This window comes from Saimiri boliviensis, chromosome 5, assembly GCF_048565385.1.
Source record: "Saimiri boliviensis isolate mSaiBol1 chromosome 5, mSaiBol1.pri, whole genome shotgun sequence".
In the NCBI taxonomy this organism is placed as follows: Eukaryota; Metazoa; Chordata; class Mammalia; order Primates; family Cebidae; genus Saimiri; species Saimiri boliviensis.
In genome coordinates, this window is record NC_133453.1 from 140,194,073 (window position 1) to 140,338,251 (window position 144,179).

General features: G+C 41.0%; 1 protein-coding gene across 1 annotated transcript in view; it reads left to right on the forward strand.

Moving 5' to 3' along the window:
* The first annotated feature begins 139,956 nt into the window (after positions 1 to 139,956).
* Positions 139,957 to 144,179, forward strand: part of NR2F2 (nuclear receptor subfamily 2 group F member 2) — a 13,575-nt gene continuing 9,352 nt past the window's right edge. Inside the window, exon 1 of the mRNA XM_003921589.3 lies at positions 139,957 to 140,755. Within this exon, the coding sequence (XP_003921638.1) occupies positions 140,713 to 140,755 (43 nt within the window). The 5' untranslated portion in view covers positions 139,957 to 140,712. The remainder of the gene's footprint in view (positions 140,756 to 144,179) is intronic.

Genomic DNA, 144,179 nt, shown 5'->3' on the forward strand with positions numbered 1-144,179 from the left:
CTGATTTTATTTATTTCTTAGGTTATTTCGTGTCACCCTGTGGAATAGCTAACATTGTCTTTGTTTCATATGGAAAGACTCTGAGCATTAGTAAGTTGATATTATGTCAAAGAATGACTGGTTAATAACAGGCAGAGCCAGGGCTCAAACCCAATACACCACATTGCATTCCTGTGATAAAACCCTTACACTCCAGGCACTAATTGTCTCCAGCACATCTGACATCACAGAGTCAATAACATAGAGAGATGAACAAAAATTCAGGGCACGTCTGTTCAAATCCCAGACCACAGATGAGGAAACTAAGGTCCCAAAAAAAAGTGTATGAATGAGGCCAGAGACAAGAGACAGCTGGTAAAAAAGTATGTTAGTAAAAAGCTCTTATGATTCACACTCACAAGTTAAGTCATATTTCTATACCATTTTCATTACATTTACATGTTAGAGTTCATATTAAGAGTAATAAAATGTCAAACAATTCAGATCTTCAGCTTTTTAATCTACAAAGGGATTTTTAAATAATTGCACTTTGTTTCATCAAATGGACGGTTACAAAAATAGCATATATTTTCAGTTCACAAAGAATGCCTTACATAACTAAACAAAGTTTCTCTCTCCTCACAAAATACCAGTGACCTCTTTCTTAGACAACAGGCCAAGACTACTGATTGAAACCCTGGCCGAGACAGTATAACTCAACAGAGAGGGGCCTCATAAACAGTAACTAAAGCAATAATTAAATACTAGGAAAGGGCAAAGACATATGCTCTTTAAAAATCAAACGAAAAATAAAATAAAATAAAATAAATCGTCTGTGAACATTGCTTCAGTCATCTTTAAAAGCTTTCCCAAATTCCAAATGGCTCTGTTATTAGTGATTCTTAATGCATGAGGTAGTCGTTTAAGAATAAATCTTTCAGTAATTCAAAACAAGGACTCTTCAGTAAATAGTTGAAATTAAGGGGGGGAGTTCGAGTCATCTGGTTTCCATTAGGATGATAAAATAGTTCACTTGAAACCTTTTACAATATGCTTTGTTACCGGGAGGTGTCTGTGCATCTCACTCCATCACTAGCCATTTGACACAACATAAAAAGCTTCAAAAGCCATGTTAGGCCTCTTAATCAAAAACTAATTGTAATAGATATTGGGGAGTGTTAACACGGTGACCGCTAGGTTGTAGCTGCGGTATGGAAGCTGCAGTGAACATTAAACACAACCCCGGGTTGATAGGGCTTATCTCAATTTCAGAGCTAAGTGCTAAGTACTACAGGCCAGTATCTCCTCACTATGGCTTTGTACCACTTTTGGAGTTAATTGCCCCATAAGGCTTCATCTTCTTAATGAAATTTATAACATTGTCAGAGAACTTGGAAGATACTGCTGCAGTGTAGCAGACTTTACAGAAACAGAGACATAAACAGAAGGGAAAAGAAAATACATACTTGAGCCTAATGCATCTGCAGCCTGGGCAGAGGTGGTGCAGAACTCCCCAGGCACAGAGGCATTTGCAGCACATTAACTCTTTCAAGCCTGTAATGGAAAAGTCATTGAGTGCACTCTAATGGAAAGGTAATAATTGGTATCATAGGGCCAGTGGTAGGCATTCAATAAATACTTAATGATCAGCTTTACATGGCTAGAATTACCAGCAAGCAAGGACTCTCGTCTTTTATGCGTGGCTCCTGTGCCTAACATAGTGTCTAAGATATGACTGGTGCCCAGGAAATATTATTGGAAACATTGATGAGTGAATATATGATCTTACTGGAGTGCAGTGCTTGATAATTTTCAGAGTGCTTTCATGTTTGATTCCCACAACCATCTACCTGACAGGTCTTGGGTTTTATTAGTTACTAACCCTGGTCTCAAACAGGCACTTCATAGCTCCCCTTCCTGTCTTCTTTGCTTCAGATGGACTAGAGTGACGCTCTGTACTACCATGTTTTTACATGACTAAGGAGGATTTTAAAACGTAAAGACCACCAGCGATTTTCGATCAGTGACTGGATCCTGAAAAACACACACACACACACACACACACACACACACACACACACACACAAAACAATTAGAAGAAAAACTGGTGAAATCTGATAAAGTCTGGAGTTTAGTTAATAGTATTATGTTTCATTGTAGTTTTCTTAGAATCACGGTTGTACGTAAGAAGTTAATTTTAGGGCAAGTTGGATGAAAAGTGTATAGGAATTATCTGTACTATTTTGAATTTCTATGTAACTCTACAAGTAAAAACAATTTGATAACTAATTTAACTTTAAAATGATATGTATTAACATATTGTATTGTATTAACATTATTGTGCCGAATTGGCATTGGGATAATTATAAGTAAGTATTCCTGGAGAAAAGCAAAGTGTAATTTTTAAATTAACTCTTTAGAAAAACCATTTGCAGGTGTGTGAAGGTAACATGATTTCTTATTCCAAATTAAGTATTATTTTTTGAAACAGGGTCTAATTCTGTCACCCAGGCTGAGTGCACTTGTAGAGCATGATTCACTGCTGCCTTCACCACCTGGGTTCAAGCGATCCTCCCACCTCAGCTTCTGGAGCAGCTGGCACCACAGGTGTATGCCACCATGCCCAGCTAATTTTTTGATTTTTATAGAAATAGAATCTTATTATGTTACCCAGAATGGTCTTCAACTACTGGGCTCAAGGAATTCTCCCGCCTCGGCTTCCCAAAGTGCTAGGATTATAGGTGTGAGCCACCATGACCAGCCATCCAATTTATATTTTTTTAATAGTGTTTTTGTATCCTGATAAAATATTTTTTAATAGTCTTTTTGTATCCTGATTAGAGTTGTTTTCTAATTAACATATATAAGTAAAATTTTTACCACTATTTTCCTATTTATAAAATTATTAACATTAAAAATAATTTAAATTTTTTGGGGGGATGGAGTCTCACTCTGCCACCCAGGCTGGAGTGCAGTGGTGCAATCTTGGCTCACTGTAACCTCCCAGATTCAAGCAATTCTCCTGCCTCAGCCTCTCACGTAGCTGGGGCTACAGGTGCCCACTACCACATCCTGCTAATTTTTTTTTTTTTTTTAAGTAGAGATGGGGTTTCACCATGTTGGCCAGGCTGGTCTTGAACTCCTGACCTTGTTGTCCACCCACCTTGGCCTTTCCGAGTGCTGGGATTTTAGGCTTGAGCCACTGTGCCCAGCTATTTAATTTTTCAAATGAAAAATTTGTTTTAGAATGAAAGACAAAGAGCACACGGGGAATTAAAGTAGAAGGCTAATCCTGATTACAGAACAACCCATGTGGTTTTGAAGTTTTAGCCCTTCTTAGTTCTTCAACCACCATCTCTCTGCAGATGATTCTCAGACTTAAATTTCTCACTTGGACATCTGTCCTGAGCCTCAATCTAAATATCTGCAGCTCCAGTCAACTTGAAGAGAGCTCAGCATAATCTCCAATGATTTTCCCCTTCAGTCACTCTGCTATATTCTGACCTTGACTAATGTCTACAGTACTCACCTCTCTTCTTTTCCCCCTAGCCACACCCTTCCACCTGCTGAGGCTCTCCACCCAATCATCCGAGGGGTGGCTCAGGTCCCACCTTCCTCCGCTATGTCTTCCTCCAGCTCTCCTTTGCTCCCCTCAACTTGAACTATGCTTCCACAAAAGTCCGTTTGAATCTCTGTTCTTGTGTTTATCATATTTTCTATTAGCTATTTATGCAGACAACTCCTTCAACTCTACTCTAAACTCCCAGAGGATCAGGACTGGTCATGTGTGTCCTGATACCCTCAGTGTTGTTCATTTGAAACCATCTAAGCATAGATTCATGAGAAGAAAAAATAAATCTTAAAAAAAAAAAATGATCATGACCCCAAAGAAGTTATTCAATAAGTGAGAAGATCGGCTTGACTGCTTTCAAAGTGGCCAAAATAACAATAGCCAATATCTGGTAAAGAATGTATTTCTCTCTGTCTCCGCTGATTCCGTAGGCTCTGCTCATCAAGTGGCCCAGCATCCCAGCTCTTGACGATGTTGCTCTTAACAGCCAGTTCAAAGACGGCAGCCAGGCACGCTGGCTCATTCCTGTTATCCTATCATTTTGGGAAAGTGAGGTGGCAGGATTGCTTGAGCTTGGGAAAGGATTGCACACTGCTGCATGCACAATATTTTTAACATTAAAATAATTTAAAATTATTCAATTTTTAAAAACAATAATTTGTTTTAGGAAAAAAGACAAAGAGTACACAGGGAATTAAAGTAGATGGCTAATCCTGATTATGGAACAACCCATGTGATTCTGAAGTTTTTTGCAGGAGCTGGCTGCCACTGCATGCCAGCCTAGGGAGACAGAGTGAGGCCCTGTCTCAAAAAAACAAAAACAGCAACAACAACAAAACAATGGCTCAACCCTTCATGTGCACACTTCAGCCTGCCTAAAATGGTAAGGAAATGGAGAGCTAGCAACTTTAGGGTGCAACAGAGCAGTTTCACAAGAGATTTCATTCTTACCCTATATGCCATAACAGTCAAATGGGTATACCTACTAGCAAGGGCAGCTGGGGAAAAAGTCCAGGTAAATGGGTTTACACTCATTTAAAACAGACAGGAGATAATGGTAAAGCATTATTTTCATACTTTCATTTAGTTCTCTAAGTATGTTTTTCTTTCCTTTTTTTAACTTATTTATAGTAGCTGACTTAAAGTTTTTGTATAGTAATTCCAACATCTGGATTTCTTCAAGTACTATTTCTATTTACTTTTACTTTTTCCTATTTCCTTGTGTATCTAATACATTTTTATTGAAAACTGGACATACATTAATATGTCCAGTTTATATTTTATATAATTTTATATAAAATATAAATTATAAATTGTATATACATTATATACAAAATTATATAATGCAGCTACTCTGGAAAGAAGATGTATACATATATAAAATTTTATATAAAATATAAATTATAAAATGCATATATTATATGTGTGTGTATATATATATATATACACACACACACACACACACATATATATATATATATATATATATATATACAAAAAATACACAAAATTATGTAATGTGGCTACTCTGGAAAGATTTCCCCAAGGTTTGTTATTGTTGGAGTTTATTGTTGTTGCTTCTATTTAGTGACTTTTTCAAACTAGTCTGTACATTTGTAGCCTTTGTCATGTACAGCCACTGAAGTGTCTGTTTAGAAACTCTGTGCTTAGCTAATGCTTAGACAGGTTTTATTTTTTCTATTCTGTTCTGTTCTTTTCTTTCTTTTTTTTTTTTTTTTTTTTTCTTCTTGAGACAAGGTACAGATACAGTTCACCTTAACCTTAACTTCCTGGGCTCAGGTGATACTCCTGCCTAGCCTCCCAAGTAGGTGGGACCATAGGGGCATACCACCACACCCAGCTAATTTTTTAATTTTTATTTATTTTTTTTGGTAGACACAAGATCTCACCATGTTGTTCAAGCTCGTCTCATACCCCTAAGCTCAAATGATCCTCCTGCCTCAGACTCCCAAAGGGTGGAATTGTAGTTATGAGCCACCACACCCAGCCCAGAGATTTTCTTAAATGACTCAAAACAATGAATCCCCTAGGTTTTGGCAAGAAGTTCTGGAAGAGGGAAGGGCATCTACAACCCTCAGTCAGGCCACTGAGAACTCTGACTCAGCCTTCTCTTCCTGCTGACATAGAAGCTTCAGGTCAGATGAGAGCTCAGAACCTCCTCAGATATTTCTGGAGCAGGTACATAGCCCTGAACTTGCACTTGGACTTCTAGATTCCCGGGAATATGTTAGAGCTCTTCAAAGCCTTCTATGGTAGTATCATTCTTTAGTTTTTCCTTTTTAAATGTTTTTTGCAGTCTGTTGGTAGCCTCACCTGTTATTATCACCTCAGGTAGCTACCACATTAAATAACTGCCACTGACTGTTTTCAACAAATAGTTTAGTAAAAGGCTACTAGTACAGAGTAAAGTCTCAGTTATATCAAAGAAAGCTATGAGATAGTGAGTTTTCTGAGATGGGACTTCTCCCTTTCAGTAGCTGCTAGGCTGCTTACTTTCAGGGATACCATACTTATGAGGCTGTTAGTTTTCAATGTTAGTACAGAACTGGAGGGAGTGCAATGGGACAAGGGCAAGTTAAAAAGTTGCTTTTAACTATTTTTCCAGTGCTCTTATTGTTTTTATGAAGTGGTTTGTCTCTTTTAATGTCTTCACTCTACCATTCCAAAAGTACTTTCTCACATCTTTATATTTTAAGCTAAATAACTTTATACCTTCAAAGTTTGTCACCATGGCATGAGTTGGGTCAAAACATAACTATAGCACTGGGCACAGTGGCTTGCACTTGCAATCCATGTACTTTGGGAAGCTAAAGCAGGAGAACTGCTTGAGAGCAGGAGTTTGAGACGAGCCTGGGTAACAAAGTGAGACCTTCATCTCTACCAAAAAAAAAAAAAAAAAAGAAAAAATTAATCCAGGTATGTTGGTGAATACCTGTAGTCACAGCTACTTGGGAAGCTAAGGCAGGAGGATCACCTGAACCTAGGAGTTTGAGGTTACAATGAGCAATGTGATCACACCATGGCACTCCAAACTGGGCAACAGAGTGAGACCTTTATTTGAGACAGAGTTTTACTCTGTCATCCAGGTTGGAGCAAATTGGTGGTATCACAGCTCACTGCAGCCTTGACCTCTACAGGCTCAGGGGATCCTCCAATCTCAGCATCCCAAGTAGCTGGGAGTAGAGATGTGTGCACCACCATGCCCAGCTAATTTTTGTTTCTCCAGGCTTCCCAGGATGTTCTCAAACTCCTGAGCTCAAGCAATCCTCCCACTACAGCCTCCCAAAGAGCTGGGATTACCAGCGTGAGCCACCGCTCTGGATACCTGCGTTGCTCTTATCTCAACTCAAGTATCACCTCCCCAGAGAGGCCTTCCCTGACCACTCATCCAAAATAAACTCTCACTTAGCTGCTCTCTTTCCTATTACTAAGATGGCCAGTCATTTCAATATGCCTGGGACTGAGGGCTTATCTAGGACAGAAGATTTTCTGTGCTAAAACCAGGACAGACCTGGGCAAACTAGGAAAAGCTGGTCAACCTACCAACATCCTGCTGTTGTGTTTGTTTGGGTTTTGTTTTTGGCATACTTTTTGCCTTATCTGATATAATTCAGTTTAATTATTTTGTTGTTTCCTCATTTCCTTCAAGCTAAAATGTGGATCCCTTGAGGTCCAGACTGGATTGTGTCTATATGGTTTACAGTTGTGTTCAGATGCCCACAACACTACATGGCACATAGTAGGCACTACACACTCTTAATATTCACGGAAAAAATGGAATGAATTGCTCATTCATCAATTGATTCATTTTCCAAAATGCTCACCTTTCTATTCTCCAAGTTTAATAGCCTAAACACATAGGTGATGCCAACTTTTATATGACAACACAATTAATAAAAAGGTGTTTTGCACAGCCATGATGACTGGGTTATAAGCATTTGAACCTCTGTGGTAGGGAGAACTTTTGACAGCTGTGTTCTTTTTCTTCTGATCCCAAACAATATAATTAAAAAGGATTCACTGAAATGTAGACGTTTCACCCATTTACCCTGGAATGTTGGCTCTACCAAATATAACCCAGTCTGTAAATACAAGATTAGTGTCTGTGAGGAGAAAGCTCTCCTTCTACAAAACGGCATTCAAAGGGAAATCTCCACCTTTTCTTTCTTCTTCTTATAGAAGCAGGAGCATTACTTGTAAGACCCATAATTACTTTAAATATTCCACAAGGATATAGAGCTACAAATGTTAAAACACCATCTAAGACCGCATCTTTGGACTCTACAATGAGCCAGATAAAGATGGTGCCCTTTTCTCCACCACCAGTTTACTACATAAATGAAAAGACATAAAGTAGTTTTAGATTTAATTAAAGTAATTGACTGGATTGCATTTTGCAGTCCTGATTGTCATTAACATTCTCGACCTCTCTGTCACAAAGCTGTGCTGGAGAATTTTTCCGATGGATATTTATTATGAATATTATCATCAATAAGCACCATCAACATATTAAAATTAATTTTAACTTCTTTATGGAAGACTGAAAGCACAACGAGCTGTTGAAAACCATCCGCTGTAAATCATTTTTTATCGATTCAACATGGCTAAACCTCAAGTACAACTAACAGGGAATTTTATGTGTGTGTAGGCAAGTTTCTATATATATAAAATATTTAATGTTATTTCATCTCTGACTCTGGTTACATTAATCATGTAACCATATTTTCCAGAGCCTAAGGATTCACTTGCTATTTTAAGCACTTACTGTGCTGTCCTCGAGCTGGCTGGCTTGTTTCATGCCCACGTGGATATGCAGCGACACATGGACATTTGGTCTTATTTTGACTGCTCACAAAGGGCTTAATAAAAGACAGGCTTTGGTGCATCAAAAGAACATAGTCCACAGGTGTTCCAAGCTGGGCTAACTTGTATGTAGAACAAACAATTAAGCTTTGGAATTCGAGACTCTAAATTGTATCAGTTGAGCACCTGTTCTGAAGAGAGGAAAACACCTTTCATTACATTACCCGAGGGCATGACAGGCTCTGGGCTGTGTAGAGTTACAGCAGATCCTTTTCTGGCATGCTAACTGAGGTGCTGCCACTCCTTCTGTGAATGCTGCCAAGGACTTCAAGTTGAACATTTTTAGGGACTACCTCCGTCTCCGTCTCCATCTCGATTTCCATCCTTATGCCTCTCCGTATCTCTTTCCACATTTACCACTTTACTGAGCATCTTCTACAAGCCAGACAATGTGCTAAAGATGTTAAACACAGTACATGTAATCCCTCCCAATCATCCTGCAAGGCTTCGTACCCAAGGTCATGTCAGTTTTGGGAAATTGGGATTCAGAGCCAGATGGGTTGGACACCAGAACCTGAAATCTTGATCATCGTGCTATCTGGTGGGCAGCCTCCAGGTTTTCACAGGCTCGGGGGTGTCTTCCGGCCTCTTTTCTGGCTCCTCCTTCAGGTCTTAGATCTTCAGCCTTCCTACATGTCTATTTTTCGACCTCTTCTCTCTGACTCTAAGGAGCTCCCTGATAATGCTATGCACTCCCATTATGGCCCCAGTCACCATCCATGAGCCACCAGCTTTAAAACCTCTCCAGGAAAATTTTACTTCAACTGACTGCTTCCATCTGCATTGGAAAGGCTCTCTCTTGGGCTACCCCAGTGTCGTCCTTCCAGAACCGAGCTAAGTGAGCATCGTTCTCAGCAAGCCTACTCCTCCTCCAGCGTAGCCAGCCTGGAAACAATAGCACCACCAGTCATCTGGGCTCCTCCCTCTTCCTCTGTATCTACTTCATTCTCCTCAACCCATTCTCCACCTGGCACTGCCAGAGTGATCTTCCAAAAACACAAATGTAGTGCCTCTCCTTCAAACTCACCAATGCCTTCTCAATTCCTTTGCAGATAAAATACTTGTTGGCTGGGCCAGAAAATCTGGCATGTTTTTTAGCTAGCTTCAACCCACTCTTTTTCTTTATCTTGGCTTCCTTTTTTCGCCTATCAGGCAACATGATCCTTTTCCTTTTGAGAGTTTCCTTAGCCTAAGTACTTTCCAGATTCTCCTTTATACCTGAACTCAAATGTCATCGTAACAGAAAGGACTTCCCTGAACCTCCCAACTCTCTGTCTTCCATGTCCTGCTTTAATTTTTTCATAGCACTTACCATCACTTGGCATATAATACATTAGTTCATTCCCTTGTTTGATTTCTGTCTTCTCCTGTCAGAATTTGGCTCCATTACAATAGGGATGTCTGTATTTTGTATACTGTTGTATAACAACTATTGTATATATGCCTATAACTGTGCCCAGTAAATAGTAGGCATTCAATAAACATTTAGTGAATAGACAGAAGTTCTTTTTAATTCATATATATTTATCATGCAAAATATAAAAAGATATTGACATTTTATTTTGCTGAACTATCTTGTTACAAACGATCACATGGACCCAAGTGAAACTTAACCTAAAGCAACTAAAGAGCTGAATCTGTCCAGCCACTGACTTACAACTGCATGTCCTCTGATGTCCAGGCCAGGTATACCAGATAGACAAGCCAGCCACAGGCAGGGACCAAGTACATCTTCACGCAAGATACAGCACTTGGTCGGACGTGGTAGCTCATGCCTGTAATCCCAGTGCTTTGGGAGGCTGAGGCAGGCAGATCACTTGAGTCCAGGAGTTCAAGACCAGCTTGGTCAACTTAATAAAACCCTATCTCTACTAAAAAAATAAAAATAAAATTTAAAAATTCACTGGCCATGGTGGTGTATGCCTGTAATCACAGCTACTCAGGAGGCTGAGGAGAATCGCTTGAACCCAGGAGGCAGAGGTTGCAGTGAGCCAGGATTGCACCACTGCACTCCAGAGTAAGACTCTGTCGTCAGGAAAAAAAAAAAAAAAAAGACACAGTACTTACACTGAATCAGAAGTCAGAATGCCTTGGACTATGTGTTTGCATATGAGAGTCACTATTCCAATCTGGATGGAACAGAAAATTTGGGGAGTGTGGAAGTCACAGCAACAGACTCTCTGTCTCTGGGAGGAAGACGATTCTTTGCTAGACAATGGATACATCTAACATAACTCTCTCTGCCTTCGCAAGGAGAGAGGCAGCCTCCTTGTATGCCAAAATATCCAGAATATTGAGGAATTTTGATTGTCCAGAATACTGGGCATGTACAGTCACTACAACAAAAAAGGGACCTTCTTATTTTTAGCAGTCTTAGTAATTGATGTGATAGTAATTACAATAATGACAGCAGCTGACATGTATGGATTGCTTACAATATATCAGACACGACACAGTCTCATTTACTCTTCACAACTCCTCCAAGAGGTGGGGAGTTCATTGTCCTTATTTTATAGATAAGAAAGCTAAGGCTTAGTGAAATTGCATAATTTGCCCAAAGTCATGCAGCTGGTTAACCAAAATGTGACTGAAATAACTATCTTGATCCAAAGCTTGTGTTGCTTCATGATTCTGCCTTCCAACCTGAAAATTAGAACCATCAATCCCTTCAAGAAATTTCAGGCTGGTTGTGGTGGCTCACGCCTGTAATGCCTGTAATGCCAGCACTTTGGGAGGCCGAGGTGGGTGGATCACAAGGTCAGGAGTTCAAGATCAGCCTAGCTATCATGGTGAAACCTCGTGTTTACTAAAAATACAAAAATTACCCCGCATGGTGGCTGAGGCAGGAGAATGGCTTGAAACTGGGAGGCAGAGGTTGCAGTGAACCAAGATGGTGCCACTGTACTCCAGCCTGGGTGACACAGCGAGACTCTGTCTTAAAAAAAAGAAAAAAAAAGTGCCTCAAAAGTTAGATGAAAAGCATTGTCAGTCCGAGTTAGGCTCATCAGAGTGGGTTTCATAAAGAAGGTGACATCTGAGTTAGATGAGCTTAGAAAGATAGAGAGGATAATGACGATTTTTCCCAAAGGCAGAAACAGCATAAACAGAGCCATAGCAAAAGTAGTTCAAAAGGTGCATTTGGGTTTAAATAAACTAACCTGGCAAAAGTAAGAGGTTAAGCCGGAGCAGTGTTTCCCAAGCTGTTCAACAAAGTAACCATGGTTAGGTGGAGAAAAGGGTTTAACATTAATTATGCTTGGGAAGTGTTGCGTTAATCACATTTCTGCAGGACTTCTTGGAGCCTTTAGTGAAGCTAAGTACATTATATGCCTCCTGAAGAGTGAGGATATTACACATTGTGTTTGTTTTCCTGATGTATTTGACTAATAGACTCCCCCGCCTTCTTTGTGGTATGAATGTATTTATTTATTTATTTAGATAGAGTCTTGCTCTGTTGCCCAGGCTGGAGTGCAGTGGTACGATCTCAGCTCACTATAACCTCTGTGTCCCAGGTTCAAGCAATTCTTGTGCCTCAGCCTCCTGAGTAGCTGGGACTACAGACATGTATCACCATGCCACCTAATTTTTTGCAATTCTTTTTTTTTAGCAGAGACAGGTTTTCCCACATTGACCAGGCTGGTCTCAAACTCCTAACCTCATGTGATCCACCTGCCTCGGCCTCCCAAAGTTCTGGGATTACAGGAGTGAGCTATCAAACCCAGCCAGTTTTTTGTTTTATTCTTTTTAATCGAGAACCTGTGAACATCTCATTAAACTGACAACCTGTTAGATGAGTTTAAGAAGCGATGTTTTGCAAATTTTATAGCCAATAACACATAGAAGACCAACAGGAACCATTCCACGGATGACCTGGGTTGCTCTGCTAAGGAGCTCTAGCTCTGTGGCTCTAAGACCCTGATGGAGGTTCTGGATAGGGCCATGCCATGAGCAACTGTTTGAGAAAATTTGGCAGGCATCAGATCCAGGCCAACTAATCACATCTACTGTGTGATCCAGTGGTAAGGTGGTGAGGGCCCAAACTTAACTGAAAAAAAAATATGGTCTCTTTATCCTTTTCCATTTCTACAGTTCGTCAACACAATAGTTTTCATGCCCTAGTCAATTTTCTGAGGTCATTAGAAAACTGAGTCTACATACATGGTCAGCAGTAAGAAACTGGGCATCTAAAAAAATCCCATGAAGATGCCGAAGAAAAAGAAAACCCAAAGCCTGGAAGCTAATCTGATTGATCATATCATTTCCCTACTTAAAAGTCTTCAGTGAGGGAGGCCAAGACAGGCAGATCACTTGAAGTCAGGAGTTCAAGATCAGCCTGGTCAACATCGTAAACCCCATCTCTACTTAAAATATACAAAAATTAGCCAGGCATTGTGGTGTGCACCTATAGTCCCAGCTACTCAGGAGGCTGAGGCAGGAGAATCACTTGAACCCAGGAAGTGGAGGTTGCAGTGAGCTGAGATTGTGCCACTGCACTCCAGCCTGAGTGACAGATTGAAACTCCATCTAAAAATAAATTTTAAAAAATTTATTTTAAAAGTATTAAATGGGTCCTCCTTTCCTTTAATATTAAAAATAAAATATTTCCCCTGGCCTACAAGGGTCTGTAGGACCTGGCCATTGTCCACCTCTTCTCTGCACCTCACACTGTGTTCACATTTCCATGGTACAGCAAGTCCCTGGGCACTTCATTGACTGTAAGCTCCTTGAGGTCAAGGCCTGCCTGCTTTTGTTTATATCAGAACTAGCACATAGTAGGAACTCAATAAATATTTTAAAGTGAATGGATGGATAGACAGCTTACCTGCAGGAACAGATGTGATTGTAGAATGCTTTCTAGCAGATTCCACCGAAGTCCAGTCCACTCCCCAATATCAAGATTAACAAGTTTTAAAATAAAACTTAGCAACTCTCCGTGTAGCTCTTTCTGTTTGACTTTATATTTCACATGACCTCCCCTGTTTCTGTGAATCAGAGCTTCCAGCTGGCTGGGATTCTATTTGTCATTTCTCAGCAGGCAAAAACCCAAAGGCCACAGTCTCTGGTTGCTTTATTCTTTATCCTCTTCACAGATCACCCCAAGGGAGACAGCATCTACTATCTTCCTCATGGAAACCTTCAGCATCTTGATTTACCTTCCTGACTGCAAATACCTGTTGAAGTATGAAACATAATTAGTCCATTTCTACCTGGAATTCTTAACTTAGCCAAATATTAGATTGAATTCAATTGAAGTCATATAAAATACCAATTCCTATTCAATTCTAGGTGAATTGAGACCTTCGTATTGAGTTGCTTATGCAGGTAAAACTGGCTTTGGATATTTCAAAAAAAACACTCGAGATATTCAAAGCCTTCCATATCTTACCTAAACCACCATTTTCTTCTTATTTCCCACAATATCCATCAATAAATCTATAGTTCAGCCACTGTGATTTCTTTTTGTTTTTCATAAAACAGAGTCTTGGCCGAGCATGGTGGCTCACTCCTGTAATCCCGACACTTTGGGAGGCCAAGTCAAGTGGATCACCTGAGGTCGGGAGTTTGAGACCAGCCTGAACAACATGGAGAAATTCTGTCTCTAGTAAAAATACAAAATTAGCCGAGTGTGACACTGCATGCCTGGAATCCCAGTTACTTGGGAGGCTGAGGCAGGAGAATCACTTGAACTCTGGAGGTGGAGGTTGCCATGGGCCAAGATGATGCCATTGCACTCCAGCCTGGGCAACAAGAGCAAAACTAAAACAAAAACCAAAATAACAACAAAAAACAAAAAACAAACAAACAAACAAACAAACAAACAAAAAACAGAGCCTTGCTCTGTTGCCCAGGCTTGAGTACAGTGGCATGATCTCTGCTCACCGCAACCTCTGCCTCCTGGGTTCAATTCTCATGGCTCAGCCTCCCAAGTAGCTGGGGTTTACAGGTGTACGTCACCATGCCTAACTAATTTTTGTATTTTCATTTTGTATTTTAGTAGCAACACGGTTTTGCCATGTTGGCCAGGCTGGTCTCGAATTCGTGGCCTCAAGTGATTTACCCACCTCAGCCATCCAAAGTGCTGAGATTACAGGCCTAGCCTCAGCCACTATTATTTCTAATGAATTTCCATATTTACAACTAAAGATTATTTTATTTTTACCACTGTTTTCCATTTTCCAAACTCTCTTACCAACTTATGGGGCTGCTTATGAACTTCTCTTTTTCCTTAGGCCAGGCAATTCAATGTTTCAAACTGAGCAAGGCTTTCAGACACTGATTTTTTTCTTAAGATGGGAGTTGGGGGCATTTTATTCCTTTTTTTTTTTTTTTTAGAGAGAGAAGGTCTTACTCAGTTGCCCAGGCTGGAGTGCAGTGGCTTGATCTCAGCTTACTGCAATCTCCACCTTCCAGGTTCAAGTGATCCTCTCACCTCAGGCTCTTGAGTAGCTAAACCTCATAAATATAATGGCACAGGTTGCCATTATATTTAATATATATAATTATATATACAAATTACACACACACACAAATATATATATATATATTTGAGATGGGGTTTCACTATGTTGTCCTGGCTGGACTAAACCTCTGGGGCTCAAGCAATCCACCCACCTCAGCCTTACAAAGCTCTGGAATTACAGGCCTGAGCCACTGCACCTGGCCTTACTCTCACTCTTTCTAAAATATATTTGTGAGGAAGACAAATGGACCCTTTGAGTCTGCTTGAGAAATCAGTTGATCCCTTGTTATGCCAGATGAGCCCAGGGACATAGTTTTGAAGCCTGGATCTGAGCCTGGTGCTGGGCCTGGAAACACTTCCCTGCTTTCCTTGAGAAGGCAATCTCCCTGATGGCTGAGCCCCAGGCACATCCAGGAGGCTTCATAGCACACCCCCAACAGCTAGAAGAGGTTGCCCTGCAACTTTAGGTTAGCACTAAGGCCAGAAGTGGGAGGAGGTTGTCGCCAAACACCTCCAGCCATCTGAGCAGCTCTTCAGCTTGGTTTGTGGTGCTTTGTCCTGGGGACTGTCTAAAATGAAGGACCTGTTTGGCTGCCCTCTGCTTTCCCTCGAACTCTCTGAAACACCCGGAATGTTCCTGAGACGCCTGAAGGTAAATTAAAAGTTCCACTCATTTATGTATGCCGCCCATCAGCACTCAGTCAACATCAGCACATACCTCTGGACATTGCCCAGATAAGTTGTATTTGATCTAGTGACCTAAAGGTGAATTGTAGGTTATACTTAATTACACTCAGGAGCCAAGTGCAAGTCAGAAACAAACCTTTCTATTTCACTCCAAAACACCGTGAAACCCCTTAAGGGAGTCCACTGATTATACCAAAGAGGTTTGTATGAACCAACTAGGGTAAATAATTAGACTGTATTTTTAATTAATATTGCAGTGCCTTCTAGCACAATGATATTTAAGATGATGATGGTATTGGAAATAAGTAGAGAAACAGTCTTGCCCTTGATGAAACCAGGAAGAATGAAGAAAGTTTTGTCAGACAGAAAAAAACACCCTGCAATTCTAGCAATCTTGTGTCAAAAGTTTCTAGTATGTTTAAAGAAAGTTTTCAATTTAGTAAATGCTCTGTTTGCTATGGTGAATGTTGGTCTCTATTATCAAAAAATAAATACAGAGAAAAGGAAAGGCAAGTAGTATGCATTCCTAGTTGGCATCACTGCAAAACTTTTTTAAGTCATGTGAACTTTACGGGAATAATAACAATTAACAGATTTCATAATGGGCACCATTTCAATTTTTGTTTCATTAAGCTTTGTAAAAATATAGGCTTTTGAAAAAAGCCAGTTCAATTAAAGCATGAACTTTTCATTATTTTTTAACACATTTTACCTATTTTTAATTGATAGAAGTGTTACATATTTTGCCAACCTAAGAGTTTTTCACACTTCTTTAATTCAAACCAGCTTGATTTTTGCAATTCAAATAGACACATTATTATTTTGTATTACCTGGAAACCAAATAAAGTAACAGTAAAACTTATTAAGTAGATCACAATGCAAACATTATTTCCTAAAGAAATTTATTTTATACATTCAGTATGAAGTAGATTTTTTTTTTGTTTAACCCTAGCTAAACCTCATAACTCCTTAATGAGAAAGATACTAATAGTCCACAAATAATATTTTACAAATGAAAAAACCCAAGCACTAAAAAGTTATGTATCTTGCCCTAGGTCACATAACAAGTGAAAGGTCAGAATCTGTTAGGATTCTGACCACTTGTAATGTCTTCTTTAGGCTTAAGATAACAAACAAATTAAGCAAGGAATATGTCTTTTTATTCCCCCCCCCCTTTTTTTTTTTTGCTTGTTTTTTCTTTACATATTATTGCTATACTAGGCACATGTTAGTATCTCAATGAATAATTCATATTCAGCTTTCTATTAAGCACAGCTCTCTGTAACCTGCATTGGTATACATTTATGGTCAAACAATACTATGTTAATTATGATGACCTTAAGATATTGCAAGATAATAAAGTCACTTGAAGCATCACAGAAAGATAAAAATACATTTATTTGTGCCCTGAACTGCAGATTAGTGATAAGGACCAGAGGCAGGGAAACTCTGGGGAGAAGAGGGCAGGTCCCCATCAAGGGTCCCACCCTCAAGCCAAAAAGCCTAATATTGCACCCCAAAGTGGGAGTACATAGCCCTGTTGTCCCACTTGAATGTTGCCTTTTCCAAAACTACCCATGGCTTTTATGGGCACCATCTGGCTCTGCCAGCAGAGAGAGGAGAAGCAGCTGGATGCCGGCATCTATGGTTGGACACTGGAGAGAAGCAGCTTGACTTCAGACGGACAAATTGACAGTATAGCCTTGGAAGGAGTCCAGCTGGGGATGACTGGACTCCAGGGGAAGTTCACCCTCCCACTCTTTCCCCTTTTCAGCTCCCTTTCCTGCTGAGAGCCCCTTTCATCGTTAACAAAATCCCCCACATTTACCATCTCCAATTCCTTCATGCAACCTCATTCCTCCTGGATGCCAGACAAGGATTCAGATGCCATGAGTATGGGTGCAAAAGACTGTCACCCTGACCCTCCATTGAGCTGTTAACACAAGCCATCCACAGACAGGAAAGCTAAAAGGACACTGTGACACACTTACTGAAGCTTCAGAGGTAGTGGGCTTTCCCCTAAATGCTGTCATGTGGTCCACACAAAGTTTTGCTCCTATCAGTAACCAAAAGCACTCACCCCGGCTCCTGCACCCACTCACCTGAACTCCCCCTCCCGCAAGGGGTAAAACGCAGCAGGACCAGGAGACTGGAGTCTACCCATGCAGGCACCAAAGTGGCTGGCTAGCTCTAGCACCCGTGCACTCCCAATTCCCATCCATGAAGGGGTGAGGGAAATATCTTGCTTCAATAGTATCACCTGTTACTGGCTATGAGTTGACCATCTTTGTCTGTATGTTCCATATTAAATTGTTTTTCATCTTCTACCCAACACTTCTCTGTCCAAGCTTCCCAACTAGAAACCTGGGATTCACCTTCAAGTATTTTTATTCTCTCGTCCACTATCCTTGTGGTTATAGAGTATCCATTCCACCTTCTAAGTCTCTCTCAAATCTATCTCTTCTCTTCCATTTCCACTGCCTTAATTCTGACCCTCATTTTCTTTTGCCTAGAAAATTTTAACAGCCTCGTTATAGGGGGCCTTGGGTCTATTTTCTCACCGTTGGTATTTTTCTTCCCAGGTGCCCAGTGTTACCTTTCTGAAACAGAAATCACTCACTTTCTAAAGACTGCTGACAGCTGCCTCTACCCTAAAGCAGCATTTTCCATGCAGAGATCCATGAAACCCTATGTGCACTACGAAAAGGGAAACACAAATAGCTACAGGGCAAGCTCTTGGAAATTTATGATGCAGAGTAGCATAGTAAAGACTCTGAGAAGTCCTGCAGGAAAGTTAACCCCAAGTAACTGGCCTACCCAGTGTTTGCCACATTACTTGGCCTCAGAGGCTTCCTGTATTTCCAGACAACACCAACCAACACCTTGAGGAACCAGTATTTTTCTAAGGCTAGTTTGAGAAAACACCACGCTACAAGATAAATTGAATGTAGTGCCTGCTCTTCTCCACAGAGCATAGCCTTCCTCAACCGATTACACCATGTTTATTGCTACTTTCAAGGCAAAAACATACTCTTCTTTTGTCAAAATGAGTAGGAACTTCCTTCAAAATAGGATAATATATTTTCCCCAACTTTTTCATCCAAGGAACTCTTACTAATAACTTCAAGACCCAGCCGCAGTATGATTACCTGTCTGATGCCTTCCTTAGGTCATTCTTTGTGCTTGCTTCTAGTCATATATTTAATTTTCCAGGCATTTGATCATAAGTCCACTTTCCCTACATGATCATTATGCCCTTTTGTCTTTGAACTGTAACACCAAGCACAATTCCCAGCATTTAGTAGACACACAACAAAACTAATGAAGGTATACTTTATTGTATTCTAATGTAATCGCTTACAAGTAGTTGGTGTTGATGAATATTCATAGAAAATTCCTCCAGAGAGGTAAAAGTGACTTAAAAGAACATATAACCCATTTTCTCACCGCTGCTAAGATAAATGGGGTTTTCTAAAGGTAGATATGCATCTGGCCCTGTCCTGTCTCAAGAGACAGATTCCTTTGGCTAACCCATCTGGTTGTTAGGTTATAACTTTCCAATACCAGCTTTGTGCATACCATCCTGCATCTGTACTTCCCTAGAAGAAAACAATTGTCTCCAAAAGAGGAAGAGATAATTTTCAGCCACAGATCTGATTACTCAGTGAAAGGCACTGGTGTGTTCAAGGTATGGTCCTGGACACCCACTGAGTGACAATCCATGCCCAGAGGTTTATGGTACCCTGTGGTCCCCAAGGCTTATAGGCATTTACTGTCTACTCACTGACAGGACAAGGTCTACTGATAAACAGTTACTAGCTATATGTAGCCCTGAAGAAATTAATTTTCAAAGGGTTGCATCCAAAATTTGTTAACGATAAGGCAGATCTGTAAATGACTCTGCCCCTTTCCAGCTAGCAGGCGATTTCACCTCTTTATACCACCTTTTCCTCTTCTGTAAGATGAGGATAGATAAATGAGACAGCATCTGAAAACATTTAATACCTTCCTTGACACATAGCAGGCAATCAATAAAAGTGTATAGCATTTGATCCTGATTTCTACTGAATTGTATAGTGTACAAAAATAAAAAAAAAAGAACTGCTTATATGAAATTAATAACCAACTCAAAAATCTGTTACTAAGTATATTTTGGACAGATCTATTTGTCTTTATCATTGTCAGTGTTAAATTAAAATTAAAACACACTCTTTAAAAAGCCCTCCTAAACAGCAGAACAGCATTCAGAATTATGCATCTGAGCCATACACTTTAATGCTGACTGACTCAATTTGTCACCCAGGGTCTAGCAATTTGAGACCTCAATGTCATTCAGGGAAAGTCTGGATAAGACATGTGCATCAATGGTATGGTTCTGTTATTGGAGAGTTGGAGATGCTGCTTAGAATTGAGTAGAATGCAAACATTTCTTTTGTAAGGTTGGAACCTTTCAGACTACTCCCCTATTATGTTGTAAGGGAGGAAAATGCATGAGGCAATTTAAACAGGCCAGGCAGGGAACAATCCACAGCTCCCAATGGGTATGGGCCAAGTCATACACAACGAAGTCCTGGGCCACCATGGAGTAAAGGCACCAGCTCTCAGGAACGTGGGTCCCCCTAGCACTGGAGTTAATGAGGCCATTGGTTCACTTATTTTCCTTTCCAGAGATTATTATGATCAATTTGCATGATGATTACGGAAAAATTAAAACACTATTCCCAAAGATCAAGTTAATAAAGGCCTTTGAGACTTCAAGCTTCCTGGAGGAGAAAAGTATATTGTTCTCCAAAAAGGGGGAAATAATTTGAGATAAACTATAGTTGAGTTCAATGCACCAAGGCTGACTTCTTCCCCAGACTAACCTTTTTTATTGGTAGCATCTTCCCCACTCTTGAGAACCTCTCTCCCTTAAGAGCGTGTAACACATTTAATACAAATTCAAGGGGAAATAAAATGAGCAGGGAAAACCAAAAATGAGTCAGAATGAAGAGAAATGAATATGAATTTGTGAAACAGTCCTGTGGTTGAAAAGCCACATGCTCCTTGTTCTGCCCAGTGACAGATTCTGCACTTTCCAGATTCAAATTGACAATCGTTTCTCTTTTCATACTTCAAGCCAGGCTAAGAGATGAAGGACTTCAGCAACTCCTCCTTAGGAGGGACAAATCTAATCCCTAGCATCTGACTCAAATCAGTCACTTCATTTCCAGAGAAATTCCTGTTTTCAGTTTGCACTTTACCCACCTCACCCCCCCTTTTTTGAGATGGGTCTTGCTCTGTTGCCCAGGCGGGTGTGCAGTGGTGTGATCTCAGCTCACTGCAACCTCTGCCTCCCAAGCTCAAGAGATCCTCCCATCTCAGCCTCCCAAGTAGCTGGGACCACAGGTGCATACCATCATGCCTGGTAAATTTTTGTATTTTTGGTAGAGATATGTTGCCCAAGTTGGTCTTGAACTCCTGAGCTCAAGAGATCCACCCTCCTCGGCCTCCCAAAGTGTTGGGAGTACAGACGTGAGCCACCACATCCAGCCCCTTTTTAAACATAAAAGGAGAGCCTGCTATTTTTTCTTCAGGGACATTTATACTCTACTTCTTAGAAAAAGCACTTAACCACTTTGGAAGTTGGTTTGGAGGATAAAGCCTATGAAAATAGGAAAATAGCTTACATCGCGCCTCTCTCTGACAGTTTCTTCTTTTTAGGTGAAGTGGTCAAAAGCCCAGTTGATCAAGGGGGGAAAATGGCAAGTAAACAAGATCTGCATTCTAAAGATTTCTCTATTATACTACCACAATATGGGACAAAACAAAAATCCAACACAGAAGACGCTCCCATTTATTAAAGATTTTATTTTTACCATCTAGACCACCTTTAAAGGATAAGCAGAAGTTAAAATAGTTCAACCAACCAATATTCTATATCACAACTAACATTTTGTGTGACCTTTTCTTGGTTTCTCTATTTCAGCTACCTCACCTTCCTGGGGAATCCCATATATGTAAAAACGTGAATATTCTTATTTCTTTTATTCTTGGCAGCGATAAGGGTCTCACTATGTTGCCCAAGCTGGTCTTGATCTCCCAGCCTCGTGGTCCTCCCATCTCAGGCTCCCAACGTGCTGGGATTAGAGGTGCGAACCACCAAGCCCAGTCTAAATATTTGTCTTTAATTATGTGTGCTACCTCAGTTTCTCTAAGCTTTTCTCATAACTGTAGTCCATGGGCACCCCAATCAATTTAAAAACACCATACACAAAGCCAGAAGGAATGAAATACTGTATTCTTTCTCATGATGGACTCAAAGAAGAAACATTTTAAGAGTATGAAAGAATACTGTTGCAGTGACTTTTTACATCTTATCCATAATTTCTTTATTATGTTTTTTCAATGACTAAAGTAATCTCTCTGAAAACATAATGCCATCATTTTATGCACAACAGTGACTATAATAAATGGAGTTGGAAAACACTTACTGACTATGCACTTTGTGCTGAGGGCTCCCAGGGCCACCACAAACAGTGGTGTAGATTTTGCCCAGACATGGGAGCCTGGTTGAAGGGGCCCCTGAAAACCATCATGTTCTCCTCTCACCCAAACCAACACTCTAGTGCTGACTACACCAGCCTAGAGAAAGGGTGACTTTTTTGTAATCCATCTGTCCCAAGGGGCAGTTTCCTGCTAACCCTACATGATAAAGGAAGCTCAGGGCATAAGAATACAGGGAGTTTATAATCTAATGGAAGATAATTTCAGTGAAGGACCACATAAATTACCTGAAAACCAGTATTATGAGATTAAAGGCAAACAGTTCAGTGGTCCTCATTACTTGCTTTATAGTTTCTATATCTGACCAACTTTTTGGTGGCCACTTTCTAAACAGAGTGATTCTCTCGGCCATCCCTTCTGCCCCCTCAATTTAAACCAAAATCATGATATGTACTTCCCATATTGCAAAAGTAAACGAGAACTGGAAGAGCCTGATGAAGCACTGTGTGTTGGACACGCTCAAAACAGATGGGCTTCTGAACCTTCTTTCTCATACTTACTATGGGTCAAGTACAAGGGCACTGTCTTTCTCAGTCCTCTACTCTATAAGGCAGGTCCTCATCTCCTTTGTCCAGTTCAGGGAAATTAGGCTCAGAGACATGAACACATTTGCCTCAGGCTCTCAGCAGCTAGTAAGTGACCCCAAGATACGACATCCTCCCAGGACACTAAGGTGGTTTCTTTCCAGAGGAAGGCAAGTGTGGACTGGAGCAGGGAGCCTGCATATTCAGCATTCTTCTCTAATGCCCAGCACAGCTCTTGGCACATGGCACTGATACTTGTTAAACTGAACTCAAGAAGGAAGATTGGAGAACAACCCTTTCTAGAGCAGGCACCTCAGAGGAAACAAGTGAGGGTGTGCTCTCTCTCAGGTGGCCTCACCTGCTTTAACCTGGTCCCCTAACTGCTCATGTGGGAGCTGCCCTGTTTTCCCCTCTTTCTACCCCATTTACGATCTACCTTCAGGGACTTGGGGACTTTTGTTTCCAAGTCTCATGGATAGACAGAAGTTCAAACTGCTCCCCACAGTCTTCACTCTCACCTGCCTACTGACCTTTCTTCAGGATCACTGCTGCACCTGCACCAAGAGACGAGAAACCCCTCAAGGAAAGTTTCCCATCCATCTTTCTGGTGGTCTTTCATTTCTTTGCCAATAAGGCAATCTGCTTCACAACACACTTCGATATATTTGACATCTGTCATAAAACCCAGGTCAGGCAGATCTGTCTTCTGTTAAAATAAGCCATTCTACAAAGACAGTTCCTCCGCTGTTAGGGCCCCACCAGAAATAATTATTGACATATTGTCCACACGTCCAGCCAACCCTCTTAATAGAAGCCATAAATTTCTGGCACTGGTTTCCCCTACTCCTATCAGAGAAGCAAGGTAACACTTAGAGAGCCAGAAGGAAACCTGAAGAGGAAGCTCTGGCGGAAGTGACTGGCTTTAGACAAATACCTTCCTTTAACATCTTTCAAAAGTTAATGACTGTGGCAGCACACAGCTGTTTCTTAGTGATAGAGCATGAATTTTCTCCTAACATTACGCTGAGATGAGTCTTATGTTCACACAGCACAGAAGGGAGCTGATAGAAGTTTCTGTATAGTGGTGATTCCTCTAGACTTAGGGTAGGCTCAACCTTCTAGCAAGGTCCTACTGTACATGGGGCAGAATTCTGGGCAATCAAAGAGTTTCAGACATGCTGTGGGTATGAGAGAGAGCATTGATCACTTCTAGTTCTCATTGATCCCCTGAGAGGCACCCATAAAAGGGGCTGGTCTCAGTTTCCCAAAAATCTGCCAGTTTGAAACCCTGTGGAATGGTAATGGTTGGCTGTGTCCTCACCCAAATCTCATTTTGAATTGCAGCGCCCATAATTCCTACATGTTGTGGGAGGCACCCAGTGGGAGATAATTGATAATTAGGACAGTTTCCACATACTGTTCTTGTGGCAGTAAGTCTCAAGAAATCTGATGGTTTTATCAGGAGAAACCCCATCACTTCGTTCTCACTCCCTAATCTTGCCTGCTGCCATGTAAGATGTGACTTTTATGTTCTGCCATGATTGTGAGGCCTCCCCAATTATGTAGAACTGAGTCCATTAAAGCTTTTTCTATATAAATTACCCAGTCTCCGGTATCTCTTTATCAGACTCAAACACCCTGTTACAAGATTACTAAGATCACTGCTGTGCCCAAAGGTGTTTTAGCCCTTCTGAACCTCTGCATGTCAAGTACATGGAGGACATGGACATACATATATACATATATACTTCTTATTACTGATCAGTTACAAGAAAAAAGCTTGACTTTCATAAAGGAAGGAGGATTTTAGAAACACATGTGCTGACTTGGCTATATTTTTGCTGGAGTAAGGGATGAAGACTTCTTTTTGAAGATGTTTACAAATGTTTCCTTGAGGAAATATGTGCCACAGAAGTGACATTTCAGCAGCTAAGATGTACCACACTGAACAAAACATGTTAGGTGAAACAAATGTTTTGCTTAGGGGTAAGGAAAACTTTCTGGCATAGATGAAGCTGCAAAGACTTTCTGGATTCAAGGCTAGCTTGACCATGTGAGCAGCCCAGCAGGTATTTGGTGGAGGAGAGGATGGTGTGGGAAGCCTAGAGCTTCCCAAAAGGACTTTTAAGAACAGAGATTTGTGCAGAGAGGAGAGAAGGCCCCAAATATCAAATGGTGGTTACAAAAAAGTAATAATTTCTATCTGTAACATGTTTTCCACATCCTTCTTTACACCCAAACCTTGAATGGGTGCCAGATATTTGTTTGCACACATATAACCTGCTTGCTCCATGTTTAAATGAGAAATTGACTGTCTTGTTCAAACTGGAATAAATTATTGAAATAAATATAAGTAAGGCTGGGCATGATGGCTGATGCCTGTAATCCCAGGAGACTTTGGGAGGCTGAGGCTGGTGGATCACTTGAGGTCAGGAGTTCAAGACCAGCCTGGCCAACATGGTGAAACTCCATCTCTACTCAAAATACAAAAAATTAGCTAAGCTTCATGGTGGGTGCCTATAATCCAAACTACTCAGGAGGCTGATACAGGAGAATTGCTTGAACCTGGGAGGTAGAGGTTGCAGTGAGCCAAAATCGCACCAGTAAACTCCAGCCTGAGACCCTGTCTCAAAAAAAAAAAAAAAAGAAAGAAAAGAAAGAAAAGAAAAGAAGAAAAGAAATATAAGTGCTTAAATGTCTTCTTCAGGACTGGAAAATCATCTATCATTTGGACTTTGAGTTGGAGCATTCTAAAGAAACTTGTTCTTTACAGTGGTGCTGCTAAACTAGGAATAAAGACCACTGTTGAAAGAGATGCTTTAGCAGTATCTGGATGAAAGATTAACTCCACAAGAGGCAGCGGAAATCACCTATTTCCCCTTGCCCAACCCATTCAACTCAAACCACCTAAAACTGTCAGTGGACTTGAAATGAGAGGAAGCAACTAATTTTATAACCAACAACAACACTGATGGTTAAGGATGTTAAGATAAGGGTAATTTAACGCATGTTTCTAACTATGAACAAATCAGTAGCAGGAATCAGAAAAGCATCAGCAATGGCGCTTGATTTGAAATGATCAATCTTGGATGTTCCAGACCACAAATTTTCCAAGCAAAGAGTAGTTTATTTTCTCTCAAGTGGGCATCCATCTCACCATGCAGTCAGAGTTGTACTTCTTCACCAAACTTTAAGCTAGACAAACATGTCAGTGCCAAGCAAGACTTCCCAGCCTCCCAAGACACAAAAGGGCATTTATTTCTGAACTCAGCAGAAGGACTGTCATCCATTAGCTGGTCCCAGGTAAATGATTGCTAAACAGTAATCCACTAGCAGGCGTTCTGAGAGCCGTCGGAGCCCCTCATGTGGGCTCACTTTCCCTTTCATGCATAAAGTACCTCAATATGATGATTGCAGTGAGTTCCGTGCCAGTGGCAATGGAAGTCATGCCAGGAAGGTTGTTCATTTTGCACAGCAGACATTGGGTGATTGACATACTGTAGAAAATTAAATACTTTTCACATCAAGGTTTTGGCATGTTGCTTACTTTGGGAGTTGGGGTGGGGGCACCTTTTTCAGTCAATGTCATCTACACAAACAGATGTGCTATGGAAGAATTCTCTCACCTTCTTGCCGGATTTTGACATGTTGCCCGATGCCCATGTTTGAAGGGAATCAGTGGCTCTTCCTTTATGACTGAATATAAGGCAACATATCATTGCTCCTTGGGAAATGGCTCACCTCCCTTATAAAGGCAAAGACTTGGGTTCTGATCCCAGGGACTACTCTGGTATTTGTCGCCCATGTGCAATGAATGAAACAACTTCCTATCTACAAATGATGATTCCTCTTGTTTCAGTGGGATTGATTTCCAATGAACCTTCGCATGCCTCTTGGGTATTTTCAGTTCTGCAGTTGTGATTTTGTTTTCATCCTATCCAGCACAAAAAGCAAATGACACGTGTCCAGGTTTTAAGTCCTTCCCCTTGACGTACTGATATTTAAACACTCTAAGACTGCACACTTTCAGTGTGTTGTCTTCATCTGCTTACGCCTAAATCTTGTGCCCATAGGTGGGGAATGACTCGATACTATTACCCTGACAGCTGTTGATAATATTTCTACATCCATTGCTAAGCTTCTTAAGTTTCTTCTTCACTTTAGCAGTGTCTCGCATATCATTTTCTAGAAACTATACTCAATGTGCCTTAGGTAAAAAAGAAAGATTCGATACTGTGTTCATGGGAGATTATCTAGGACTGAGCTGCTGAACGAATATCTCAGCCTCACTCATCCAGTCTCTCCATAAATGCACCTTTATATACCTCTTGGGGGTAAACCGGGTCACTTGATGTTGTTTCAGAACATCTGGAAAATAGTCACTGGGGTGGAAGGCCTGTTAAAGCTCTTTGTGCTAAGGCTCAGGGGATATAATGAAAACATAGATGTGACACATACCAAATGATTCTAAAACATCCACTTGTTTGTAAGTACCCAAACTACTCATTATCTGCTTTTACTTCAAATAAGAGGGGTTTGGCAAGGATGCTCAGTTCAGACATGTATTATTGCTCCTCACAAGCTTAAAAATCTCTTTTCTGGCATTTTGGGGCAATCGAGAAGCTAAGAGAAACTGAAATGAATATTTATTTTTCAGTCCTAACCAAGGCAAGATCCAGAGGAAAAAAAGCATCCAGATGAAGAGGCTGCAATGATGGTGGCCAGGAATTGCGCATGGGGTGGGACACAGAGGGGCTGGTGAAGGGGTACAATATTTCAGTCAAGCAGAGTGAATAAATTTTGGAGATCTAATGTACAGAAAGTAACTTAGCTAATAATAATGTATTGTATACTTGAAGTTTGCTAGGATAGTAGTTTTAGTTGTTGTTGTTATTGTTTTGTTTTTGAGATGCAGTCTTGCTCTAGCACCCAGGCTGGAGTGCAGTGGCACAATCTCCACTGCAACCTCCACCTCCCAGGTTCAAGTGATTCTCCTGCCTCAGCCTCTCGAGTGGCTGGTACTACAGGAGCATGCCACCACACTGGGCTAATTTTTGTATTTTCAGGAGAGACAGAGTTTCATCATGTTGGCCAGGCTGTTCTCTAACTCCTGACCTCAAGTGACCCACTTGACTTTGCCTCCCAAAGTGCTGGGATGACAAGCATGAGCCACTGTGCCCAACCTGCTAAGAGAGCAGATCTTATATGTTCTGACCACAAGGGAAAGAAAGGTAATGATGTGACGTGATGAACATGTTAACTAGCTAGATTGTGGTCATGATTTCACAATGCTTATCAAGACTCCACACTGTATGCCTTAAAGTTATAACCCTGTGTGTGTGTGTGTGTGTGTGTGTGTGTGTGTGTGAGAGAGAGAGAGAGAGAGAGAGAGAGAGAGAAAGAAAGAGAGAGAGAGAGACAGGATCTGGCTCTGTAGCCTAGGCTGAAGTGCAGTGGCTCAATCTTGGCTCACAGCAACCTTAGCCTCTTAGCCTCCTGGGCTCAAGTGATCCCTCACCTCAACCTCCCTAGTAGCTGCCACCAAGCCCCGCTAAGTTTTGTACTTTTGTAGAGACAGGGTTTTGCCATGTTGCCCAGGCTAGTCTTGAACTCCTGGGCTCAAGCAATTCACCTGCCTCAGCTCCCAAAGTGCTGGGATTATGGGCATGAGCCGCCATGTCCAGCCTAAATATACAATCCTTATTTGTCAATTACACCTCGATAAAACCTGAGAGTAGTGAACAAGCAGCACAGGACAGAGCCATTAAAAAGAAGAGCTGACAAGAGACCAGCAAGTTTCTGCACAATGGATCTGACATCATCTATATTTGTAGCTATTTCCAGATCAACTGGCAAACATGACCAGTATTAAAAGCAGCCAGTAAATTAACAGCCCTTTCCTTCTTAAGCCACTTCATTCACTGGCTATAAGACTTTTTTTCTAGGTAGAGACTCAAAGTTTTCAGGTATGAAAAGTCTTTCCTGGAGCATCTTTAATTCTAAGCCAAGGAACTTCTCAAGTGATTGAGTAATGGGTTTTGCACTTCTCACTTCCCTTAAAATATTAATTAAGAAAACAAATGAGAGCTTCTCCTAAAGGGGTGCACTGAGAGTTAAACTGACTGGCCTTCAATGCTAGCTAGCCATATTGCACTTTCTTTCCTGATTAGCATGGGTGCCAGGCTGTTTCTTCAAATTAAGACAATATGCTTATAGTGATGAGCCGTATTGGCCATCTATCTTCCTTTTGTGATCTGGCTCTCATCGAGGTGAAATGAAGCCATTTCTTCTGCCTGGGGCTGATTAAACACAGAGTAAACCCAGTTCTCTAAGGAGGCTCTAATGATTCTCTGCAGAGCGTGTGTCAGCCCAGCACCTGCAGGCTTCGGCTTCTCTGTTTCCATCATAAAATGAAGCATCTGTTTCAGGGAGGTGATATCTTTTTATCATCCAGTGTATCGCTCTGGTCGGAGTGGATGCAGCTCATTTCGTAAACAAGGCTGCTGCACCACAGGTAACAAATGGTCCCCCAGGAAGTTCTGCTTTCATCAGGGGTGAAAAGGGCACAGCTTCGGGCAAAAACTTTTGGTAAAAGTCTTCATGCCTTACATCAAGTGGTCTTCTTTTAGTAAAAACAGATTAGGAAGCATAAAGGGGAATCCTTGAAATTAGGCAATCCTTTATTCATCAACTCATTTATTCATTCATTCAATGAATATTCATCAAGCACCAACTAGGAGCGATGCCCCATGCCAGGAACTGGGGAGAGAGAATAAAGATGGCAGATGCAGCCTCTGCCCTGCTGGAGGTCAAGGCTGGTGATGGACACAGACATTAAACAATTAGTGACGAATTAAGTATTAATTACCACTGGGGAGGGTATCCCAAATTGGAAGGCACCCTGAGAATTTATAAGGGGGTCTGATGCTTTGGGAGTTCAGGAAAGACTCCCCTGGGGAAGTGACATTTAAGCTGAGATCTCAAGGACAAGAAAGAGAAGTGAGTGAACACAAGGGAGAAAGATTATTTTTCAGCCAAGGAAATGGCACATTCAAAGGCCCTAGGGTGGAAGGATGACACTGTCCTCTATGAGAAATGAGAAAAAAAATTCAATGAAAAGGAAAATGGCTAAAGATGGGGCTGGTGACATGGACAGGAATCAAATCAGGCAGGTCTTTAAGGTAGAGTTTTTGTTGTTGTTGTTGTTGTTTGAGATGGAGTTTCGCTCTCGTTACCCAGGCTGGAGTGCAATGGTGCAATCTCAGCTCACGGCAACCTCCGCCTCCTGGGTTCAGGCAATTCTCTTGTCTCAGCCTCCTGAGTAGCTGGGATTACAGGCATGTGCCACCATGCCCAGCTAATTTTTTGTATTTTTAGTAGAAATGGGGTTTCACCATGTTGACCAGGATGGTCTTGATCTCTTGACCTTAAGGTAGAGTTTTATCCCAGGAGCATGGTACGCATGGGTGCTTTCTAAGTAGGGAATTGAGAGGATTGTTACTACCAAGAGCTTTTCTACCACTTATCTTGTAGGAGCCATGTAACACTTTCATTGCCAGGCACTGCACAGAAATATTTAGTTCACGATTTGCAATCAATCTAACATTTTTTCCACAAAGATATTTTAGCCACACCTTGTAGGTGAGGAAATTAGGATGTAGAGGGGTTAGGGATGAGCCAGGTGCATGTAGCCAGTGGTATTGGGTGAGGTCTCTGACCCAGCCCAGCCCAGGCCAGCCCAAGCCCTGACTCTTTCCTCTCTGTGCCATGCTGCCTTCCCACCCATGGACCAAATAATGAACTGCTAAAAGTTGGTGATGTTGGTGCAACATTGTACTTTTTCCAATCGTTTAACTCTTTTGGGAGAATTTCTAAGTTACTGACTGATAATATTAAAATAATAATAGCTTTATTTATTTATTTAGACAGAGTCTTGCTCTGTCACCCAGCTGGAGTGCAGTGGTGCAATCTCAGCTCACTGCAACCTCTACCTACCGGATTCAAGTGATTCTCCTACCTCGGCCTCACAAGTTGCTGCGATTACAGACACATGCCACTGGGACCAGCTAATTTTTTGTAATTTTTGTACAGACAAGGTTTCACCAGGTTGGCCAGGCTAGTCTCGAACTCCTGACCTCTACTGATCCTCCCGCCTTGGCCTCCCAAAGTGCTGGGATTCCAGGGGTGAGCCACAATGCACAGCTTATTTATATCATTATAGAACTAAAGATAGTACAGCAGATTTACCTTAGCTCTTAGAAAGAATTCTTGGCAAAAAGGGAGTAAACTAGCACTATGTAAAAACTAAAAGCCTGAGATTTGGAATTCAATTGACCTGGGTTAAAATCCCAGCCTGTCCAGTTACTGACTGAGTAACCTAGAGCAAGGTGATTACAAATCTTGAGACTCAGTTTCATCCCTGTAAAATGGATATATTCACATCTACTTCAGTTTGTTGTTGTGAGGATTGAATGAAATAGCTATGTAAACTAATTTTCCAAGTTCCTGAGCCACTCAATCGACATTCACACCTGTCATCACTACCACCACTGCCATCATCTTCTTCATCACCACTGTTAGTTAACGAAGTTGCCAGGTCAGTGGGACATGGGACATCAAACCGCTGATCTCTTTCCCCTGGCAGGTGTTTTTGAGCCTATTGCAAGTGTGTTGTCCATTTTCCTCATTATTGAAAGGAATGTGAACTCATTCCTGGCAGATGAGGACTAAGACTGCCTAAGAATGCCGTCTAGCCATTAAATTTAAGAACATTTGAAAATGGCACAAAGCAAGTCCAAAAAGACTTAAATGATTCTGCAAAAGGAGAGTAGATGAATATAGCTGGATATGGGGTATTTGCAAGGTACCTGTCTTTTAAAATAAATGACTATATCAGATGAGAGGACTTCGTTTTGCTTTGAAAACTGCTTTTTTGTCATTAGAGTTTTTATGCTTTTAAAAAATTATTTGAGGCATCAAATTGATCATTTTAAAATAGAACAAAGAGTTTACATCTAAATATTATGCAAATATAACACAGGTGTGTATAGATGTGATATAAGTTCCCCTGAAAAGTATATAAAGCATCTAAATTAAGAAAGATACCTAGACCAGGACATCTGCTCCCTTGATGGTTGCCTGGATTTCACCAGAATACCTGCCATGCCTCTCCTTAGGCTGCTTGTAGCCAGGTTTACACAAAAAGATCCATAAAAATCACTTACTAAATGAAACAATTCTCATAAGAGCTCCCTATCCAGTGCGTGACATATATAGGCATTCTTTGATCAATGTTAGCTATTGCAGTAATACAACAATGATACTTTAGGATTGCAAAGGCTTTTAAAGTCCTCCACTTTAATGTCTATGTTTCACAGATGATGAAACTATGGTCTCAAGAGGTCATGAAACTTGCACAATATTTCAGAGCTACTAAGACCAGAGCCTACCTGTAAGGGCATGAAGAAGTTTAAGCAATCTGAGATGTGACATAACCAGAAAGTTTCAGAATGCCTAGCACTCTAAAAAAGCTATTCCTATCTCATGGGATTGTTCTTTCATCACACTAATTCCACTGGCATTCCTTTCCTCTCATCTGTCCCCACTAGGTTCTCTGAGGGCAGGAATAGTGCATGCCTCATTTCCCACCATCTCCCCAGCAGCGGCAGTCACCTAGCATATAATTATATTCAGTCACCTAGTACTGTATATAATACGCATTCAATGAAATGTTTGCAAATTGGATGGAAATGTATCAGCCCATACGCAATGCCAAAGGACATGCCAAACTGTCTCAATGTCCATCCCAGAATGACACGCAGGACTTAGTTAAATGTTAACCTCTTGTGACTTTGAGAGATAAGGCAGTTTTGTTATACAAGAAGGTGCTGAACAGAAACACAAGGTAATGTGTGCCCAGCGAGTCAAGCTTGTTGTGGCTGGTCCCTTCTCAACACAACTTCCTGGCTATCAGAGAGAGAACTCTGTCCACAATGAACAAGATCAGGTTTTTTAAAAAAAAAAAAGAGTTAGGGAAAGCTGAAGCTAGGGATTTAGTAAAGAATTCTACACACTATAGGCATGCTGGTGACCACCTTCAGGCAGAAGATCAATCCATTGGGAAATCTCATTGCCAATCCCACTGAAATTTGTTCACAGTTGTCTTGAATGTGATTTGATCCTCACTCTGGTCCCTAGGCAAGGTGCCAGTGGTGATGGAGAAGTCCTGTGTCTCTCTGTAGGAAGGCTTCTATCAACTGTCACTAGCCCAACCCATAAATTCAAACATACCATTTGTCAGCAGCCCCTTTCCCTGCCAGACTTGCAAGGTAATGCTCCTTTCCCTCAGCATAAAGTGTCCAGCAATGGGCCACAAGAAATGGATGGGGGTGAAAGATGTGCAGGGAATCGCAAATCACTCTCTCTCAAATTCACATTCATCACCTGTAAAATAAGGACTGGAAGGCTTGCCCAATCTACCCCACCAGATGCGTGGAAGGACCATAGAAGGTCACTGACAGACATCTTCCAGAATGTAAAGTTGATGCGATTATAAACTGGTTTTCATTTCTTGAGAGCCTCCCACTAGGTGTTACAAGGCTAACAAAATGAATAATGCCACATGGCCCTTCCCTTCAAGAAGATTATAGTGTATAAGCATGGTAAATTGAAAAACATAGAAAGATAGATACACATACACACACACACACACACACACACACCTGTTCTCTTATCAAACATCCTTGTAAAGAAATCTAATATAGAATACACTAATGTACATATTAAAGAACCTTTGATTGATAAACTACTTTCAATTTCAGTCAAATCAGTATATAAAGTTTTACAACTTTTTTTTAGAGAAGAATAAAAAACTTATAAATAGGGTCCTTTATGTGAAATCCTATAAATTCAAAATCAGACATTATTAAAATGGATGAGAAAGATGTTCTAGAGTACGTATCTACCCCTTATTTCCTGTATAGGACCTTTATTTTCTGACAAGTCTACAAGATCAAAGACTTGATGGACAGAAGTCATGTATCTTCAATACAGCTAAAGGACTTGCATTCATGAAAAGTTGGGGTTTTCCTCCCTTATCAAACAGACAAGCACACTTGATATTTTGTCAAAACTGCTGAAAGTAGATTGCATCTACACTTAACTTTCCAGTAAGTGCAAAAACTAAATCTCTAAAATTTATAAACAAAAGTTTCTTTCTTGCTTCAGAGTTCAAGGCAGAGAACAACTTTCACTGACTCTCAGTCATACTACAGCTTGAATCTTATGGGGACATGAAATATATTTATTGTTGCTCTAGCTCAAAATTTCCACCCCACTACATCTGAACACTGATTTGGGGTTTACAAAAATAGCATCAGCAACATTGCCAAGGAGATCCTATAACCTTAACACAAAGTAAATATGAAAGTAGAAAAGAAATGTAACCTTTTTAAAGTTCTCTCTATGCAAATACTATGCAGAAGTCACTGACTACTGAACACTCCCACGCCTCTCCAATATCTGAACCACCCTGAAAAAGCATCATGACAATCTTGTTATTTTTATCTTTTACAGATTTCCTTTCATTCTTATTCACTCTCTGTATCTACAGCCACCGTCTACAGGTAGTAAATTTCTTAAACGTCTAATACAGTCATCACCACAAAATCACAAAGGGAGCTTTTTATAAAACCTCTGGGTCTATTTACATTTTCAGATCAAATTGTCACTCTGTGCCCGAGTCAGCCATTAAAATGAAATATATTAATAGTAGTGCAACATGTGCTAAGACTCATGGGGCTACAAACTTCCTACCGTGCTATCCCCAAAACATGTATCTACATGAATTTATGTCCAACATTGCTGGGGGTTTGGACTAAAAAGAACTTTGGAAGACAGGGTTCTGGGAAGACTTGGGAAGCCAAGATGGAAAAGAATGCTGTCTGCTTCTCAGACCATGCCAGAATTTCAGTCTACAGAGAGACACTGCAAGATGACGCTCAAGGGGATACTTTCATAAAAGCCATTATGTGACTCAGGTCCAAATTGTACTGCCTTCAGACTGAAGTGATGAAGTGAGACACACAGACAGAGGGACCTGCCCCACACACTCCACCACAGACTTCACAGCTACTCTGACTTCCCCCAAGAACAGCAACAGAGAACTGCTGAGCCCAGTGCAGCCCAAATGAGGCAACAGAAGGGACCAGCCACGATGGATGGTCTTGTTGGGGGCCATAGGAGGCTCTCAAGGCTACTCATGTTTATTTGGTTTCATGTATTCTCATAACTGAGACCTAGGAATATCCCGGTGCCCTTTGCATATGGAATGTTGGATTGAACATGCATTACCCACCTGAAATGTGTACATAAAATTTGCTAAGTTTAAATTTAAAATTTGAGCATCCCTTCAAGAATAATTGACACTAAGGTCCCTAAAATGTTCATTGATAATATGAAGCTGACTCAGTCACCAGAGAACACACAGGGGAGAAGCCCTATAAAAATTAATTAATTAATTAATTAAAAAGATAATATAAAGCTGAATAAGAAAGCCTGTTTCTTGGGTTCCTTTCTCTAAGACAGACACACCACCAACACCGACATACCTCTGCCGTGCATTAGCAAACAATTCTGTTAACGGACCTTCATACAGCTTCTAAGAGACCTAATTTACTAATACTCATTTAGAGTAATTGCATAAGCACTGGGAGAATCTGGCTTTCTGTCTTTTAAAATGCATTCAATATTCATAAAACCTAAGAAGTATGGCTCACCTTCACATAATGACTGGTGTTCATAATTGTGAGTGTCAATATATGTGTAGAATTTGGCATTTACCTTGTGATACACAACGAAGAAAACAGAACTAAATACTCTTCGTAAGGCCGGTTGCCTAGCCGGGAGCTCAGACACGCCCATCCCTCTCGGCGCCTGACGCCTCACTATGGCACCACTCCACTCTCCGCACCAAGCCGGCCGTTGAAAAAAAAACCCGCCAAAATTTAAAAGAAGCCCGCCAAAACCTGCCCAATAGCATTTTGCCGCGTCCAGGTCCCCGCCCCCTGGGCAGCCGGCTCACCAGAAATCCCGCCTACGTACCGGTAGCCGCTTCCCCCAATGACGTACTGATTCCTCTCGGCACCAAGCCGCCCGTTGAAAAAAGCCCCGCCAAAATTTAAAAGAAGCCCGCCAGAACCTGCCCAATAGCATTTTGCCCCGTCCAGGTCCCCCGCCCCCTGGGCAGCCGGCTCACCAGAAATCCTGCCTACCTACCGATAGCCGCTTCCCCCAATGACGTACTGATTCCTCTCGGCACCAAGCCGCCCGTTGAAAAAAGCCCCGCCAAAATTTAAAAGAAGCCCGCCAGAACCTGCCCAATAGCATTTTGCCCCGTCCAGGTCCCCCGCCCCCTGGGCAGCCGGCTCACCGGAAATCCCGCCTACCTACCGATAGCCGCTTCCCCCAATGACGTACTGATTCCTCTCGGCACCAAGCCGGCCGTTGAAAAAAGCCCCGCCAAAATTTAAAAGAAGCCCGCCAGAACCTGCCCAATAGCATTTTGCCCCGTCCAGGTCCCCCGCCCCCTGGGCAGCCGGCTCACCGGAAATCCCGCCTACCTACCGATAGCCGCTTCCCCCAATGACGTACTGATTTCTCTCGGCACCAAGCCGGCCGTTGAAAAAAAAACCGCCAAAATTTAAAAGAAGCCCACCAAAACCTGCCCAATAGCATTTTTGCCGCGTCCAGGTCCCCCGCCCCCTGGGCAGCCCGCTCACCGGAAATCCCGCCTACGTACCGGTAGCCGCTTCCCCCAATAACGTACTGATTCCTCTAGGCACCAAGCCGGCCGTTGAAAAAAAAACCGCCAAAATTTAAAAGAAGCCCACCAAAACTGCCCAATAGCATTTTTGCCGCGTCCAGGTCCCCCGCCCCCTGGGCAGCCCGCTCACCAGAAATCCCGCCTACGTACCGGTAGCCGCTTCCCCCAATAACGTACTGATTCCTCTAGGCACCAAGCCGGCCGTTGAAAAAAGCCCCGCCAAAATTTAAAAGAAGCCCGCCAAAACCTGCCCAATAGCATTTTGCCGCGTCCAGGTCCCCGCCCCCTGGGCAGCCGGCTCACCAGAAATCCCGCCTACGTACCGGTAGCCGCTTCCCCCAATGACGTACTGATTCCTCTCGGCACCAAGCCGGCCGTTGAAAAAAGCCCCGCCAAAATTTAAAAGAAGCCCGCCAGAACCTGCCCAATAGCATTTTGCCCCGTCCAGGTCCCCCGCCCCCTGGGCAGCCGGCTCACCGGAAATCCCGCCTACCTACCGATAGCCGCTTCCCCCAATGACGTACTGATTCCTCTCGGCACCAAGCCGGCCGTTGAAAAAAGCCCCGCCAAAATTTAAAAGAAGCCCGCCAGAACCTGCCCAATAGCATTTTGCCCCGTCCAGGTCCCCCGCCCCCTGGGCAGCCGGCTCACCGGAAATCCCGCCTACCTACCGATAGCCGCTTCCCCCAATGACGTACTGATTTCTCTCGGCACCAAGCCGGCCGTTGAAAAAAAAACCGCCAAAATTTAAAAGAAGCCCACCAAAACCTGCCCAATAGCATTTTTGCCGCGTCCAGGTCCCCCGCCCCCTGGGCAGCCCGCTCACCAGAAATCCCGCCTACGTACCGGTAGCCGCTTCCCCCAATAACGTACTGATTCCTCTAGGCACCAAGCCGGCCGTTGAAAAAAGCCCCGCCAAAATTTAAAAGAAGCCCGCCAAAACCTGCCCAATAGCATTTTGCCGCGTCCAGGTCCCCGCCCCCTGGGCAGCCGGCTCACCAGAAATCCCGCCTACGTACCGGTAGCCGCTTCCCCCAATGACGTACTGATTCCTCTCGGCACCAAGCCGCCCGTTGAAAAAAGCCCCGCCAAAATTTAAAAGAAGCCCGCCAGAACCTGCCCAATAGCATTTTGCCCCGTCCAGGTCCCCCGCCCCCTGGGCAGCCGGCTCACCGGAAATCCCGCCTACCTACCGATAGCCGCTTCCCCCAATGACGTACTGATTCCTCTCGGCACCAAGCCGGCCGTTGAAAAAAGCCCCGCCAAAATTTAAAAGAAGCCCGCCAGAACCTGCCCAATAGCATTTTGCCCCGTCCAGGTCCCCCGCCCCCTGGGCAGCCGGCTCACCGGAAATCCCGCCTACCTACCGATAGCCGCTTCCCCCAATGACGTACTGATTTCTCTCGGCACCAAGCCGGCCGTTGAAAAAAAAACCGCCAAAATTTAAAAGAAGCCCACCAAAACCTGCCCAATAGCATTTTTGCCGCGTCCAGGTCCCCCGCCCCCTGGGCAGCCCGCTCACCAGAAATCCCGCCTACGTACCGGTAGCCGCTTCCCCCAATAACGTACTGATTCCTCTAGGCACCAAGCCGGCCGTTGAAAAAAGCCCCGCCAAAATTTAAAAGAAGCCCGCCAAAACCTGCCCAATAGCATTTTGCCGCGTCCAGGTCCCCGCCCCCTGGGCAGCCGGCTCACCAGAAATCCCGCCTACGTACCGGTAGCCGCTTCCCCCAATGACGTACTGATTCCTCTCGGCACCAAGCCGGCCGTTGAAAAAAGCCCCGCCAAAATTTAAAAGAAGCCCGCCAGAACCTGCCCAATAGCATTTTGCCCCGTCCAGGTCCCCCGCCCCCTGGGCAGCCGGCTCACCGGAAATCCCGCCTACCTACCGATAGCCGCTTCCCCCAATGACGTACTGATTCCTCTCGGCACCAAGCCGGCCGTTGAAAAAAGCCCCGCCAAAATTTAAAAGAAGCCCGCCAGAACCTGCCCAATAGCATTTTGCCCCGTCCAGGTCCCCCGCCCCCTGGGCAGCCGGCTCACCGGAAATCCCGCCTACCTACCGATAGCCGCTTCCCCCAATGACGTACTGATTTCTCTCGGCACCAAGCCGGCCGTTGAAAAAAAAACCGCCAAAATTTAAAAGAAGCCCACCAAAACCTGCCCAATAGCATTTTTGCCGCGTCCAGGTCCCCCGCCCCCTGGGCAGCCCGCTCACCAGAAATCCCGCCTACGTACCGGTAGCCGCTTCCCCCAATAACGTACTGATTCCTCTAGGCACCAAGCCGGCCGTTGAAAAAAGCCCCGCCAAAATTTAAAAGAAGCCCGCCAAAACCTGCCCAATAGCATTTTGCCGCGTCCAGGTCCCCGCCCCCTGGGCAGCCGGCTCACCAGAAATCCCGCCTACGTACCGGTAGCCGCTTCCCCCAATGACGTACTGATTCCTCTCGGCACCAAGCCGGCCGTTGAAAAAAGCCCCGCCAAAATTTAAAAGAAGCCCGCCAGAACCTGCCCAATAGCATTTTGCCCCGTCCAGGTCCCCCGCCCCCTGGGCAGCCGGCTCACCGGAAATCCCGCCTACCTACCGATAGCCGCTTCCCCCAATGACGTACTGATTCCTCTCGGCACCAAGCCGGCCGTTGAAAAAAGCCCCGCCAAAATTTAAAAGAAGCCCGCCAGAACCTGCCCAATAGCATTTTGCCCCGTCCAGGTCCCCCGCCCCCTGGGCAGCCGGCTCACCGGAAATCCCGCCTACCTACCGATAGCCGCTTCCCCCAATGACGTACTGATTTCTCTCGGCACCAAGCCGGCCGTTGAAAAAAAAACCGCCAAAATTTAAAAGAAGCCCACCAAAACCTGCCCAATAGCATTTTTGCCGCGTCCAGGTCCCCCGCCCCCTGGGCAGCCCGCTCACCAGAAATCCCGCCTACGTACCGGTAGCCGCTTCCCCCAATAACGTACTGATTCCTCTAGGCACCAAGCCGGCCGTTGAAAAAAGCCCCGCCAAAATTTAAAAGAAGCCCGCCAAAACCTGCCCAATAGCATTTTGCCGCGTCCAGGTCCCCCGCCCCCTGGGCAGCCCGCTCACCAGAAATCCCGCCTACGTACCGGTAGCCGCTTCCCCCAATAACGTACTGATTCCTCTAGGCACCAAGCCGGCCGTTGAAAAAAGCCCCGCCAAAATTTAAAAGAAGCCCGCCAAAACCTGCCCAATAGCATTTTGCCGCGTCCAGGTCCCCGCCCCCTGGGCAGCCGGCTCACCAGAAATCCCGCCTACGTACCGGTAGCCGCTTCCCCCAATGACGTACTGATTCCTCTCGGCACCAAGCCGCCCGTTGAAAAAAGCCCCGCCAAAATTTAAAAGAAGCCCGCCAGAACCTGCCCAATAGCATTTTGCCCCGTCCAGGTCCCCCGCCCCCTGGGCAGCCGGCTCACCGGAAATCCCGCCTACCTACCGATAGCCGCTTCCCCCAATGACGTACTGATTCCTCTCGGCACCAAGCCGGCCGTTGAAAAAAGCCCCGCCAAAATTTAAAAGAAGCCCGCCAGAACCTGCCCAATAGCATTTTGCCCCGTCCAGGTCCCCCGCCCCCTGGGCAGCCGGCTCACCGGAAATCCCGCCTACCTACCGATAGCCGCTTCCCCCAATGACGTACTGATTTCTCTCGGCACCAAGCCGGCCGTTGAAAAAAAAACCGCCAAAATTTAAAAGAAGCCCACCAAAACCTGCCCAATAGCATTTTTGCCGCGTCCAGGTCCCCCGCCCCCTGGGCAGCCCGCTCACCAGAAATCCCGCCTACGTACCGGTAGCCGCTTCCCCCAATAACGTACTGATTCCTCTAGGCACCAAGCCGGCCGTTGAAAAAAGCCCCGCCAAAATTTAAAAGAAGCCCGCCAAAACCTGCCCAATAGCATTTTGCCGCGTCCAGGTCCCCGCCCCCTGGGCAGCCGGCTCACCAGAAATCCCGCCTACGTACCGGTAGCCGCTTCCCCCAATGACGTACTGATTCCTCTCGGCACCAAGCCGCCCGTTGAAAAAAGCCCCGCCAAAATTTAAAAGAAGCCCGCCAGAACCTGCCCAATAGCATTTTGCCCCGTCCAGGTCCCCCGCCCCCTGGGCAGCCGGCTCACCGGAAATCCCGCCTACCTACCGATAGCCGCTTCCCCCAATGACGTACTGATTCCTCTCGGCACCAAGCCGGCCGTTGAAAAAAGCCCCGCCAAAATTTAAAAGAAGCCCGCCAGAACCTGCCCAATAGCATTTTGCCCCGTCCAGGTCCCCCGCCCCCTGGGCAGCCGGCTCACCGGAAATCCCGCCTACCTACCGATAGCCGCTTCCCCCAATGACGTACTGATTCCTCTCGGCACCAAGCCGCCCGTTGAAAAAAGCCCCGCCAAAATTTAAAAGAAGCCCACCAAAACCTGCCCGATAGCATTTTGCCCCGTCCAGGTCCCCCACCCCCTGGGCAGCCCGCTCACCAGAAATCCCGCGTAGGTACCCATAGCCGCTTCCCCCAATGCGTACTGACTCCTCTCTGCACCAAGCCGCCCGTTGAAAAAAGCCCCGCCAAAATTTAAAAGAAGCCCGCCAGAACCTGCCCAATAGCATTTTGCCCTGTCCAGGTCCCCCGCCCCCCGGGCAGCCGGCTCACCGGAAATCCCGCCTACCTACCGATAGCCGCTTTCCCCAATGACGTACTGTTTCCTCATAACCAATCAAGACGCCCCCAACTCGCTATAAAACCCCAGGCCTCGGGAAGCAGAGTGCAGCTTCCCTGGCCGCTTTCCCAGGGACCGCTGGAACCTCCCCGCAGAGCTGAATAAATTGGCATTTAATTTTCTTATGCTGGTCTCAGTTTCCGCATTCTAAACTTGGCAATAACCCTTATGCTCTTGAGAACATAACAAAGTAACCAGGTGGGGAATAGATTAGTCCAACAAGGATACAAATGAGGAACACTTACTAACTTAAAATACAATGTTGCAATATCAGAAGCCAATTAGTAACACAGTAGCCTAAACAGAATTCGAAGTTAAATTGTTTCTTCCAGCTTCTGGCCAAAGCTCTAACAAAAAAGAAACAATTTAAATACCAAAGAAAGTTTCATTGTATATACTTTTTGGTTTTCCTTTTGCTATACAAGAGATCATTAAAATTTAGACTTGTAAAATTATATGAATCTCTCCTCCCACACCGTGTTTGTCCTCTTCCCGCCCCCCACCCCCACCCCAAAAGACGGAGTTTCGCTGTTACCCAGGCTGGAGTGCAATGGCGCGATCTCCGCTCACCGCAACCTCCACCTCCTGGGTTCAGGCAATTCTCCTGCCTCAGCTTCCTGAGTAGCTGGGATTACAGGCAAGCGCCACCATGCCCAGCTAATTTATTTTTAGTAGAGACGAGGTTTCACCATGTTGATCATGATGGTCTCGATCTCTTGACCTCGTGATCCACCCGCCTCGGCCTCCCAAAGGGCTTTGATTACAGGCGTGAGCCACCGCGCCGGCTCTATGCTCATCCTCTTAACAGTTAATAAAGCAGATGTGTTTTCTCTGAATTGGATAAAATATTATCAACGTCCAAGATTAAAAGATAAGGCCGGTTGTGGTGGCTCAAGCCTGTAATTCCAGCACCTTGGAAGGCCGAGGCAGGTGGATCAAGAGATCAAGAGATAAAGACCATCCTGGCCAACATGGTGAAACCCTGTCTTTACTAAAAATACAAAAATTAGCTGGCTGTGGCAGCGTTCGCCTGTAGTCCCAGCTACTTGGGAGGCTGTGGCAGGAGAATTGCTTGAACCCAGGAAGAGGAGGCTACAGTGAGCCGAGATCATGCCACTGCACTCCTGCCTGGGTGACAGAGACTCCATCTCAATAAAAATGAATAAATGATAGAATTACTAGCAAAGTTTGATAAATTCTAGAAATTGATATAAAAGAATAAAATTGTAGCATCTCCTTAAACAAGGCTACTGAAAAATTTTACCCAGTTAATTCAAAGACATTTTCCTGTAGGGAAAAACAAATCTATGAATGAATATTTTAGCACTTTGAAAGCAAGCCTTTGCGAGAAAATTCCTGCTTATGTTGGTAACATGAAATGCACTAAGTCTTTCAGGAGGTCCAATGTTAAAAATATTTTAAATGACCAATGACATAAAAGAATGAATTTGCTTCAAGCTTTTCTTTTTGATATCTGTGATACGTTAAGGAAAAGAAAATGTAACTCTTAACAAAATAACATTTTATCTCCAATGATTAGGTCTGTTTACAAATATAACAGTTATAACCAAGGTTTTATTAAGTAGTTAAACTTCCAATCTTTATTAAAGATATTCAGAACCAGGTTACGTTTGCATTTTACATGTTTTTGTTTAACTCCTCTGCAGAAAAATTTTAAAAAAGTATTCTTCTGTCATTCATATGTGATACTGGATTGAGTGAATCCTGCAAAATATTATGTAAACATTTGAAAAAACTGCTTTTACCAATTGCAAGAAGCCAAACTGTAAAATGTATGCTGCGTGGCAGTGTGGATTTACTGTTTCAAATTGGATGATGCAGGCAAAGTACTTTGTAAATGGTAAATAAAGTTCTGCATGTTTGCAAATCATTCAAACTACTTGTGAAGGTTCCTACAAGAAGGTGATGGTGGTGGTGATAATTAATAACAATAGCCATTATTTACTGAGTGAGTGTGCCAGCCACCATCTTAAGCACTTACATATATTTGCTTATTTATTACTCATAAGAATTAGTCGAAGTTTGGTTGAAGTAGATACTAATATTATCTCCACTTTATAGATAAGCACTGAAAGTACAAAGAAGTTAAGTAAGTTTCCTTAGGTCATACAGCTCATCAGCTTATGACTAATAAAGCAGTTATTCCTGCCTTCATGCAAATGCAGTCACAAATGAAAGTGCTGGCACAGAATTTATGAATTACTGTCTAGTTAGAGTATATGATCCAGATAACCCAACCTATGGCCATGTTCCTTTTTGGTTATTAAAGTAAAAGCATACACACAAACTTATTTAGATACCCAAAGATAAGGCAGGCATCTTTGAACTAAAGCACAGACTTGTTCTCTTTGTTTGAAATTGATTCAAATGAGTCATATGATCTGTGCAAATGCTCTTCCTGCTCTAAAGTAAGATGTGCTAAATGTTTAATAAATGAGTGCATGCTTCCCAGTGCAGCAGTGTTTGCCTTTTTACTTGGTATGTTACTCAGAAATCTGTGGTTTGCTATGAGTGAAAAGTTAATGAAAACCAACTAAAACCAAAAAGGAGGAACATATTAGTTCCAATAAGTGAGGAGTCTAGAAAGTCAGGTTTCAGGTGTGGCTGGATCCAGGTACTCAAGTAATGTCATCATGCCTATCCCACTATTGTTCCTGCTTTGTGCTGCTCTGCTTCTTTCTTCATTAGCATCCTTAATCAGGCTCTCTTCACCTGCAGTTAATGGTTTATATGTGGCTATTCTAGGAGTGAGCATGCTTCTTTCTTTACATCTCCAACCAACGTCTCAGGCAAGCCTTGGATTGGCATAGCCTGGTATCCTGTATCTATTTCTGAACAAATCACTTCCTTTGGAATAATAAAGCATCTGACTGGCTAATCAAGAGGTAGGTGAAGAAGAAAGGGGAAATAGGAAAATAACGTGTAGGTGATGGTGATAAATGGACAAGTGACAGAAGAGTAGCCTCTCATAGCCCAGAGGTGTCTCGCTGATTTTTATCTTTAAGGTTATCTCAAAAATTTAGCTTCCAAAAAACAAAAGAATAAATAGACCATTCCAACCTCCTCTTTTGGTTATGTTATTTGTGCCTTATTTTATTTAAAAGAAAATGATACAGAGCAGCTTTGAACAAGGCAAGGCTTATATGGATGATGCCATTTAGGAGGGAGATGGTTTCTTTCTCTGCTTCATTGTACTTGGTGATAATTATGATCACTGCCATGGTGACTCTTAATTATATCATTCCAACAAATTCACATTCATATTTAAAATCATAAATTAAGAAAGGTTACGGCAAAGTGTGCCTGATTACGCATTTATAATTTCTCAGATGCAAGGAAAATAATAGGAGTTTCCCTGTAGTCATTTGTCACATAATAATATCCTTCTGCCCTGCTGCATACAAAGGTTCCTCTGATTGGAAGAGTGACTCTGTGTGCAGGGCCAAAGGACTGGGGAAGTTCTCAACTGGTTTAACAAGAATGAGCACCACACCTTCTGAAAGGTCTGCAGTGGCCAAATCACAAAAACCGAGTCTGCAATGAGAATTGGGAAAACTTAGGGAAGTGCCTTTAGGCAACTAGAATCTGAGAGACTGAGAGTTCAGATAAGGGCAAATGAGTATCTTGGGCCATGACTTAAACTTCTCCCACTGAAACTTCTTCCCACCAGAGAGAGAGAGAGAGAGAGAGAGAGAGAGAGAGAGAGAGAGAGAGAGCGCCAAAGGAGAGTTATTCCATAGCCACGAGTGCCTGTGTTCACACTCAGACCCTGAAACCCCCATAGCATTACTGTGAATTATATTCTCCCCCTTCCCTTGACTTTGTTGTTGAACTTTTCTTTTTCTTTTAAGACCCAGGACAGAACAGTCCTACTTCTCAACTCATGACATGCTATCCTTATCAGTTTGTACCAAGCCCTTCACTCATTTGTTCAATAACTTTTATTCCCTTTCCCCTTCCATTTTCCTCCCACAACCCATAAGCAATAGCATCATTGTGTTCGAAGGCAGCCTCTTGTATGAGAATTCATAAGACACCCAAAATTTCCTTGTTCTGTCTGTATGTGTACCTTATATACATATATATGTTTTCATTTACATAAATGGTGCCTGCAGACTTTTTTCTGGTTTTCCTCCCTCTCAGTTTTTAAGTTTTTGTTTCTGTTGTTTATTTTTATTTATTTATTTATTTTTTTGAGACTGAGTTTTGCTTTTGTTGCCCAGGTTGGAGGGCAATGGCATGATCTTGGCTCATAGCAACCTCCACCTCCCAGGTTCAAGCGTTTCTCCTGCCTTAGCCTCCTAAGTAGCTGGGATGACACATGCCCGCCACCACGTGCGGCTAATTTTGTATGTTTAGTAGAGACGGGGTTTCTCTATGTTGGTCAGGTTGGTCTCAAACTCTCAACCTCAGGTGATCTGCCTGCCTCGACCTCCTGAAGTGCTGGGATTACAAGTGTGAGCCACTGTGTCCGGCCCCCGGTTTCTAAATTTTAATCAGCACCGCTTCGAATCACTGTATAGCATTGTATGGTGAGCCTCCCCAACATCTCATTACCCATCTTCCCAGTGACAAACACCTAAGTCACTACCATCCTCACCACCATACCCAATGCTGGGATGGGTTCCACTCCCAGGAGCAGAACAGCAGGGTCATGGGACTCATGGATTGGTTTCCATCTGAATTCCCTGCCTTGACTATGAAGCACCCACCATGATGACAATATCAGGTTCATAGCATGTCAGTGGAGGAATCTGGGGCTCTAAGAGGTTAGACTCCCAGGATCACATCCTTCCATGATACCACACCTTCTGAGACAGCCTAATATAACGGGATCCTGGAGAACCTCTGACTGACCCACACACTGGGAGGAGTGCACACTGGGGTGAAGCCTCAGGAAGTTCTCCTCATTTGCAGGAGGAAGGAGCCTGGCTCCTCCTCTTCCTGGGTGGTACCTAGGATTCGATCTGCAAAGTGGGAAGCCTATACTTGCAGAACTCTTACTATGCTGATAATCTATGTTTCTCTTTTACCCAATAAATTCCATTTCTCTATCCCAAGTGTCTGCAAGCCTAATATTTCATGATTGTGTGACAAGATCCCATTTTTAGCTGAACTAAGGAGGAAGCTGTACAACACTCCCGTGGAGATCTTACAGTTCAATACTCTAGGCCATAGGTAGCAAAGACTTGGTTAGGAATCTTTCTTCTAAGAAGGCCAGAAAAAGTGTTTCTTCCCTTCATCTGGCATCCATTCCCTGCTAGCGCCTTCAGGCCTGCTGGAAGTGGAGACCAGGCCCTGCTGGAAGGCCATTGGATAATCAGAGGTGAGGGAGAGCCCCACTGGCTAGGGGCCAGGTGAACTTAGGCCTCCTCACACCCCTGAAGCAAGCAGATTAACAGCTGCCATCTGGCAAGCACAGCTTCTCCATGCAAACTGCAAAACTCATCCCCCGAGTGAGTCACTGGTGTGTCCAATACCAGTCAGGCCCACTGAAACTTTGATGGCTCTATTAATGAAGATGAAAACTTGAGATATGCCAAATACAGATTAAATGGCATCTTGGTAACATGATTATCTCTGAATTACTAGCTGCAGAGTGAGATGGCCAAGTGACTAATCTTGGGGAAGGTTGAGTGCTTTGGATAGACGATTCCCTACTCCAGCCTTGGGGGCATCATTTGCTGTATCGGAGTGGTATTTTACTGTGAGGGACATCCAGGAGCAGTGGCTTCCTCTGCAGTAGAAAGTCACTTTGTTTTCAGAGAAGATTTAATTTCTTGAAGTTCAGAAATACCAAATGCAGAATGGTCTGAAACAAGATGACTAGGGCTAATGTCAGGAAAAAATGAGGAAGAATCACAGGAATCTGGCACATATTCCTGTCAATAGCATTGTTGAAATTAACAGAAATGGAAGGAGAGAAATGATTCAGAGGAAAGTCTAAAAGTTACAAACCAAGTCATTTTCTTCTGATTTCTTTCAACTTCTGTCTTTAGCTCTCTATTGTTTAGCGAGCTTTTCTTTCTTTTCTTTTCTTTCTTTTTCTTTCTTTCTTTCTTTTTTTTTTTTTCAAGATGGAGTCTTGCTCTGTTGTCCAAACTGGAGTGCAGTGGCATGACCTTGGCTCACTGCAACCTCCGCCTCCCAGGTTCAAGCAATTCTCCTGCATCAGCCTCCTGAGTAGCTGGGACTACAAACGCCTACCATCACGCCTGACTACTTTTTGTTTTTTACTTTTTTGTTATTGTTGTTGTTTTTCCTGAGACACAGTCTTGCTATGTCACCCAGGCTGGAGTGCAGTAGTGGTGTGATCTTGGCTCACTGCAACCTCCACCTCCCATATTCAAGCAGTTCTCCTGCTTCAGCCTCCCAAGTGGCTGGGATTACAGGCATGTTGCCACTGTGACTGGCTAATTTTTGTATTTTTAGTAGAGATGGTGTTTCACCATGTTGGCCAGACTGGTCTTGAACTCCCAACCACAAATGATCCTTCCACCGCAGCCTCCCAAAGTGCTGGGATTACAGATGTGAACCACTGTGCCCAGCCTCTTTAGGAAGCTTTTCTATGCTAGTGCTTTCAATCCATCAGCACGTGTCATCTCTGTGAGGTAGGCATTGTCATTTCCATTCTCTATATGGGAAAGATAACACTTAAAAGTGTTCATAGTGACCAGGCACAGGGGCTCACACCTGTAATCCCAGCACTCCAGGCTGAGAGACAGAATGAGACTCTCTTAAAAATAAATAAATAAATGTTACTGACTTGTCTGACATCACATATCAGCCGGAAAAGGGAGGTTAAGAAAGTTTCATCATCTTTTTTTGTTGTTGTTTTTTGAGACAAAGTCTTGCTCTGTCACCTAGACTGGAGTGCAGTGATGTGATATTGGCTGCCTGAAATGTCCACCTCCCAGGTTCAAGCAATATTTGCCTCAGCTGGGATTATAAGCACCAGCCACCACACCTGGCTATTTTTGTATTTTTAAGAGAGATGATCTTGGCCAGGCTGGTCTTGAACTTTGGCCCATCTTCTTTAAAACAGATGACGGGGACTTGTCAAGTGATGGTGGTGTTGAAGGATTGGGATTTTAAGTAAATATCTGTAAATAATTTGGGACTGGTACAGTGGCTCAATCCCGGCACTTCGAGAGGCCAAGGCAGGAGGATTGCTTGAGTCCAGGAGTTCAAGACAAGCCTGGGCAACATAGTGACATTCTGTCTCTACAAAAGATAATTTCGTAAAATAGCCAAGTGTGGTGGCAGCTACTCAGGAGGTTGAGGTGGGAGGATCGCTTGAATCTAGGAGTTTGAGACTGTGGTGAGCTGCTCCCACATCATTGCACACCAGCCTGAGTGACACAGTGACACCCTATTCAAATAATAATAATAATTTGACAAAGTTTCTTTTTATTTAGCTGGAATTGTGTAAGAAAGGCTTTACCCAGCAAATATGGAATGGACTATGAAATCTCCCAGAACCTTAGCCCCTAAATAGCTATAAATCTTACAGTTTAGCCATGAGAGGCCCAAGACATGAACTGGTGACATGGCTCACGGTCTAATGTGCATATTGCATAAAGTTATCTAAATACATCTTGAGAGAGCTCACACTTTCTCCATTCTTCTGAAGTACATTTCCATGCACAGCAGACAGATGAACAAAATGCTGGTTCTAAGACCTCTGATATACTGTACCTGTTTCAATCAGATGCATAACTGTGGCAGGCCTGTTATTGTTTACTTTTCACACTATCTCTAGCAACTTTAATTTTTGGTTAAGTTCTTGAAATCTCTTTCTGGAAAAGCAAATGAGATCACATTCTCCATTCTCCTGGTTAACAGTGTCATTATCACGCTGCAGATTCTCAAACAAACAGCTAAATTCCATTGTCATTCTGAATCCCTTCTCTTTCTTTTGTAATGCATTCACAAACATATTCAGTCTTCTGCCTTCTCAATGGAGAAAATTTTATAGAAACTACCATAAGCGGTGCATAATTGTAAATGGCTTTAAAAAGCCATATGGAAGGATGAATAATCTTCCTTTTTGTTTCTGTCTTTCCTAAATATTCTTTCGCTTTGTGTTTTGCAATACCTTTTGCACCCAGCTTTGGTCAAAATTGTTGCTGGCCATTTGCCAGTCTGAAATGTCCTACAAAATGAATTGCTTCTTTTGTAAATAAGAAAAATCTTGGTAACTTTGGAAAATATTGCTTGGAAATACCATACTGGAGTTATAGCTAGCTGTGAGCACTTTCTGTGGGGGCAAAGGAGTACAGTGAGTTTATTGTCTGTTCAACATGTATAAATCATGATCCACGTAATATTTTGTGCTTGCCTTCATATCTTCTAGCGGCTGTAGTTTGGGGCTTCGCAAATATTCTTTCAAGAAGGCACCACATATTTCCTTCTTCAGGATGGCCTTTCATTTTGGGTTAAATTTTCAAATGACACCACTACCAGATGGAAATTGGGACAGATTTTTAACCACTGATTTCTTGGCTGAGACTTAATGAGGACACCATGATATTCAAGTGAATATCCCACTTTTATTGGCTTCCTTTTCTTAATTTTTTTTATTAAGAAGTCAATTTATTCATCTTACAATTTAAATGCCAACCTCTTCTAATATTATTCTTACAAGGTAACTTCTGATTTGGCCACTTTTTATCTTTTCTCTTTCTCCTATCACCCTGTGCGTTTCAGGGTAAAATATCTGTAAATGGCACATCAAGGACAGACATTAGAGTTGTGAGCTCATTCTCAAACCAAAGCACACATCAAAATTAACCCTATAATGCACTGCAGGACACTTTAGGGTACATTACCATGTAGAAAATTATATCTGTAATTTTTAGGGGCTTAGACAAAAGGATACTAAAGAGGAATTTATTAAAGCTCACATTTTAAAAGAGAAATAGGTCTCTATTTTTGCCCATTGAAAGGAATTATATACATCCTTACACTATGAATCACTGTATAGGATTATTAAAATAACTTTCAATAGTTTTCTTCCCAATATATGATTCTTCTTGAATCATAAAGCTTAACATAACATTCAAAATTAAGAGAATAACATTTTGAAATTTTATTGAAATGATGGATTCCTTAAGGAAGGATTAGATTAATGGTCACTTAAAACTGTATCTCTACACTATCATTCATGATGTAGGTTGTTTTTTATTTTGACCTCTGAAAATTAGCTGACATAAGATATATTATGCCAAGATATCTGGACAGGAAATTGCCACTAGGTAGGAACAAGAGACATCCAAGCTCTCCATTCTAATGAAAATGCAATCAGCCATATCTATACTTAGAAGAAAAGACAAAACATTCAAAAGACTTGGATATTTAAATTGCCATTAAAACTCAGCTCATGCATAACCCATAGTGAGACGAATCTAATCAATGAGAGGTAGAAAGTATCAAACGTTGATCATTTTAAGTCCCTCTCCCACAGACTTTTCATACCATATTAAGATAAAATCCATTAAAATTTCTACCTAAATTCAGAAAAAAAATCACATGTAGATATAACATCTTGAATCTCCTTAGACACACTGAAGAGAATACAAATAAAAGCTACTCAGAATCAATAAAAGAAATAATGCAAGTGCTTTATGAAACACTGGGTCACATCATAGCCACAAACTGAACAAACTACAGTTAGGGGAGTCTGTTGGGTACAAGACATGATAATTCTTCATTATTCCACAGAATATCTCACATGGTGTTTCCTCTGAAAGCCAAGTTTTACTTGGGAAAGACTTCATTTTAAAGACCAAAGCCCAACATTACAGAATCTTAGGATTCAACAACGACAACAAAAAAAAAAAACAGAGAATATAGTTTTAGTGAAAATTTTAATTTTCACTAACCAACCTTTGCTGATGTCACTGCAAGCAAATACACTGTTAAAAATTATTAAAATACCCAACCCTCAGACTTTATTTATGTGCGTGTGTGTGTTCATGTGCATGTGTGTGTGTATATTAATGCAAGACTTTTCTACAAAGAAACTTGGCCACAGAACTCCTTCTCCTTTTTTGTTTTCATATGTGGCACTGTACGAATTTCTGTAGTTGTGAACAACTACATTTGATTAAAATCTGTCAGATTTATCTTTTTAGCAGATGAAAAGAAATATGTGTTTCTCCAGAAAGGAAATCAATGTGTCTTTATGATAGATGCGGAGTGGAAAGCTGGAGACTGTCGCTTTAAGTGATGAAGCAGAAAGACAGGATAGCTATCACAATTGGCTGCCGACAAAATTGTCATGAGGCAAAGCCCTGTTTAATATCATAATCCTTATTTATAGGGTAGACTTACATTCACTGACTTAGTAGTTATTGCTCCAACTTGTTAAGTAACAAAATCTTGCATCTGAGGTATCCACAGTTTGCTTTGTTTAAATTTCTTTAGCAACATACTTTAGCCAGAACTGTGCTCTGTTGCTTTTCTGTAGTACAAGAAAGATTATTCCCCTCCTCCTAGGAAGGCACCAGGCTTTCAAGGCCCTGTAAATGCACCAAAGAATCTCCCTTCTCAAGGCAAACAGGAGGAACCCAGGCTATGCTAGAGACAGATGAAGCAGGAAGCATACTCAAGGAAGGATAGGAGGCTGCTTTATGACAAAAATATGTCCAAAGGGTTCTCCCTTCTGTTGGAAACTGCTTTCCTCCCCAAGAGCTCCAAGGGCTTCAGATACAGCTATGCTGGTTAGAAAAAAAAAGCCTCTGTCCTTGCATTGTGAGATTAAGAGATTCCTCATTCAGAGATGGTACAACCAGCAGACACTTTATTAAGACAGCCTAGGAAAATCAGGTGAGCACTGATATCTTTGCAGCAGAAGTATGTATGCCTCTATGGTTACAGCCAGAAAAATCATTCTAATGAACTTGTAAAGCAATGTCAAGATCTATGAACTGGTACATCAGTTCAAATTGCTGTACCTTTTGTCTCACGAATGAAATCTGTCTGTAAAGTATTTAACATGTTTATCTGCAGCCAATTTCAATAATCACATTCTATGCATAAGTCCCTTTCATAACTAATGTCTTTTAAAATGATATGTTGATTTTTTGGTCCTCAATCAATGAATGTTTCTGGAAGGCATTCTATTAATTAATATGAGTGTGTGCTCAGCATATTCACCCAGACCTGATTAAATCGTTAAATGAAAGGATATTGTATGCAGACCTCCCTAGTCAAGGGTTTGGAGCAAGATAGGTACTCATCACAGGCCCACTGCTTAGTCACTACTCCTCTCTCTTCAAATTGCATACTAAAAATTAAATCAATAAGCAGAAATAACTAATGCATTTGCCTAAAGCCAAATGACTTTTTTCTACCAATGTCTACTCTCTACCCTTTATCTCACTCCTGTAATCGCCAAGTTATTCAGAAATCAGGATTTAAGGATTCATTGATCACCATCACATCCATTACAACTAATTGGAAGCCCTTCTATAATTTACTAACGAATTATAGTAACTAAGATACATTCTTGAATTCTGGCAATAGACACTATCTACTAGTGGTGTCATAAGTTTTCAATACACTGATGAATTTAACTTGCAAAAATCTGTTTATTTTATTTTATTTTTTTTTGAGACGGAGTTTCGCTCTTGTTACCCAGGCTGGAGTGCAATGGCACGATCTCGGCTCACCGCAACCTCCGCCTCCTGGGTTCAGGCAATTCTCCTGCCTCGGCCTCCTGAGTAGCTGGGATTACAGGCACACGCCACCATGTCCAGCTAATTTTTTGTATTTTTAGTAGAGATGGGGTTTCACCATGTTGACCAGGTTGGTCTCAATCTCTTGACCTCATGATCCACCCGCCTCGGCCCCCCAAAGTGCTGGGATTACAGGCTTGAACCACCGCGCCCGGCTGTTTATAATTCTTTATTGAAATTGATCTTTAAATTCTGTACTGTCTTTCTAAGATATCTTCATAAAACAATTTGAATGTCATTCTTTGTTGTGGTCAAATAAAGTTTATATAACACTGAAACTGATTTTTTAAAGAAGACTATAATTCATCTGTAAATGACTATAATGTCATCTGGGTCTGGTGCCTTTTCAAATGGAAGTTCTTTCACTTTCCAGCCTCTAATAATTGACTTATTTATATTTATTTAATCAACTAATAATTGATTTATTTATATTTTCTACCTCTTCGTGCTGGAACTGATTTCCAGAGTCTGTATTTTTACTTTTTTAAAAAAAATCCATTCATTCTAGGTTTCCAAATTTGTTTCTGTGGAGTTGCACATAATATCCACCAGTAAATTTTCTTATCTTCCTCGTATCTGTGGTTGTAGTTCCTTTATAATAGTATTTTTATTTCACTTTCTCTCTCTTGATCTCCCCCTCTCTTTTAGTAATGCTAGACAGAATTGTACCTAGTTTATCAATATTTTCAAAGAGCCTAATTGTTTTTACTTAACATCTTTTTATGTTTGTTTTCTATTTTGTTAGTTTAAGGTTTTATCTTTATTAATTCCCTCCTTCCTCATTCCTGTTTTAGTGTTACTTTTGAATTGAAGTTCAGTATTTTAAAATTTATTTTCAGTCTTTTTTTAACAACAAAAAAAGACAATTTAAAAATATAATTTTTGCCTCAGTACAAAGTTGTATGAATGTCTTACATAGCAGGAAATATTCTTATTTTTATTACTCTAATTCATAACTAATTTGCTTATATTCTTTGATTCAAGAATTACTTAAAAGAGTGCTCTTTAATTTTAAGAACTTTTGTTGACTTTTTATGCTCATGTCTAGTTTTATTACATTATGATCAGAAATGTAGCCCTTAAAACCTCTACTTTTTAAATTTTATTTATATTTTCTGTGTGGTCAAGTACCTATTAACTTTTACAAATGCTTTATGGACATAGATAAGGATAAAAATTCTTATAGAGTACATTGATACACACACACAGACATTTGCATATGTCTGTGTGTGTGTTCCATGTTATTAACTATCTTATTGAGATCCACTATATCTTTGCTCACTGTTATTTTCTTTTCTTTTCCTTCTTTCTTTTTTCTTTTTTTTTTTTTCCTTTTTTGTTTTGAGACAGAGTCTCTCTCAGTCACCCAGGCTGGAGTGCAGTGGTGCGATCTCAGCTCACTGCAACCTCTGCCTCCAGGGTTCAAACGATTCTCCTGCCTCAACCTCCCAAGTAGCTGGGACTACAGACACCTGCCACCACGGCTGGCTAATTTTTGTATTTTTAGTTGAGACCGGATTTCACCATATTGGCCAGGCTGGTCTTGAACTCCTGACCTTGTGATCCACCTGCCTCAGCCTACCAAAGTGCTGGGATTACCAGCGTGAGTCACACGCCCAGCCTGCTGTTTTCTTAATCTACCAGATACTGAAAGTGATTTATTAAATATTCCAACTACAATTGTATTCTTTTATCACAATTCTAGAAGTTTTATTTTATGTGTTTGTCTCCTGTGTTATTTGATATTTTGTATTCATTGTATTTCCTTAATAGGCTATGCCTTTTATCATTACATAGAAGCTTTCTTTGAAGTGTTTTATGAATTCAAACTTGCATTCCGTTCAATCTAATACCTTGGGGTTTGTTGTTTTGTTATTCTTTGCGTTTATCTAGGATGTCTTTGCCCAACCATTAATTTATAGTATTTTACTTTGTCACGGGTGTAACTTGTATGGGGCATTAAGCTGGGTTTTGTTTTTTAACTTAGTCTGACATTTCAAAGGGAATTATATCCAATTATATTTCTTGTGATAACTGATCTGCTTAATTCCTTCATCTTATATTTACTTTTTTTTCACATTTTGCTATTTTTTTGCCTGTTTTTCTATTTTTTGCTGACCTCATTAAGTTTCTCTTCATTTTTTTTATTTCTCCTGGTAATTTGGGAGGTATTTTTGTTTGTGAAAGGTGCTATACATTGCCTTCCTTCCATAACTACTGAATTTAATGTTTACACCCCTATTAGTGTATCATTATTAAATAATTATTCCCTCCCACTGTGATATCAATTTCCCTACCCCTTACCATCACACACAGCCACACCTCTTACCTTCAGATTTTTTCCCCACATCTCATTTTTTTCTGTTCCAATAATCCATACTCACCAACATTTTACATCTCAATTACATCATTATCATCATCCATTGTTTTCAATCTTTTTGGTTTTGAGATCTCCATTATATTCAGTTGTCATTTGGATAGATACTTTTCTGCAATGTTTTCACCAGAGAGAATATAAGAGTAAAAAACACTGAGTCCTTACCTGTTTCCAAAATAATTTTCTTTGGAACCAAATGAATAATATTTTCTTAATGATATGCTTTTTTTTGACTTTAGACCTTTTCTCACAATAGATTTTATTTTCCTATCTCTAGCTTTCAGCTGGCTTTTCTCTATACACTAACTTTTATCATCTTTTAGCTTTCAGTATTACAGACAAGCTAGTCCAATTGTACTTTAATTTTTATTTATTTATTTTTTTCCTTTTGTGGAGAATGAGGACTCACTATGTTGTTCAAGTAGGTCTTGAACTCCTGGGCTCAAGCTATCCTCTCACTTCTTCCTAAGTGCTGGGATTACAGGCATGAGCTGCCGCACCCACCTCTCTTTTATTTTCAACTAATCTGAATGCTCTATTAGAAAATGTCATGAGTTCGGAGGGTTTTTTTTTTTTTTTAGACGGAGTTTTGCTCGTTACCCAGGCTGGAGTGCAATGGCGCGATCTCGGCTCACCACAACCTCCGCCTCCTGGGCTCAGGCAATTCTCCTGCCTCAGCCTCCTGAGTAGCTGGGATTACAGGCACGCGCCACCACGCCCAGTTAGTTTTTTGTATTTTTAGTAGAGACAGGGTTTCACCATGTTGACCAGGATGGTCTCGATCTCTCAACCTCGTGATCCACCTGCCTCGGCCTCCCAAAGTGCTGGGATTACAGGCTTGAGCCACTGCGCCCAGCCGTGTTTGGAGGGTTTTTAAAGGGAGTACTTTTGTTTCTGTTTTTGGAATTTATTTTATTTTATTTTGCTTTGTTTAGTATAAAGTCTCATAGGTCAGGTTCCCTGGGAAACATTCTGAGATGGGGATTTGAGGGCAGGAGGAATTTTACAGAGGACTGCTCTTGAGAACAATGACTATAAGGGATACAGAGGCAGGACTGGGCAAAGGGAAGAGCTGAGTAGCAGTGTGCAGGCTTAACAGAGGCCTCAGCTGATCTTACGGGAGCAGAGTTTGAGTTTTCAAATTGGGACAGGAGAACCATTCCTTTGTACCTCTCATCAACCAGTATTGGATATGAACAGCAGTGGGTGGGGAATTAGGGTGCCCCAGCCCTGAAGGGGGTATCTGGGTGAAATTCCACAGTGTCTAGTATGCTGAATAGTCATGAATTTGTTTGGATTTGTTTTGTTTTGTCTTAATTCTTACTTAGACCCAACTCTTGTAATCAGAAAACTAAAGTCTTCCTTCAGCTTAGTGAAATGTTCTTTCATTTTGGATATGGTAACAACTTTTCCATTTTTTCCTTTTTTTCTACTGGATGGCTGATTATTTGCATGTTCCATTTCCTGAGTCTGTGCTTTAGGTCACCTACATTTTCATTCGTGTGTTTCTGTCTTTGTGGCATGCTGTGTTTCCTTTCACTTAATCCTCCAGATCCCTAATTCAATTGCTATCAAGAATTATGCCGTTTCGCCCCCATTCATCTAATAGCTATTTAAATGCAGACATCATGAATGTAGGTCCAGAAGATCTTTGTGGTGTTTCAATGACATGTCTTTGAGAATGCTCATTATTTCATCTTTATCACTCCAACTCTTCCATCAGCAGTGAGTCTTTTGTCCTAACCATTTGGGTTTCTCTCCTGCAGTTCCTGAATCCCATTAGAGAAGCTATGGTTTTTCTTGAAGGTCGTGCTCTGCTAGTTTGTACAGGTCAGATGTTTGGTTCTGGGCAAGGAGAAAGTCCGAACTGGTAGGAAAGTTTCTCTTTCTGTTACCATCTGCTGAGGCACTGAAAAGACTGATGGGACACCCAACAAACCAGACACAGAAGCTCATCTGTTTGTTTCTGCCTCACTCTTCCAGGGCTATCATGATTAGCAGACGTAGAGGGTCCTTCCATGGACCGCATCCTGATGAACCACATCCTGATGAAGATGTGTGAAGGATCTCCTTCAGGCGGTACACAATCTGCTTTCTTCGCCCAGACCTTGAAAAGAGGCTGGCTTTCTTTCTCTGATCCTTCACCTGTTAACTCAACCCTCAGATGTCTCAGCATCCCCCTTAGCATCGAGTTCACTACCTCGGTGGTGGCCATGGTACCCCATGGCTTAAAGGGGCTGAAAAGGGAAAAGTGTCAGGGGTATAGACACTCAGGCAGTATCCTCAAAGAATCCCCCCAACCCTGGCCATGTTTTTCTTAGGACCTTTTTCTGATGTGCACTGGCCTCATCTTCCCTTTCAAATGGTAAGTTTCTTGCTAACAGGATCACATCCCCTATACCACCCCTATACAATGCCAGGACATTGTAGACACTCAATAAATAGGGGCTGACCTTGACAACAAATCCTGTGATTCTATTCGGTACACTTCATAACCTTTCTGGCTAAAAGTCACAGTGGAAATGGCTGGAATACCATATGTAAAACATGCCAGAGTATCTAACTCAGGGAGGCCCATGCTTATCTACCCACTTATCTTCCAAGAATCAGGTGATGCTGGAAAGCTCAATGTTTGGTGGAGTTGGTGCCAGTACCCTGGGGGATAAGGAGGGGAAGTGTAGCATTGGATATAGCAAGAGAGATTGGAGCTCCAATTCCAGTCTTTCCACTTACCAGTCAAATGATTTATCTTCTTTGAACTTCAATTTATTCACATATAAAGTAGGTTAAGAAAATAGTTATTTCTTTGCAAGGCTGTTATAGGGATTAAATGATATCATGAATTAACATGCCTGGTACATAACAAGATTTCAGTAACTGTGAGCCTCTAGCATTCTGGTTATCACCATATTGCTACAGTAGGGAGAGGGAGATGGGCTGGTCAATAGTTGAGGGGCAGAAAACAAGGGAAGGGGAGGAGAAAGAGGAACTGGGAAGCAAATGAGAAAGGGAGGACCTTAACTCTGAGTCTTCACCCAGAGATTTTGGAAACCTTGGTTATTTAAGGAGATTTTAATTCCTTTTCCAGTAATAGTGACATTTCTACAGACTGGGTCTGTCTTTTGTTTCCATTTTCCTAAATAATGTCACATCAAACCTCTCAAAAGAGTGGCTTTCCCATCCAGTTACCTCAAAGATGGGAGGAGATGAGCTGTGGCAGGAAGTCATGCAGCCCCCAGCTGGCCAGCAGATGCCCATTATTGGAGTTCTTCAGCTTTAATGGCCATTCCCATTTCTCCCATGGAGAAAGGCAGCACCTCCTTTGACATTCTTTGTAGACAAGGTGAAATCAGGGTTGGGGGGGGCACATAGCCCCATCACTCTGAGTTGGCCAGAGAACCCTCAGGGACAGCCTGGGCTCCTGTGTCAGATGGTAGGGGTTCTAATTCCACAGCATTGAGTAGTTTTGTGACCTCAGGCAAGGTGTTTAACGTCTCTGTGTCTCAGTAAAAGGAGACTTTATTAACAAACTTTTATATTGCACTATTTTGAGGATGTTACAAATACAAATTCATTTAGTCCTTATAGCAATAGAAGGTAGGTTAGGTTTGGACACTGTGGCTGGTAATCTCAGCACTTCGGGAGGCTGAGACCAGCAGATTACGTGGAGTCAGGAGTTCGACGTCAGCCTGGCCTACATGGTTGAAACCCTGTCTCTACCAAAAAATACAAAAACTAGCCAGGCCTCGTGGTGTGAGCCTGTAATACCGGGAGGCTTAAGCATGAGAATCACTTGAACCCGGAAGGTGGAGGTTGCAGTGAGCTAAGATCATGCCACTGCACTCCAGCCTGAGTAACAGAGTGAGACCCTGTCTCAAAAGAAAGAAAGAATAAAGGCCAGACTGAACAGGCAGAATGTGGTAAAGATTAAGTGGTTAATATATGCAATGTGCTTAGAGGCCTCTGTTTGGTATATGGTAAATGTAAGCACGATCTGGTGTTGTCATTACTATTGTAAATGCTATCCATTAGCTACCATCATTATCTTCTCTTTCATCTTCCAAGGGTTCTGTTGCAGTATAGCATTTGAGATTTTTTTTTTTTTCCTCTCCTCATTCCACCACCAAACTCTCCTCATTTTGCAGGGGGGGGGCATATCTAAGTTTATATATTTATTTATTTATAGTATTTATTTTTTAGCAATTTCAACTTTTAGATTTAGGGGCTACATGTGCAGGTTAGTTAAATAGGTATACTTTGTGATGCTGATGTTTGGGGTACAGATGATTCCATCACCAAGGTACCTAGCATAGGACTCAATAGGTAGTTTTTTAGCCCGTGTCTCCCTTCCCTCCCTCTCTGCTCCAGCAGTCTACAGTGTCTATTGTTTATGTCCATGTGTCCTCCAGGTTTAGCTCCCACTTACATGTGAGAACGTGTGGTATTTGGTTTTCTGTTTCTGTGTTAGTTTGTTTAGGATAATGGCCTCCAGCTGCATCCAGGTTGCTGCAAAGAACATGATGTTCTTTTTATGACTGCAAAGTATTCCATGGTGTATATGTACCACATTGTCCAATCCACAGTTGATGGGCACCTAGGCTGATTCCATGTCTTTGTTATTGTGAATAGCTCTGCAATGAATATAGAAGTATATGTATCTCTTAGATACAGCAATTTATTTTCCTTTGGGTATATACCCAGTAATGGGATTGCTGTGTGGAATGCCAGTTCTGTTTTTAAGTTCTTTGAGAAATCTCCAAACTGCTTTCCACAGTGGCTGTAACTGTACATTCCCAGCAGCAGTGTAGAAGCATTTCCTCTTCTCCACAGCCTCACCAGATGTTATTTTTTGACTTTTTAATAATAGTCATTCATACAGGTGTGAGATGGTATCTCACTGTAATTTTTGAGTTACATTTTTCTGATGCTTAGTGATGTTGAGCATTTTTTCATGTTTGTTGGTTTGCTTGTATGTCTTCTAAGAGTCTGTTCCTGTCCTCTGCCCATTTTTTAATGGGGTTGTTTTTTGCTTGTTGAATTGTTTAAGTTTCTTATAGATTCTGGATGTTAGATCTTTGCTGGATGCATAGTTTGTGAATATTTCCTCCCATTCTTCAGGCTGTTTACTCTGTTGATAGTTTCTTTTGTTGTGCAGAAGCTAACTTTAGTTTAATTAGATCCTGCTTATGAATTTTTCCTTTTGTTGCAGTTGCTTTTGTGGACTTAGTGGAGAATTCTTGCCAAGGGTGATGTCTAGAAAGTATTTCCTAGGTTTTCCTCTAGAATTTTTACAGTCTGAGGTCTTACATTTAAGTCTTTAATCCATCTTAATTTTTGTATGTGGTCAAAGGTAAGGGTCCAGTTTCATTCTTTTGCATATGCCTAGCCAGTGATCCAGCACCATTTAGGAAATACTCTCCCTGTTTTTGAGACACAGTCATTTTAGTATTTCCATCACATTCTTGCCTCCCCTTGACACTGCTTACCTTTACCATCCTTGTGTTCTGAATCCCTGCGTCTTACAGCTAATTTCAGTGGGTTCCGACTCTCCCCACAGTGTGCCAAGCACAGTGCTAGATATTCTCACTTACACATAGTCTAGGACTTGGGGAAGCAGGGTGCAAACATTCATTCATCTCCAAAACCCAGTCCCCACCCATTTTACCAAATTATTTTAAAATATTCCCCTCACCTTCCCAACATTTTTATTCATCACTCTTAAACACTGAACTGGTTTGTTTACAAGGTACATCATCTAAATGTTTAAAATAAAGATTCATGCTAACTTAATGTATTTATGTATGATTCTCAGTTGTCTGTATCTTTCAATTTTTTTTAAAAAGACAGTATGTGAGCTGCTATGTATCATGTAACACGCCTTCTTGACAGGCAGTAGGTTCTTATTCAAGCACATAACCCTAAATAGATCTAGTGATATGGATATATTTGATATGTTAAGAGGAAAAGCTGGCTACAAAACATATGTAGAATAGCATACTATTTTATATGATTGCTAAGATTTATGCCAATGCAATCACAATGGCTAACTTGTAGAAAAGCAAAAATTCTTTTCCAGGGTCTTTTTCTTAGTTTTGCTTTTTGTATATTTGAATTTTTCTCTGTTCTGAGTATGCACTGGTTTTATAATATCACAAAGAAGTACAAGAAACCAAATTTTGGTGGGAAACATGGTTGGTACTTAGCCAGCTGAAACCATCCTCAATGAAGGCTTTTATTTTTTGTTTTGTTTTTTTTTTTTTTTAAGATAGAATCTTACTTTGTTGCCCAGGCTGGAGTGTAAGTGGCAAGATCACTGCAGCCTCAACCTCCTGGGCTCAAGCAACCCTTTTGTTTGCTTCAACCACTCGAGTAGCTGGGACTACAGGTGTGTACAACCATACCAGGCTAATTTTGGGGGGCGGTGGGGGGGGGGGTTGAGTAAAGATGGAGTCTTCCTATGTTGTCCAGGCTGGTCTAGAACTCCTGGCCTCAAGCAATCCTTGCACCTTGGCCTCCCGAGGGCCTTGGATTACAGGCATGCATCACCACACCTGGCCCCATTAAGCCTTTAATCTGCTGTCTCATAAGGCTGTGCATTTGTGTGAAAGATGGCTCTGTTGCCTAAGTCCTACCATGTTGTTAATTACTTTGAACTCAAAACATCTGGGTGACAACATCTATAGCTATTTAAGATTTTTTTTCATGTTTTGAATATATAGAAAGGTATATAAAATATTTTCTGATCATCATGATGAAATCAAGAAAAATCAATTCTATGTGTTGAAGGCAAAATTGACTTCCCTAGCTTAGTGCATAAAGAAAAACAAAAGCTGACCCAAGTCCTCCCACTCTGCCCCATCAGCAGCACCCTAAGATGCAGGGCACACTGAAGGCTGTTGGCCATGCTACAAGCAACCTCAGACGGAGGGTACTTATGCTTCCACCCCATTTTCTTCCTTGTATAACTATGCAGTTTCGTAAACTACCCTTAACCTCAATACATATTTTAATCACATTCATTAATTTTGAAAGTGTCTGTTTTTCTTATTACTCTAAAAGCACACCTCGTGTAGTGAAAGCTAACGAGCACATGTTCAGAAAACAGTGAAGAGCTAAATTTATATTTTTGTTGAATTTATATTTTATATATTTTTTCTATTTACATTTTTCTGATTAGAAGTATGGCTGATATTTTATTTATTTCTACAGGAAACAAAGAGGGTAGTTATGTCAAAACCAAGCATGTATCTGAAAAGTTAAAATTTCAATTAAATATCCATATATTATATCTTTTTGCTCTTTGTTTTGTTTTGTTTTTTGAGACAGAGTGTCGCTCTGTTACCCAGGCTTGAGTGCAGTGGTGTGATCTCGGCTCACTGCAACCTCCACCTCCCATGTTCAAATGATTCTCCGGCCTCAGCCTCCTGAGTAGCTGGGATTACAGGCGCATGCCACCATGCTCAGCTAATTTTTGTATTTTCAGTAGACACAGAGTTTCACCATGTTGGCCAGGCTGGTCTCAAACTCCTGGCCTCAAGTTATCCACAGGCCCTGGCCTTCCAAAGTGTTGGGATTATGGACCTAAGCCACCGAGCCTGGCCCCAGCTATTATTTCTTTTTAATAATAATACATGGACAACTGGGTTGGTGTGTGCTTTGCTTTTTGTTAGGTTTGTTGGTATTATGTAGAATGCCACAGTGGAACTGAAAAGCTCCCTTCTACTTCAAAAATTAGAATAAAATGAATTTTAATTTTTTCTTACACTTTTCTCAGGTGCCTTTGAAAAATATTAAGGGCACCAAGTTAAAGCTGTTAAAAGGAATATGTATGTAAATAAGAATTGCAAGAACTGACATACCTGAATATTAAGAATTACTTTAAAAGCTAAAAACTTTTAAGAAATATTAGCCTGGAAAAGTAGAAAATAAAGGTAACTTAACAATTAGTTCCAAATAAATAACAGATTGGTAGAGGGCAGGCATCTTGTTGCCACTCCACTTAAAGACGAGGACTCTTGAGAATTGCCTTTAGATTCTGTTGTGTCTTTGATCAGACATAACACAGTGCTAGACATGTGGTGAATGTCTTTCAACACCTCCTATTCAGCATACCTCCCATATGTATGTAGCCACTGTGTGACCACCTGGAGCAGGTAGACAGAGCTGTACCATGCTGCAATAGAGCTGAACCCAAAGTGTTCTGAGAAGAGTCCACTAATAACCCACGCAAGCATCAAGGAAGAGAAGCTGAACAGAAAAAGCGACATCTATAGGAGTAGCATTTTACAGATGAAGAGAGATTGTGCAAGTGAATAAAAGAAAGAATGCCAGGGATTCCAGGCAAAGGGAATTGAATGGTCAAAGCCCCAAAGGTATAATGTGCCTGGCAGATAGACTTCTGCAGGACTAGAGAGCTGGATTTGTGGCAAGAGATAGCATAGTGGAAGCAGGCTCAGGCCATGTTAGCGAAAGTTTTTCTTGTACACCAAGTTAAAAGTCTAGGTTTTGGCTGGGCATGGTCGCTCGTGCCTGTAATCCCAGCACTTTGGGCAGCCAAGGCGGGTGGATCACAAGGTCAAGAGATCAAGACCATCCTAGCCAACGTGGTAAAACCCCGTCTCTACTATATATACAAAAATTAGCTGGACATGGTGGCATGTGACTGTAGTCTCAGCCACTCAGGAGGCTGAGGTAGGAGAATTGCTTGAACCCAGGAAGTGGAGGTTGTGCTGAGCTGAGATCACACCACTGCAATCCAAACTGGTGACAGAGCCAGACTCCATCTCAAAAGAAAAAAAAAAAAAAAAAGATTATGGGTTTTGTCTCCAAGACAATTGCAGAACTCTCACAGTAAGGACTTTCCACCGAGAAATAACATAGTCTTATTAACATTATAATGTTTAAAATAATAGCAGCAGTATGGACAATCGACTAGTAGGGAATTAATACAAGACACTCCTGCAAGATTCTAGGCAAAAAAATTTTTAGGAACTGAATTAAGACTGTAGCTGTACAGGTAGGGATGAAGAGAGGGAAGCAGAGTCAGGCAATGATAAACAGCACTGGCAGAACTTGTGATTCACCTATCACCTTGATGAAGGGGAAAGAGGAAAAGAATCGTCCAGAATAACCTAGGTTCTTGCATTGAGTGACTGGGAGGATGGTGGCTCATTTTTCCCAAACAGACAATACAGGAGGAGATATGGATTTTGGGGGCTACCAAGGAAGAGATTCCATTTAGTTTCCTAGTTGGAGAACTTAACAGTACCTCTAAGGAGAAAGTTGCATTTACTAGCCTGTAAGAACCATGAGAACGGGGACCTTGTTGGTTTCATTCACTATGTCTTCAGTACTTAGCACAGTACCCGGCAGATGATAAATTCTGGTAAATCTAGTTGAATGTGTGTTCCTGGACACATTTTTGGGTCCAGGTCTCAGCAATTATTCAATGCTCTGGTTTTCTTGTGCAGAAAATCCTAGGACCTCCTTTGATGTCAACCGAGGTCATCTTACATCCAGATTCTGCTCCATGCTCTCAGGGGTCAGTTACCAAACTATGACTAAGACTTCTAATGGTTCTCTGACTCTTTGTTAACACATATAAGCAGTGTTAGCTCATTGTTAACTAAAAGAAAAGCAAAAACTTCAATAATAAATTTTGAAGTGGTCAGACAGAAGAATTAGTCACTGGAGTGAGCCTCTAATAGTGTAATAAGACATGTGGCTTTCAAGTTGTCATTGAAAATGATGAAGAGGCAAGGCACAGTGGTGACTGCCTGTAATTCCAGTGCCTTGGGAGACTGAGGTGGGAGGACTGTTGAGCCTAAGAGTTTGAGACCAGCCTTGACAACATGGAAAGACTCTGTCTCTACAAAAAACTAAAAACTTGGCTGTGCATGGTGGCTCATGCCTGTAGTCCCAGATACTTGAGAGCCTAAGGTGGGAGAATCACTTGAGTTTGGGAGGTTGAGACTGCAATTAGCAGTGATTATGCCACTGCACTCTGTTCTGGATGACAGAGTGAGACCCTGGTCTCAAAAAAAAAAAAAAAAAAAAAATTAGGGGAACCAAGTGTAATTGTTAAGAATGACTGTGAGCCAATTTTAATTTGATCTTAGAGTACCAAAAACTCTAAAAGGATTATTGCATTAGAAGAAAAAAAAACAGTAAGAAGTACATAGATCAAGTAAAAACCTGGAAAATCTTTAAGAAAAAAGAAAAAAATCTAATAAATGACTCTGCTACTTGGAGAAATTGGAGCAAATCTTCCTTGCCAGGGAAGCTTGAATTACCTGCCTATCCCTTTAAGCATTTTCATGTACAAATCAAACACAGATGGCCCATTACGTTTATGACCTCACTGTCGATTACTCTAGATGGAGCGTGCATTAATTATTGAAATATTTTCATAGTGTACAAGTTTTTAGTGGGCTACATTGCCACAGATAATTTCAACTTTCTTATTAGAAGCTGGTATAAACAATTTTATTTATGAGAATTAATCTCTTGAATATAGTAAACACTACGATTACAGTAGTGAATTTTTTTTTCCCGATTTAACAAAGCCAAACTAGAAATCCTGGCTTCTATCCTTGAAACTCAGCATTATGTTAGCATTGCATACAATACATAAACTCTGCCAAAATCTATTACAATTGTAGTAAATTTTGATTACCGGAGTTGTTTGTTATTTATGTCTACAAAATAAAGTTAATATTGGGAATAGCCTTCTTCTATTCAACGTATAAATTACTTCCATAAAATATCTTGTTTTGTAAACAGTAAAAAAAAAAGAAAAGAAAAGAAAAAAGGACTAAACTTGGTTGAAGCTTCAAATTGTTGCATCTACTTTAGTTCAAATCAATAAACACTTTAGATGATGTGGAAGTCCACGGAAGGGTTTAGACTTTTAATGGTGCCCTGGTTTATCTCTGGCATAATAAACAAAATGCTGGGGCCATTCACTGTTAAGGAACAATAAAAACACTCCTGTGAAGAAGTGCTCAGAGAGAAGGCACGTGGAGAAACATTTTGCAGTACCTTAAGGAAGACACGTATTTTCTGTCATTCTGGAAGAAAGCTATTCATTCAGCAAACATCCACTGAACACCTATTGTGTGCTTGGGACTTTTCTAGGCATTTGTAGTGCTTTGGAAGGAAAAACAAAACTCTGTTTCTTCCAGGTATGGATTCCAGCAGAATTGATTAACTCCTTTAATCCTCTTTGCACAGAGAAGGAAGGTGAGGCTTAGCAAAGTGAGCCAACTTACCAAAGTTGACCCACACAGATGGCAGTGAAGTCCAAGTAAGAGCCTGGGCCATTTGGCTCCAAAGCCCCTATTCTTCACCTACCATATCTCAGTTGCCTTCACCATTTTCAACCTTTTTCTGGCTCAAAGGTCTATTAATCTGGGTCATTGTGAATTTATATTTAAATGTAGGTAGCTGGACTTCCTTCAGTCTAGATTTTCATGTTGGGCAGCTAACTTTAAAAAAATAGTTATCTTTATTTCTTCTCTCTGAAATTCACCATAGGAAAGAATGTTCAGGCAAAGAATGGCACAAATAACATAGGCATCGCAGAAATGCCGATTTCACAGCCCAGTGGGATAAAGTGCCCCTAGAAGTAGTAGCAAGTAAAGTCAACATGCAATTATTTGTTTCTTTCTCTGGCCAAAGCCAAACAGGTATAGAAAATTATACTTCCAGAAATACACACATAGAGCGCTGATGGCACTGTGCTTTCACAATGGGTTTGCACACACAAAAGAGAGAAATTCCTGCATATCTCGGGGACAACTAAGGCTGGAATAATATGATCCTCAACCAGAATCGTGCAAGAAGATGGAAATTTATATTAGGTGAGACTCCTCTACCAGTGAGTAATGCTTACATATAAGACACCTCTAGCAAACATTTATAAGACATACCACTAACGGAGAAAATTCATCTAAAAATTAATGCCATATTAATTAATTTAATGCTGTTCAATTAATTTTGGATACTCATTTCACTAAATTAAAAAGTACTATATTTTCCTATTGCTTGTAATAAAACTCTCTCAAGTTTGTTTAGCACTTTATACATTTAAAAACTCTTTTGCTATTGGTGAAAGAAGAGCATCAGAGACGTCTGACAACTTGTCTGAGTCAAGTCAAATTTGGCAGGGAACACCCTAGAACCTAGAGTTACTGATTTACAAGGTCAGTCCCTGGACATTCTTTCATGTTATTCTTATTTGATCCCCACTAAAGTAGGTATGCTCATGTTCACTGACCATATGAGGGCCTGAAGCTTAGGGATGTAGAATAAGTCAGTGCTCGATTTCATTCCAAAAAATCTAACTGTGCATACAAATTCCATTAAGGGTATGTTGGTAAGAGGGCATGGCTATTGGGAGCCAAGGTGTGTAAGAATAGAACACAAAATATGCAATAATATACAAGGTAAAGAAGTTGTACCCTAGTAGACATAATTAATTTTATCTGGGATTTTTTTAAAAAGGTCCAGCCGGTTATAAATACAACTGACTGTAAAAACTATAATGATATTAGCCAGGCATGGTGGCTCATATCTGTAATCCCAGCACTTTGAAAGGCTGAGGCAGGTGGATCATTTGAGGTCAGGAGTTTGAGATCAGTCTGGCTGACATGTTGAAACTCCGACTCTACTACAAAATGCAAAAATTAGGCTGGTATGGTAGGGGCTACCTGTAGTCCCAGCTACTCAGGAGGCTGAGGCAGGATAATCACTTGAACCTGAGAGTTGGAGGTTACATCACATCGCTGCACTCCAGCCTAGGTGACAGAGAGAGATTCTGTCTTAAAAATAATAATAAAATTAAAAAGAGCTATAATCATATTGTGTATTGTGACTGGTTATCCAGTGTCTGATGCTATGGTTCCTTATTGGATCGTGCAATACAATTACCCTGGACACTTGGGAAAAAGTAGAATCTTGTAGGTATGGACAGATAGTTTGGACATAGATGGCAGGAATCTGGTTTTTAACAAGCTGTATTAGGGGCCCACGGTCTAAAACCTTTGTCATTCAAAGTATGCCTCATGAGCCTGTAATATCAGTGTCACCTGGGGGTCTCTTAAGAATGCAGAAACTGAGACGTAACCCCAGATCTACTGACTCAGAATCTGCATTTTGTTAAATAACAAGATCCTCTGGCGATTTCCTCTAGACCTTACAGTTGGAAGAGACTATAGTTTGCTGGTTGACAGAGTCCCTTTTCTACCATACATTCACCTTATCAGAAACAAAATAAGTCAGCATGACTTAAGCTGTTTTTAGTGAATCCATGAGGGATCTAAGCGAACTATTTCTATTTCCAACTTCCTTCTCAGTCTAATGTTCTAGATTTCCATCATCCTCTGATAAAGGTTTACCAAATATCCAATTAAAAATGTATCCTAAATTTTGTTGAATTTCAACATCTAATTCATGGGCCATCAAGTGTTTCGTTCCAAAATTCACCTTCAGAATGTTTTTTAAAGTAAAACACCATTTGCATATCTCTAAATTTCCACTAATTCTTCCATTTCTTTTATAGTTCCTCAAAGACTAGTAAGGTACATTGGCAATCCCATTGGCTAGTTTTCTTCATGCCCTGTTAAGATAATGAGCCTATAAAAATCAGGATACCTGGGTGTATTTTTAGTAGCAGGAATAGCTATGATGAATTCTACCCTTATACTGAGGCTTCAGGTATCTCTTATAAGAGTTTGTTTAAACTAATCTCCTCAACTGAAATCAGAGTGGGTTTTTGTTTTCATTTTTTTGATATGGAGCCTCACTCTGTCACCCAGGTTGGAGTGTAGTGGCACAATCTTGGCTCACTGTAACCTCCACCTCCTGGGTTCAAGCGATTCTCCTGCTTCATCCTCCCCAGTAGCTGGGACTACAGGCACACGCCACCATGCCTGGTTAATTTTTTGTATTTTTAGTTAAAGACGGTGTTTCACTGTGTTAGTCAGGATGATCTCCATCTCCTGATCTCATGATCTGCCCACCTCAGCCTCCCAAGGTGCTGGGATTACAGGCGTGAGCCACTGCACCTGGCTCATCAGGGTGGTTTTGAAGTTGGATCATCTCAAGTTTCTTGCTTGCAATAACAATGTATGTTCTCCGCTACTTTTGGAGGAACCCCTCCAGCTGCCTTTCTGGGGCTAGGAAAAGACAGAATTCTCTCTAATCCAGTTCTCACCACTCAACTAGGAGCAATACAGCTACTGTAATGCTTAGATTTCAATGTCCATTCAATATAATATTAATTTTTATTTTTTTGAGATGGAGTCTCACTCTGTCACCCAAACTGGAGTGCAGGGGCACAATCTTGGCTCACTGCAACCTCCGCCTCCTGGGTTCAAGTGATTCTCCAGCCTCAGCCTCTGAAGTAGCTGGGACTACAGGAACTTGCCACCATACCCAGCTAAAGTTTGTATTTTTAGTAGAGACGAGGTTTTGCCATGTTAGCCAGGCTGGTCTTGAACCCCTGATGTCAAGTGATCTACCTGCCTCAGCCTCCCAAAGTGCTAAGGTTACAGGCATGAGTCAATGTGCCTTGCCCACATTTAAACTTTTTTTGAAGAAATAAAATAACTTTTCAATCTACTGCCCTGACAAGTTCACAGACCACATAAAGCTAAGTTTAAACATGGGTTTGCCTTTTCACTGTCCTTAAGATTACCCTAAAACCTTTTTCCATATTAATATAGACTTTATAACATTTTAAAGCCCATATAATATTTCAATATTGATATATGTATGGAATCAATCTACTGTTCTTGGACATATAGTTGGTTTCCAATTTTTCATTATTATACATAAATTCTAAAAGCTAATTTTAGAGATTCAATCCAGTCTTAGACAGTTATCCTTAAAGAAAATAAAAAGCTGGTACAAGACCAGGATTCCATGGCTTTCACTATGCTTCTCATAAATGTATACCATTAGTTACAGGGGGCACAGGCAGAAAAGGGTAGAGAAAACTGTATAAAGCAAATTCTTTTTATCTTAAAAATCAGCTGAAAGTACATGTTCTACTAATAGACTCAAAGTATCATTTTCATCTCTGAGCTGGTATACATAACATAGTCTAAATATGTTATTAATATATGTGGGGTTAGCTTCATTGCACTTAAGGGTCCTGAGTTACAAACATTCCATGGGTTATATGGGAGGCCATTTCCTGATTAGATGCCTGCACTAGAGTAGAGCTGAACAGGCTTAACTGTAGCATAACATTTTCACACAGCTACAATTCAATTACATTCTCACATTCTGCTTTAGACTATGGAACAGAAAACACATCCATCGCTTAGAATGTGTGGAACCCTTGCTTAGGTTATACTGGGTCAAGCCATTTCACTTAGGACTTAGAGGTTTGCCGAACCTCTGAATTCTGGTTTCCCTCTTTCATTTTAATCCCTGTCATTGTTCCATTTGGCGGAAAATGAGGAAGACAGGAAAAGCCCTCACCGAGGGGTCTGACTTTGAAGGCAAGGATTTCTCTGCAGTTCAGAAAAGGGCATTCCAGCCAAGGAAGAGCAAAGAGGCAGGAAAGTTAAAGGAAGGGTAACCATTTCGTTTTGCTAAGTAAAATATTTATGAGGGAGAAGGAGAAAGGAAGTTTTAAAAACCGAATTTGGGAAAAAATCATGGAGGACTTTGAATGGCAGGTTAAAGAGTACAGGCAGTAAGAAGCTAAGTTAAACAATAGCCAGTCAAAACCAGATTGGGGCCAGGAAGGAGATTCATGCTTACAATCCCAGCACTTTGGGAGGCCAAGGTGGGAGGATGAATTGATCCCAGGAGTTGGAGACCAGCCTGGGCAACACGGTGAGACTCTATATCCACAAAAAATAAAAAATAGTTAGCTGGGCATGGTGGCGCATGCACGTGCTACTAGCTACTTGGGAGGCTGAGGTGGGAGATCACTTGAGCCCAGGAGTTCAAGGTTGCAGTGAGCTATGATTGTGCCACTGCATCCAGCCTGGGTGACAGAGGGAGACCTGTCTCTCAAAAAACAAACAAACAAACAGAAAAACTAAAAACCAGATTTGTACTTCATGAAGATTTAGCAGGGTAAAATGGATAGAAGAAAGAGGAGAGACAAATTAACATGAAGCCACCGGAATGATGTAACGGTGAGTCTGAATGAAGAGGCAGCAATCAGACTGGGAAGGAGGACAAGATACTGTGCAGCGGATCAGAAAAGCAGTGGGTGAAGGAGACAAAGAAAGTTCTTCCCAAGCCAGGTGCGGCGGCTCACGCCTGTAATTCCAGCTCTTTTGGGGGCCGAGGCGGGTGAATCACCAGGTCAGGAGTTCGAGGCCAGCTGGCCAACAGGGTGAAACTCCATCTCTACTAAAAATACAAAAATTAGCAGGGGGGTAGTGTGTGCCTGTAACCCCAGCTACTCAGGAGACTGAGACAGGGTGAATCGCTTGAACCCAGGAGACAGGTTGCAGTGAGCCGAGATCACATCACTGCACTCCAGCCTGGGCAACAAAGCCAGACCCTGTCTCAAAAAAAGAAAGAAAGAAAGTTGTTCCCAGGAGCATCCCCTTCCTGGGTCCTAAATCCCAAATAAACACCACAAATCTGATTAGAAATCTTTCTACCTTGCTCCCAAGGCTGTCTTTGAAAACAGTAAAAATGTGGAGGCCTTAGCTATAAAACTGGCTGAGACAATTATTTGAATGTGGGCATCAATGTTATGATCAAAACAAAAATGTGTCACTGACTTTACTGATGCATTTTTAAAAGATGAATAGGCTTCATTTACTGACCTGACGCTCGCCACTTTCTGAGTGTCTGGTCACCTCAATGGCCCCGAGCAACCCCGTTTCTAAACAGCTGGCTATGTTCCTGTGATCAGGCCACCTGGCCCCAGCTTGCCCCAGAAAAGGGAAAGCCGGATGGAAAAGGCATTCTGGATGGTTTCCATCTTCTTGGAGAAGCAGAAACAAAGCTATTAACAGAGAATAAGACTGGCTGGAGCAATGTGTAGGTTTCAGTAGAGTTGAGAAAAGCTATACCAAAGATTATGGGAAGAGTTTCATTTAAAATTAAAATTGTTGGAAATGTGGCAGTAACTAGTAAAACATAAAATATGCATTCTTATGACCCAGCAGTTTCACTTTAAGTACCCATGCTAGAGAAGTACTCATGACATAAAAGTACTGTATTATGCATATGAGCATATGAGAAATATTAGAGCAGGTAAGGAAGTATGTACCAGGATACTTACTAAAGTGCTGTTCATAGTAGCGAAAAGGTAGAAGGAACCTACATGCACATCACAGGGGAAAAACTCAGAGACCATGGTCTAGCCACATCATGGGACATTTCCGAAGCGATTAGAAAGAATGGGGTATATCTGTTTCTCCTAATCAGGTACGATCTCCAAGACACTGATCAGTGAAAATAACAAGTGCACAATGTTACATACGATATGGCACATTTTGGTGACTCATTTGGGCAGAAAAGGGACTGGCAAGATGCACATCCTTGGTAACATAGGTCACATCAAGGGAGGCAGAGAAATAGTAGCAAAGCACACTTTAGTTTTATCCTCTAATACCTTAATATTTACAAGTAGAATAAGTATATGGTAATTGTTTAGTGTTTCAAAATTTATTTGAAATTTTTAAATTTCGTAGTCCTAAGGAGTCCCTCTGCTCATTAAATATCAGATGTTACACCAAAGACACCTTTCTTTCAAAATGATTGTTTAAAAAAGTCAAGGAGGAGCCGGGCGTGGTGGCTCAAGCCTATAATCCCAGCACTTTGGGAGGCCGAGGCGTGTGGATCACAAGGTCAAGAGATCGAGACCATCCTGGTCAACATGGTGAAACCCCCTCTCTACTAGTAGAAAGATACAAAAAATTAGCTGGGCATGGTGGCACATGCCTGTAATCCCAGCTACTCAGGAGGCTGAGGCAGGGGAATTGCTTGAAACCAGGAGGCGGAGGTTGCGGTGAGCCGAGATCACGCCATTGCACTCCTGCCTGGGTAACAAGAGCGAAACTCCGTCTCAAAAAAAAAAAAAAAAAAAAAAAAGTCAAGGAGGCACTGGTGTAATGCAGGACTTAATAGTTGACTAACAATAGAAAGACAGAATGATAGAATGGTTGATATATAGAGAGATAGAGAGACAGAGAGATAAACAGATCAGCCAAACTACTTGCACAGCCAGTTTCCCTGAGAACTGCCAATTTTATGCAGTATTATCAAGGCAACTCTGTTCAATATAATGATGGGTCCCCCACAAGTTAAATGATGTAGCAGGATAAATATCAGTGGCATGCCACGGAACTGCCAATACAGTCCAATCCTTGCATGTCATATTTAAAAGGGAGACTGAAATATCAGGAAGCTGAGATGTGGTCCAGGAATGGAGCCCATTTAAAATCAGAACTAAAGAATCTAGACTGGAATTTATTCATTGGAGTATTTTTGTTTCTTTCTCTCTCTCTTTTTTTTTTTTTTTTTTTTGAGACGGAATCTTGCTCTGTAACCCTGGCTAGAGTGCACTGGCACTATCTCAGCTCACTTCAACCTCCACCTCCCTGCAGCCTCCGCCTCCCAGGTCCTGGTTCAAGCAATTCTCCTGCCTCAGCCTCCCAAGTAGCTGAGATTACAGGCAAGCGCTACCATACTGGGCTAATGTGTGTGTGTGTGTGTGTGTGTGTGTGTGTGTGTGTGTGTGTGTGTGTTTTAGTAAAGACAGGGTTTCACCATATTGGCCAAGCTGGTCTCGAACTCTTGACCTCAGGTGATCCACCCACTTCAGCCTCCCAAAGTGCTGGGATTCCAGGCATAAGCCATTGCGCCTGGCCTCACTGGAATATTTTTCTAGGTTCAAAAATCAGTGGAAGCAAATTATTTTCTAAATTAGAAACTATGTCTGCAATGCCTTTATATCAGCTACCAATTTAGAGGACAAAAAATTAGAGCTAATGCAATTTTAATACCGTTTAGCAGATAATGATTATTGGGAAGATCGTCTTTTGCTCCCTTAGGACTTTTTCACTTAAAAACTTGATGGTGTTTGGGGTAAAATGTCATAAGAGATATTCTAGTACATGACAGAAAAGAAAATATTAACTCACTATGTAGCCGAGAGATGGATTAATCTTTCAAGCAATTCAAAAAGAGAACTGGAACATGAACTCTAAAAGACTGTTCAAGTATTCTGAAAACTGCTAAAACAGCTCTGCTTGTAATAGGACCCTTTGGTGGAGCTCAGGTATTTGATCACATCACTTCAACTCCTTAATTCAGAAGTTAAGTTTTATGTGAGTTGTTTTAGTTTTCATGTATTTAAAAGTCCTAACCACAGAAACAGTTTTTACAAAAAATACTTCTTTGAGCCTAATATTGAACACAGTCTGCACTGCTGAGCATGTGAGAGTCACTCTGGGAAAAGGGTGTTTAATGAATAACTTTACAGTAAAAGGCCTTGAAAACTTCCTCTAAACATTAGACCTGTGCTTTCTTTCTGAAATACATTAACAGCCTCCAGAAGTCTCATAGGTGGTTGGCAAGCCCATTATGCAGACTTTAGAAGTCCTTGACATTTGCGCGCAGGGAAAGGTGCCTGCCTGCCCTCCACCCCCCCAGCCCCTCCCCGACCCAGGCAGTGTTTGGAGATCCTGTGGACTTAGAGTTTTGCTGCAGAGAAAGATTGATAAAGCAAAGCAATCGGAGTTATTTCCTATGCATGAAATTGATTAAATGCTTCACTAAATGGCTTATAAATTTGCTTCTCATATTTCTGTCACCCACTGAAAAGATTACAGAAACTCTGCATATAACCATGTTGTATACAATACCAAATTACAAAAGGTTGTAAAAACTAATGTTTTGTTTAAAGTTTTGAGCAGGACCATATGCCTTCAGTGACCTTGAGTAAGCTATTTTAATTCAAAACATTTCAAAGAATATAAAGGGGAGAAATATTCAACTACATAACAAACCAGACCAGTGGTGAGTAGACCTCCGTTAACTGTGTTGAACTTCTGCTCTTTTCTACGAGGGTGTAGCATGAATCCCGTCATACAAATGCCTATGTCTGGAAAGCTTGGAAGCACATGTGGTATCCATGGGAATGTATTTACAAAGGAGATGGAAAAAAAGGGCTTTAGGACCTCCCAAAGTTGAATCTGCTCTATTATTTTTAGTTGAGAAACACATCCTAATGAGTTCTGAGTCTTGCATAGACTTGTAAAACTATGTAGAAAAGATGACAAATATTAGCAAGGGTAGTAGGGTTGTTTTATTTTGGAGGGATTTTTGTTTGTTTGTTTTTAATCTTTACACATCTTTCAAATGTCGGCTAAGTTCTATTCTTTCTACCATGTGGCAATCTCTTCTAAACTATTGTGTAACAGTTTGAAGGGATGTTAGCATAGAGGCGATTTATAGGCAAGCAGGTGACCTGCAGATGTTCCTGAGGAAACTAACCCTTTTCTTAACATGGCCTTAGAAGTACCTGCACTGCTACAGGAAAAATGATAGTCTTTCATAACATTTATAAGACATCATGTCCCCAGCAAGAATTAACATTTGGCATTAACGCACAGTTCTGGCCATAACTTCAAGAAAAGAAATTTTACAGCCAGTGATATGCCTAAATCCCGCTTGGCCTGACCTCTGTAATACACATCCCCAACCTCCTTTCACCTTTAGAAATAGCCAGTGTGGGACAAAGATGGCTGCCACAGCTATGGCCATCTGGAGCCCGGTGTGCTGGAAAAGACCAGGGCAGTATGTCAATGGAGGGGGCAGACGTACTTTCTAACATCAGGCCCAGCCCAAAGCCCATCTGCATATGCATCCAGTTTCTGGGTACAGGCAAAGGGTTACACTGGAATTATTCCTCATCTATGAAAACACAATGTAATCTCACTAGTAAAACCCAGATTTGTTGCTTTCTTTCTCTTTCTTTCCTTCCTTCCTTCCTCCTTCCTTTCTTCCTTCTCTCTCTCTCTCTCTCTCTCTCTCTCTCTCTCTCTCTTTCTCTCTTTCTCTCTCTCTCTTTCTTTCTTTCTTTTTTGAGTACCTGTTCTAGGAGATATGCCAAAATTTCAGGGATGATTTAACCAAACCATCAACAACTGGACAACTTCTTTAACTCTTTGGTGAGGGTGATATGAACATCTTGGCTGGCATCAAGCCACTACTTAATGAATCCTGATGCCAGATACAGAGGGTTTGATAAATTAGAATAAAGGAAGAGGTTCCTTACTATACAGCACATAAAAGAACTGGCTTCTACCAATGGGTATTTGCCATCTTAGAAGACAGGAATCTGTGTCTCCTGAAAGTCTATTCCTTGAGCACCAATGCTACAAGCTTATCTTTTATGAAACAGTTTGGGTAATTAAATCTAGTGGAGACCAAATATCCTGGGGATTCACAGTGCATAGCAATGTGCTGAAAGCTTTGGGAGTCCTGCAAACAATCCTATTTAACTCAGGTTAATCTACTGTTTCTCACTTGACCCCAGACATTTTTTTAAATCAATATTTTGAGCCATGGAATTCTTTCAAATGTATTCTGGAGAACACTGATTCAAATCTACCGCATGGCTGACAAATGAGTCCACCTCATTTGAAAGTTTAGCAAGCCTCCTTAGGAGGACTCTTGGCCAAATAAGGTAAATCCCAACCCAACTGCAAGAGGTCTTTGCCATTTCTCTTCTGATGATATGCTAATCTTGGGCCATGCACATAGGCACATTCTCTTCTCTTTTTTTCAATTTTTTTTGAGACAGGGTCTCGCTCTGTCGCCCAGGCTGCAGTGCAGTGGCATGATCTCGGCTCACTGCAGCCTCCACCTCCTGGGTTCAAGTGCTTCTCCTGCCTCAGCCTCCCAAGTAGCTGGGACTAACGGCACCTGCCACCATGCCCAGCTAATTTTTTTGTATTTTTAGCAGAGATGGATTTTCACCATGTTAGCCAGGGTAGTTTCGATCTCCTGACATTGTGATCCACCCGCCCTGGCCTCCCAAAGTGCTGGGATTACAGGTGTGAGCCACTGCACCCGGCCTCTCTTCTTCTAATTAAGACATGTTGCATGTTCTGTGGCTACTAAAGACAAAAACTATTAAAGACAAATTAGTAGACCTCACTAATTGCTCATGGGTTTCACAAATGGCACTGGTTGCCTAGATAAATATTAGTCATACCTCAAATAAATGCTTCACGTACATTGATTTTTCTTATGGACCCCTTTTCTTTTAAGATTATGTACAAATCCTCTCCTTCTTTCTACTTCAAATAATAGTCAAAAGCTATGTTTATTCTTCCTATTCTGTAATCAAGGTCACTCATACATCAAGATCATTCAAGAAAGCCTAGCAGTATGCAAGTGAGTAAGAGTGGCAGGACTGTGAAGATAATCTTGGATCTACTTTAATTTTTTTAAGTAAGTCATTTGCAAACTCCAGCACTCTAATCTAGTCTAAATAACGAATTGCCCATGAGAAGCCTCAGAGGCTGCATATGACAGTGCTGTGTTGCAACCCCTTGGCAAGGATCTTTGTACTGCAGCCTTGGTTCTCTAACTGGACAAGTTATTGGAGAAGGCATTCACATGTCTTCAACCTGCTTGCACTTTGAAGGGGCCTCCAGAGTGCATCATATTCACCTGGGGGCTGTGTTAAAACACAGATCTCTGGGTCCCACCCCTATCGAGTTTCAGTTTCAGTGGGTTTAGGGAGGGGCCCAAGAATGCACATTTCCAACAAGCCCCCAGGTGATAGGGATGCAGCTGCTCTGGCTGGGGGAGAGCACTTTGGAAATTACAATTGCACAGCACTTCCCTAATGCCCCGGGCCAGGATTACGTGGAAACTTTGTTAAAAACACTAACTCCCACCCTTAGCCCCAGACTCCTGAGATGGAATCTCTAGGAAGAAAAGTCAGGAATCTGTTTTTAATTATTTATTTTTTGACGGAGTCTTACTCTATCGCCAGGCTGGAGTGCAGTGACGATCTCGGCTCACCGCCATCTCCACCTCCCGGGTTCAAGCGATTCTCCTGAGTCAGCCTCCCAAGTAGCTAGGACTCCAGGCATGCACCACCACGCCCAGCTAATTTTTTGTGTTTTAGTAGAGATGGGGTTTCACCATGCTGGCCAGGATGGTCTCTATCTCCCGACCTCCTGATCCGCCCACCTCGGCCTCCCAAAGTGCTGGAATTACAGGCGTGAGCCACCGCGCCCAGCCAGGAATCTGTATTTTTAATAAACTGGTCAGGGGATTCAAATCCTCCAACTCAGGACTACTTCAGCCTGAGAAGAGGGGCTTGCCTTTTAGATCCAGGCCTGGGGTCTTGAACCTTTGCCTGCCTCCTGAGCACAGGGACTCTCCCTGCTGGAGGCCCCTTCAAAGTGCAAGCAGACTGAAGACATGTGAATGCCTTCGCCAATAACTTGTCCAGTAATTGGTATATTGATTGCTAATGTCATCATGTTTTAGTATATATAAACCCCTCACTCTATTACACAGCCCCCAACAATCCAAAAAGTCATTGTTTATTCATTGTGACTCCCAAACTGGCCCTTGTCAGCTCCTGCTGGAGGGCTGGCTGATAAAAATCAGCAGATGATTGGATGCACACATTCTTAACATGACTGACCCATGACATCTTGGAGGCCAGCTCCAGAGCCTGTCATTACAGTACAATACTTTCCTTTCTTCCTTCTTATCTAGCCCAGATGACTTCAAGATTTTTATTAACTCATTAATGACTGAAGATGTCATTAGAACCAATGGGAAGGGTTTTTTTTTTCTTTCTTTCTTTCTCTTTTTTTTTTTTTTTTTAAGTGGGAATAAGTGTGCAATTTGCTGGGAAGGCGGGAGGGGCTCCTTGATGAAACAGCTAAGACAACCCTAAGTGGAGAGGCTCTTGGACTTTATTAGAATCTGAAATCTGATTGACGGGTCCTGGGCCTGAAAATCCACAGACAGAAATACCAAGTTGTTTCAGAAACACGTTGGGAAGAATGGGAAAATCTGATCAAGGAAATAGCGACCCATAAAATGAAGTGATTTTTTATTGTGTTGTGGATCCAGTCTTTCCACAAACATAACAGCTAAACAAACAAAAAAAAGAGTAAAGCTACTGAAAGCTCTAAATGTTTCTTAACCTACACATTCATTTAAACTATATCTTGTTTCTGTGTGCCTTTAATTTTCACATCTGCAAAATTGCTTTTAGAAGTCAAATCAGATGTTTTGAAGGCACTTAAAATGCAGCAACCTTATGTTTTTTTATATACTCTTGGGTTTCAGCCTTCTCATCTGGGTTGTGTGTCCAATTAATGGGATATCTCACGGAAGCACTAATCATTTTGAAAACTTAAGAATATAAAAAGCAAGCAGACTATTTTCATTAAAACTGATTGGATTGAGAATAAGCTACAAAGGAAATGTTCAATAATTATGATAACTTTTTTAGAGGAGATCACCAAAAAAGTCAGTCACAGAAGGTGTTTTCATTGCAACAAAGGCTTTGAAGTCCAGTTTCAGTAGATTCCTCTTTGGGGTTCAGCCTCGGGCATGTCAGAAGGCTGCTCTGAGACTGGGTTTTACACTGATTTTTATCAACTCCAGATAATTCACTTGGCAAAGAAAACATCTATTACTAGATGTATCTCATATGTTACTGATTGTTTACTAAATTTTACTACTGTCAAAACACATTGTAAATGAACAGATCCTTAAAGACCCAGGGAAATCTATTCCTCAGAAGAGAAAATGATTGTCTGAGGACCTAAAAAGATTTTTGCCCAAGGAAATTATTTCCAGTAAACTATGACCAAGATTTAAATAAGCTTTAAGCCAAGTTTTATGCTTAAGTCGCCTAATTACATCTTTCTTTACATATTTGCCTGGTGAATAATTATATTAATTACATGTTATGATAAATAGATAGAATAGTTAATATTTATAGATTAATTAAATACAATAATTTTATCTAATTCAGTAATAACTGTGCTGAATTTTATTTTTTTGTATTTCTGAACATGATGCCAAACACCCAGATGAAACCTGGGGGAGGGGGGAGGAAAGAGTAAAAAATCCAGATGTTATTAAAGATCCAGATGTATGGTATCAAGTAAACAGAACATCAAGGATTTTTACTTTTTTTTTTCCATTTTCATCCAGATGTTTGGTGTCATATAGACACAGTCTTAATCTGTTCAGTCATAATCACAGCATTCTTTAATATCGTTTGCCAATATTTGACTCCCTTCTTCACAAAATGATCTCTAAAAATACCATGTAATTCATTCACGAGGAAAACAGGGATATTTTCTTCAGAAACAAATACATAATGCCCAGTGGGCACATAAGATAAGATTGCCATCCAGTATGGGGCCCATCCAGGATGGTGCCCATCCAACATTTTCTTTATGTTGGAAAACATTGCATATCTGCATTTTAAAATGATGAAAGTAAATTCAACTTAAATGGTTGGAATGGCAACTTAATTTTAATTGACATGCACATGTGAATTTCAGTCCTAGTAAGTAGCTTTGAAGGATAACAGACTCTAAGTGTCAATGACGGTCGTCTTTTCAATGGGCTCCTTTCCCAATTCATTCACTTATCATTAAATCCTAAAATAGATGACCTATCATTTTAAGAATAGTTTCTACTCTATAACTTTGGGTACATTAAAGCACTGACCCAGGGACTTCAGAACTTGACGTTGAACCCCAAAATCTCATTTTCTGTGTGACCTTGAGCCAGTCACTTAACCTCTGAGCCTTAATTTTCTCTTCCTTAAAAAAAAAAAAAAAAAAAAAAAAAATTAAATAATAGACCTGATTCTAGTGAACCCAAGGATCTAAGAAGAAGAACTTGGGGAGGGCAAAATCCTTTATGAATATAAAATTATCATTAATACACAGAATATTTTATCATGAGTTTTACGCATCATTATTACATAAATGGTTTTACTATGGAAAAGTGTGATTACTGTAAAAATGAAATCCAAGAGGGCACAGTAGAGATGGTCATGCTAAAAAGACCTGGTCAACTATTTACCATTTACAAATTAAATATAGGAATGACTATAATCCCTGGATGTGCAAAGCAATACCAGATTCTACTTCCTTGTACTGCTGTGCTTTACCAAACCAAATCTGAGAAACAATTTTAGTGCTACCCTTTTCATGGCACTAAAGATGAATCATAAAGCACACTGTATCTCTGATTACAATAAGACACTTCCGGCAATCTAGGACCCTACCCTTGGCTTACTGGTGGACTTTACTTTGACGGACACATGCACCCTCCTCCCTCCTGGCCAATGGCAAAGACTCAAGCCTTCACATAGAGCAAATTGTTGCTGCTGAATATTCAAACAGATCTCATGTTTCTATTTGTAACAGATTTCTACCTGTTTCATGATAGAAACAGATCTCATGGTCTATCATGGGAGATTGCTTCTACTTTTTTTTCCCCCATAAGTAATATGTACACCCTAGGAAGTTATCATCAAAGAACAAGCTCTTAGCCAACCTTCCTCTCCACAATATAAATGGTTTCTGAGTGAGAAATCAACTCATAAATTTGTGAAATACTAAGCACTAAAAATCTCTCAAACACTTTAGTCTTATGCTTTTTTTGTAATAATTTCAAGGTTTTGGGGAGAAACATGAAAACTTTTGGGTTGTGCATTTAAGATAGTAAAAGATTCAGGAAGCACAAAAAAGGGAATAAAATAAATGAAAGGAAGACAATTTAGTTAATTAAATTTTTTTTTTTAAAATCTGCAGTGTCAAGATGCTATGTTCAAAAAACAAACAAACAAACAAACAGAAACAAAAGCAAAAACTCACACATCACGAAATTTCTTTCAAAGTTTAGTCCAACTCTGCTCAATTATATGACTATAGAGAAGACGGGATGAATAATCAAGTTTTAGTTCTTCAACTTTGAAGGCACAAATCACTCATTAGCATGTTGCTCTGTTTGATGCAACTTACTTTGAAGAGCCAGAAATCAATACAAAAGGAAACAATAATAATAAAAGGAAAGATTTCTACTGTCATAATAGGGAAAGGTGTGTGAGCTGGAAGGAAGTACAGTACAGAGCCCATGACAAGTCATGATAAATGGGTCGTTATAAAATTCATGTTTAGGCAGCACCAGGCCGGGGATAATGCCATTCGTCATGGCAACACGAGGCCGCTAATGAGCCCTCATTGCATATTCATGTTTGTGGCATTTCTTCCCTCCCTCCCACCCTCAACTAGTGCCTGGAAATATCTCTACCTCAAGCTGAAGCTCAGCTTAGGCCTTCTTCTTCTTCTTCTTCTTCTCTCTCTCTCTCTTTTTTTTTTTTTTTTTTATTTGTTATGTTGCAGCAATTACACTGTAAAAGTGCTGCCCAAGATTGATTGCTCTGATCTGTAGTTCAATTGTAAATTAGAATACACATCCCCCCAGGGACACACGGCCCCTATTTGTGATTAAGAAAAAAGCCCCATAATAGACTAATAGCTAAAGTTCTCTCTCTTTTACTTTCAGGCAATTAGCTTGATGAAATGGCCTCTTTTTGTGTACCCTGGAAGTGTAAACCGATATCATAATGAAGTATATGATGTTTATTCTATTATTTTCACCTTGCTGGGTATGCAGGAATGCATAAGTAATGGCTGCTTTGTCTAGTACGTTTACTGATTCACAAGTAAACTATTTCTTAAAGATGCAGTGTATGCTTTCCGAGGCTTGAGTTAAGCAACTCCTAACTGTGGATTAACCTTCACACAAATGTCTACTGCAGGGGAGGAAAATGAATCCCCCAGGTTGGGGGACAGCATGATGCTGATATTCGAGAGGACTCCAGCCACTGGGGCTGCTCTGGGATGGATGTGGTGACAAAGTACAAGTGCCAGCACTCAGGATTAATGAAGACAGCAAGAAACTTTGGAAAAGTGTTCAATAGTGACTTTTTGCTCAGAGACTCCACCTGACTATAATGTACCCTTCGTCTCCCCTACTTACTTGTGGAACGCCAACTCACTTTCTGCTCTAAGGTGGCTGAAACTCTTCCTACACCATGGTTATACAGTTGGTTTTTTTTCCCAGCAGATTGCATGCACCCTTACTCATCCACCACCCCAAAAAAAGTCTTGTAGTTTCAAGATCCAACACATTGGCAAGAAAATATTCTTCAGCTTCCTACATGCACCAGATGACAGAGGTTTTGACCACAGAGCCAATGAATCATTTGCAGTTGGTGCATTACCAAAGCCATTTGTGTTCTTCCTGTGCAATATCTTAATATTTGTTCTGTTTTCATTCATGGGGCTCTCAAAATTAGAGGGAAAAAAAGGGTGTTGTGCATGGCAAAACAGAAAAAAGGAAAAAACAGAAAAGAAGAAATATAAATAGAAGAAAAAAACCCAAAAATCTATCTTGGTCTAAAGCATTTTATGGTGGGTAACTTAACAAGATGTTAATTACTGTTTCAATTCTACATTCTAATTCCCTACTGTTCATCAATAACCCAGTTTATTTCACCCCCAACAAATCCTTTCTGGGTTTGCATTTTCTAAACAAATCCATCCTTGTCTTCTTTAACATGAATCCAATTTGAGTTTCTTGAAAATATAAGGAAATCATATATATGGCAAAGGATCTCATAATTTTTAATGCTGAGTTTGATGGGCACTTTTAGATGTCTTATATTTTGAAAGTAATATGTGAGATAGTCGTTTGTCACATATAAAATGTGTTTGCCTTTCTTCCAGTTACTTCAGCTCCTTCTTGGTTAAATAAAACATTTTGGGGAAAATTTGTTACTATATTCTGGAAAGTAATTCTACTATTACATTATTTCCAAAACCCTACCAAGTGAGCTGCCAAAAAATATTTCACGAAAATTCACTTTATGCCTTCTTTCCTAAAAATCAAAAGTTTTTATTAAGCCTTATTTGGGAGGCTGACTTTCTCTTTAATTTGTACAACATTGAACTGCCTTCTAAATTATAAACCTGCAACACAGTAAGTGTAAATTTTCATCGCTCTCAGAAACTTTTGAATGTCTAGCCATGTTGCCATATTTAAAATATGCTATTTTCAATTTTCAAATGATATTGAGCTGGGTTGGTCTCCTCATTCACTTATATAACCTGTCACTTTTTTCTTTTTTTGAGATGGAATCTTGCTCTGTCACCCAGGCTGGAGTACAGTAGCATGATCCTGGCTAACTGCAGCCTCTAATCCTGGGTTCAAGCGATTCTCCTGTCTCAGCTTCCCAAGCAGCTGAGACTACAGGCACACGCCACCACGCCTGGCTAATTTTTTGTATTTTTAGTAGAGATGGGTTTTCAGCGTATTAGCCAGGATCTCCTGATCTCGATCTTCTGACCTCATGATCCGCCTGCCTCGGCCTCTTGAAGTGCTGGGATTACAGGCATGAGCCACAGCACCCGGCCAACCTGTGACATTCTTAAGTACACTTTTTCTAGAATAAGAATGCCTCCTATTTACAAGGTGCTTTATAATGTTTAAAGTTTTTCCAAATAGATTACCTTACATAAATAATTCTGAGATAAATGAGCCAAATAACCTTATTATTACCCCAAAGTTAGAGGGGGAAAAATTATGACTCAGAGAGCTGTGTGACTTGCCCAGAGTCACAGGTTAGTAAATGCAAAGTTGAGGCTTGTCCCCATGTCTTTAACTACAAAATGAGAGCTCTTTCTGGTATGCAATGCTGCCTCTTCACTAGGTGTACATTCCAGAAGCAGCAGCTCGCCGAAATCTCACAGCTCTTAACATAAACAAGATCTGTGATCTTTATTTATACATGCTGAAGATTAACAAATGAGTTTAAAGACACTTATGTGCATGCCCACACAAACACACACACACACACACACACCCTTCTTGACAAATTGGAAAAAAAAGTAATGAAATTCACACTGCATTGTTATCTACCAAGCTAAATTTAAGATAATCTATGTTAGATTATAAGCATATGCTTAGACTGGATATATACCAGGCACAGAATTGAAGCAATTATTTACATAATTCAAATTTGAGGGGCAGGCAGATTACCACTCTTCTTACAGTCCATTAATTAGGTTTGCATGTTTAGAGATTTGGTTGAGCCTTTTCACAAAACATCCCTTCAGACCTCTGCACTGCTATTCCCTCAGCCCACCCCTACACCATCTCATGAATTTCCATCTGAGTAACTCAACCCTGACCACCAATCTAGATTCAGCTCAAAGAGCACTTCTCCCTGGAGACATTCCCTGAGTTCTATCCATCCCTTTATCCCTGTTCCAAATACCTCTTTGGTTTGCTCTCCACTAAGGAGACTCCTTCATCCCAGTTTTGAAGCCAGTGAAGACAGAATTCTTGAAGCCAGTGAAGACAGGATTTGGATCTAGAATTCAGCAGATATAAACATTTCAAAAGGTGTGCTAGACCTGTCTGCCAAGGTGGCTCCCATGCTCCAGACCCCCTGTGTAACTTAACAAAATGTTAATTACTGTTTCAATTCTACATTCTAATTCCCTGCTGTTCATCAATAACCCAGTTTATTGGAAATTAGCAAAGCAGGGATTAGCAAAGCAGCTGTAGGCTGTTCTTTGCAAAGTAATGGCCACCATTTCAGTCAGCAGTGGACACCTAACTCATCGTCTGCCCATTGTTGGAGTAGCCTTGAGATGATAACTTCACCAAATAGAACATCTAGAACAGTAACTATTGAAGTAGGCAAAATCATGTCAGCCACAGTTTTTATGAGAAATAATTGCTGCCTGAACTTGAGAAAGAAATGACTCCAGAAATAATCCCAAAACACTGTATATATACTTCCAAATCTCAGATGCAATATTACCTAAACATAGGAGAAGTAAGGGTATATGTCATTATTTCTTTCATTTATTCATGTTTTCATTCATTCAAGAATTCATTCAACAAACTGCTTATTGAGCCTTGAGGAGATAATCATAAAAATGACATCATTCTGGCTCTCATAGTCATGGAACTTACAGTTTAATGGGAGAGATAAATATTATATAATCACACTAATGAATAGAAAATTGCATACTATAATATATACACAAAGTAAAAGTAAGAATAAAGTGGAACTTACAGTGAAGCCTTAATATAAACAAGTGCTTCAGTATAGAAGGTCTTGCAATAGAAACCTGAAGAATGAAGTTATAGAAGTATTAGAAAAAATAAAAAGATTTCCAAAAACATGTGGAAAGGTCCAGGAGTAGGAAACAATGTGGAAGGTAAAGAAATTACAAACAGGCCATGGAGCTTGGACCACAAGTACCTGGAGATAAAGTAGAATGTGATGAGCCATAGGTGAGCAGAGCCACATCACATAGGGCCTTGTAGACCACAGGCTTAGGTAGGAATTTTGGAAGCCACTTTTAAGCCCAGTGCAAAGCAACTGAGGAGTTCTAATCTGGAAAGGCCAATGATCAGACCCACAGCAGCTTAGAGGGTGATAGTGTTGTCCCATTTTGAATAAGAAACCTCAATTTGTTAGGAAAGAAACATACAATAGTTATATGTTTCCAACACTAACTAACCAATTTTGTCTAGGAAAACACTTTACCTTCCCTGGGAGAAAACAAACCCCTCTTCACCCCAGAAGAGGGAAGCCCAGTGCCAGGCCTGTCAGCATTGAATGGGGATGATCTGATACCAGGTATAATATCAAAGAGTTTTTTTTTTTTTTTTTTTTTTTTTTTTTTTTTTTTTTTTTTTTTTTGAGATTGAGTCTCACTCTGTTGCCCAGGCTGGAATGCAGTGGTAGTCTCAGCTCACCACAGTCTTTAGCTCTCAGGCTCAACTGATCCTCCCAACTCAGCTTCCTGAGTAGCTGGGACCACAGGTGCATGTCACCATGCCCAGCTAATTTTTATGTTTTTGTAGAGGGGGTTTTCACCATGTCACCCAGGCTGGTCTTGAACTCCTGAGCTCAAGCCATCCTCTTGTCTCAGCCTCCCAGAATGCTGAGATTACAGGGGTGAGCCACCATGCCTGGTCTTCAAAGAGCTTTTGAGTCAGTTCTGAGAAACACTGACTGCTCTTGTGATAGGATGCCATCTGCCAAAATGTGATAGCACAACTAGAAGATGCCTTATGGGGTCTGCATGAAATACATTCAGAGACTGGTTCAAAGATCCCATAAAGTAGTCATTCTCAGCATCTTGAAATGCTGGCCTTGACCTCATGACATGCTCCTGAGTCACTTTCCTACACCCACTGATCTGGTTAGGACCCACCCACGCCGAACCACAGCTCCCTGTTAGAGCACGCTGCTGTCATTGCTTGTTAATGGTCTTATCTCCTGCACTCAGCAGTGAGCTCACAGAACAGGAAGAGCATGTCTCTTACTCGCCCCTTTCTCCCTAATGCCCGGTACAGTGCAGGGCACTTTTAGACGCTTAGTCATGTTGGTGTGTTTCATTCGTGTTATGGTATGCAGCACTATGTGTTGTCATGGGTGATTTGTTTTTCTATCTGCTCCTGTGAGTTCTCTGCGAGTAGAATCCATGCCTCCATCTTTGCACCTCCAATTTATCAAAGAAGCTGGCTCATTGTTGGCACTTGATTAGGATTGATTAATTGATCAGTTAATTAACATATGGATAAAGCAATTAGGTATAAAGGACCTTCCTAAATGCAACCAACTCTACCTCTCTTTTAGTCAATCACAGATGCATAAAACCACATTGTCTGAGAATCTTACAAGTCATCAATATTCATTGGTGAGAGATGTGTTTTATGCTGCTGCTTTATGCATTTCTACATGTGATTATACACCCCAGAAAAGAGTGCATGTAAAACTGCTGAAGCCTGAATAAAGCCTCTAACTGAGTTAACAATATTGAATCCATTTCCTAATGTTTAGAATGTGCTGTGGTTATGTGATATGCTGTCTTTGGGGAAAGCTGGGTGAAGGGTACAGAGGATCTCTCTGAATTATTTTTACAACTTCAGTGAGTCCTATACTATTTCAAAATAAAATGTGGTAATTTTTAAACACTTTCTGATTTTTATGTTTATACTTTTACATATATTTATATATATATATTTTTATAACATCTAAAATGTAGCTGAAATGTCATAAATAATAATTAAATGATAGTATCATATGTTACACTAGCATACAGGAAAGTAAATTCCCTAATGTGGGGATTTGGGATACTATTCTTTTTGTCTGGCTAGGTTGGCATTTAAAATATACTAGGAGAGGAAGGAGATGCATTACTTTTGCCTGATTCAAGCATATTTTTGAAATGATGTTTTCATAAACAAAGTGCCAACAGCTATGATCTTATCTTCTCTCTTCTTTGTATCCTAATTCAGGTCAATAACAAGTATTTCTGCTCTCTTCTGCAGATTCTAGGTTTTGGAAGAGAGGAGGCAATGATGAGAAACGGGGAACTGTTAGCGAAAAATTCACAAGAAGTTAGAGGGCCTTTAAACTTTTTTCTACCCAGTGTCGTCCTTTTAAGAAATAATGTCAGTTTGAGAGAGTGATGCTTTAAATAAATAAGGCTGGCGTTTACAGTATTACTGGAGTTTTAAATTACATGTTCAAGATCCCACTGTTGGTTACATGGATAACAATGTAGATCATCATATCTAAACTTTGAAGCGTGGCAGGCAATTCTTTTACTCTCTGAGAGATCTGAAAGCCACCCACAAAAATTCCATATGGCAGATTAAGGAAAAATGTCAATATCTCTTAAACTTCTTAAACATGTAAGTTCAGGAAAAAAAAAAAAAGTCTTTTAGCATAAAGAGCTGCAGTTTCCAATACTATTCCATTAATTAGCTTCCTGCAGTCAATCAAATAAAAATTCTGAAATAGCCTGTAGATGTCATAAACCGAAAGTCAGATTCAAAGATGAATGCCTTTCTCCCATACGCTTCCTTGTTTTTCAGGAAACTGCAAACTTGTCAGTAGGTACATCTAAGCAGTATACTTGCCCAGAAGTCCCTATAGTTTTATGATAACGTACATAAACTAAGTTCAGCTCAAGGTATGGCATAGTAGCTTCATCTTACAGACCCACCGGTTTGTCCCAGAGAGATTCTGAAGGAGACAGTATAATAACCAAGTGCAGGAACACAGTGCCTCTCTGCTTGCTAGAAAAGCTCATTAGAGAAGGGCATCCATCTTTACTTCTTCAGGATAACATCCATGAGCTGTGAAAATAGAGTTTAACTTAGTAAGGGAAAGGGAGAATAAATGCAAGAATGTTCTTAGCATCTAGCATATTGAATCATGAATCAAAGAAGAATAAACTATAATTACCTCTCATTTCATCGAACGGAGAAATTTCTTCCGCACAATCTTTTGTGTGGCAAGAATAAAGCTTCGTTCCAAAGAAAATCCAGTTAAAATATCTCAAAAGAGATAAAATACGTGATCCTGCAGCTCTTTAATGCTTGTTACTGGCCAAATCTTGCAATTAGAATCAGTCACTTTAAGTGCTGAAGTTGTATAATGCTAATAGATCACTTTATAATGTGAGCAGTTTTTTAAAGCTGTATTTAATTTTCCATCATTACAGTACTGAATGCTGGTTGCGTCTGTCCATTCTGATATAGGTTCTTAAGTCTCCATAGGGTACAGACTACTGCTTACCTAGGCATTGCTTGATTCTGGCTTTAATTCTCAGAGGCCTGAATTAGAGCTGTAAAATGACTGTATTTCAACTTTCTCCCTAAATGTGTTTATGTTTATTTTCAAGCCAAATAATGAGGGCTCCCTTTGATTTCATAATTATCTCATTTCAAAAAATAGAAATCGAGGTGAGGTGTGTATGTCTAAATGTATGTGTGCACATGCACACGTGTGTGGTTTTCTTTAAGAAAATGAAATGAACCAGAAAATAAGCCCTTAGCAGTAACCTAAGAAATAAAACAAAATCATTTACAACACATGGGATGTTGCAGGGTATGTCAAGATTAGATGGTTTTAAGGGAGCTATCCTGAATGTGGAAGCAATTATCACGAAATTCATGACTCATTAGCAAACATTCCATATTGTGTTTCTCATTGCTGGGTCAATGTTACTAGGAAATATAGACTTAAGATTTAGATGTTTCATTGACTTCAGCACTACATTATAGACAGTTGGACTGTACAAAGACATAAAGCACAAGCTCTAGGGTTTTGAAGTTCTTCACTTCTCAGATGTAGGCAATTTATCCTAAGATACATATGAACAAAGTAACTTCAAAAATGTATTAGTAAGAATTAAGTTGGTGATAGAAGGGTTGTCTGTAAATGTAAAGAATTACATGGTGCAAATGCATACTGGTGAATGTCGGTGGGGATTTTGCCTGCACACTGCTTGGTATGCAAAATGGCTGGTGAACTCAAGTACCCGATACTGTAGGTAATGGGAACCAGATGTCTAACAGGGAGAGAAAAATATTTTATAGCAATAAATGTGACATTGACTCTTAAAGGGTTTGCTGTTGTTAAACAACTTCCCATTCTTACTTTCTCTCATATTTTAATGTAGTTTAAAGTAGATTGTATAAGGAAATTATTTTCATATTTTAAAAGAAAAAGTATTCAACTTACCACTAACTTATAAAATGCAGATATAAGGAGAAATGATCGGAATAAGATAATTTTGGAATTCGTTCATTTACCAAAGCACTGTGCTCAGCAATGTAAAAAATATATATTAAGGTAAATAAAGCATAATTCCTCGTGCCCTTAAGGAACTCAAAACATACTAGATGTGATAAGATGCACACAGCTGAATGGGAACATGGCACAAGCAAGCCCTGGGAAAGACACACAAAGTGTTCTGAGAATTCCAAGGAGGAAAAGAAAAGGCGATGGCCAGCAGGCTCCGTGAAGGAGGGTCCTGCTGATCCATCCTGCTCAACGTCTCCCCCGTCCACCCCCTCCTCTGCACGGCACTAGGCCACCTTGGGGAAGGCCCTCCTGCTCTCTGGCCAATGCAGGGGTCTCCAGTAGCTCAGCAACTTTGCTCTCTCAGCATTTCCACACTCATGCCCCATGCAACCCTGACTTTGCTGCCAGGATGGTTGTTCAAAAGCACTAATCTAGCTGGGGAGCAGGGTGCCCTGATGATTAAATTGCAAGCTCTGTAATAAAGCTTGGGGTTCACTTCCTGCTCTGAGGTTTTTTGGTTGTGACCTTGGAGAAGTTACTTAGCTGATCTCCCTCTGTCTGCTTTTTCTCCTCTGTAATAGCAAGTGTCTTATAGGCTTGGAGTCAGGATTTCATGAGGTGCTGCACACCATGTGCTTTGCACAGCACCAGCATTGAGTCGGGACACTGTTGGAAACTCTTTTAGCTGTGACCCGATCAATCATCGAATCTCGTTTGTTTGTTTGTTTGAGACAGAGTCTCACTCTGTTGCCCAGGCTGGAGTGCAGTGGCGCACCGCAACCTCCGCCTCCCAGATTCAAGCATTTTGGAATTCATTCATTTACCAAAGCAGCCTGCCTCAGCCTCCCATGTAGCTAGAATTACAGGTGTGAGCCATGATACCTGGCTAATTTTTTGTTGTATTTTTAGTAGAGATAAGGTTTTTGCCAGTTTGGTCTCGAACTCCTGACCTCAAGTGACCACCAGCCTCGGCCTCCCAAAGTTCTGGGATTACAGGCATAAGCCATCACACCAGGCCCAGTCTAGTTTTTACAGAGCAAAATCCAAAGCCTCTATTTTGGCATGCCAGACTGTTCATGAGCTGGCACTCACATACTTCTCCAGTTCTTTTTATTGATCCCTTTCATTAAATACTCAACTTTCTTGCCATCCTTGTCAGCCTGTCTTTGTCCAAGCAGGCCTCCTGTGCTCCAACCCCATGCCTCTGCACATGCTGTTGCCCCTGCCTTAAGTGCTCCACTTTCCTTCCACCACTCTGCATTGCAAATTCCTGCTTAAACTGCAGGCCTCCCTTTCCAGATCTTTCTGACTCTTCCCTGTTATCCTGTGAAAGAACAAAGGCCTTCTTCCCATAGGTTATGGGTCTTAAACTCACAGGGCCCACACAAATAGCATAAATAAATGAAGTAGTACAGGATGAGACTACAGGGAGTGGTGGGGCTGTAGTTAAAAACGAGAATTCATATCTTTGATTTTTGAGATGGAGTCACACTCTGTCACCCAGGCTGGGGTGCAGTGGAACAATCTCCACTTACTGCAACCTCTGCCTCCTGTGCTTCTCAGGTTCAAGGGATTCTCTAGCCTCAGCCTCCTGAGTAGCTGACCGCTATCACTCCTGGCTAATTTTTGTATTTTAAGTAGAGACAGGATTTCACTGTGTTGGCCAGGCTGATTTCAAATTCCCGACCTAAGTGATCCGCCCACCTCAGCCTCCCAAAGTGCTGAGATTACAGGCATGAGCCACCGCTCCCAGCAGGAGAACTCATTTCATTCCCTGGCTAAAAGATCAGCCAGGCCTCACTGTTGCCATGGTGGAATAGGGGCTCATTATTGCCAATTCTCTTGTTTTCTCAAGGTAAGACAGAAATATGTATTTTTACCTAAAATCTCCAGCGTTTTGTTGGTAACTAAAAATAATAAACAAATATTATAACTTTAGAACAGCTGAAACCCCCTGGGGACCAAGTGGCTAACTGCATGTAGACCTTGGCTCTTGGAATGCCTTATTCTGGGATTTCTTTACAGGTATCCACCACCAGTCTGGTGAATTTAACTTTGCCCTTTAATTGTTTGCACATCTACTTCCCCAGCAAACTATGCTCTTGAGGATAAGGATCATATGGGGTTACCTTTGTCTTCCTAAGGGTAACAGCACAGGGGGTGGCTCAATGAAGCATCTCACTCAATTTCATATTGACATTTTCCAGAGCCTTGAAGTCAGGGAAGGGTCTGCTGAAGGGAAGTCGTTCCAGGGGCATCAACAGATAAAGATGTTCTTATTCCAAGTGTCCCTGTTTCTAGAAAAGAAAGATTTTACAGATATTGTAAGCCTTCCTCTACATTTGACTTCCTTAGGACCATCTGGAACTCTTCCTATGATGGCTGCAAAGCCTACTCCATCATTAGCAACACTCCAGCCAGCTCTCCAAATATAAACCGAATCCATAAATCTAGGCTATATATAAACTTAATCTATACCTGACATGTGAGTGAATAGCTAAATAAATTAATTAAATTTACCCCAAAGAGTTCCAACTCAAATGTCAGATATGACGTTTTAATTTTGTTGGAAAGTGAACATAGACCACATCCTGGACTCAGAAAAAAACATGTTTTCTCCATGTCTGAGGCCAAGAAGAAAATGGTTAAGATGGGGATGGTAGATAACACTGAAGATTCAGAGACAGCCATCCTAGTGCATGTTTTTGGTTTGTTTGTTTTTGTTTGTTTGTTTGTTTGTTTTTTGAGATGGAATCTTACTTTGTCACCCAGGTTGGAGTGCAGTAGTGCAATCTTGGCTCACTGTAACCTCCGCCTCCTGGGTTCAAGCATTTCTCCTGCCTCAGTCTCCTGAGTACCTCGGACTACAGCCGCATGCCACCATGCCTGGTTAATTTTTAATATTTTTAGTAGAGATAAGGTTTCACCATATTGGCCAGGCTGGTCTTGAGCTCCTGACCTCATCATCTGCCTGCCTCAGTCTTGCAAAGTGCCAGGATTACAGGCATGAGCCACCACTTCCGGTCCCTAGTGCGTGTTTAAAAATTTTTTATGTCCGTAATCTTTGATCCAATAATGCAACTTCTCAGCATTTTTCTCAAAGAATAATCATGCACAAATATTTGACTGTAAGGATGTTCATTGCCGTTCTGTTTATAATGTTGAAAATAGAGGCAGGGCATGGTGGCTCATACTTGTAATCCCAGCACTTTGCAAGTCGAGGTGGGCAGATCACACAGTGTCAGGGGTTTAAGACCAGTGTGACCAATGTGGTGAAACCCCTGTCTCTACTGAAAATACAAAATTTGCCAGGCGTGGTGGCATATGCTTGTAATCCTAGCCACTTGGGTGGCTGAGGCAGGAGAATCGTCTGAACCCAGGAGGCACAGGTTGCAGTGAGCTGAGATCACACCATTAAACTCCAGCCTGGGCAACAAGAGCGAAACTCCATTTAAAAAAAAAAAGGAGAAGAAAATAGAAGGGCTGTTACAGGAGCAATAGCAGAGTACTGGGTTCATAATTATAAATAATGACAGGTGAAATCTACTGCACCTTCACTTATATGACAGAAAATGTTCTTCAAGCTTTAAGAATCATTAAATCATTTAAACTTCTTGTTGTGCCTATCTTACAGAGGAGGGAACTGAGGCACAGGGTGTTTAAATAATTTTCCCAAATCACACAGTCAACAAGTATCAGGGCAGGCAGTTGAACTCAGTACCATTTAACACCAGAGCTCAAGCTTCTCCTACAAATTGTACTTCTCTCGTAAGTATTGAGACACCCACAATAGTTACTCCAAGAAAAAGATGATGTATTCTTCAGTGAACAAAGCCTGTACCTGTCATCCTGCCTAGACATTACTAGATGAAAATATTGGAATACCATAGATACTGCTTCATTAAAGACAATGTTAGGTAAGGATGCAAAGCTATTCCACAAAAATCCCTGCAGGGATCAGTGCTAGGATATAAGAAGTCTCTGCTCCTAGAACTCTGCCATCTCTTCCTCTGCTTCTCACTGTCTCCTCTGCTCATCTCTTGCAAACCACCTTCTCCACTAAAGCTTTAACTTTCAAGGTACAAATCCTTTATTTTTCTTGAGATGGAAGTTTTGCTCTTGTTGCCCAGGCTGGAGTGCAGTTGCACTATCTCGGCTCACCACACTCCACCTCCAAGGTTCAAGCGATTCTCCTGCCTCAGCCTCCAAGCTGAGATCACAGGCATGTGCCACTAAGCCTGGCTAATTTTGTATTTTTAGTAGGGACAGGGTTTCTCCACGTTGTTCAGGCTGGTCTTGAACTCCCGACCTCAGGTGATCTGCCAGCCTCAGCCTTCTAAGGTGCTGGGATTAACAGGTGTAAGCCACCGCACCTAGACTTGAGGTACAAATTCTAATCCCATGTTGATATGGTTTGGCTGTGCCCCCACCCAGATCTCACAATGAATTGTAATAATCCCCATGTGTCAAGGGTGGGACCAGGTGGAGATAATGGAATCATGGGGGCAGTTTCCCCCATACCATTCTCCTGGTGGTGAGTAAGTCTCATGAGATCTAGTGGTTGTATAAATGGGGAGGTCCCCTGCGCTCTCTCTTGCCTGCTGCCAGGGAGACATGACTTTGCTTCTCCTTTACTTTCTGCCATGATTGTGAGGCCTCCCCAGCCATGTGGAACTGTGAGTCCATTAAACCTCTTTCCTTTACAAATTACAAAGTCTTGGGTATGTCCTTTTTTTTTTTTTTTTTTTTTTTTAGCAGTGTGAGAATAGACTAATACATATGTCAATGTGATATTATAGTACCAGTCCCCCATACAATCTGGTTTAATCCCAGGGCAAGAGCAGGAACTAGCCCAGCTGGGTCAGATGACCATGCCTGCTCCAATCAGCTGGGGCCAGGGAATGGAGTTCTGCAGAACTGGTTCAATAAAATAGGAAGTGGCTTGGACCATCTAAGTGGTAAGACTACTTTTTTGGCTACAAAAAACATAATTAGGCTGGGTACAGTGGCTAACGCCCGTAATCTCAACACTTTGGGAAGCTGAGGTGGGTGGATCATGAGGTCAGGAGATTGAGCCCATCCTGGCTAACATGGTGAAACCCCATCTCTACTAAAAATACAAGAGATCAGCCAGGCGTGGTGATTTTTTTACAGACGTGCCTGTAGTCCCAGCTACTCAGAAGGCTGAGGCAGGAGAATTGCTTGAACCTGGGAGGCAGAGGTTGTAGTGAGCTGAGATCACACCACTGTACTCCAGCCTAGGCGACACAGACAGACTGTCTCAAAAAACTAATAATACGAAAAGTAAAAAACATAATTTGAAAGAAAAATGATGCGAAGGGGCCAGCCTACATGAAGGTATTAACAATGTCTCTGTCTACAGTGTTTGTTTTCTTATTTTTGCTTGTCTGTGTGTTATAAATTTTCTAAAGTGGACATATATCACTTTATACTAAGAGGATAAAAGAGACCCAACCTAAGTGGCTCATGCCTGTAATCCCAGCACTTTGGGAGGCCAAGGCAGGCGGACTGCTTGAGGCCAAGAGTTTGAGACCAGCTTGGCCAACATGGCTAAAATTAGCTAGGTGTGGTGGTACAGGACTGTAATCCCAGCTACTCGGGAGACTGAGGCACAAGAATCACTTGAACCTGAGTGGCAGAAGTTGCAATGAGCCAAGATTACATCTTTGCACTCCAGATGGGACAACAGAGCAAGACTCCATCTCAAAAACAAAACAAAACAAAAACAAAGAATGTCCCAAGTGGGTGGTATTTGGAGACTAAAGGTCCAGATCAAGAAAAAAGTAATTTCACTGATGATGCAATATAGTAAATGCTTACCAAAGAAAGGTTAGCAGCTGAACAGCAAACCCTGCCTGAAAGCCTTTGTACTGGAGCAAGCTTCATCATGAAGATCTCAAAGCTGTATCTGGTGGAGATGCCAGACATGTGACACCACGGCCCACTGTCACATGACACTGTGCTGGACAACTGGCTCCTGGGATAAGACAAGTCAGAGCAGAGAAGGGCATGAGTCATGTGGAATATAAGATAGGATTTGAGGAGGCAAGACAATGGCTGTAAAGAAGGAAAACAAAATGAAAATGTGTATTTCAAGCAGCTGAGGAATGAGACAAGAGCAGAGAAAAGTTCACTGGTCTGAAAAATTGCAATAGGATAGCAAGTAAGTACAGAAGGGGAAGGGGAGATGAATCTTTCTCATGCACAGAAAGGATAAAGTCATGGCAGAAGAACAAAAAAGGGAAGGTTTTTGGACCGTCACAGAGCCTGTAATGCCAGCACTTTGGGAGGCCAAGGCAGGCAGATCATTTGAGGTCAGGAGTTCGAGACCAGCCTGGGCAACATGGTTAAACTCCATCTCTACTAAAAATACAAAACGTAACTAGGCCTGGTGGCACACACCTGCAATCCCAGCTACTCGGGATGCTGAGGCAGGAGAATCGCTTGAAATTGGGAGGTGCAGTTTGCAGTCAGCCAAGATTGCGCCACTGCACACCAGCCTGGATGACAGAGTAAGACCCCGTCTCAAAGAAAAAATAAAAGAATTATTCTCAACCTAATGTTCTCTTGGGACACTCATCTTTGGAGTCCTGAGTGCCCATCTAAGAAGTGCAAGGATGAGATGCTGTGAGAAAGCTCGAACTACATGGAGTGACCCTGTGAATGGGTTCCAGCTGAGGTCGCAGCCATGGCCAGCATCAAGCAACAGACATGAGAGTGAAGCAGCCTCAGCGATAACTTCAGCCTTGGCCACTGCCAGACCTCATTCCTATCCTCATGAAAGCCTGTGTGGGAACCACTCAGCGATCCCAGTCAACACTCAAAACAATGACAGATCATCATAACCTGCTTGTTGTGGTTTTAAGTTAATAAACTTCAGGGTAATCTGTCCTGCAGAAGTAGGTAACTGGTTTAGAAATAGTTGGTTCTCAACAAGTTTCTATTAAATTTAATCCAATAGCAGGTAAGGGAAGGCAACATTGTGTCGATCTTTTTCTCCCTTTTTGTCTAACTGCCTGCGATTCTGTTTCTTGGTCAGTCTCTCCTTACTTCCTCTCTCTCTCTCTTTTCTCTGTCTCCCTTTCTCTCTCTCTTTCTCTGCAAATTCAGAATTCTCCCATTTGTTGTGTGTGTCCAGGGAAGTTGGAGAAACCAGAACTTCCATCTAGACAGCCAGGGCTCTCTCTACATCTATAAAAGGCCTCTGTTTTCTCTCTTTTGACATAAAGAAACTCAATTCTTTTTTTTCTAACTGCTCCCATTTCTCTGTTCTGTACTGACTTTATTCCTCCTTCCTGAGTGATCTTTGAGTCTTCTGTGTACTTTTTAGGTTGTAAAACAAAGAACAAGACACCCTACCCCAGTGATGATCTTGGCTATGACATTACCCTCATCTGGAAAGTGCTGTTATTTTTGGCCACCTTCGGATCTTCTTGTAGCTGTTCCACCCCTCTGCTGCAGGAGTTCCGACTCACTTCCCCGGGCAGTCCAGGGGGTCTGCAGACAGCAGCTGCACTGGGAGCCTGAGTGGGAAGACAGCAAGCCGGGTGGTCAGAAGAATCTCTGTGAGGATGCGGCTTCAAATGAGGCAGTGTAGGCGGGAATGCAGGGACCCTGTGGCCTGCAGACAGCCTGGATCGCCTTGCCAAGAGTGGGGGTGACTCATAGAATGGTGGCTGAGCAGCTGATAAAGTGTGGAGGCTGAAGGAGACCCAGAAATCTGGACCGGAAATCTTCCCCCACACCCAGTGTGGAAGGATGTCTGCTCCATCTGCGCTGCCCCTCAGAGATGGCCTGGCCACCACCTGGGAGTGTCAGCCTGGGGCAAGCCTAGGTGGGCACCCATCGACCGGTTCACACCCTTGTTCAAACACACAGTATCATGCAGGAGCACAGACCTATTTGCCAGAAAGATGAAGAAGCCAACCACCAGGAATGGCAAACACGTTGCAAAGAGGACCGCGTGCAGGGTTGGCCGGGCGCACTAGCAACAGGCCAGGCAATATCATCTCAGGTCAAGGAAAAAACCCCATGGCCAAAAATAGCTGCCCTTCCCAGTTGCCACAGTGTCTAAAATTATACCGTTGGAGATTTATTCCTTTGCGCACCTCACCTTTGCTGCGGGGCGAGTCTGGGGAGGACCCAGGAAGTGTCTTCACATTAAGGTGCAATAGGCCTGGCAGCTCCACAGAGTTATTTGGGGGCGGGAAAGGAGGGAGGTGTTGAAAGGGCAGGAACAAGGCAGAGGAAGTGCTGGGGAGGGACAGCACTGGGCAGCATCTCCTATTTCAGAGTTTTACCCCGAAGGAGCCTAGTTGGCAGCTACATCATAAAACTGAGGCCTAAGCAATTTGCCAGTAAATTTGAACCATGCATGTAAACAATTCTAATAATTTATTTTTTGCAATGCTTCGGATGATCCTTTATCATGCAGAGCTACACATAACTCTACTTCTAATTGCCTAAACGGGAGAAAAATGTACATTAAAGGGCAATTAATAACAAGAAGCAACACGAGGAAACTGTGTATGCATAAGCTAGTCATGCTGGAACAGAGGGAAGCTGAAGGCAGCCACTCAGGCCACTGCAACCAAAGTCTGAGTTTCCGGGGGAAGATTCCTTCAGAAATTCAGGCAAGGGCTGTCTTTATACTTAGAAGTTTGGATAACCTGATCCCAGAAGATTAAGCAATAAACAGAATAAAAGAGAACAATTGCTATTAGAAAGCTACATTCAGTCCACTGCATCAATACACAGTGGCTCTATTTTAAAAGTTCCTAAAATGTAGATTAAAAATTCAGAAAAGTAAGTTCACCCTGCTTAAGCCCTCTCTGGGACAGAAAGCTAAGTACCGTGGATGCTGCTGGTGAGCTAGGCAGGGGCAGGGATTACACAGGGAATAGAATAGAAGGGAACTGTCAGCTGGAATCCCTGCACGGGGTCACTCCATGTAGCCTGAGCTTCCTCACAGCATCTCATCCTTGCACTTCTTACATGGACACTCAGGACTCCAAACATGTCCCAAGGGTTGAGAGGCTGGATTATTCTTTTTTTTTTTTTTTAGATGGAGTCTCATTATGTCGCCCAGGCTGGAGTGCAGTGGTGTGATCTTGGCTCACTGCAACCTCCACCTCCCAAGTTCAAGTGATTCTCCTGCCTCAGCCTCCCAAGTAGCTGGGATTACAGGCGCCTGCAACCATGCCTGGCTAATTTTTGTATTTTTAGTAGAGATGAGATTTAACCATGTTGCCCAGGCTGGTCTCAACATGAGGAAGGGAGAAAGGAAGGAATGAAAGAGCAGAGCCTGACACTGGGAACAGCTGGTTCCCTCAAGAATAACCACACCTCTATACCATTTGGCAGTTTAGAAAGAACTTCCACTTTAACTTTGCCTTCAGGCCTCCAACTCCATGAAGGAAGGAATTTTACTCTCATTTTTATGAGAATTCTTTGGATGAGAGCATTTAGGTAAGTTGTCCAAGGCCACACAGCTAGTAAGCTGGGGACCATAGTTAGGTCTTGAAACCCAGTCTAACAAACTACTGTCCCTCTTTGTTTATTTCAACAGAATTGGGAGTTACAGAACATGAAGATTCAAGAAATGATCCTCCTGGATCTACTGAGTAACTTCCTGGTGATTTTGGTAGCTAAGACTTTCCTTCTTAACTTTAATTCATGTATGCACTTAACAAATAATGATTGAGCATCAAGAACTACTGGGCATTGTTCCAGAGCTTGAGTTCGCCTTCACGGAAATTTTACCTAGGGGGACTCCTTGACAGCTGATGGCAACTGTCCCCATGTCAGAGAGTGATTCCCTGACTGTGCAATGCAAAGTGTTTCCAGCCACTCTTCCACTCTTACCGTCATACTTAATACCATCTAAAACCATGTGGTTAACGGATTTATTCACTATGTTACTGTTTATCTCCTTTAGAAAAGTAAGTCCTTCAGAACAACGACCCAGTCTTATTTGAAGCAGTCTTTCCAAAATTAGAACAATTCCTGCACATAATAGGCACTCAATCAATATTTGTCCAATAAATGGCATTGACTACCAAGGAGAGCTTTTTACCAATGCCTACTATGCTCACAAAAGAGTGTGAGACTACTTCCATAAATCATTTCATTTAATCAAGATTATAGATGCCAAAATAGGAACTATATGAAGAAAATAGCGTTTTAATATTAGTGAAGAAAGTGTTTGGAAGAAATAAGGGTCAACTTGAAATGTTTCTATCCTGCACCACTTAATACAAGAACAAGGGCTATTTTGTGACATTCAAAGGCAACAAATTCAAAACTAAGAAAAAGAAATACTTTTTAAAGCAGCGTATAATCTACCTGTGGAATTCAGTGCCGCAGGATATTACTGAGGCAAATAGTCTAGCAAGATTCAAGAAAGGATTAGACATTTATATGAATAGGAATAATATTGGCAGTTACACTAACTAGGTTAAAAAGTTACAAGGCATGTCTGTCCTGGGCTCCAGGGCATAGCTGTTCACCAGCTGGAGTGAGTAAGGAATTTCCTCCTGGGATGGAGCATTGCAGAATTGGCCAGATGCACAATGGCCCATATTTTTGCCATCTTCTGTAACATAGGCAGAGACCACTGCCAAGGGGAAGTTTCTAGAGTAGATGGACCAATGGCGTCCAAACATGGTCTTTCTGTCTTCTCCTTGAACCGTCCTGAACAGGAGATGGAGTGTGCACGTAATGTCTTTTGGGACTCGTACTGAGAACTTTTCAATTTCAGAAAACAGAAATGGTAAAAATAACTTCCCTCTTCCTAATGATGAAAATATTACATGGAATGAAATCGTGCCCTGCCTATAATCTTATTAGCAGCACAGCCAATAGTGCTGGGAGGCTGCCTGAGCTCTTCCAAACCTCAAAGCAAGAATCCTTGTCAAATCTCCTACAAGGACATCATCTACCCATGTTTTACATCTATATATTACTGTGCCTTATGCACATGTGCTTAACACATGCGTTTAATGAAAATGCATTTCTGCAGATGTGAAAAAAGCCTCTCATAATGCTGTCCACTTACCTAGCGAAGCTTCTCTCTTTCTTACAGAGTCAATTACACTGCCAGGCACAACCTTTGATTCTTGATGATGTATGCCATGCATTTTTTTCATTCTAACATGAAAAATCCGAAAGGTAGTTGTTAGCTATGCAACCAAATACAAGTGTTCACAGTGGTATGGTATCATATTAATGAAAACATAGAAACTAAGTTATGCATTATTCTTTCTTACTTTACTGACCTCAGTTTTCCAAGGTGTAGACAACACTCTGAAGAAACTGTATCAGTATTTCAATTATTAGAGATACAGGCCAGGTGCAGTGGCTCATGCCTGGAATCCCAGCACTTTGGGAGGCCCAGGCAGGTGGACCACTTGAAGTTAGGAATTCAAGATGACCAGCCTGGCTAACATAGTGAAATCCCTGTATCTACTAAAAATACAAAAATTAGCCGGGCATGGTGGCGTGCACCTGTATTCCAGATGCTCAGGAGGCTAAGGCAGGAGAATCACTTGAACCTGGGAGGCAGAGGTTGCAGTGAGCCAACTTCACACCACTGCACTCCAGCCTGGACAACAGAGCGAGACTCTGTCCACCTCCCACAAAAAAAAAAATTATTAGAGAAAGTACTTCTTTCTCCCAAACTGAGATATAAAGAACATTCTGCAAGCCAAAACAGAAAGGAAAATTTTAGTTTAAATCTTCAAACCAGCAATAAACCTAAAAGTTTTCAAAGTTTCCTGAAAAATAAAGATAAAATTAAAATATATACAGCAAAATGCTGTACAAATGTTAATATATATGTTCTTCCGGAGAGAGAGGGAGAAAGAGAAACTATAGATTCCATTAATATCTTCAGATGTGTTCTCTCACAATATAAGTCAAGAAAGTTAAGAAACACTAACCTAGGTCCCCAGTCCAAAAGGAAATTCTCACCTAAGTCTGGACAAAGTCCTTTCCAACTATAGGTAGGACTTATTCCCTTGAACTTTCCTTAAATTAGCAAAATAATATCAATTAGATTCTCTTGGTCAAAATTCATTCATTTAGTGCCTGGTTCCCACCCAGAGAAGAAAAACCCTTCAAACATTTAAGTGTTGAAGGCTACTTGCTATTTTATTAGCGGGTTGCAAACAAGCTTTTTTAAGTTTGGCCATTTTCTCTGGTCCAAGCTTTCCTAGTTATTTTTTCATGTGGTTATTATTAGAGAAGAGCTTGTCTGAATTTTGTATGTTGATGTGGGATTTTTTGAAATTTTTTGGTTGTTGATGTTTGTTTTTTACTTATAACCACATATTATGAGGAATTGTAAAGTATTATAAATTAATAGTGTAAGCTCTGTAGTCAATTAGAATGGGCTGAAGTCTCACACTAGACTCCAAATAAACCAATTAGCCTTCCCAGGCCTCTCTTTTTTAATCTGTAAAATGGAGACATAATAATATCTACCACACAAAGTCTCTATACAAAATAAATGAGACAATGCCTATAAAACATGTGGCATTCGCTGGGCACAGTAACTCACGCCTGTAATAGCAGCACTTCGGGAGGCTGAGGTGGGTGGATCATGAGGTCAAGAGATGGAGACTATCCTGGCCAACATGGTTAAACCCCCTTTCTACTAAAGGTACAAAAATTAGGTGGACGTGGTGGTGCGTGCCTGTAGTCCCAGTTACTCAGGAGACTGAGGCAGGAGAATCACTTGAACCCTGGAGGCGGAGGTTGCAGTAAGCTGAGATCTTGCCATTGCACTCTGGCCTGGTGACAGAGCGAGACTCTGTCTCAAAAAAGAAAAAAAAAAAATATGGTATTGTGCTTCTCATATATTAAGTGGATAATATTATGTATTAGTATGATTATGCATATTTTGTCTATGTATTTATAATCATAAAGAGTGCATATCCTGTTTCCTTATTATCAGATCATTCTCATACATTTTTATGGCCCTTGATACATATTGCAAATCAATTTCCAAACGGGTTTTGCTAATATATCCTAGCACAGCAATATCACAGTGTCAGTTTTACCACTCCTTGGTTAAAAATGGGAATTACTGTTAACCAGGTATAAAAGAAAAAGGAAAAAAAAAGCTGGAGAAGAAAGGAAGTCAAGAAAGAAAAATGAATTAATTTTTTTTTTTTTTTTTTTTTTTTTTTTTTTTTTTTGCCTGTGTACATGTAAGCTTTTGTGTTTCTCTATGTAGGAAAAGAAATCTGTGAATGGTCAAATTTCCTTTCAACATCAGCCAGTTTCTTCCCAAACACTTTCTCAAAGTGTTCTACTTCACCTTTCTAAAAGCCTCATCCCACAGCCACACATCTTGTAGTTTTCTGACTGAGTAGACTCACAGAAAGGAAGAGTGGTTTTCTGGTTCTCTGCCAGATGTCCAGTGGTCCCACGAAGGCCAGAGATCCAACTGTCTGCCACCCTTGTGAAGATGTTGTGTACAGGATGATTCCCAGAGGAACTGGGGACCTGGTGAGGCCAATATACAAATATTTTCTTGCAAGGTAGGATAATGTGAATGGCACAGCCCACATCTGACCACAAGTCATGGAAGGTGTAACCCAAGGAGGCGTATCACCCAGGCTCTGAAAGGTATCATCTGGGAGGAACAGTTGGTTTGTGCAGCCTTTCAAGCGACTTAAATAATACCCGGTTTTATGGAAAGAGAAAGAAGAAAAGAAAAGAAAGAAAAAGACTTTAGTCTTTGGTACTGGATTCACTGCATGTCAGAGTGAGGAGACTGACAATGTTGACCTGGAAATATTCTAATTCTAGGCAATCAAATGGAGGTTTTTCCCCACCCTCTCCACACCAACATCTGGCCGGCCCCCTCTTTCTCTTAAAACAGTTCCTGAGGAGGCCCAAAAGTTCGTGGGTGATGCCTGCATGGGTACTGTTCTAATAAGAAGACTGGGACTTCCCTGCTTATTCACACAAATCCCCTGGTAAGAACTCTCTTCTAGGTGGGTGTGATTAATAGGGTCGATTCAACCACTTCTCTTACTTTAGTTACCATGAAGGACTCACATTAAAATGCTTAGGAAAGATTAGAGTTGGGCTCTTTTGACATTTGCTGGGGGTGTGAATCTTCTGCTATATTCCTGAATCTCGTGGTGGCTAAAGAGGTTGAGAGGATTTGCATTCCAATATGGGGACCACTGGTATGACCTTTTTCCTTGGCTCTGTGGGCAAGCCACCCACTGCTCTGCTTACTACCCGAGTGAACCTTGGCAATTATTTAATCTCTCTAGACCTCTGCTGCCTAATCCAGTACATGGAGATAGTCACACCTGCCTTGCAGAGTTATCGTGAGGGAAGCACCAGCTCCTGGTACATGGAGATTTTATTTATACATGAACACATATATGTGTGCGTATATACAGATGTGTACTTCAGTTCTCAAAAATTATCTCCATCTTTATAGCTCACAAGGTGATTTTTGAAAAGTCAATCAAGAAAGAAAGAAAAAAACCATTTTCCTCTCCAACAAGAAAAAGCAATTAAACGTCAAATATTAACTGTTCCTGGGAGTAAATTTTTTTAATGGGTTAAAGGCTTGGCCATTATAGACCTCCAATATGTAATTTCTAAGAAAGGACCAGGTAATATATTTTTTTAAATTAAGTGGAAGACAAAATGCTGGAACCAGTGAATCCATTCAGAAAGCACTTTTTTATCCATTTTCAGTAGCTTCCCAATTGCATCATGCCTTTTAAGAGGCCCAATTTGTTTAACAGCATTTTATTTTAAACCTTCACTTGTGAAAAGCATTGATTTATGATAGGGCTGATTAAAGCAATGGTGTCTTAAGCAATAATGATTTCAATTACAGGACTTTCACCAGTGTGCATTATTCTGATTTGCTCTCCATTCTTGCCACATTTTTATTCACAACGGAAGGGGTATGGATAGGTGATGTAATTTTGAAAAGTCCCTGGACAAATTTAATATCAGAAAGGAATGTATAGACAGATGGACTGATGTACCTTTTTTGATTATGTGAATGTATTGTATTTTAATATGCTCTGACAAACTTCAACAGCTCCCTGATGAGCTCCTACTTGGTATCATTAAGGTTATTTAGTGCTTGGATTCTGCTCAATTCCCACTGGAGCCACACTGAGGTTGCTGAAATGTACACACTACAGATTCACTCCAAGCCTACCACTTAGAGTCTTCTCTTTTTGTGAAGCTGGAGAAAGCAATTAAGCTCACACTTAGATATTTAACTTGTTTGAAGCCAACAGCCATAGAAAGGCATACTAAGCTGGGCATGACGGCTCACCCCTGTAATCCCAGCACTTTGGGAGGCCACGGCAGGTGCATCACTTGAGGCCAGGATTTGGAGACAAGCCTGGCCAACATGGTGAAACCCTGTCTCTACTAAAAATTCAAAAATTAGCCAGGTGTGGTGGTGGGCACCTGTAATCCCAGTTACTCAGGAAGTTGAGGCATGAGAATCGCTTGAACTCGGGAGGGGGAGGTTGCAGTGAGCTGAGATGAGATCAAACTACTGCATGTAGAGACATGGTGAAACCCTGTCCTCCTGACCTCGTGACCTGCCTACCTCAGCCTCCCAAAGTGCTGGGATTACAGGTGTGAGCTACCACACCCAGTCAAACCTTCTTGATTTTAAAGGGTGCATAAACACTGGCCAAATTCACCCTGTGGGCTACCTGTGCAATGCTCCCTAGTTGTGCAATGACTCCCTGTGTAGTCTGTGCAATGACTGCCTGTGCAATGACTCCCTAGGCAGTCCATCAAGTTATTGGACAGAAGACTGGCCACAAAACAGTCCCATTCTCTGCAAGAGCCTTTTTAAAAATTATCAAAGTATTTCAATTCTTCTACTGTGCAAACATTTAGTGGAAATCTATTATGTGCTAAGAACCATGAGTGGAGGACTGAGAACACAAAAAAAGAATAGTATTCCTTATCTGCCCTCAAGGGGATAATAGTCTATCATTTACATATATGAACTATAAAAGATTTGGGGGTTAAAAAACTAAGAAGGCTGTGCATGGTAGCTCACACCTATAATCCCAGCATTTTTGGAGGCTAAGGCGCATGGATCATGAGGTCAGGACCAGCCTGGCCAAGATGGTGAAATCCTGTCTCTACTACAAATACAAAAATTAACTGGGCATGGTGCCAAGCACCTGTAATCCCAGCTACTCGAGAGGCTGAGGCAGGGAATTGCTTGAACCCGGGAGGCAGAGATTGCAGTGAGCTGAGATCGCACCACTGCACTCTAGCCTGGGCAACAGAGGGAGACTCTGTCTCAAAAAAAAAAAAAAAAAAAAAAAAAAAAAAAGAGGAGAAATGTAGTCTAACTTTGAGACCCAGTCCATCACATTTATTTTTAGTTAAGAGCCCCCTTTGCTACCATTTAGGAAAATTAGTTTGTCCCTATGCCGTACTTTAAACCATCATTTTAATTTGAGATCTAGTCCTGTGAATACCAAAGTCCGTGTAGGACATGTTTCTCTTAAAATCCCCAACAGCAGTTGGAAGGTAAAATTCCAATCACACCTTGATAGAATTTTTCTCTATCAAATCAACTTTACAGATTTCTTAATTAGGGGCTGATATTAACTCAGCCCTCACATGATTTAAATCTAGCTTTTAATCTCAGCTATTCTATGCTGCTATAGTTTTTATGAGGGCTGGCCAGCAAATGCTTTATGCTTTAATCTCTCTGGAAAATCACCTTAATAATTTTTTAAACTTTTGTGGGACAGGGAGTGGGTGGGGGAGGATGTGGAATAGAAGTCCCAAGATGCAAATGAAGGCATTGGAGTCCAGCTATTAGAATTTGTGGCTTAGCACTTGAAAAATCATGTACTAAATTGCTTTACAGAAGAAAATCAAATCAAAGTTAAGATTCTCTCTGTTCAAAGTTTGTAATTATTTCTCAGACTCCTGTTTGGAATGCCTTAAAAGTGCCTCCACTGAAACATATATGAACTTGTTTTCTCTTCCTTTCGGTATGTTGTTGCCATCCATTTCCTTCTCTGAAGGCATGGCCTGAAGAGAAAACTCTCACGTATCACCACTGTGGGCAGGATATGGAAACAGCCAAAACAGGTGGAGCACTGTGCTAAGAACTCGGCACTGAATTGATTTAACACAGCATTTGATACATTCTCTACCTTAATAAGAAGCAATTACAGGAGACCTCATTTCCTTTGTGGCATGAAATTCCCAGCCAAACTTGAGCATACAGTTCCCTTTTCCTTCCTCTTCTTCTCAGCCCATCCCCGTGAAGTCCTCCCCATTGAGCATTAAATCATAGGTAATGTGTTGTACCTGTTCTCCACACTGGATATTATAGAGCATCGGAAACTTTTTATTTGCTTTATAGGGATGACCATTCTCATAGGTCATTGACTTTCTTAATTAAAAGCTACTTTGACAATTCTTCTCCAAACCCTTTATGTGACAAGTAAAGGAGAAAAGACTGGGAGAAATGAAGTGACTTGCCCAGAGTCATATAGCCAGATCCTGTGACTCAGTGGTCTCGTGTTCTCTCTACCTCATCTCTCAGCCATCATAGGGATAATGGTTCTCAAACTGGAGTTTTCCGTAGGCTTCACAATCAACACTTACTTATTATAAAAGTATGAATGTGCCCTTATTTTATGCTGAGTGCCATGCCCATCTTCAGAGACTCAACAATGAACTAGGAGCATTCTAATTCTGATCAAATCCTGACCAGCTAATGACTCTTTCTCGCTGAATTGCTTAACAGAATAACTCCTGGCTGAATGTTGCACAGAGTGTGAATGTGGAGAGGAAACTTTGAACTTTCATCTCAATTCCTCTTCATTTTATAAAGGAAACACTGAGGCCCTCAGAGGTCTTAAGAGTATGTTCATGTTAGAGGTAGGTCTAGAACCCACAGTGCTGACCACTCAGTGAAGCTCTTTTCACTTGAGTACATTCATCTAATTCAGAATGTATCTATCATGGGGCCCACTCTATTGCATTTATTATACAAATGTCCTTTGTCATCTTTCAGGTAAGTTAGTTTCTCCCTTTGGTCTGATTGAAAGCTCCATTTTATTTTTTTGAGACAGAATCTCACCGTTGCTCAGGCTGGAGTGCAATGGTGTGCAGTCTTGGCTCACTGCAGCCTCCGCCTTTTGGGTTCAAGGGATTCTCCTGCCTCACCCTCCCGAGTAGCTGGGATTACACGTGCCTGCCACCACACTCAGCTAATTTTTGTATTTTTAGTAGAGACAGGGTGTCGCCATCTTTGCCAGCCTAGTGTTGAACTCTTAACCTCGTGATCCACCCGCCTTAGCCTCTCAAAGTTCTGGGATTACACGTGTGAACCACTGCACCCAGCTGAAAGCTCCATTTTAACTTGAGAACTAGTTATTTAAATGCCAACATTGATGTAGGATACATTCACATTAAAATCTCCAACAGCAATAGGACGATGGTCCCTGGGACCCAGAGTTTAGGCACCTACGTGATGGAACTACAGTGACTGGCAGTGTCCCTGGCAATAGCACACACTCATCCCTCTGACAGATTCAGAGCAGATCTGAGAAAGTGGTATCATAAGCTGTGGTCAACAGAGATACTATGATAAGTCTTTGCACTGTCCTCATACTAATGGATTGTTTGGACTCACCACAGATATATTTAAAATACTAGCTACAGTTTATATATTTTTTCAATAATCTTGTAATTTAATCATGTTCAATAATCTCAGCTGAAACAATAGATGGAAACTGGACCCATTAAAGAAGAAGTTAGATCTTCTATTTTTTTTAATGTGATCTTCCAGTAAGCTGTCTCTGAACATAACTACAGAAAATTAACACTATAAGTAAAATGTTACAGAACAGCTATTAACTGATTATGATAATAAAAACCAAATGGGGGCCTTAATTCTGCCCCTCTGGGAAAGCAGGACAGATAAAATAAACAATAGGAAAAGAAAAAGCACGGAGTAAAGGATAATTGATTTTAAACAATAATAACACAGATACCTCCCATTATGTTTAAAAAAAATACAGATCTCTATCTTCATTTTGGGAGTGATAGGGGTAAATTCTTATTTCACCTCATTAAAACTTAAGTTTGATACTAATAGGGGTGCTTTGCAGGGTAAGACATTGAAAAAATTAAGGAGTGCTGACAAGGAGGGTCTTAAATGCCAGGCACATGGCTATAATGACTAAATTTACTGTTTTGCCAAAATTAGGAGCCCTTGCAGTCTCCCTCAGAGGAAGACGGAATCTAAACATTCACAGTTCATGCTCCATCAGGGTGGGACAGGAAGTAGGGTCCAATAAACTCAGCAGTCAAGGCAAAGGCCAACCCTGACAGAGGAGAGAAGAGAAGACAGAGTTTCCACTACCTTGGGTAGAGGCTGGGGAGCCCTTTAACAGCACCCCAAGTACAGTAATGCCTGTTGTCTAACTCCTAAACTTCCTGAGCATGTTTGTGGTTAGTGCTATGCAGAAATTCATAGTAAAGTCTTCCATTTGTTATCTAAAACGTGGCCCATGTTCCTGCCTTCAAACCTGGCCAGAACCTAACAGCTTCTCTTTTAAGTGCCTGCTCAGGAGCCAAGTGTCCAACTAGATGCCTTCCAGAAGTTGTCTCTGATTCTTACATTATCCTTGCAGGAGAAAGATACTCAATTTAGAGTTGAAAAAAATGGAAGCTCGGGGTGATGCACAGATGTGTTTGAGATCTCACAGTTTTTAAGCTCACCCCAAAGGCCACCTCTCCTTGCTCTCCTTGGAGAGGTTCAACATTCCACCTCTCCGTGTGTAACCAGACACTCTTGCTAACCATTGCTGTTTTCCCCCCCAGTCTATTTTCACATATTGTTCTAACCAGTCTAACTCATGGAACCAATTCCTTTTGCATGGCATATGCAAAATCCCAGGTTATTTTTACTTTTCCCTGGCAGGAAGCCAGCATAATTCAAATGAAATGACCATTTCTGTGTGAGAAAAAAGTTTAGCATTTTCTCAAAATGGAAAAATACAAACTCTTATCCAAGACACTAACTTTTAAGGTGGCAGAAAATAGCAAGTACTTTCTTGTGATCTACTAAATAAATCAAGGGTGATTCTAATTTTTATTGTTTTGGTCCAAGAATTGAAGGAGAGTACTCCTACAGTGAACCATGGGTGTTCTGACTCAAAAAGAAGCAATAGTTAACTGAGTAAGGGGGCTGTGTGCATAGAGACAGAACATTCTTGTATACCAAAAGGGTAAGATTTTTTCAGCACTGAGCAGAGAGGACTGGGAGCCATACATTGGGACTATGGTACAGAAGGTTCAAGAATGGAGGTTAAGAGTTGAAGCCAAAAACACATCTAAGAGCCAGAGCTTATCAAAAACACAATGTATTCTTAGCAGTGAAATATTGAAAGCCTTCCTAAGGAAGAATATTTTTAAATAATTTGGAAGTTCTAAATCCTTTGCAATATGATGTTATCGACCTAGATGATTCAAGAGAATCAAATTGACAAATTATTTGAATAAGAAACCAGTAAAGTGGCAAATATAAAATAAAAATGCTTCAGTAAGTAATGCTGCTCAGCAAAATCATGAAATCAAACAGGGAAACTGCATGCACAATAGCAATGAATAAAGGTGAGATTGTGTTGAGAAACTACGTGATGGAACTAACTACAACTTTATAGAGCTTCATATGAAAAGATCAATGAGAAGGCATGGTTTATTTCTACATGAGAAAACCTAGTTTTAAAAAGACCTCGGCTGGATGTGGTGGCTCACACCTGTAATCTCAGCACTTTGGGAGGCCGAAGCGGGTGGATCACCTGAGGTCAGGAGTTCAAGACCAGCCTGACCAACATGCTGAAACCCTGTCTCTACTATAAAAAACAAAAACAAAAAAATGAGCCAGGCATGGTATCGTATGCCTGTAATCCCAGCTACTTGGGAGGTTGAGGCAGGAGAATTGCCTGAAGCCTGGAGACAGAGGTTGCAGTGAGCCAAGATCATGCTATTGTACTCCAGCCTGGGCAATAAGAGTGAAACTCCGTCTCAAAAAACAAACAAACAAAAAAGACCTCAAATACACACACATTAATGTATAAATTGTACTCTCTCTCTCTCTCTCTCCCTTCTTTTGAATCAGAGTCTCTCTCTTTTGTTCAGGCTGAAGTGCAGTGGCTATATCATGGTTCACTGTAGCCTTAAACTCCAGATCTCAAGTGATCCTCCCACCTCAATCTTCCAAAGAGCTGGGATTACAGGTGTAAGCCACCAGGCCTACCTTAAATTGTATTTTCTAACATTTGAACTTGATGCATTCTTATGGAATAACAAATAAGAAAGCATCATCCAGAATACCAGTCTTAAAGAGGAAGAGCTTACTTTACTCATCATAAAAACATATTCTTGAATTATAATAATAAAAAGGGAGAATTTTGGCAAAAATGATAGAGACAAAAAGATAATGAAATAAACATGAAAACACAGAAACAGGCCCAATAACATAGATCTATATCAATAAAGAAATAAATTTTATTAAATAGATTCTTATCACATGGGCCAAAAAAATTCCCAATCAATTAGAGATTTAAATGTTTTTATAAATTAAAGGAGGACAGAAGCACTAGTAGAAAATATAGGTTAATAATGATTTCACTCTGGGGTGAGCAAAGCCTTTTAAAACATAAAAGTAGAAGAAAAAGTAAAGGAAAATATTTATGTACTTAAATTCATAAACATATCCATTAACAATTAAAAACCAAAAGATAAAAATGGAGAAAATGTTTCCAACATATGATAGTGAGAGAGTTAATAAACTTAATATGTAAAGAACTTTTATAATTTAATAGAAAATTAATGAAAACCTCTTTGGAACTACAGGGCAAATGTTACATAAACAAAAATTTTAAAAAGCACGAAAAATCACCTATACACAAAACAAGGCAAATAGTCAAGAAACATAAAGAAAGTTAGCATCACAAATAATCAACATAATACAAAACACAATGGGATGCTATGTTTCTTAACTTTTTTGGGGAAGAGTTAATGATGGTTCCTGAAATTTGTGTTCCCATGCACTGTGAGTGAGAATATAAATTGGCAACTTTGGAGGGCAACTCTACAAAATGTAGTCAAAAGTAAGACAAAAAAACAAAAAGAAGGAAAAGAAGGCTTTGGACCCTCATTTTCACTATAATAATTTATCCAGAGGAAGTGAGGATACACAGGAAGATTTTATAACAGCAAAAAGTTACAAATGATATCAATATCTAACTAGAAGTTAGAGAAATAAATGAGTTACAGACCCTGCAAATAAGGAAATGCAATGCTGGCATAGAAATCATGTTTTGGAGGCCGGGCACAGTGGCTCACACCTGTAATCCTAGCACTTTGGGAAGCTTGAGGTGGGCAGATTGCTTGAGCTCAGGAGTTCGAGACCAGCCCAAGCAACATGGCAAAACTCCATCTCTACAAAACAAACAAATAAGCAAATAAACAAATTAGCTGGATGTGGTGGTGCAGGCCTGTAGTCCCAGCTACTTGGGGGAGCTGAAGTGGGAGGATTGCTTGAGCCTGGGAGGTCAAGGCTGTAGTGAGCCCGGATCATACCACTGCAACCCAACCTGGGTGACAGAGTGAGACCTTGTCTCAAGAAAAAAAAGAAATTATGTTTTGGAATAGTTTTAACAACATGAACAAATATTTACTATGACTTATCAAATGGGAAAAGCAGTCTGCAAAATAGTACACCAGAGCAGGGCCTTCACTGTAGTTTCTAAACACACAAATATACATGTGTAAAAAAAGTAGAGGAAAAAGATTAGAAAATGTCTATCAAAGTATTCACCATAATTATATTTAAGTGGTGAGGTCAGAGGCAATTTTTATTTACTTCTTCAGCTTTCCCCTAATTTCCAAATATCTTACAATGACCATGAATGGTCACTCTGAACCACCGTACCTTTTTGCAACCAAAACCCAATATTTTCTTGTGTTTGTTTCAGCCTACTTTGACAGAAATGTGCAGGCGTCAGGTGGACTGCCTGGAGAAGACGCCGCAGGAGAAAAGGGGACCTGGACCACGAGGCCTCTTGAGCTTGTGAGTCTATGCCTTCACCTTATTCTGGCTTTTTTCTTTTCTTTCCTTTTTAATCTATTCTCATAAAGTTGGCAGCTTCCAACACCATTTTATTTGCTCCTCCTGTGAGTGACAGACAGGAGTGTCCCAAGAATACTTAATGTATTTTGTGTCAGGGGCCTGTGGGTCAGTAAGGTTATTAATAAACATCGCCTCTTGTTCTAATTTAGGTCCCTCCTCTCCTTCATGCCTCTCCTCCTGCCCTGCTTTTCCTTTCGCTTCTCTTTCTGTCTGACCCTTTTCCCCTTCTCCCTGATATAAAGGATTCGGCCTTCATTTTAGCTCAGCTTCTGGCACTTCTCCCATTATGCTTTTTCTATGGTGGTGGTGGTGCTGTTAGGTTTTCATGGGGAATTTAATTTTGGAGGAAATGCTTACTGTCCTAAATCAATTTGATGCAGGCTGATACGATGCTATGATCTGACCAGCATGGGAGGGTAGAAGGGTAAGTAAAATCAAGGCAAAATGTGGCTGAGGAGGGAAAACACCTTGTTTTTAAAAGAAATTTCTGTTTGACAAAATTTACTGACCACAAAACTAGCCCAACACTTGAGAGGCCACTATCATCAGCCCTGCATAAAAAGAAGTGAAATTAGAAGGCCAGAAGGCATATTTGAATTTTGGTATTTTAAAATTATCTTTAATAAGACAAAAATAATTTAGTTTATCATGTATATTTGGATATATGCATATCAATTTTATGTTCCATTTAGAGTTTGATTGACCACCTCGACTTATATTTAGATAAGCTTTGTTTTATTTATGCTGATTTTATTACACAAATGGAAGTAGCTACGTTGCTATTATCACTACCAAATTCTCTCACACACACACTCTTCAAAGTCCCCAAATATTGTCCAAATCCTGTCCAATTTTTTTTAACTTCTAACATTTTCTAACTGCAACTTTAAACTGGAGATTGCTTTGTAAACTGAAAAAAGTCAACCCCCACCAATACACACATACAAAAGAAAACTGCATATGCATGTGCTTTTCTCAATTTGCTAAACTTCATTTGTTACTTCCTTCTAAAAAGCACAATATTGTCTCTCTTATATGAGCTCTAAGGGAGTTACAGGTGCCAATGGGAGTTTACTTAACCATGAGGAGGCAATATTTTTATATAGGAAAATACGTAAAGAGAAATGCATACTTTTGTATGCATTTATTATTTATACTTTTCAAATTAGCCTATTGCATTTTTTTTCATATTCAAAAACACATTAGTTTTTAAATGTGACATAGACTACCATTTTCAGAATGAGTGGAAAGAGTTAGTACACAATTTGACTTCAAACTAGGGTCCTCATATTGTGAACAACTTTTTTTTTTAAATGAAGAAATGACAAGAAAGCTAAATTTATTAAGGAAAAAGATAGTTTTCTTTATCTAAGCTCATTATCATGAAACATACTAGTTTTATAGCGTTAACAGAATTGCACCTAATTTTTGCTCTTTTCCCCAACTGAGAAAGAAAATCTATGGAAACTCTGAATCAATCAGGCATTCAACTTCTCAGTGGTCACTCTTAACCTCTGTACCTTAACAGCCAGAAAGGCAGGATCCTAAACTAAGTTAAAATCTCCCCTAGAAATAGCCATTAATCAGACTTGACTGAATGTCGAATTTGGTTCTTTGTTTACTCTTTAGTTTTCCATTTTTCTTTCAATTAGGTCATTCTTACCTATTCCATACCAATAATCAAAGGGTGAGTATATATAGCTTTAAGTGTGTTCTGTTAAATGCATAGTCATTTGTTATTCATGAAATAATATTTAAGTTTTTTAAAAGGTAGTATTTTTCTTAATATCCAGAGGCTTGCATAATAAGCATTATTAGGATACTGTGGGGAAGAAAAGATGAAAAAGAGGAAGGAGGCCAGGTGTGGTGGCTCACACCTATAATCCCAACACTTTGGGAGGCCGAGGTGGGTGGATCACAAGGCCATGAGATCCAGACCATCTGGCTAACATGGTGAAACCCTGTCTCTACAAAAAATACAAAAAATTAGCCAGGCTTGGTGGCAGGTACCTGTAATCCCAGCTACTCTGGAGTGGGAGGCAGGAGACACTTGAACCTGGGAGGCGGAGGTTGCAGTGAGCCGAGATTGCGCCGATGCACTCCAGCCTGGGCAACAGAGGGAGACTTTGTCTCAAAAAAAAAAAAAAAAAAAAAAAAAAAAGAAAGAAAGAAAAAAGAAAAAAAAAAGAAAGAAAAAGAAAAAGAGGAAGGAAGAGCTTCTATTGAGTAGCTACTAAGCAGCACACACTGCAACACTTGCAGGCATTCACTCATTGGTGCATGTATGTTACACTAAGTGCTTTCTGATGTCCTCACAGCATCACTATGAAGTTACTGTCTTAATCTTAGGATATAGATGAGAAAAGTGGGACTTAACAGCAACATGCTCAAGATACACACTTAGTGTGGCACAAAGCAGAGATTCAAACCCAGGCTTTGCTTGCCAAACAACAGCACTTTGAATGATTAGGAACAGACTTCATTGTTTACAGCTATGAAGGCAGTGACTCCAAGGAGGAAGGATTAAATCCTGGTGTTTGTTGCAACCAGAGCTTCTAAGCTGATCACTTAGAAGATATGATTTGGGGATGACCAAGGGGCCAAAAAAGACCTTGCAAAGAATCACATGAGATAACATGCTGGAAAACACTGTGAAAGATTTAATATAGCAATGATCACATTAGCATGACAATATAGATGGGATACGTTATAACACCCATAACAAATGTGATTCAACTTGGATGTACCAGTGACTTTCAAAAGGTGAGCATCACTGTACCTTTGTTTTATGTATTTTAAATGTTCTATATTTAAAGGTGATTGGTTCCAAGATGTTCCTTTAAAATTTTGATAAATAAATGTTCTGAAGATCATCTATGGGGAATTTTTCCTTCACATAATAAGATTGGATGCAAAGTACAGTTTTATGCCCTGTAGCAGACTTTTTTTTTTTTTGTTTTTAATGCCCACTCTGTTTTAGCTGCTTCCAAGTCCCAGCCTGGGATCTGCAGGTTGTGTGACAAGGATCAAGAGTATGGTGAGTATTGGGCTACAGTTCTCAGTGCTCAAGGGATAAGATTTCTTATGAAAACTGACAGCTTTTTTGTTCTTCCTCAGTCTTTTTAACACATAGCCAGGTCTCTCTGTTTAACTGCACCCGCTGTGGTTGTGACTGTACCAGGCTAAATTTATGCCACTGACAACCCCCATTGAAGTGTCTCGGTGGCACAGAGTCAGTGGGAGTTATGTGTATATAAGCACCAGCAGAACTTGGCCCGCTGAGTGTAATAGCATATCTGTCTTGGGAGATTATGGGTATGATATGGGCAATGCGTAATAGATAGGGCAGTCTGTGTACAAATTTCAAATGACTTGCTACACCCCTTTAGGATGGTTGCTGTCAAAAGTATTAGCACGTTACACACACAACAACCACATATCATATTACCCGTGGCCCCTGCTCCTATGGTATGGCTCCTCCCACCTCTCACAGTAGGTAATTGCTTCAGGGGTACCTATTGAACACATACAAAGGAGCACACACTGGTGAATTTTATTCTTTGAGCTCGACTGTATTAATACAGAAGAAGGAAAATACCGACTGTGTTTAAATTAGCATGGACAGAAGTTCAAAGGGAATTATGTGTAAAAGATATCTCTGGAAGATTTAAATTTTCGACCTGATGAGAACTAGCTTTAATATACTGAAGCTGAACCAGGGGAGGGTTATGTGGCTTTGCACCTAAAACTCCAGATCTACCCTGATTGCAAGGCTTGATTTGTAATGTAAACAAAAAGGTAGGAGGATGTAGAAACTTTCACATAGTGAATAATGTCTAAAACATATATTTTTTTAACCATATATTTTTTGAATGAGTCTACCTCAGGCCTAGGAATCTGCAAAATTGAAATAAAATGAAGATCTGATTAAGAAACACTAGCATTTTTTGGTTAATCTCCTTTTCTTGTTAAAAGTAGACAGCATCCCCTCTCAGACTGGTACAAGCACAAATTAGGCAGAATGAATTTTCTTTTCTGAGTTGAGTTTAGACTTAAGTATGTGTCTTTTCTAGTCTTCCATGATAAAGAGAGGCACGATAGATTACATCAATAAAGACACGGATGCTATTGTCATTCCCTGAAAGATTAGTGGCCAGGTGACCACCATGGAGATGGTAGAATGTATACGGCTTCTCTTTCTGTGGTCAGGACCTCTTTTTTATAATAATGTTGAAAATCTGTTAACATTAGAAGCCATAGCATTGATTGTAGTATCTGCTTACATGCAGTGTCTACAACACTATGGAAGCCCATACATCTTATTCTCAATAGATTAGCACCAAATGTATTCCAGGTACAGCATTAGTCTGGAGCTACAGATATAAACAAGACACTACCCTAATCTTAGGGATCTTATTTCAATTTATTTTATCTTCATTATTGAATAGTGCAGGCTACGTGCCAGGCACTGGTCTAAGTGCTTTATGTATTTTCACTCATTTAATCATCAAAACAGCCATATGTGAGTTACATGATTATACCCATTTTATAGATGAGGAAACCGAGGCACAGATAAGTTAATACACCCAAGACCATATACCTGGTATCTTGGCAGACCCAGTACTTAAACTCTGATTTAACAAATCTAATTCCAGAGACCCTGCTATTAACCACTACTTGAACTGAAGAAATAAACATGCAACTATTTCAACACAATCACTAGTGACACTGAAGACCCCAGAGACTCCAGAAGCCCTGGCATCTGCTATATTTAGTTCAAAGACTGGGAAAAACTGTAAAAAAGATTTTTAAAATACTAGTCAATTTGTAAAGGAACAAAATATAAAAGAGACAGATTCTAAAAGCTACCAAAAAAGCCAAAACAAAATGAAATTGAATGGGGATAGATGTGAGATGTTCTTAAATGCAATAAATCCCTCGTAGAAGCCCCAGGTGATTAAGATTGACTCCAGGTTGTGGGGGCTCTTCCTTGATGAAAGGCTGCCTTTAAAGTTAATCACACGGTACCGTGGACAGACACTGTCCCTGCTGGTCATGTAACTTCTGGGTATTACTTGTTTTGGGACACTTCTTAAGAGATTGGTGGTCAGGTGAGGTGGCTCATGCCTGTAATCCCAGTACTTTGGGAGGCCGAGGTGGGCAGATCACCTGAGGTCAGGAGTTTGAGACAAGCCTGACCAACAGGCAAAAACCCAACTGTACTAAAAATACATTAGCCAGGCATGGTGGCGCATGCCTGTAATCCCAGCTACTTGGGAGGCTGAGAAAGGAGAATCGCTTGATCCCAGGAGGGATTACTTCTGTAATCCCAGCTACTTGGGAAGCTGAAGCAGGAGAATCCCAGGAGGCAGAGGTTACCGTGAGCAGAGATCATGTCATTGTACTCCAGCCTGGGCAATAAGAGTGAAACTCCATCTCAAAAAAAATAAATAAAAGAGAGAAAAAGAGAGAGAGAGAGAGAGAGAGAGAGAGAGAGAGAGAGAGAGAGACTGTCAAAGCAAGGCCAACTCTGAGAAGCAAACCTCCTGAGTCTATGTCATTTGGGGAACTGGGAACTTTAGCCACTAAAACAAAAGCAGTAGATTGAGGGGCATTAAAGTTTTCAAAGATTTAAAAGTCTATCATATGATAAAGGGATGAGACTTCATGATATTCCTTCTGAGGATAGCATCAGACAAAAGAGAAAGATATTGCAAATACATTGATTTTTGCTTTCATACCAGGAACAAAGCTTTCTAAAGACAAAGTTCCAAAATGGTAGCAGCCTTGGATAACATGAGCCCTTTCTCTCCATCTCTCCAGCTGGTCCTGGCCAAACTGGCAGCCTTCATCCAGACCTTTGCACAGTTATGTTACCTTCCTTGAATCTGCAAGTCCTGAAAATCGCCCCTTCTGATCATCTGCCCATCTTCGGAACTCTGGGTTCAGTGGGAAGTTGGACCAATGCCCTCCAAACTTCCAAGCGTAGGATTCCATGACTTCTTGATTCCATTATGGAGCCCTGAATTCAAAAAAAAATTTAAAAACAGATCATCTCTGTTTTATTGCTGGAGAAATGTCAGAGTGCTGAGTAACCAGCCAGAATTAGAGGCAGATAATGACTCCCTCTCACACCTAGATTCCTGCTCACACTTGAATAACTACTTCTACACAACCAACCTTAACATTGTTACAGAGCAACTTAGCCCTAACCTTATTCTAGAAAATTGGTCTGCTCCCCAGTGACCACTGGATCATTTAGCTGAGGGCTTACTATCATTTCTAAGTTAATTTGTGAGTTAATTGTAAATGTCAGGAAGCTCTGACATTGCAGAAAATGGTAAATTGTTGAGATAAACTAGGATCTGAAAAATCCTAAATTGAATGAAGTTTGTTTTTTGACCAGTTTTTATCAGAAATATATGCTGACTTGTGAAGGGTCTGGAATGGCATCATATTTGAGTTGCCTCAGAGGATAGCCTGGCATTAAGTGCATGAAGGATGATGGGATTAAAAAGTGCTTTCCAACTCTGAGATTTGTACTTTACTCCACAATCCCAGCCTCTGTCGTGTTTTTATCTAAATGGCTATCCAACCAACAGAACTTGAAAAAGAACAAGTCTCTGCCTGTGTTTACTTCCAATTTGATGGTCTAAGATGGTATTCAGTGTGATTACTTTTTTTTTTTTTTTGAAACAGGGTCTCACTCTGTCACCCAGGCTGGAGTGCAGTGGTGTGATCACAGCTTATTACAGTCTTGACCTCCCCAGCTTAAGCCATCCTCCCACCTCAGCCTCCCAAGTAGCTGGGACTATAGGTGTGGGCCACCACATTTTTTTTTTTTAAGATGGCATCTTGCTCTGTCCCATAGACTGGAGTACAATGGTGCATTATGGGCCCACTGCAACCTCTGCCTCCTAGATTCAAGCAATTCTCCCGTCTCAGCCTCCCAAGTAGCTGAGTTTACAGATACCCGCCATCATGTCCAGCTAATTTTTTTATTTTTGTAGAGACAGGGTTTCACCATGTTGGCCAGGCTGGTCTTGAACTCCTGACCTCAGGTGATCTGCCCACCTAGGCTTCCCAAAATGCTAGAATTACAGGCATGAGCCACTGTGCCCAGTCTTTTAAAAAAAAAAAAATTATGTAGAGATAGGGTCTCACCACGTTGCTCAGGCTGGTTTCCAACTCCTGGGCTCAAGTGATCCTCTTGCCTCCTTCTCCCAAAGTGTTAGGAGAGGATTAGAGGCATGAATCACCCCTCCCAGCTCTGGTTCCTTTTTTTTTTTTTTTTTTTTTTTTAAACTCTGAACATATATGCATAGCTACAGCTACAGGTAAAATCATGACTTGTCTTTTCAATACTGTGGTGTTGGGCAGTCCTGCTCTTTAGGAATAGATACCTCTTATTTTTTTTCCTTACGGCTTGGTTTTTTCCTCCTGGCTAGGTCAAGCCCTTAACACCAGGATTATGTTAAAAGAAAGACAAATATTTTCAAAAACTTCTGGAATTATCAGTGTTACACAAAGCGGAGGCTGGTCTTCCAGAGGGAGAAACCTGTATCTCCATCTCAAATGGTTCAAATCTCTATCAACTTCAACTTTGAAGTTTTGGTCAAACGTTCCAGATGTCTCCTTTTTGCCCATAATATCTGTATTTGCCACAATCTTATTTCTGATCATTCTCAGCAGCACAGTTCTCCTGGTAATAACTTCAGTTTCTACCATTTGTGACTGATTAATCCACAATGTATCAAAAATTGGAGTTAAATTGGAATGCTATGGTACTTAAGCACAAGATGGCAAGGAGCCTTTATTTTCTAACTTCTTTTAAAAATATCATTTTTGAGGAGTGGCAGGTTCCTGACACAGTAGTTAGACTCTTCCTGAGTGACAAAACCCATGCCTTCATGGCAGGGGAGCTATGTGCTGACTGTGTTATCTAGAAGATGATATTCAGTTCCCCATCCATTGACATTTTAGGGAAAGTAACACAGGGCTTTTGCTACATGCCTTCCTCTATACTCAGACACACAGGTCAGAAGAGAAGTCAATGATAGGCTGAAATTCCTATACATTATAATCTCCAGTTTGTGGACCAGAGCCAAAGGGCTCTTGGCTACAAAGTGTAAACAGATCATTGTTGCCTCTTAATCTGGATAATTGGTCCCAAATGCTGTTGCCACTTTTCAGATCGATGGTTTTCAAACTTTTTAAAGAATCTGGAACTTTTCTTCGTTGGCAGGGAAAAGTTTGAAGTGTAATTCAGTCTTTTCATCAGCACTAAGACCCCTATAAACAGCTAAGTGATTTCATTTGGGGTCTGCAGACATGGGAGGTTTGGAGCCTACTTCAAGAGTTCCACTCCATATTCCCATGTCCATCCAGCTCTTCTTTGCTCTCATGTTCAAGCCAACTGCTTTGTGTTTACTAAACATACACAGCTTCTGAAAGAGCTGAGGAGACTCGGCCACCTCTTGAAGATGTTGGCCAGATTTCAGAAACAGGGCTATGTCTGATTCCAACACAATGTGCTCTTATCAGAACATTCCTTGAGGATGATGCACTGTCATCAATTAGGCCTAAAACCAGTTGTTTTGTGATGTCATCTCCTGAGTAAAATCCCAGGGACGTCACATGAAAGAATACAGTGTGGTGTTCTGGGAAGAGACCAGGCTTGGGAAAGATTCCTAGGGATACTGACTGTCTGACCCTGGGCCCCAAAAACCTTTGTTTCTCTATCTGTAAAGCAGAGATAATAGCGTAGACCTTGTAAATTTATCATGAGGATTAAATGAGATAGTAAATATAAAGGTTATTACTCCAGCCTGACCAACATGGTGAAACCCAGTCTCTACTAAAAGTACAAAAATTAGCCAGGCATGGTATCATGTACCTGCAATCCCAGCTACTCAGAAGGCTGACACAGGAGAACTGCTTGAACCCTGGAGGCAGAGGTTGCAGTGAGCCGAGATGGCACTACTGCACTCCAGCCTGGGCAACAGAGCGAGACTCCGTCTCAAAAAAAAAAAAAAAATCATTACATTTAGGGGGACATTCTACATATTATCATTATATAAAGCATTTTTAACTGTATTTTTTAAGCCTAGCTTTCTGCTTCAACCTACACAAAGAAACAAAATTTTCTTTTCCTGTGAAATCTGTGGCTTGGACTTCAGTACTCCAAGAAAATATAACTTTCATTGTGAGTCTTGCAAGACAATGACAAACTCTTAACAGTGTTCTCTTAGTTTGTTTTTCTCTGAGACCTTCCTCTGCTTCTTTCCAACCTCCCTAGTGACGTTTTTAGGCCATTGTTTTTCTTCTAAATACTTCTAGAACACTATTGAGTTCTCCATTAACTATTACTTAGTCAACGTTCCACTTGTCTAGTTCTTTTTATCTTTCCCTCTCACCCTGTCATTTTTGTATTTTTTTCTTCGAATTCCACTCAGTTTATCTCTATGTCTTCAGCACCAAGGCATCCTACATAATGTAGTTTTCCAAGTGGAAGCTCAGCAAAGACTTACAGGAGATTTGGGAAACCAACTCCCTTCCTACTTCTGGGATAAGAAGATTAGACAAGAATGAGCTAGTCTACTTTGACTTTTTCCATTAAATTTACTACTGTCCTCAGTCATTAAAAAATGGGAAAGCATACCTCCCATTCACAGCCTGCAACAGTTTGTTTTCAAACAACATTGTGATTGTATTTTCTCTAGAGAGGTGGTATGGCATTGCACTTAAGTACAGAGATTCCAGAACCAGACATCTGGGGCTCAAATCACTTTTACAAGAATTATAACCTTGGACCAGTCACGTAACTTCCCTAGGCCTAATAGTCTTCCTCATTTTTGAAAATAGAAGTGATAGTACTTGCCTAGGGTTTTTATGGTAAACCAAACTGAGTTAACACATGGAAAATGCTCAAAACAGTGCCTGATTATCATAGCTCAAGAAATGTGAGTTCATAACATTTCATCCTTGTTCTACTTTTTAGAAAACCCTACGTATACTTAACATCCAAATACTGCTAAGTTTCCCTTTTGGACACTCATATATGGTCATCTTTCCCTGTGTATCATTGAAAAGGTGCTTCATATACTGCTCTTCCCTGATTCAGAGCATTACAAAACTAGATAAAACAGCAATTCCAAAAGCATCTTCTAGTTTACTCTGCACAATGCAGCATCAATTTATCATCAGCTGAAGTGGGATGAAAGTTTTATTATGAACCCAAAATGCAAGTAGTTTACCCCAAAGTTAGTAAGTCTGGGATAAGTTTAAGAAAACCTGGTTTGAATTTTAAGTGAGCCTCCTTTCTACTCTAAAATGCTAAGAGAAGATTTATAGTTTCAGGTGCATACCAAATTAAATTTGGTAAGTTCATCTGTGTTTAACTTTGAGTTTGTCATTTGAATGAATCAAATTTTATACAGCTTAATTCTCATATTTATAGTTTTTTCTGCCATTTTCACCTCAGTTGATACAAAAATTAAATAAGAATTGAGACATGCTGTTCAGTATGTGAGCAAATTGCAATATTACAGAATGCATATATTCCTTTGTCTCAGTGATACCTAATTATGAGAAAAATATATTGGTAAAATGTGCTTTAATGAGTCAAACCATTTTTGCAGAATATTCTCCTTTATCTACTAGGATATTTATTTGCCATGAAATTCCAAATTGAACAGATAATAATTAGCAAAACTGTCTGTTTCCATCAGCATTTAAAAATCTGCATTTTGCAGATCAGTTTTATCCCTGGCTCAGTTAAACTGTGACTTTAAGATCAAATTTGTATAATTTAAGCTTTCCTCATTTTTGTATTTCATCCTCCAGAAGTCAGAAGCCCGGACTTTAAGCTAGCTAATTTCCTAAAATTATATGCTTGAGGTTTGGGAAGATTTAAGGATAGATATTTTATGTCAAAATGATAGGTTCACAGTTTATGATTGATGATCTTGTACATATAAATGATATATGCCCATTAGACATGGGGGTCTTCTGGGATGAGGAGCTTAGGCAAAAGTGAGCTTAGAGAAATTTCTAAATCCTACATTTGCAGAGATATGGGCAACATGCTTCCAGTTTCTGTTTTATTATAATACGAAATAATCTTAAATAACTTACATATGAAGATTAGTATATCAATGAGCTCTGAAAAGATTATTTTGTCTGAAACTGCCTGTTTCACTAGAACAGTTAAGTAGAAGCTTTGTAGCTACATTACACTAAATGCCTACTTTTAAATTTAACGAAACAAAGTTATACTGGGATAAAGTTTTTTCCTTTAGAAATGTATACCATATAAAATTCCCCTCAAACACCGCTAACTATCTTTTCGTAAGTTAACTACACTTTATGCTATTTTAAAAATTAAAACCTGGAAACATAAAAGTCATTTTTTTCTTTGAATTTGTACTCCCAAATCTACTGCTCATAAAAATAAACTTTACAACATCTTTGAGAATCCAAAAGAACCCCGGTCAAGATTTTTTTGGCTAGAAAAGAAAGCAGTTTTGATATTCAAAAATTTGGCTGCTCTTAGTCAATCCCCAAAAGGGAAAAATCAGCTAATCTTAGCAAGATGGTAAATTTAAGTGATTCTGTAATCTAACGTAGTCCTAAATCATGTTTTAAAATATGATCAAACAGTAGAGACTGGGAAAAGACAGAAACTTTAAAATAACTCAAAATAGAAAAGTTGAACATTTCTTTAAGAGGCCTTAATTCTGTTTCTGAATTAAAGCATGAATAGCATCTTACTGAAAAATAGCAGCAAAGTTTGTGCTGGCATATTCCACTTAATAGCAACAAAAGAAGTTCACTTAACGTATTCTACTACTGGATCATATAAAACTGTATGAAACATCAGATTTTTGTTGGTCAGATATTCTGGGTGTCATCCAAGAGAACAAGCCAGCTATGGATGCACCCATACACAGGGAATAACAATCATGGAATATAGAACTCTGCATACACACACACACACACACACACACACACACATATATATATACACAAAACCTGACCAGGCTCTCTGCTCTGGATCCTTGATAACTCTGGCATATTGTAAGCCCTGGAAAGAATTTTCATCTACATGGTTTGAAAATAGAGGCCTTTTAAATATGCTGCATACAATTTGTGATGGTCATCTCTAAAATGCTGCTCCATTATCCTTTTCCATTTTGAATGAATGAGGCTAATTAATTTCAGGCCATACTTGATGAGGTCAGCACCATACGAGGGGTGCGTGCTAGACATTGCTAATCTCTTTCAGCTGAGAGTGATGAATTAAAGATGAAGCATGCCTTTGCAGGCCTAATTTAGAATGTATATCAAAAAACCTACAGCAAATAATACTATACCCCACAACAAAGGAAAACTTGTTCTCTCAGGCTCCCTGAGTTGTGTTGATTTTAAAGACATTTTCAGTTGTCTTTGGAATTCCAGCTGTGGATGGATGAACCATATCAATAAAATCAAGCCATCTCTCACACATGGCCATGTGGACAAGAAGTGGGATTAAAGGAAAGAAAGAAAGAAAACAAAAACAAAATACAACAGTCTGGGTTTGATCCCTTGTGTATTAAAATTCCACCTACACATTAGGCTTATTTTTTTCAGAGCTACCAGACTAACAAAGATCCCAAATTAGCAATACCTGTATTCAGGCAATGACCACCCAGCTCTGCTGGGACATTTCACAGCAATGTGCTAAATGAGGCAGCCTTGTTTTTAAAGCAGATATCCTAATGAGGCTTATTAGGTTTTTCCATGTCTCTATTTTGAAAGCCAATAGAGATTGACCAGGTAGATAATGTGATACCTTTTATTATGCCAAGAAAGAAATTGTAATACAGATGCCTCGAGGCCAAAATGTTCTTATGAAAGTTAATGCTAAGCCAGCTTCTGAGTTGGGAAAAGGGAGGTACTCGCTGAACTGAACTCTAAAGAGAAAAACGAATTAGTCATAATTTCTCAAAGATGACTATTACTTATTACAAGGCCCTAAGGGTGGCAAGGAAGGTGGTTTAGCCCAGAGACTGGGGAACATAGCTTGCAAAAAGTGTTTGCAGCCTATCTAGCAAGAGAAATCCTGATGGGTTATTCCAACGCATTGGAATTTCCAGCTACCTGGTGTCACCACCACAGCTCCTGACTTTGTATCCCAGTAGCCCTCATTAGAACAAAGCTGCTTCAAATTAGGTCCAATCTGCATGCTGAATCAATCTTTCATCCCTTTGATTGCTTCTGAAAATATTTATATTTCTTAATAATGCACATTTTGTCTTGCAACTTCTGATTAAACCCAGACGGGGGTTGCAAAACAGGCAATGAATATGGAAGGGTGATTTGGGACAGGAAAAGATAAATAAAAAATGCAGGTTTTTCCCAATTGGGGAAGTATTACAGAATATAACTCTAGCAATTTGGGTGATGGAGGCATCAGAAGAGTGTTGTCATAAATACAGATTGGAGTATTACTGGGACTTAATGGAGATGACAGAATATTCTTATTGTTGTGTGATTCTTCATTGCAGCCTCCACTACCTAACTGGTGAGTTTAATAGGTTTTATGAAAAACTATTGTGAGAAAGACCAAGAAAAATTTCATATTACAGCCAATAAGAACCCATTAAAAGTATCACATCATAAAATAGGGAAATGGTTGTAATAGGGACATGATCAGATCATCTAAAGTGGGGTTTTTTTTGTCGAGCAAGGAGCATAGTGTAAGGAACATGTTTTCAAGGGGTGAGGATTCCTGGTTTGGGAGCCAAGAGAAAGGGGTCCAGTTTCAACTGCATCACCAACCAGCTCAGTGACCCTAAGTCAGTTCCCTGTCCTTTACAGACCTCAGGTTTTCCTTCTTTATTTTACTTGGAAAATAATGGAAGTAAGGATTTTATTGCAAGTTTTAAATTCTATGGTTTTCTAAAGAACCATCCCTGTTTGAAGTATTCAGTGTTCTCTAGAGGCAAGAAAAAGGAAAAGGAATAGGAGACCTCCTTTCATGCTGAGTGTCCTCAAGACAGTCTCCCAGAAGTGGGAGCCACACCTTCTCGCAGTACATTGTGTCATGTGCTCCTACTCACCTCTGCAGAGATGGCTGTTGCTTCACTGTTCCTCTTTTTTCCTCTTGGGCACCATAAGTAACAGAAGCACCCAAGTGCAATGTCTAGATCTATTTGACCCAACCAACTCATTTTAGAGATGAGGAGGAGGTCCTCATCTCTAGGCTGAGGTCACCTACTTAGTAACTGGTAAGGCTAGAATTTAAACCGAGGTCTCCTGATTTCCAAACCAGGGTCTACTCTGCCATGACACACTGCTCAGAGTCTAAGGAATGTTATATTCTGAAAAGAAGTGGGATTTCTTGTGACCATTCAACACAATTTAAGACTTCTTATAATTGGAAACAGGAACATAGGATAGGGCAGTAGCTTTGAATTCTGACTTCCTGGATTTGAATAATATGCCTTCACCTTATTAGCAACGTGAACTTTGGGCAGGTCCTTAAACTCTGTAAGTCTCATTTTGTTTGCTTTTCATTTTTTTTTTCTCTTGGATAATGGAAATAATAGCAGTATCTACCGCAGAGAGTTGCATAGAAATTAAAGTAACATAAATGAATGCTTACCACAGTTCTGGTATACAGTAAATGTTAGCTGTTATTAGTATCATCATCTTCTTCTTTATTTACATAATGACGAGTGAAAAAATCCTGAAAGAAACCCAGTATAAATAGGTTCAAATTCTGACTATGCTCATATTAGCTCCATTACCTCAGATAATTATCTGAACCTCAGTTTACTCACCAGCAGAATGGGAATTGAAAATCTCTTCTTGAGCAGGACTTCAGTAAAAATTAAATGAATCATACACATGACCACATGTTTTAAACAGGTAGAGCTCTATAACAATACAAGTGTTGATGGTTTTATCAAAACATAATTATTCCTAGGTTGGAAAGCCTCTGGGTGTTCAGGGTTGGTTAAGAAATAAAATGATATCATGCCCCTGTTTTGTTTCTCAGATAAATCAACTTTAAAAAAAGGTATCTAAAATACCATTGAATCATAAAAGAATAAATGCACATCCCCAAGTTACCATCGATTGAATTCAATTCTACTGTTCTCTACTTAAACTTGTAGTTCTTTCAGAATTTGATCTTACCACAGTGTTAGAGGACCATTAGGTCACAGGGTTTAGAATCGTAAACTCACTCTCTTCTTTGCCTTCCAAGTAAGGGTGAGAAAGATCTAAAAGTTTAAATGCACACACACACACACACACACACACACACACACACACACACACACATTTTATCAAATGTTAAATGAAGGCTTTATACCTTCTCTAAAATACTGTCAACTTTTGCTATTGACCAGCTGCCTATTGTGTATCAACTTAAAAATATATTTATTATTGAGATAGAATTTTGTTTAAGCTAAAGAAGCATCAGGAAATAGAGAATTGTTTTGTACATGGGATTATTAAAGAGTTGGTGCCTAAAGGTGTATGTCTATTTTAAAAAGAAATTTTCTGATTGCAGATAACTTCTCAATTTGATTTAGTGTCGAACGATAGTGATGGGGTTGATAAGTGAGCATTCATCGGTAATTCATCTTGTGCTGGTAGAAATTTACAGCAAAGCAGTGCTTTCCCAACAGTGACAAGCCCTATTAATCTTCTTCAGACACATTTCAATAGGTGTTCCCATCTGTGGCCAACATCTAAACACTCTGGCAACACTGGCGACTTGAAGACACCTTCATTTCAAGTTACACTAGTGAAAATGTGATACTAGATTGTACTCTATTTTTTAACCTAATTCTCTCTCTTCATTCAATTAGCCTTTCTTGCCTGGATTTTTCTGCTCATGTGTAACGTCATTTCCCAGGGAGAGCGCTCAAAGATTCGGTTTCTTAGAGATGCACAATCCCCCCAAGGTTAGCAACCAACAACTTTTTTTACAAATTAAAATTGCACAGATTCCAGTTCTGACAGTCATTGGCCTCTGATCATGCATGTCTTAGAAAGTAGAACCTGTTCAAATAAATCCCTCCTGTGCATTGAGAGGAGCTGAGGAAAAGGGGAAGGCTATAGAATCCATTTGTGTTCATATTCAAAATGCAGTTTATTATTCTGAACTATGATGTAAATTTCAGTGTGAGGGAATGCTGGGAAAAGGAGAGACAATTAAAAGAGGGTGTTGAAAACGAAGCCCACAGTTCAAAATATATTTGCCCAATATATTCAGTCTACAGGATGAAATCTCTCTCCTGTCCTTTTGCATCTGTTGGAGGACCTCCCGTTAGAGAGGGAAATAAAATAATCACTTTAGTAATAGATTATTTCACTTAATTTGCCTTTATTCTACCAGCAACATGCTCTGGCCAGCTGCAAGTTCAGACTAGGTGAAAAATGTGGAGAAGTTATTTGATTTTGGATTGCACCTAAGTGCTTTTTTTGTGCCATTTTCAACCTCATAATGGGTTTGTTTGGTCTTGCAAAAAAAATTGGATTTGAACAGCATTTTTCTTGTACACTTTAGAAATCTTTTAAAAGAGAAAATTCTCTGATGCTTTATTTAGGAAAGGTTAGATACGTCTGCATAATGGATAGACTTTTTTAACTTCACTGAACTTTTTTTTGTCATATGCAATCTGAATATATATATATAACACACACATACACATATATATGTTGGGAGAGTGTGTACACATGCATGTGTACCCCATGTTACTGGTTTGTATGTGAATATACTTAGATATGATAAATATAAGCATTTTCAAAAAAGTCTTCCTTTTTTCACACAAACTATTTTTTCACAATGATCATTTGAGTTTGTGGTAGAGCTCAGTAACCTTATTGTAGGTGGCAAGTTTAAATGTGCCATATTAATAACTTGTTATCCAAGACAAATTAAGTTCTTATGTGTCAAAAGCACTCGGCACTGGATTATCCCCAAGACAAGTATTTATTGAATAAATGTTGAGTCCAATTTCATTTTAATGTGACTGACTGTATGTTTCAGCCTTTTAGGCAGAGATAAAAACACTCAGACCTATAACTGTGTTGCAACATTACACCTAACTTGTCTATTTCTATTATTGTCTCAACTTAGAATATGGAAAGAAGGCTCTCTCTCTCTCTCTCTCTCTCTCTCTCTCTCTCTCTCTCTCTCTCTGTTGTTGTTCTTAAGAGCAAAGAGAAAGATAGAAAAACGGCTGGCATTCAGCCTAAAGAGAAATCATTGAAACAAATTAATCCTATGCTGTTTAAATTGACATGGTAATCCATCATCAGAGAAGGAAAACTCTGAAAGCAATCTAGAATCTGCCCTGCTCTTTCGCTGGCCCTGGAGGCACAAAGACAGATAGTAAGGGAAGGAGGGGGGAAATCATAAAAAGTTAAGAATGCCTGAGAAAAGAATAAAATTGGTGATAATCAGCTCTCACTGTCCTGCCTCTGCAAACCTCCTTTGGAAAGGAGAGGTTAACTCTCAACAGTTGATTTCCCAACTTTCCCTCTAAGTGGTGGGTCTCTGGAGCTGAGCTCTAAAAGTCTGCCTCCCTCTCTAAGCTGCCAGGCTGCTCACCTCAGTCTAACCATTGCCTGCCGCATTTAAAAAGCTGACTAACCAGGAGCTTGACAGTACCCACAGAAACAATTCAGTTTGCACAGAAACTTTCCCAACGTGGTAAGGGGCTTCTTTTATGGGGTTTAGGATTTGGGTTTCTTTTTATTTTGTTTTGTTTGTTGTTGTTTGGGTATTTTTTGGTGGGAGAGAGTGAGAAGAAACTTTTCTCCATTTTTATTTTGCACTTTATGAAAAAGCTTGTTGTAATTTTTAAGAGAAAACTTTTGTAACATCCCTGAAAACTGAGGCAAGACATTATGCCTTATCACTTTTATTTGGGAGGCTTATTTTTCAAATCTCTCTGCACTTCAAAAACGCTGATATGTTAAAATTTGCTTTTAAATTTAAAAAGTATATAAACTGTAAAACTGAACTGTCCCCTTAGTAGATAGTTAAGATGGAAAAAGATTAAAACATTTAAAAAACTTAGTAAGAGTTCCATTGTTTCAACACACTGAGTCATAAGAATTGTTTTTTCTCTTGAGCCTAATTTATGTAATGTGTATTTATTTATTTATTTATTTATTTATTTTTAGGGGAGGAGACATTTTACAGAAATAACTTTCTCATTATTGCCTGGACATACAAATTTGCACACAAAAATGAATATTATTTTTTCAATGTAGTAATGCATTCAACTATAAAGGCGAGACAATTTGAAAATATTTTTAACTTCAAAAATTCACCCTGTTAACAATAGATAGTATATGAAGACAAAAAAACAAATATCTTTATACCCAAGGCAAAAATGTAGAACTATATGAATGTAAACCATACCCAATAGCTGCCCTATTTTAATTTATCTAGGATAGTGTTCCTTCTAGTTTATTAAGAAAACTTAGCATGCTACTGAAACTTCAGAATAAACATCACACCTTTTTTTCAATAATTATAATTTTTTTCACTGCTTTTTAAAAGGGAGTGAATAATTCTTGCATACTGACTAATGCTTTTTAAAATACATAAGCATAAAGACAAATTAAAGGCATTTCCAGGGTAAATAGGAAAGGAGAGTTAAAAACTCATATTAAATATTCATTCATCCACAGCCATGCCAGTTACAATTTTAAGAGTTGTTAGGAAAGAAGAACAGGTTTAGTTGTTTGTTTTTAATAGAACCTGAGGGGTTGATATAGTAGCTCTTCAATAACTGAACATTCAAATTGCACTTCCTGAAAAAGATTTGATACTTTTGATTTTGTTTTCAATTTACAATGTAGACTTTAGCAAAATAGTATATAATTTTAAAAACCATTAAATTAACCAAAATCACATGTAGGAAAATCAATGAGTAAATAAGCATAGGTCTTTATCACTCAGAAGGAGGCTAAGGAGAAAAATATCTTTTAAATCCCCACTACATAAATATCACAATACTGCCTTCTTTTTAATTGCTTGGTAATGTGGCAACAAAGTATATTCAAATAAATTGCAACATATCTTTATAAGTAAATAAATAAGTTTTAACATACATTCTACAAAGAAATAGGCTTCCCCAATTTGCTAACTTCTTCTCCCTGACATATGATGTGATGTGGTCTGGCCAAGAAATGACCAATGTGACATTTTTCATTGAAGTCAATATTCCCTTCCTTTAATGTTCTCACTTTTCCTTTAAACTATTTAAAGTGACTTCTTCTCAATCAATTTACCTCAGTCAAGTACATAGAAATCTCCTAGATAAGGTTGATTAATTTATTATGAATTGCAATAGATGGATAGGAAAAGTACCTTTTTCTGCCTTGTATTCAAACTAAAAAGAAAAGTATAAATTTTATTTAAACAATACATTTGTAAAGTCTTAAGCTAGTACTTCCTATGGTCAAGAAGCTGAATATGATGTTAAACAGCCTTCTCTTAATTTTATACAGAAGTTCTTTATTTTTAACATGCACCTTCAACTTTTCGAGAAATCAGGCTTTTAAGAGGAAGAATGAGGTGGTAATTAATTTGTGCATGTTTCCCTATTAAGGCAGTCTGTCTGTCTCTGTCCACCTACTTACTCCTTTATATTGAAACTGCCCTCCCAAAAAACCTTATAAAAACCAATAGGATGGAAATCATTCCTTAAATTATTTCTCTCCAACTGCAATTCATGTTGAGTTTGTATTTTAAGAAAATTAAATTACATCCCTTTTGTTGTTCTGCTTGTATTTTCTTTAAATACTACTGATGCAGCTAATTAACCATATTAATTTATCTGGGTATTTGCCTTACTAACACCTTCACATTTAAATGAGTGGCACTTGATAGCATTTGATTAATGCTTTTTTTGACATACCAAAAATTAATTGTCATTTAAAAGATTTCATTACCAGGCTCTTGAGAAAGAGAAAAATACAGAACCAGACAGTAATTTCTCACTCTGTCCACTACTAAGTATGAACTGATGTCCATATGGCTTTAGATGTCTCTGGAACTTTCTCAGCAGGATTTGCCTCACAATATAATATTAGTATTAAAAGCATATATAGCCCACATCAGACTTGGTTAAATGGGCAGAGAGCCCCCTTATGCCATCATCTCTAGCTATAGCCTATTCTCTTTTAATTCTTCAATCCATTGAAAAGTGAAATAGACCGGGTAGCATATCCCTGAATTTTTAAATAAATATATTTAGGCAAAAGATGCCCACCTTTTATTTAAATGTCCTGCCAAAGCTACTACACTGCAGAATTGATGGTTTTGCTTTGAAGTGTCTTTCTATGATTTTGCAAGCCACAATAGCTCTACCATAGCTAAGTTGCTTCAGCTTGTATTTCAACAATGGTGATTCTAAGGAGCTCATTCAAAACTCTTTCTTGCACTGCCTTCTGCCTTTTTGCCAGTACACATGAGTGACAGCCTCTATCTAGTGCTTGAGTATATGAACCTTTAATCCATCAAGGAACTTCTAACACCATAAGAATATACATGCCCACATGCAAACGCCTTCATGCCTGTAACTATCATACAACTACCCATTAGAATGCCTCCAGGTTTGAAACCAGCAGAATATATTTTTCTAATCTCATCCAGATTTAATGGCTATAATTTGGCTACTGGCAAGATTCTAAAATTAGCTTTTATTTAAATGAAATAAACCATGCACTTTCTTTTTTATATTTTAAAACTCCCTGCCACAACAATCTACTGTTGTATACCTGTTAGAAATATTTTTTTTAAATGGACTGGATGGTCAGTTAAATACAAGAAAATATTTCACTACATGATATTTTCTTATTCCCTGAAGTCCATTTCCATGGAGTGTGCTACGGGTGATGGATGAGACTGCTGTCTCTCTGAATGGAAACCTGCTTTCATAGGAAGGGTGGAGGTGGGAGAGGACCAGTAAAGGGCAGAGCTCTAAAATTCTGGCAACTAGAGTGAATATACCCTTTCCTCCTTTCTTCCTCTTCTCCCTCCTTTCCTCACTTCCTTCTTGCTACAGCTACTTTTGGTAGATTACCATAGCTAACCTTCGTTCCGGCCAAGACCAAGAAGGGTTAATGGACACCCCACTCCTGACACCCTCCAGGTCAGCATGGCGTGCGAACTTCCAACGCAGGAATTAGAGGATTACAGAGGAAAAAATGCGAGGCACCCGATCGCCGCACACCTGAACACGGTCGCTTCAATCCACTGGGATTCATACAGTTTTTTTTTTTTTTTTAAATAATTCTCTTGGATCTGTGGCTATATTTCCTGTTTCACCCAAGAGCCAAGCAGGGCATCCTGGAATGGATCCCTCAAGCTGCCAAGAAAATCGAGCAATTGGAGGGTGGTGTGGGGGAGGGTGAACCTTTCCAAATAAATAAACACACGTAGGTAGCTATCAGTTGCTTTAGGGAGGGCAGATTTTTAGGAAAAGGCCAGGAGCGGCAAAAGGAAGAAGAAACGAAAAAGATTCTCCCCTTTTCTTACCTTTCGCCCCTCCTTTCCCCTCCCGAAATTTGCGCCTACTTCATTATTTGCAGCTGTTTCGAACCTCAAGGTTTGTTCACAGTAGCGAGCGAGACTTGCGCTTGGAGAAGTGAAAAGCCATTTTCGCTCCAGGACTTTGCTGCTTGAGTTTGGGGGTATTTTGCTCTTCCTCCCGGCAAATTCCCCTCAAAGCCTTGCTAACTTCAGCGAGCCCTGCCAGCCTTTACTTCTGGCCACTTGGGTTCCCAGCACCGAGCCTCGGGGCCCCCGGACAGGTTTCCATTGCTGGGAGAGGTGGGTGGGGGTGGCCTGATATCCCCAAAGCTGAGTTCCTGCCTCGGAGAGGACGGAGATGTCCTGGGGCTTCTTCGGTGCCTGTCACCCTACCCCCTGCCTTCCTGTTTGGCCTCAGAGGTCGTCCCACCTGCTCACAAGCAGTAAACCTAGAATCCACTCGCCCGGCAGTCCCCAGCGGGTTCCGCCACCCGGCGGCCGCCCTCGACACCGAGTGGATGGGAAGAAGAGGCAACTGGCGGGGACGGGCCACTGAGACCTCTTGAAAAAATATGAAAAGACAGGATGGGTAGATATTTTTCCGGGAGGAAGTTCGAGGGTGCTTTGGGTCGCGGGGAGGTGTACCCGAAATGCCAGCAAGAGAAATGCAACCCGCTTAGGCCACACCTTTACTCCCCAGGCTGTTTGGAGATACCGCGTGCGGGGGACCTGCACGCATCCCCACGCCGCGCCTGCAATCCACTCCCGCGGCCACCTGGCCACGGCCACTCGCAGCGTGAAACCAGTGGCTCCCGAGCCATCGGCCCTGCGGCGGCCCGCGCAGCCGTCAGCCGGCGGCCGCACCACGAAGTCTGGCCGCGGGGGACTCTCCGCAGCTTGCTGCGCCCTCGCGTCTCCCGTCGAGGAGGGAGGGATGGAGGCCTGGGCCGGGGAGCTCCCTGGTGGTGGTCGGGCCGCCCCCCTCGAGGCCTGCTCCCCCCTCTCAGCCTGGCCAAATCCCTGAAAGCCCAGTCCCCCTTCGTCACCCCGGGGGCTTCTAATCACTCGGTATCGATTTCCCTAACTCTTTTCATCCTGTTGAAGACACATCTTAAAACACTCCAGCCCGGAGTGTGCTCTGGGCTTTATCCACACTAATAAAATGATTTACCCTTCCCTCCGAGCTCTCCTCACAGAGGAAAATCGTTCGAGCCCCGGCTATTTGTGTGTGATCAGTAAATATTTAGTGCGGTGACATCCTCAGCTAGGCTTCGGATCGATTCGGGGCCCACCGGGAGGTGCGCACGGTCCGGGCGGGGCCGCACAGAGCTTGCCGAGGGGGCTCCTCCCGCCCTCGCAGCCGGTCGCTGATTTACGGCCCCTACAACCAGCAAAGGGGGGCGAAAGCGCGCCTGGAAAATTGGCTTTTCAACCTTTTACTTTTGACATTCAGCCACTTCCCCAGGCTCTAATTCTCGCCCCCACTTCTCCCTCCCCCGCTACTAAGGGTTGCCTTGTGCGCCCCGAGAGCCCTTCCAGAGGCAGCCAGCAGCGCTCGCACCCCCTCCGCCCGGGGACCACCTATCACAGCCCTGAGCTGCGACGCGGGGAGGCCCCGGCCCCTGCTCTGGGGGTCGCCTCCTTCCAGGAGAGATCCTCTCCGCCCTCCCACACCTCTGAGGGAGGAGAGGGGGTGGAGAAGCCCAGAGCTGCATCAGCCGAATAACGAGTCTCGCTCCATGCTACCCTTTCTTCCACCCCTAGGCCTTTCCCCTACTCTAAAGACCGATCCTCGACGTCCAGCGGGTCGGATGGGAACGTTACTTTTCCCGCAGAAAATCTCCCCTCTCCTAAGACAAGAAAAAGCGCTTAGCTTGGAGATGTTAGGTGGAGGCCTCCTGCCCTGATATTGGCTGTGAGAGTGCTGCGGCTGTGACACCGTGGTATCCCCTGGCCCTCCTGGCCCTCCGGGGTGTGGACGATTTCACTAGTGCAGGGCCGCATCCAGGACCTGAGACTTCAGACAGTAGAATCGGCACTGCAGGATCCCGGCAGGTCCTACTGGACCCACCACCTCGGTCTGCTACGTTGCCAGAGTAAGATGTAAGGAATCCCGACCCCTCGGACTGCACCATTCTTGGGCCAGGGCTTCCAACCCGAAAGTCTCTGACAATCTCGCCCACCTGTTAGCCAGCTGGTTCCCCTCTCACCTGGGGCCTGGGCCTTTGCAATTCCCCTGGGGCCCAAGGAGGACGGTGCATGACCTTGCTGGGTCTAGGCACCTCTCCAAAATGCTAGCGCCCTCTCCTTTGTCCTGCACATGATTTTCTAAACAACCTTATCTGCAGACTATATCTTTATACTAATGCATACTTAATTGGTCCGTCTTGACTGTCCATATAAAACAATTTAATTAGGGTGCTTTCTTGCTTTGGAGAGCAAAGAAAAAAAAAGCTGCCCAGTGCTTATTGTATTTAGCACCAATACAGGCAGAAAATGTAGCACAAGTTTTTGGTTGAAAGAGCACCTCTGTGCCCATTGAAGGGCGTTGATCCGAAAAGACAGAAAGGACAAGTAAAATCGATTTGAAGCGACCCTCTCTGTCCCTTTCACACCATTCAGAAACTCCATTCCTTCTAAGACAAAGACCAGCGCCTTGGGAATTCTCAGGGAAAAAGAGGACTCTAGTCCCATAAGCCTAGGGCACTTTTAAAAAAATCCTCAATATTTCACTTAAAACTTACACTTGACGCTGTGCCCCCCAAGTATGGGTTTCATAGATGCTGCTTCCAAAGTGCCAAGCTGTAAGGCTAGCAAAACCCTGCTCCCCTGCCCCATCGGCCTTGTGGCCAGGCCAGGACAGCCTTTTAGGGTCAGTGCAGCCTTCACCTTTGACCTCCGAGATCGGAGTGGCTGCCAGCACTACAACTCTGGTGAAAGTTAAAAGAAAACCACAACAAAAAATTTTCTCTGCTCCCAAACCCAGGGAAACCAGTTCTGGTTCTGCCGCCTGAGCCACCTTACCCAATAGCAACCTCCATCCCTAACATTTTTTTCCCCCCTTCTTTTGCAATGAACTGCCTGAGCCATCTCTGAAGAAGGGAATTTAAGTTGTCAGGGCATGGTTGGGTTGTGGGTGGGGTGAGTTTCCTGGTCTAACTAGTCCTCCATTAGGAACCCCCGATGCCAGGTTATCCCACTGGTGCCCAAGCTGGGGAAGGCGGTCATCGATCAGAACTGGCAGGAAAGGGAGGAAGGAGAAAAGTGAGGTGGACAGGGAGGGGAGGAAAAGGCCAGGCTGTGATCACCTTCACCTGCCCTGAGCCCAGCCTTCCTGTTCAACTCTTCCTCGACCTTCTGCTGGGGATGAAGGGGGCGGGGGCGAAAGGGAGGGGGCACCCCCGAGTTACACAAGTGGCCTCCTTCTAATAAGAGAATGAGTTCACCACCTCCCCAGAGGAGCCTCACCATCCATCCACTCAGTCTAACTGATGAGACAAACCGCAAGGAAAAACTTCTCTAGCCCATATTTATGGTATTAATGAATAGTTAAAAAAGATTTACACTTCTTATGATCAATATTCTGAGTTATTTTGCTCAAAGTATATAATTACAGTGTCTTCAGAGTTTTCATCATTGTTTGAGGTGGCAAAACCATTTGTAATTTTCATTAGCCAGTAAACATGTAATTAACATTCAGCACTGTGTTTAACTTAATTCCTGTTTAAGACAAGGACAAGAAGCAGCCGAAGAGCGTTAGTTCCATTTGTCAAGTCTGACATACATCTTACCATAACAGTTTCCTAAAATAAAAGATCCGTGTTTCCCCATTATTCTTCTCTTAAAACAAAACAAAACAAAAATCCATTAGTTAAAATTGTATTAAACTGTGAGAGCCAGCATAGTTTATTCTCAATTTTCACTAGTTACCGTATTCCTGCTTCCTTTATTCATTTTGGGGAGTAGAGAAAGGGAGGGGGGTGAATTAAGCATTCATTATCTGAAGGCATGAAATGGGGAACCCCTCCCCCCAAAAAGAAATAGATTTCCTCCTCAGGAAAGTTCTAGAATGAGGACCGGAAAGGAGGGAGGCAGAAATCCACAGGGGAGAGGGGGAAAAAATCACTTGGGGAGACTTGAGTTAAAAGTAGAAAATGAGGATTCCAACGGATTCCTAGGAAAAATGTTGCCCTCCTGTTTCAAGTTCTATCTTTGATCCAGGGTGAGGGGAGCCTGTCTGCCAGTCTGTGAGGCTGATGCATTTTCCCCCTCCTCTTCCACCTCTGTTTTTTCCCAACTTGCTTTAGGATTAGCCTGCATCCCTCTCGACCCCAAACAGTGGAATTTGGCTGTGCCTTGGGTCGTCTTGCTTTGCAATATCGCCCATAGTGTTGGCGGTTTTCTGCTGAGGCTGAGCCGTTTGCTCCAGCCTCCGACTAAACTCATTAAGTTGGGAGATTTTTTTCAATTGGACGGGTGTTTTTAAAGTCTCGTCTTTCCAGCCCCAAACAAGGTGTAACAACGCACTCTTCCTTCTAAGGAATGAGATGAGAGACAAGGATCACTCCAGACATCTCCTACCTACGGTTTGGGGTTTTTTTTCTTAAAGGCGAGGCTTGCATTCCTCAGCAGCTATGTACAAAGCTCCCTGAAACCTTGTCTCTCTAAAGTTAGTGTGCAGGGTTTTCCAAGGCTGAGAGAGCCTAATACATGGGGAAGCACTTCCTTGAGGTGGAAGATCTCTCCCTTCACCTTTCCTCTTTTTCCCTGCAGGCTAGTGCCTACTTTTTATCAGTTTGCACAATCGCTTAGATAAACACCGAGGAGGTGATTCTCTTTAATTATCAAAGACACATCTTTTCAGGGGGCCAACAAAGCATTTATTTCACCCGCCAAACTAAAGGAGAGTTATTCCAGTTTAGAAGGAAGATGCAAGCTGTTTGGGACCTTGAACAAGGCAAATATGGTTTTGGTATGTTTACTTACAGTATTTTTTCTCTCTCTTTCCTTTCTTACTTTTCTCCTTATGCTGTGTGGGGTTGGGGATGACTTGGGGCTTTTCAAAAAATCGGTTTGCTAGCGTGTATGAAATGCCGAGGACTATGGTTTAAGGAGTTCGGGGAAGGGGGGAACAGAGTCAATTCAATGCATTGCCATATTTTATTACATGTGTGTGGTAGGGGAGATGGTGAAGGGGGCGAGGGGGAAAATACAATTGCAAAGCTGCCAAAATATGATGAAACCGAAGCGTTAAGACTGCGGAGCCTCCTATCTCCTCGTCCTGTCTCCTCAAACTCATTTCCTTCCATAGCACAAACTAAAAACCAGTCCTATAAGCGTGGTTTTCCAAGCAGCCGATGACTGATTTTCCAGCAAAGGAGCTGCTAGGCTCGCACTAAGTATCAGAATTTACTGTTTGCTTTGCCTCTGCGGTTCGTTTTGCAACCTTGTGCAACTGACAGCCAGGCAGGCAGGGAGAGAGAAAAGCCTCGCCCGGCGCCCTCGGCCACGGTTCGGGTAGGCGAGCGCTTGGTTAAGCTAGAAGGAGAATCGCGACGAGAAGGGTACTCACCATCGGGCGGGGTGGTGGAGCTGGCGTGCGGATTTCAGGCAAACGTTTACCTTTTTGCTGTCTATTGCAACCGCGCCGGGCTGACTTAAGAAGCAATTCTGTGCTCTGTCCAGAACGTTCGAGGAACGGTTCCTCATTTTAAAAAAGCCAGCGAGAGAGACGACAGAGACAGAGAGAAAGAAAAAGAGAGGAGGGGGTGAGGGGGACGCACATAAACCCAGTTCAGAAAAAAAAAAAAAAAAAAAAATCAACTCTTCGCCAGTGACTTGGGAAACGCAGAGGTGGCGAGATCCGAGTATGGTCCAACCAAGCCAGAGCCAATTAATTTTAAATCCTGAAGAATTATTCAGATTAAAATGTACAGAAGTTTCATTCTCCTATGCCTACGTGAGCCCAAAGTCGTTTCCCTTTAAGAGCTCCTTTTCTTTTAAAGTTGAATTTTAGGCAGCGAGGACTCTTACACTAGGGGGCAGACAGATACTGTACTTGCTCCAATCTTAAGCAATTTTTTCCCTCCCAGCATATGCTCTGATTTAGCACTGTAAATTTTTCAGAGGACCCAACTCTGACAGCCCCTGGTGATTTTCAAAGTACCACAAGCCAGTGGTTAAAAATTGCATTGACTTGGAAGTTCAGAGGGACACAATGGAAGCCCCTTTCCCTATTCATGGAGCTTCAGTGTGGTGGAAGAGAAAAACACACACGGACTAGATTGAGGGAAAGGAGGAATTCAATGAATCCTGGAGGACGGAACTGGTTTCTACTGAGTTCAGAGTTAAACTCGGCATTTGCTGGGGTCTGTATTCATATTGTGATTTAATCTGTAAAGAAATACAGCCCATCAGGCCCGCTTTCTGCAAGAAAATTATATTTCTGAGTGTTGAGTTTCCTCTTTTCTTTTTTAGATTAGGGCAAATGTTTTCCCAACTTTTTCTAGGCAAATTAAAGCTTGCCATTCCTCTCATTAAAATAAATTTACATTTCCAAAAAAAGACTGAGTCTGATTTTTATGAAACAATAATAATATATTGATTTTATCTTCTCAGAGCTTTTTAACCTTAGCGCCACAGCAAGTGAGCGTCTCTGGAGCAGACATTTTACAATATTTTTGCCTCGTTTTTCTTCTCAGTCTGTAGTCTTGCCTTTTCTTCTATGCATTAAAATTAAGTATAATTTATACTGTGATTTTTCCCCCTTGTAACTTGCATTTTCATAACTGAATGAGTCCAAAAATACAGAGCAAAACACCCCTGACTTTATGGCAGCCCTGTGATCATTTGCCTAACAGGCTCCAATTTTTTCAGATATGGTTGGGAAATATTTCATTTTCAATCTAAGGCCATCAGAACATACTCCAATTCCAAAAATCTCTAAGTGAACTGGGAAAGCTCTTCCTCCTCGATACTGTCTCTTCCCAGGTGGGTAAAAGGTATTCTGCTATGGAAGTCTCCCTATTGAGGAGGCGAGATTAAGATTTCCCTATAATCAATTATTTTCATCCTCTATTAAATTGAGATGGGAATGCCCATTAGATTTCCTATCTCAACCCCAGCCTCATCACATCTCAGCTGAGTGTGTCCCTAATCTACTGACATTTGTAACATTAGAAATTCCTAAATCACAGAGGTTGAAAGGAACAACAACAACAACAACAACAACAACAACAACAACAACCAAAAACCTTCTCCTCTGTAATGATTTCTTTTCCATTCTTCTCAACCTCTTTAGGAAAAAGTTATATTGTATCTCTAATCAACCTGAAATTCTCAGCTTGGCTTCACTCTGTGGCAATCTTATTACACACCAGGTTTATGATAGTTCAGTGTCCACTATAGGTTTGTTGGACTTAAAAAAAAAAAAAAAAACAACTTTCAAATAAACCGAGAACCTGCAGCTTTAGTGAAATATGTAATTTTATCAGAGAAACAGTGAGGGCTGAGGAGGTTTCAGGAATAAAGCTTAAAAAAGATTTTTCTTTCCTAAAAACCAGCCCCCAGCTGCCCAGATCTTTAGTCCCTACCTCATATTCTGCCTATGTGTGTAAAGAGAATTGAATGCAAAATGTAATCTATACATGTCAATTATATGTATGGTTTGTTTTAAAAATATCTTTAGCCTGTCAGTTTTTTTCAGCTACCAAGGATGCTTTCCTGTAGTCGTCAATTTACTCCTCATATGTGTTCATTTTTTTTCCCCGGGAGCTCAGCGTCTTTTGTGTAAAATATTTTAATTGTTCAAAAACCTGGTTGGCTTACCGGCATAAGGTTTTTTTCTTGGTGCAAAGTGTGTACCAAGGAGACACAATTTTCTTATATAAATGTGGAATAATGATAATTCATTAACTGGTCACAATCAAACAACAAGTTTACTGCATTGGAGTATAGTGTGTTCTGAGAGCAATTCTACATGTTTGATGTTTAAAACCAGACACCTGGAATTCAAAGACACAACTGTCTCAATTATTTTAGCACATGCAGCAGAATGGCAATCGTCTATGAAGTTGTTCTTTTTGCAGTGACTTCTGGAGGTAGAACATGGCTTGTGTGTGGTTCTTGTGACCTGTACTGGTATTATTTCCCATTTGGGGCAGAATCTCTGGGTGACTTTTAATGACTATATGAATGCTTAAAAGGAACTTGAGGAACAATGAAGTCCGTACTTAACTGTTCTGACCTAGAAGCATAGTCGGTGAAGTCTTTGTCTGTGTACATTGACAAATGTGTATCTGATACATGTGCGTTTACATGTGTGTACAGAGGGTGTGCACAGGGGAGGCTGGGCAGCTGCCTCCTCCTGCCCATCAGCGGGCAGAAGTCTTTCCCCT